General features: G+C 38.1%; 3 protein-coding genes across 4 annotated transcripts; 2 read left to right on the top strand and 1 right to left on the bottom strand.

Annotated features, from left to right (window-relative positions):
- The first annotated feature begins 15861 nt into the window (after nucleotides 1–15861).
- Nucleotides 15862–25593, top strand: LOC135461635 (protein disulfide-isomerase-like). The gene is made up of 11 exons (XM_064738815.1): nucleotides 15862–16077; nucleotides 18839–19036; nucleotides 19519–19652; nucleotides 20102–20239; nucleotides 20554–20658; nucleotides 21222–21347; nucleotides 21710–21910; nucleotides 22259–22379; nucleotides 22958–23133; nucleotides 23506–23592; nucleotides 24414–25593. Exons 1-11 carry the CDS (start codon nucleotides 15933–15935, stop codon nucleotides 24486–24488), a joined length of 1506 nt encoding a protein of 501 aa, XP_064594885.1. The 5' UTR covers nucleotides 15862–15932; the 3' UTR covers nucleotides 24489–25593.
- Nucleotides 25594–29378: 3785 nt separating this feature from the next.
- LOC135481726 (protein C12orf4 homolog) lies at nucleotides 29379–73720 on the bottom strand. The gene is made up of 13 exons (XM_064761392.1): nucleotides 73630–73720; nucleotides 70794–70987; nucleotides 70015–70160; nucleotides 68841–69022; nucleotides 41865–41964; nucleotides 38028–38152; nucleotides 36382–36485; nucleotides 34960–35044; nucleotides 34361–34482; nucleotides 33805–33983; nucleotides 31341–31568; nucleotides 30581–30706; nucleotides 29379–29691 (listed from the first exon to the last, which is right to left on the bottom strand). Exons 2-13 carry the CDS (start codon nucleotides 70951–70953, stop codon nucleotides 29602–29604), a joined length of 1647 nt encoding a protein of 548 aa, XP_064617462.1. The 5' UTR covers nucleotides 70954–70987; nucleotides 73630–73720; the 3' UTR covers nucleotides 29379–29601.
- Nucleotides 73721–73772: 52 nt separating this feature from the next.
- LOC135481950 (mucin-5AC-like) lies at nucleotides 73773–121621 on the top strand. Of its 2 annotated transcripts, none has more exons than XM_064761738.1 (7): nucleotides 73773–73814; nucleotides 105465–106717; nucleotides 111934–112084; nucleotides 112509–113956; nucleotides 115402–115554; nucleotides 116339–116558; nucleotides 117258–121621. In XM_064761738.1, the coding sequence occupies exons 2-7, from the start codon at nucleotides 105560–105562 to the stop codon at nucleotides 117500–117502; spliced, it is 3375 nt and encodes a 1124-aa protein (XP_064617808.1). In that variant the 5' UTR covers nucleotides 73773–73814; nucleotides 105465–105559; the 3' UTR covers nucleotides 117503–121621. The 2 variants fall into 2 exon arrangements, with proteins under 2 accessions (XP_064617808.1, XP_064617809.1); XM_064761739.1 differs by lacking the exon at nucleotides 73773–73814 and adding an exon at nucleotides 79129–79216.
- The last annotated feature ends 275 nt before the right edge of the window (nucleotides 121622–121896 follow it).

Here is a 121896-nt window from a genome sequence, read left to right on the forward strand (position 1 = left end):
TCTTGTTTATTCCATCATCATCTGGCCACTTGTACCACTTAGATCTTCACTCTTCACGTCATCATCTGCTGTCAGCAAGGCTGATACTTGCTAGAAGCTTCATTATCATCCTTACTTTACTGAAAACATGGGGCTTTAGTGGCCGAGGGGGTTAGCAAGCCAGCGCGGCACAATGACCCAGGAGTCTGTCACAAATGCGGTCGCTGTGAGTTCAAGTTGAGCTCATGTTGGCTTTCTCTCCAGCCGAAGGTGGGAAGATCTGCGGATGCGGGTAATTTTGGGTTTCCCCCGGGCTCCGCCCGGTTTCGTCCCACCATAATGCTGGTCGCCGTCGTATAAGTGAAATATTCTTGAGTATGACGTAAAACATCAATCAAATAAAATAAATAAATTTATTGAACATATACTAGTCTTCAGAAACCTACTCAAACGCAAATGCGTGTATGTTCGGGTCCGATTTATTCCTCGAAACAAGATAATATAACAGCAATAAGCAGTGCTATGAATAGTGATCGAGGTGCTTTTATTGAAACGAACAAGCAGTGGAAAGTTACAGCGCTATTAGGCCTATTAGGCCTCAGACTCCCATTAATTTTCCATAAGCGACAATGTTTACGTCTAGCGCTGTAGCTCAGTCCCAAACATTCCGTGGCCAATAAGCTTTGGTGCATACCTGGCCCAGCCTGGGAGAAACACGCCATAAAAATCTTGACATAGGTTGACCGTAAAAATCTGGGCCTTTCCATGCCGGCAGCTGGGAGGCGTGCCTAGCAACGCCAAGGGGACGTCACTCGCAGCCTCATCACTACCTCACACCTTGTGTCCTCTCACCAAGAATTTCAAACTTTCATCAATAAAGCTCATACTTCCTCAAAGTTTAGACAGTTTTCAGCATTTTAATACCAAGCATGCACCTGTACACCAAAAATGGACACCTGGGAGCAAAAAAAGACTATATACCCTAAAATTCACAGAACTACAATCGTAATGGGGGTCTGTGTCCTATCACACCAGCCAACTTTTTTCAAAATCAATAATTTTTGCACCACATAATTCCTGACACTTATGAACCTCACAGGCAAAATTAGGCCTTGATACATGCAGAAACTTTGGAGTTGGAGGAATTCAAGTTGGGGTACCCCCATCTTGGACATGTGTCTTTTTTTTTCAGGGTAAAAAAACCCTACTGAAAAACGGAAGTTGTAATTCGGGTCTGTGTCCTATTAAGCCGTGTCGGTATTTCATGAGTCTCGCGAGTTTACGCAGGTTTGGACGAGATAGGGTTGGGTGCTCTCGCGAACTAAGGCGGCTATTTGATTTTACGGCAGCTGCTAACGGCGCTGTAGATCCGACAGACGGAATCAGCACCCTATTAGCACTTCCGTTTCTCGGGAGGGATGTAACTCTCGGAAGGGATGTAATTCTTTGTATTGTAGGGAGTAAAGTCTTTTTTCGCTGCGAGTTTGCGAGTTGTGTTGCATGCTTGGTATCAGATTGATGGAAATTGCCTAAGCTTTGGTCAGGTATGAGCTTTAATGATGGAAGTCTGAAATTGTGGGCGAGACGACACAAGGAGACAGGTGGTGGTGAGGCTGTGAGAGACGTTCCCTTGGCATTACTAGGCACACCTCCAAACTGCTGTCTTAGAAAGGTACAGATTTTGCTGGTCAACCTATGTCAAGATTTTTATGGCTGCTTTCTCACAAGCTGGGCCAGGTGTCCAACAAAGCATATCAACAAAGACTGTTACAGCACTAAACGTTAACATTGTCGCTCATCGAAAATGAATAGGGGTCTGAGGTCAGACCTTATGAAATACATATACTGCCACTCAACTTTTCGCCCTATCAAAACCCGCCAAGACGAGGCAGGAGGGGAATATCATATTAACATCTGTTACATCTGGTACATTAAGGTGACTTAATCGGTTCGAAAAGAGATATGCGATAAGAAAGTGCAAATCTCAAAATAACAATACTATAAACCCTCAAGTTGAAAATATAGGACAAAGCTGAACAGTTACTGTCACATGTTTTTCCAAGCATATATTTTTGGCATATGTAAAACATATACTTTATAATGTGACCAGTTCTTTTTTGTAATGAGTGCACCTGTATTTATATGGTTTTTCTTTACGGTCATAGTCCAGAATCTTATACATACTGTATAAGTTATACTGACAACCTTTCCTATGTACAATTCTAACATACAGCCCGGTTTCCTCCCACCATAATTCTGACCTCAGTCGCATGAGTAAAGAAATGAGTAAGGCGTAAAATACTAATCAAGTATAAATAGATAAATATACATGTAGAAGCTATACTAGCTACAGGTTTTAGACAAAAAATTAAATCATTTTGGTTGATCACCATAACCAGTATTATTACCAATGCTAAGAGATATGATTGGATTTATTTATTTGATTGGTGTTTTGCCCCGTACTCAAGAATATTTCACTTATACGACGGTGGCCAGCATTGTGGTGGGAGAAAACCTGGCAGAGCCCGGGGAAACCCACGACCATCCTCAGGTTGCTGGAAGACCTTCCCACTTACGGCCGGACAGGAAGCCAGCATGAGCTGGACTTGAACTCACAGCGACCGCATTGGCGAGATAAGAGATATCAAATTTTTAAGTAAGAGGTTTTCAATGTTAACATGAACGTTAGAAAATGGGGATTTATAAATATCATATAAAAATGAAGCTGAATTCTTTTCATTTCCGACAAACGTTCCGTCATTGCCAGAAATGGTCAGTTTAAATGGGCGGGCCAGGACAATTGCGAGCTTGGTGAGCAGGCTTGTTACAGCGCCAGCAGTTGTGGTTACCTCTGTTGGCGCTTGGCCGCTGAGAGGAACGTTGGTCACGAGGGCTGCGTGTATACAGGTAACAGCAACACGAACATTTGGCGCAGCCACAGTCTTATGATTCTGTAGCTGTAACTCGGCCATCCTGTCCATGTCTGTTAACTTATTTGGTTGTGCCTCCAGTAAGACTTGCTATCAAAATCTGACAAACTTTAGTAGACAGAGATTTGTCAGGTGGCGATGTTGGTGTGGAATTAGTGGTTCGGCGTATGAATTCATACGCCAGGCGGGCTGCCTTTTATTGCTGCATCAGTGTTAGCGGGCCGTTGTTGAATGACAGTAGCACGAATGGCTGGTGGTAAACTTCGTACGAGGGCGTTCATTCTCTCACTGTCACTTTTTTTCTAGACGCTGACATTTACAAATACTATCACACATGCAAGTTTCTTAAAGTCCAGCAGTTTCCATATGTCTATCATACAGCAGCTGCTGTTCCAGGACCCATGACGACCGGCTGTTGGAGAAATAATGAACGCTTCTTGAAGAGCTGTAAGGTTTGACTTGATATCATCGGACTCAAACCAGGTTAAGGCAGGGAAGCGAAAAATCAGTCGTATCATGTGAGGGACGCTGTGAGTTGGCATTTTAATTCAACTGTATTCAGGATTTGAGAGATTCAAGCCACGTGCGAGCGTCTCCGGCTGGTAGGCCAACCGCCCTGTCCGGTCAATGCGTGAACTTACGGGCCTCCTGAAATGCCGAATCGGCTTCCCGGTAATTGCCAAAGAGGCAGCCATTCGATGAAGCCTATTTTGGTGTTGCTTCGCCACTAATTTCTATCAAGCCTATTTTGCCTCAAAATGAGACCAACCCACTCTCACCTATAATATACCTATATATAGACCTACCTAGTTTTCATGTATAATTTCCATATATTTTGTCTATATTTTTAGTTAGTTGCCACACTAGTTAGTCAACTCATTTTGTGCAGGAGTCCCCTAGTGAGCCTGAATTAATTCATCTATATAACTTATTGCTGCAATAGATATATCATGTTCGGTTGTATATATGCTTTTAATGTGAAGCACAGAACATAATACATGGCTACGGTCAGCCTATACTCTAAATGTTTCAATGGATAAAATTAATAGAGTTCAACGGTGAGGATGGCGAAAGACAACTCCTTTGTGTTAGAATCAGTTTTGACACCACCGGTTTGTGTAACCGGAATTTAGCGGACATTAAAGGCCAGCCGTAATATAAGTATATAAAAGTGTGGGCATTAAACCGCCTGTGAAAATTCCACTTGAATAAATGCTTGATGAAAATGACAGTCAGGAATCAAATTTCAACGCCTCAGCTTTGTTATTGACAATAAAAACAGCTGTCATATATCTAACTGTGATTAACGGTTTGCTCTAATGATGGTTTACTCCAACATAATATATAGCGCAGACCTCATTTGCTGTCACCTAAAGGGTTAATTTGTCCACTGGAACAGGGCAGATAACTCCTCCTGGCTTATATGACATGTTCCACCTGCGTCATCTTGTCAGTAACCAGTCTTCAACCAGTGGTAATCACTTGGGTATATTTGACTAGATGTGTTGACCGGAGATTATCAGCTACGGTACAGATGTATAGGAAACCATTTGTTCGCTATAACCACATCCAGGCTTCTGTGTCTCCAGTTAGCATTTCAGCATTCGGCTTGTTCTGTTCACTGGTTTGTGATGTAAAACACATCCAGTAAAAGCCAGCTCGCATGTAAACCATTACAACATATAACCTACCCAGTGTCTTACTCCACGGGTAGTACCCATTGATTTATGTCGCACCCCTAAGTCTATTTCACGGGTGACCTTCATGACATTACGCGCGGTTGTACTGTCAGTGCTGTTTATTACATGGATTACTAATTCAGATGGACGTATTGGCTACTTGGTTGATGCCGACATGGTCTATATTTTATCACCACTTTACTTTGATCTGTATACTTTGATCTTCTTAATCGGTACCAGTATCTGTATAATTCTTTGTTAAGGTTACGCAATCCGCACCTATGAAAGTAATCTATGCGTCGGTACCCGTATTTTAAACCGAGAGAAATAGTTATAGCGTAGTTTCAGAGTCAGAGTTCTTCTAACTCTCCTATACCTTGTCAGTCAGCAGTCTGATTGCACTTAGTGAGTTCTTAGTGGTCTCAGAAAGGACTTAACTCGGGCGCCAGGTTATGATTTGTCCTTCTACAGATCCTTTCATACCCAAATTAACGCGCCAAGAAGTACACTCTGACGTACATGCAAGCCAGATACTCTCCACTGCAAACTAGATGGGCTGCTTACAAAAAGTTTCTATCGTTTACAAAAATATATTAACTCACAGTTTATCAATAGATAACCTATAGAGAAAATGGTAATACAATACTTGCACAGAATTTTTTATAACAGGTCTCGAAATTATTGAAAACATTTGTGAACAAGAGTATGGTCTGTGTGCAATACAAAATGGCCGTCTTCGTAAACTTCTACAATTTCAAAATGCGAGTAAATTCGCATTTACTCAATTAAATCAATGTAAGTATATCAAATTAGCTAAAGACTTCAGGTTTATTTCATTAAATTACAAAAGAACGAAGAAATGGTAGATAACACAATTTTAAAAGATAAAATTTTGTCCGGGGGAAGACTCTTCACACTATGTTTCCATAAGAAATAAAACACGTTAAATCGAACTCCATATTGAATGCAACGAAATAATTACTTAATATCACTTTTACTTTCTATTTCTGTCGTATAGCCGGGGACACACTAGACGGATTTTTGCGTTCCTACAGATATATTTTGTGAATTTCGAAAAATCCGCCTGGTGTGTCCGCGCCGGCGACGGGGTATTTCGCAGACGATCTTGTCCGCCCTATTATTCACGATCAAAATATGATGAAAAATCGCAGAGGTCGTAGGTAACTCTGATGTAGGTGGTTTTGATGTGACTGGACCTTGTGAGCATTTCCAAAATTAGTTAGACTAATAAATGTATACACTTGACCATTTACCAATTTGTACCAATTTGTCACTGCTTTAGTTTTATTAAAACACATTCCTGATGGCAACAGAATTGTCACCGACATGAGTTGTATGAAGAGATTCTTTAACAGCCATTCGATGGTTGCAGTTGCGTGATGTATGCGATGCATGACATCCGAGAGGAACAGGGAGAGGGCTACCTCGGAAATAACAGCGGTAGAGTCCATGTATTTGCCACAAGCGCTCCAGTCTGCGTGGGAGTAGCCCCAAAAACGGGAAATCCAGAGTTAAAAAGACCCTGAAACAGTTGAGGGAAGACGAAAACCATGGATGGGAATCCCTTGCCATTAGGGAAACCAAGACTTCTAGAACCCACTTGTAGAACATTGAAGAGAGCGGGCAGAGATGCAGACTGAGCAAACACAAACGTATGAACACGTCCACCGTTCTGCGAAAACAGCGTATGCCCTCAATACAAAGGAAGGTGTGTAATGCATCCACCAAACAGCGGGGAGAGGAAACGACGACGTCTTCAATAGGAGGTACAACCGGCAAAGACTGGAAAGGAAACAGGAAAGAGCCTCCAAGAACCGCAAGGCCCGTCAGCGAGAAGCAATATAGACGAGAAGTGAGAGATTTCCGGCTCGAGAGATCAAGATCAGGATCCGGCGGTTTAGGAGTGATGTGAACTAAAGATGGGCTTGGATTCAAATGGAATCGAAACACCATACGTCGTACCCAGTTTTCTCTGGGTGCATACAGTGTCTTTCATAAATTCCCTTATATAAAGTGTATATACAAAAACTGTGGAGTTCATGTCGTCAACGAGGAAGTCGTCTTCCACAATGAGGAAGGGTTTTCATCCAGTCAATACATATACATTTATTGTGATTTTACTGACAACCTACATTGTGCTTAAAATTTATAATTATTAAGAACTGTTTTAATCCATAAATACGAAGACACCCCATATATGGGCTGTTTAAAAGCAACTTATATGAACAGATGTCTAAATTATATTGTGGGAACTTTGTTGAGTTTTAATTGCGACAGTTCATGTAAGCTTGTTCGTGTAAAACTATTTACATTAACGCTAGACTTCCCTACCCTGACGTGTGGCCTTAAATACGCATGCACTTAGCCACAAATATTGGCGCATTCGATGATAGAGTTGGCACATGTATGGATTTAATGTGTATTATTGTGATCAGTAAAATGCGTTTTCCAATCAGATCGCCTGTGATTTTAGCACCTGTTGCTACCCAGTAATGATTTCAGCAAGATCTTACGTATAAGATATTTTGGTCCGAAAAAGATGATTTTAGGTATTTTTGATGTTGCAATCTGATAATTCAGGACTACACTTTCCTTGCCCAATTCCGAATGCTCTAGTTAAATTGCCCCCCCCCCCCACCCCCCCAAAAATCAATTATAGATGTCCTGAAAAATAATGTTCACAACCTTCAGACAAGTAAAGTTTCATTCAATGACAAGGGTTGGGGGGGTGGGGGGGGCATACAGACTGATTACAAAGAGTCGGGTTGTAACATGGCCTTGAAATGCACACCAAGTTTCTTGCTGTGTTATTATAGCAGCAATAGATGGTGCTTTGTATTAAGAATGAGGTAGGTGAGATCGGGTTTCTGTAGAAAAAAGTACGGTGGGCTGCAGACGTGCTATAGCTTCTTTCGTTGACATGGATGGTTGTGTCCATAACCGTAAAATCGTGAATGTATTGAAAGGAAATTCATGAACTTTTGCTGAGATGATCATTGTGACTCATACCGTTGTGCCCTGTGGTCTTGCAGGTCTATCCTTTCATTAATTTGCATATTAATCAACTTAATTTGCCTATTTCTATAAGCATTTTTGTCATAGTTGTAAAAGGTAATTTATTTCTTTATTTATTTAATTTTAAGCCGTAATAGAATACTTCACATATAAGAGGGCGGTCAACAGTATGGTGGAAGGAAACAAAAGAAAATTTCAAAGGTCATTACAAACAGTTTAACCTCGGAGTTGACCCTAATTGACCTTTAATACTGATTTAGGTGATTTAGCCTCTACCACATAATTAAGGTGTCTTGTAAGTATTGGTGAACAGATCAAACTTTGCATGTATGTTCATTTTCCACCAGTTTTCAGTTCTGTAGATTCTGTTAAGGTAAAATCCAAGATTATTCGTTGCAAATTAACCTTTAACCTTGTCTTAAGAGACCTTTCTACCACGTCAGGCGGTCTTAAGTAAGTAATCCTGATGAAAAGATGAAACAGTGCGATTTGAGTGTGGTTCAGCTTTGTAGCCTTTTATCAAACTAATGTGTAACTGGGTAAAGGGTTCAAATTCAAGATTTTCTTTTTGATGGTTTTGTCAATTCGTGACAAATTATGTCAGTAAGGCAATAGTTATTGCTTGTAATTTGATGCAACCTACCAAATTGTCTGATTCATACAAGCTTTTTTTGCCTATTATGTGTGTAACGTAGTATATGGTTCGTTTGGCAGTTATCGATGAAAGAAAACCATTAACGCATGACCTGTGATCTTTCTTAATTGACCTATCCACCACACATACATTTATTTCCATGCGATTCCAGTGCTATAGTTTTATAGAGTCAACTAAATCCATAGCACTATAATTAGTGTTTGCCTTAATTATGTGGTCTTTTACCCTAAAATGTATGCCTTCGGTCATAGACTGATACATATAATTAGTGTGGTTATACACGTACAAGAAATACATGTGTATGTCACTGTCTAAGCCTTATCCCACCCACCAGTGACTGAACTTAAGGATTGCCATGATCAGGTAAGCTACCTGTACCCCACCAAACAATAAAACCTTATAAAATAGTATGGCATTGTTTGTTTTTATTTTACGACGGATATCTCCTTGCAAGAAATCAGTCCAAATGTCGAACTCATAAACTATTCAAACTTATAGAAATAAGACAATGGATTGTAAAGCGGTTACTAAGATAAAAATCTAATTTTTTACTCTGATATATAGAGATATTTATAAAACGTATACATCAGAGTAAAACTATTGCAGAGAACGTACGTATTGCCACATGCATAAAAACCCCCAATTTCTGAGAAAAGAAGGTCTAAAAATAAACTGTCTAAACTGTTTTCACTCCAAATATTTATTGATCTTGTTAACATGACCTGAGTGTTGTGTGTGTTCCGATAGGCTGATTCACCCGGAACTCTACAACACGTGACAGGAAATTGTTATTTGAAGCGGAATTTCATTCCATTTCTGTCCTTATTTGATCGATGCCAGGATTCCTAATTTCAAATATCAGTGATCTAAGCCTTTATCACCATCAGACGAGGAAACCATTTTATAGTAACCATGCTTAAACTTGCCCCTACACCTCCTCTAATTTTGTGACCTAGTGACCCACTTACTAAGTAGAAGACCTACATATGGGGTGGGAAAGCATATCGTTAATTCTACACCTCATGATATGACAAATTCTTGAGCAGTGGCAATATATATTGCTGCCAACAATATAATATATTGTTGGCAGCAAACGCATATGCATAGAAAGGTTGTGACATTGGATTCTGTGCATGCAAATATAGCTGCAATGGCTGAAATGAGGACAAGGTATACAATCTGAAATCATCTGAGTTCAACCAATTTAATTTCGAAAAACCACATACCGTACTGAACAGTTTTCTCTACTCACTGAATCATTCATACTCCTGAATACATGAATCATAGATGCATACATGTGTAGTCTCAATTCATCGGGTGTCGCCTGCATGGAAACAACAAATGTTCCATGTGGGTGTCAAAAAATGACTTGCCGTCAAATATTTCTTGTAAATAAATTGCGTCAATCATTATAGGTGGTGAAGAAAGTAGGTTTACTGTCCTTCTCCACAGATACAGCAGTTTTCTTTTCTTTAACCAGTCAGGAATATACGTGAGTATATGCATGATCCATAGTCTACATATGTATCTCGCTTTGAGTTTTCTAGGTATTATAGAGAACCCAGGGTAATGATTCGAAGAAATCAGTAGAAAAAATCTGTAAAATGAGTAAGTGTTTAATGCCTTATTTTATTTCACGCATATACATCAACTATCTTTTGATCATTATAGTATACACTATAGCCCCAGTTTCAACACGTGTGTTTTACTTGGTATATCAAATACCTGGCTGTGCGTGACGGCAACACGTGGATTACCATATTAGGCCCCGGCCTACGCCTATATGAAGTCAGATTAGTGAAGTGTGTGTTGCGTGTGAGCGAAATAACTGGTGGCAGCTGTTTGCCGTATCGATCTTTGGGACGAGACAATTTGAGTTAGTCGCTGCATACGCGCATTCACGACAGGGGACAGCCAGGGTGACATCTTGTAGACCTACATTAGAAAGCTTGCTGATTTTGTTATATAACCGCTGCACGTGTAGAAAGTTTTAAAAGCTGATTTCTTATTTTATGGTTTTTTTCTTCTGAATAACATATAATTGTTGACATATAAATGAAATAAGCATGTGTGCGAGGCATATATACAAGTTAAAATCGTTGCATTTATTTATTTATTGTTTTAACCCAATAACATCATTATTACACAGTGGAACATCGTTTATACCAGAAAACGAGACATGTAAGCGGGACAATTAAACATATCATACACTTTAAACGTACAGTAAACACACATTTCGCGAAAATGTACTATCTGTTTCATGTTTCTACGAGGTCTCGACTTTTTAAACCAAAGCCTATTCATATTTCGTGTGGTATTAACTTGATCTCATTTATAACACGTTTAGCATTCTATTTTCTACACACCTCCCTTCATTTTACCGCTCTCTCGATGCTTAATACGTGACTTGGAGTAGAAGGTGGGAGGGGATTTCTTAGAGAAAAAAACCCCATGGCATCCGGAGTACCGCCCAGTTAAATAGTCCAGCGATCGCCACACGTTCAATTCAAAAATCTGAAGTCAAAATGGATAACCCAGACTCCCTTTACTTGATAACCAAGTTTGATTGTATGATTATTAGAGCCTTTCTTTGTTCTCAGCTAACATGGAATATAAATGTGCTCTGTTTCGGCTAAAGTGGCACATTTTGCTTCATTCTAACTAAACATTTTTTGGTGAAGTGTGCGTAATTTCTTTTTAGTGTTGGCATCAAAAGTATCATTTTAATAAGATTATACTGTACTTATGATAGCGCATTTTTACACACAAAACTTTTGGTGAAATACAGCAAGTACAAATATTCTTCAACATGCTTGCACGGTATTACTATTTGCTTTAAATGAAACAGACTATAGGCAAACGCCCTTTACGGATTCTTCCAGGTAGAGATATATTCATCTTGCAACCGTTAACAGATCGATGAAGAAAATGTGAATCTAAAAAGAAATATAAGAATATTCCGCAATATTCCGTTAACTTTCGCAACGTTAACTGATGGGTCTATTATTTATTCTTCCATATCAACCTTTCTTACTGAATGAAATTATTAATTTCATTTGATTGGAAATTTACGCATGAATATTTCACTTATACGACGGCCGTCAGCGTTATATATAATGGAGGGAAACCGGGCAGAGCCCGGAGGGAAAACAACGACCATCCGCAGCTTGCTTTCAGACTTTCGCACGTACAACCGGAAAGGAAGCAAGCATGTATCAGTTGGACTTGAACTCAGACAGAAAGTCAGAATCAATGTATTCTGTTATTACAACATAATCCTGCGTCATGGTCAAGGCAATATCCTATTAGTCTCACAAAATCTTTATGTTGATTTAATAGAATATCTGTGGTGTATTAAACGGAATAATCTGCTGCAATAACAGAATACATTCTGGTATCACTCAGGGGGTACGTAGCCAACTGAGTCAGAGTTTATTAAATTCAAGGGTATACATGTATGGAGATTTTGAAAAGACAGCATATAAAAGATATATATTGCAGTATAGTATAAAGGATAGTATACATCTATTATATACTCCTCTATAAACAACTCATTCAGAATAACGAATACATACACAGGCTTTCATATCTTGAGGCAACATACAACTACTTGTATATACACTATAGCTGCATATGTACACGTGGTACTAGGTCAGTGGCCAGCTATTCAGTGTTTTAATTGTGACGTATCTTTCTCCTGATTTTGTTACACGTATGCATGTACCACTTTAGGTGAACACAGTTTAGTTTGTGAATATATAGCCGTCAGCATCGTGTCCGGGTGACTGGTACATGTGACGTCTAATGTTCCGTTTACATGCATGTATGCTAGGTCTATACTCACATACGCACATGTTTGAATGGCACGCTGAAATTAGCATACCATGTAATAGTGCGATAATTTGCTTTTATTAGGTGACCCTGATGTATTGAATCTATATATAACCCTCACAAGCCAGTAGATGTTACATATGAACGATCTTATTGTGGGTATAGATCCTGCATTTGTGGTTTTGCATGGCGCAAATACATCTTTCTCGAGATTTCATTGTCAGGCTACATCAGGAATGGTTCAAATAGTAAATATCATTACGATAAATTCAAGTCCACTATATAACTTAAATTTACGTCGAATATACACTCTTCCAGTTTGAGGAAGGAATTAAGTGTTGGCTGTCGTTCAAATGTCATTATATAACAACATCTGTATTCGCAGAAGTTTGAATTTGTGCTTTTGTTTAAATGTGACATTTATTTAATATATCTGATTGTTGTTTAACGCCATACTCAAGAATGTTACAGCCACACGATGACAGTTGTTTTTTATTATTGGGGGAAACCAAGATATGACATACATGTATGTATATAGAGGCTCCTGTATATACAATAAGAGGAATTATACACCTGCGTACGAATATGTCGGCTGTATCATAGTAGGGTACATCTCGCCTTCTCAATAACATGTACGAAATACACAACGATATGTGTTATTTAATCATAAGGCATTTTAATATTTGCAGAATGAACATATGAACGTGTATATGCTTAGAAATCAGAATTTTTGAAATCTAATAGAAAATGAAAACATTGAAGAAAAGGTATGCCCTATCTTGATAAAACCATCGTTTACCTTTCGTGACAAGTGAGGGAAAGTGGGATAGAACGACAATCTTAGTCTATGTCTGTACGACATCAGACAAGGGCTTGCATAGCTTGTATTTTCCTATGACTATCATCATGATATATACAAATGTGGTAAAGTCTTCTAGTCATATATAAATCCTTGCTCAACTCATTATGCCTATATTCGCGGTGTGACTTGCAAATAATGCATGCAAATATGTTACACTGAGCTCTGCTGCGTGTAGACCTGCATGCACTATGTTCCTCCCTACCTTTCTTCATTTACATAACCTGCCGAAGATATGTTTCAGTTTTGTTGTACGTCCTTACTGTCTGTATCCAAGGAACATATTTTGATTTGATCAGAAGATATTAATTTTATTTATTTATTTGATTGCTGTTTTACGCCGTACTCAAGAATATTTTACTTATACGACGGAGGCCAGCATTATAATGGGAAGAAACCGAGCATAGCCATGAGGAAACCTACGACCATCCGCAAGTTGCTGAAAGACCATCCCAATTAGATCATGAGATATTAGTATTATAAACATATTCATATAGCTACACGGAATGCTGTCCATATGTTTATGGCAGCTATGTGAAATTTACATGTCGCCGTTGGAGTGCGGCAAGGTGCGTTTGTTTACATTTTTTTAGGCAACTTTTTTTTTATCACAGCATGCATGCCTGGCAGTGTGCGGAGTGTATCAGATAAGGTATGCAACTGACATTCTAGCACTAACAGTTTCTATTTCTGAAACAGCATCAATGACACAATTCACCCAGGCTAAATATAGAAACCATAAGGCATGCACCCAAGATTTGGAAGATTAGGCCATTGTCTGAGCTTCTGTCCGAATGCAAGTTGCTAAGAAAATATCATGCTCCGTTTAATCCACTCCAGCTTAGTAAGGACAGAAATTTAAAAAAAACAAACAAACAAAAAAACATATGCTTCAAATCTGTGAAGTGGATATGTATACACGTATATATCAGTACATTTCAATGAGATCTGCATGTAGATGCATGCATGCTCTGTTTTGCATGACTACTTGTTCGACATCGTGTTCTTGACGATTAATAACATGAACCAATTAAAACCTTAATAAATTATGAAGTACACTGTAGAACTAAAATAACGCACCACTATTAATTGGTACAATGTGGAAATGGTTGGAAGACAACGTTAACTAAAAGGTGAAGACTCTGGAACACTACCATTGTTTTAGAGTAGAAAATGATATAATAACCGATAAAGAAGACAAATATTGATTAGACTGATTAGAATCGAAAAAAATGGATATAATGTGGTGTGATTTTACAGTGTACATATACATCAATTCTTAACAAACATTATACAGTATATATGTACTATCAAAAGTCTGTTAGTCAATAGACTATCTGTATCATAAAGGTAATGATATACTTGCGTGCATCGTCCTTTTACACAGTGTATATAGTCATTATGCCATGGACACCTGGAATATTGTATTGGAACAAATGTACGATATACAATATACGTATATTGATCTCCTTACTGTATACCATACATGTTAACTTCACATAAAACATGCATGTATAACAAGCTAAGTCAGAGACTTTATGACATGCGTGACTCAAATCAGATGGTAAATTTACAACTTTTTTTTCATAGATTTGCTATGTATAACTGAGCTATAACTGTAACGTGAAGGTTAACATAATTATAGGCAGACATTTTTTGGCCTAAATGTAGATATAAATATAGGCCTTTAGGCTCTGACAAATCAATCGGCGGTATAACTGTACTGTATACAAACACCATAATGACTTGATTCATTCAAGATTCCGTAGCCTATATATGTACCAGATACATGGATATTCAGTCATGAGGAACGATTTATAATCCTCTCATGACATACCGGTATGCATGTAGGCAATCCAAACAAGACCTACGGTATATATAAATAGGCCCAATTAAGGATTCAAAAATCCTTGATAAAATGATGAGTTTTGTTTGCTTTTGAGAAGTTTTTGATTTGTTTGTTTGGTGTTTATCACGCCATTTTATTTATTTTATTTTTTTTTTACAGCTATAACAGTGGTCAGGTTTGTGGATGTCTACACCGACTAATGTAGGACAAAACCTCGAGCGAGGTGAGGATTCGAACACGCGACCTCGTGCACTATTAAAGGCCTGATTTTCGCGGAAACAGGCCATCAAATATATCAGGCTGAGCCAGCGATCGAGTTCCTGCACCCTCGCCCAGAACCCACAGTACTTACACGACCGCTCCTATATACAAACTTGCCTCATTGCATGAGGTCTTTTCGTAGACCTGTGTAGAAATATATTTTTTTCAGCCATACGTAAACCGTTGTCCATGCAACGTTGTAGGCCTACCGGTAGCTGTAAACTCAACTTTAATTTATGAAGACACCCGTTAATACGTTACCGAATGCAGGTTAAGCATGCTCCCTGTTGAGTGAAAATTGGCTAGCAAAAGCAATCTTTTGACATTATAGTCTGATTAAATGCTGGAGTTCGAGAGGTTGGGGGGAGGGGCGGATGTCTCTTTCGACACGGGCGACTGAGCTTGACTTCACAACGTAGGCATAATGTGGAGCATACAAGAATCCACGTGGAGCTCCTGTTGGAGTGGCGCACAATGAATGTCACACCGTATAACAATGTTTGGTACCAGCTGTTGCCAAAAAGTTACATGTAACGCACAACAAGCTACCTATAAAAGGGGTCAAGAAGATTCGGGACATAATTACTTTTTCTTAGTTAAGAATAGTCGTTTGTGTGTGTGTTTTGGTGAGAGTTAACGTCACACAAGCTACTCCGTGCTACACGGTTAGCAGACGGAAATTGGCCACGTGACCAGAAATTTTATCCAATAACTAAACAACACGAGTAGCAGCCCCGGATTTAAACGCATGCGTACTTGAAGCTGTCTCTTTGCCACGTTGAGAACCGGTCACAGAGATTGGTGTGAATATCTCTCGCCAGAAGTTTTCTATCTTTCTCCTGCAAAAGTCATCATGAAGTTGCAGTGGGCCTTCTTATTTGTTTGTGTATCCTTCGCACTTTCCGAAGACATCGAAGTTGAAGAAGATGTGCTGGTGCTGACAACGAAAAACTTCGACAAAGCCTTGGAAGACAACCAGTACATTTTGGTAGAATTCTGTAAGTATTGGCAACTTGACAGCAAAAATTCCATTGATGCGATCGTGCTTTGTGATCAAATAGTGTAGGCGTTTTCGTGATCAGATGTTACGCAATAATTTAGAGTATGCTGTGTGAGAAACCGTCCATTATAGCTGAAAACTAGTCCCATAAGCTGATCATAATGAAAAAAAATAACATGCTTACATCCTAAGGCTCTATTTACATTGCGATACAATTAATTAGCTCTCAAAAATAGGTACCATACTCTTCTGATGAATTTATAAACTAACATCCGCGTAATGTGCTTAAGTAAAACTCCAGGGACAGCACCGTTATTCACATCATTGTATTCCAGCTGGTATGAGCCATGTGGTCAGTTAATGAGTTATCCAAAATAAGATGTGATGTCATAGTCTAGAATTATGTATCCTAGTTAACTTCTTGATAGAACCAATAAGTCTTATGCTTAATGGTTGTACCACTAGACGTTTGCATATGGCCCACTGCACTCCAGTGAAAAGAATCTGAGATCATCTCCTATCTCATCTCAGTCTGTGATAACAGTTGTTTTGAAGTTACTCCAATAAACTTTAACACATGCACGTGTGGAATTTGACAACAACATATGTGTATATGAATTTTAATGCCAGCTGTTAGTGATGGGTAGTTGGAAGCAGGAATTTGTATACTTGCTGAAACATACTGGTTACTTATCCATCTTTGGTTTGTTATAATTTCACTATTTCCATCCAGGTACACACATTAGTTGATAGCTGGGGTCCTGATAAAGAAGTGCCTAAGTTTGGAATTGTACATTATTTGTCTTTCTGCTGCAGTTGGCAATACATTTTTGTTAAAATTGTATAAATCATGGAATGATAATTATTTAAACTACCACGATGAAAATTCTCATTTTGATTATCTGATTATAGAACTTGCACTATTTCAATATTTTGTTTGAGTGGAATTCATTCACAAAACACTTGTCTGTTGCTGTGCATTGTGTCCAAACCATACAAACATGCATGTTACTAGGTAGTGATCACTGCGTAAGTGTGATCTGATTTTACTGACGTTGAAGTCAAAAGGTTAACTGATCAGGTCTTTCATGGTTCGAATTCATAATTTATGCATTTAAAGTGCACCTTTTGTGTATGTAAGATACCTTCAGACATATTCTTCAACTTAAAATATGTTCAGCAAAGGGAAGAACTTGGCCAGTTCAAGTCAACTGTAAATTCACCCTGCAGCTATGGCATGTATAGATCATTCTGCCAGTGACATGCTTGAGTGAACATACATCAGGACAGAGTTTAGACTGAGACATGCATGGGCGATAATTTATTCCTTTGAGGGAAATATTGTCTACCTTTGAACTTTACCATTTCACCCTTTATGATGCAGCTATTTGCAGCAAGTCTGTTATTTTACAATATTTTTTGTCTTGTTCCCATCATTGAACTACCCATCATTGGTATTTACGGTGACTTAATGTTATGTGTAGATGTTGTACATAATCTGATTATATTCAACTTTAATGTACAATTCAGCGACAGAACCCACACAAGGCCAATGTGACATTTATTTTGACATTTTCATACAGCTATTAAACTACAGGTTTGTCATGCTAGCAGTGTCAGTGTTAGTCACTGTTGCCAGAAATATGTAGCTTTATTTTTTCAGACTTGGTACCTCAGACTAATAAACCAGTAGGCATTATAGACCATGTCACAACTTAGTCCATTATCACAACTAGATAAGCCTTAGACTGGATAAGCTGGTGGTGAAAGTGTGTGTAGCCTCAAGCCATGTGTTACCAGCCCTTTTCGTGATTTATGAATTCATTAGGTACTGTAGCTGTTCTGTTGCACCAATGAGAGGCTGTCAATGTCTGCATGTTTTAATGAGTGACAGCTGTGTCATGCCTGCCAGAGATGTGTCCTTCAGGATTACTGTCCACATGTTCATAGCCACATCAGCATTACCACATGGGCACATCCTCTACATCTATAACAACTGTAGACCCATCCCACCTTTTGCTCAGCAGACTGAACATAATTACCAAGACATAAAATCTGTGTTGAAAGCAGCCAATAGTTTCTACAAACTTTTTTTCTTCTTTTTTTTTTTTTTTCTCTTCTGTTTTTTTTTTTTGTTTTTTTTTTTTGGTATTGCACTTCGAACCATGGAGATAGGGTCCAAAGACCTTCACTGAACACATGGAACTATTTAGTGTACAAAATCTTCAGTTAGTAAACCATTAGGTACAATACTAACATGCACCAGATCTGAGACACTCTTGCTCTGGAAAGATGTATTAATACTGTTGCATCACAGCTGTTCAGTGACTTTAATGGAATGTCATTTTAATTAAGTAAAGGAAGTTTCTCACAAGATGTGATTCATAAGACTTCTCCAGAAAACGATACAAGTAGATGGTAAATATGATGGGATTTAGAATATATTCCATCTTTAGTGTTGAGCTGTTTTAAAGCTCAACACTAAACACTCTACCGGTATTATAAAAGATTAATGAATTTAAGGATTAAATAAATGGTAGGGGAAAAAAGGAAAGTTTGCATCAGAACTTTGTCTTTTTAAGAAGAAATGTACTCTGAAAAAATAGACAGCTGCCTGGCAAAATTTCATGAAGTGTACTAGCAGCTGGCTAACTACTCAATTTTCTACATAACTAAATGAATCCTCTGCTATGCAAGTGTCCTGAAATGAATATTTGCGTACAAAATGTACATGTGCAGTTGTCACCTCTATTTTTCAGATGCCCCATGGTGTGGACACTGCAAGGCTCTGGCCCCAGAGTACGCTAAAGCTGCCACCCAACTGAAGGAAGAAGGCAGCGACATTAAGCTGGCCAAGGTTGACGCTACAGTTGAAAGCAGTTTGGCTGAGAAGTTTGAAGTTCGGGGATTTCCAACCATCAAATTTTTCCGTAGTGGAAAACCCATTGATTATTCAGGTATGTTATGTTTATGGTGCAGAATCTTATCAATGTGTGAGTGAAGCCTTGCTGGTACTGTAATTCTTCAATCGTTTCGCATGTTTGCAAGATTTTTATTCAAGCATATTCTAACAACATTACTCCGTGTAGGCTGATAATATTATACTTTTGTGAAGCCTTGACACCAACCCAGCCAATGTCGTTTTGTCTCCAAAATCAAAGTAAAAATTTGCATAAATTGCACTGAAAGTTGCTCTTGCATATGTGAAAAGGTTGAAGAAATAAGGGTAATACTGTAATTGGAAAATACTACCACATCACAACATATTAACAGTTATTCAATTTTTGAATAAATTGTTTACAAAAAGAGCATATTCTTTTTGTGCAACTAGTAGTTACTATTTAAACAAGTTTTAGTGATTTTTAAGGCCTAGTTTCCATGTATTAAAAGCTACATATTGATCACAAACCAAATGTTGATCATGTAATTTGCATTACAGCTGGGAGAACTGCTGCAGATTTTGTGACCTGGTTGAACAAGAAAACTGGCCCACCAGCCACCACCCACGACAACGTAGACTCTGCCAAGAAGCAGATTGAGAAAGAAGAGGTCTATGTCATTGGATTTTTCAAGGTATGTGCATGTTACATTTCTTACCTGGCACGTTTTGATTTCCAATCAGAGACATTCCTTTGTGTGAATATATGTCCTGAGGAATTAAGATATATATAAATAATATTCTTAATATCGTCTTGTGGTGTGACCAGGCATCAGGCTGATTTTTCTCCAGAACTAGAGGATGTGAAATCAGATTCTGCCTGAAACAGTCACTTACGATTTGACCAATCAGAATACCAATAACAAGCACAGCCAGCTGTCTGTTTTAATTGACTGATGTAGTATTTTAGCCTGCAGTACATCAGATTATTTTGATTGATTTGGGAATCGTTCAGTTGCCTATTTGAGTGGCAAAAAAGATGCCTGTCAATAGGTTAATCATGAAATACAGGTGAATGTTTACCTGAAAATTAGGTTAAATTACCTGTCCATTTAAAATCATGGTATTACTCTCTGTTGCACAGGATGTTGAATCTACTGCTGCCAAAGCTTACCTGGAAGCTGCTGCCGATATTGATGATCTTAACTTCGGTATCACATCCGATAACAAAGTTTTTGCTGAGTACAACATGGATAAGGATGGTGTTGTCCTCTTCAAGAAGGTTTGTCAAGATTTCTCTGTTGTTTTTTTAGAAGTTTTCAACAGTTCTATCCCTTCTCATTTTCATATGTTACCGAAGTATGAAACTTCACGATTTAAGTTGATTCTTTGTTTACCAAAGACTCTTTATAGTTAGTAGTCTCCTCAGCATAAAATGTATATGGCAAATATGGCAAAAGCTTATATCAGCTTGAGCTGTCTTGACATGATTTTTAGTTTATTTGTTCATCATGCTATTTAATTTTCTATGAAGCCTTGGTTATTGACATACACCTATTCATTTTTCTTTCTTCTTCTTCTCTCTTTTTTTTTTAGTTTGATGAAGGCCGAAATAACTTTGAAGGAGAGATCACTGCTGCTGCTGTGAAGACTTTTGTCCAGTCTAACCAGCTTCCATTGGTGGTAGAATTCACACAAGAGGTAAGCTGATTGTATTTTAAGATTTTTTACTTGTCTCTGTTAGATATATAGTTTAAGAAGTTCAAGTTGATGGTATTCCAGTAAAACAAAAGCAAAAACCGGCATGCTTAAGGGAGATTCCGAGAGTTACTTTAGTACACGTGGCCAAAGGCATCTTGTAGAAGACAAACAAATTTTCTTTGGCATTTCTGCCTATACTACAACATTACAGGCTTTAGGGACACCCTATGATTAAGCTGGGTTCTGGTTTTTTATGGAGTGGGGTGTGGTTATGGAAATTTTGAAAAGTGCTTTAACCTATACATAAATCCTGAGTGTTACAAATGGTTCACATAAAGTCCATAAAATGTACTTATTTTGTCACTTGGATTTGTTTGTCCAGCAGGAGAGAAATCTAGTTCATGCACACTGAAAACAGCTATCTTGCTTACTTAGACTGGCCTTGTACAAACACACATTAGTGATATGAAAAAGAAAAACACATTTTCCCCTGTCAATATTTGCAAATGAATGTGTAGTTAAAATATAGTTGCAGGTTTTAACTAGTGGATTCTGATTTACAGAGTGCTCAGAAGATCTTTGGAGGGGACATGAAGACCCACATGTTGATGTTCATCAGCAAGAAATCCAGTAGTTTTGATGATAGCATTTCTGCTCTCAAAGAGGCTGCCACTGACTTCAAGGGAAAAGTGAGTGATGTTGCACATATTTGTTCAGGGGGGAATCCTTCATACACATTTTCAAGCATGTGAAGAAATTTACTAAGCAGGTAATGAAATGTAAATGATCGACGGATGCAACCAAGTTGTGCAGCTGCTCAATTCAGTTCAAGATACAAAGATCAGCATAATGTTAGGGTGAATATAAAAGAAGACAATGTGTTCTTTAACCTTCTATATTTAAGAGCATTCACTAAACAGTTGGAAATAGCAGTAAAAAGAATTGCCATGATGAATGTGAATTGTGAACTTCAATTGGTGGTGAGTTTGTGCATGTTGCGCGAATATCGTCCATGAAAAGGACTCATGATAGAAATTTTTCTTGTTGTCAGATTCTGTTTATCTACATCAACATTGATGATGATGACAATCAGAGAATCCTGGAGTTCTTCGGTCTGAAGCCTGATGAGTGCCCAGCTATCCGCCTCATCTACCTTGGAGATGACATGACCAAGTACAAGCCAGAAAGCAACAATCTTGATGCTGCTTCAGTCAAATCATTTGCTCAGGATTACATTGATGGCAAGCTGAAGGTAATTGCAGCAGGCTGAAATCTCAATTTAACTGGATATAAAGAACCTAACAGGCAGAGAATTTTCTATGTAACATCAGATAATTTAGATTTCTAGAACTTTGAAACAGGAAAGATTTTAGAGAGTAGGGCTTTATTTAATTTCTTTCAGTAGAATCGTCTCCCCTGATCTGCGACCTATGTTATTCAGATAGTGGCAAGTCTAAAAGACTAATTGTACATGTCTGACGGATTTCTGTCTGATGAATTTCTGGTGCACAAAGTGAGACATCATTGACGGTGTATTTCTGACTTTGTATGTATATCAGTAATTTTGATAGTATACCGTCAGTGACTTTATATTTTACAGCCCCACCTTATGTCCGAGGATGTTCCTGCAGATTGGGATGCCAAACCTGTCAAAGTTCTCACAGGCAAAAACTTTGCTGAGGTTGCCAAAGATAAGAGCAAAAACGTTTTCGTAGAATTTTGTAAGTATGATCTGAAGTTTTACATGCATTGAAAAAAAAACAGTTTTTCAAAGAAAGCCCTTGCCAAATTATTGAACGTCATCAGCAATTTCTTAATGTAAAAAATAACTCAAGGACAGTATGTTTTATGGATTTTTTTTGTCAACATGCATTTTGAATCTTTATAAATTGTTTCTTTAAATTCTTTTGTCCCAATTATCATGAAATATTGTTAAAATGTTTCTGCTGCCCGAAAAACATAACCTGTATCTAAAAACACAAGTTTGCCCCATTGAGGGACCTGTTCTGTGAAGTTTGGTCTCCAAGCAACCTGGGAATGATCATGAGTTTCGCAGAGCACGACTTCCTCTCACCACAATGCCAGAAAAAGAAAATTTTTCTTGAGTATGGCATAAAACAAGTATCTTACAAAGATACTACAAAAACCTTACAAAAGTTCTCACTTTGGGCTCATTGAAATGCCTGCCTTCACCTGAACATGTTTCATTTCAAGAAACAAACAAGCAGTTTTAGCAGATCTGTCGTTGATAGCTGATTTTTTCAAGGTTAGTAAAAGGTTTTGTGTTCTTAACCCTTAGATGCCCCATGGTGTGGACACTGTAAACAGCTGGCCCCTATCTGGGATGAACTCGCTGAGAAGGTTGAGGGTGGAGATACTGTCATTGCCAAGATGGATTCCACAGCAAACGAACTAGAAGATATAAAAATTCAGAGCTTCCCAACTCTTAAATATTTCCCTAAAGATAGTGACGAGGTAAGTTCAACCTTCAGTTATGTCCAGTTGTTCCAGCTATGCAGCAGTAATCTACAAAGGCTTGAAAACCGACATTCTCATTAAAAGCAAGAAAGAAAAAGCCATGCATGCAAGTGCTGTTGTTCATCCAACATGTTTTGCTTGCTTTTGTGATGTTACTTGCCTTTATTTCAAGCAGAACAGAACATTCTCTATTACTCATTTAAATTTAAGAAAAATCAAAGACAGTAGTGAAAAATTGACCGCATCTGAGTACAAAATTGATTTTTGACCCAGATGTAATAATTGCTCAATAATTATTTTCCAGAGGAAAAGGCCAGATGAGAATGTGAACATCTTCATAAAACCACTAATTTGTTTCTCTCCCAACAGGTTATAGATTATAATGGTGCTAGGACACTAGAAGCCTTACAAAAATTTGTTGAGAGTGGCGGAAAAGATGGAGCTGGTCCAGCTGATGTAAGTCATTTAACTGCTTTAGCCATGTGCCAGTATTCTGCATAAAGTGTGATGCTTTAACCACCAACCATTCTTCATTATGAATAATTATTTGTTAGTTATTGGTATTGGCTTAGTAGTGGTTCAAAGTAAAAGTTGGTAAAGAATTTGTCCCCATGGTTAAAGACTAAATCGGGGGCCTCCGTGGCTCAGTAGGTTAGCGCGCTAGCATAGCGTTATGACCCAGGAGTCTCTCACCAATGTGGCCGCTGTGAGTTCAAGTTCAGCTCATGCTGGCTTCCCCTCCGGCCGTACGTGGGAAGGTCTTCTAGCAACCTGCGGATGGTCGTGGGTTTTTTCCGGGCTCTGCTCGTTTTCCTCCCACCATAATGCTGGCCACCGTCGTATAAGTGAAATATTCTTGAGTACGGCATAAAACACCAATCAAATAAAAAAATAAATAAAGACTAAATCTTTTCCCCTAATAATTTTTAAGTCAACTGAACTCAGCTGGACAATTATAGATTCCTAAGCCAAATCCCAGTAGGATATACATTCCAATTATATAATAGCTGCCAGCACGGCGCAATGACTCAGGAGCCTTGCACGAATGCAGTCGCTGTGAGCTTGAAATCCAGCTCATGTAGGCTTCCTCTCCTGATTGGGAAGGTCTTGCAGCAACCTGTGGATGATCGTGGGTTTACCCCGGGCTCTGCCCAGTTTCCTCCCAGCATAATGCTGGAGGCCATCATATAAGTGAAATATTCTTGAGTACGGCGGAAAACACCAATCGAGTAGATAAATAAAACATGTGAGCTAATATGAGGTACCGCACTTTTCAGGATGAGGAGGATGAAGATGAAGATGAGGATGCTGAGGATGAGGAGGAGGAGGATCAACCAAAGGATGAATTGTAGGCACTTGGCCTGTTTCTATCTTCATACAGCCCTTTTCTGTAGAATTACAATGTACATTAACTTTCTTACTCTCATGACATCATATCTGTTACTATTCTACAGCCAACTATAAATTTGTATCAGTTCTTTCTGTATTTTTTTTTTCTTGTGTTCAAATTGAACATTGCTCAGTGTTTCGCTTAAAAGAGCACTCAGGTTCTAACTTGTCATTGCCCATTGGGAGTGCTACTGTGCTTAAACTAAACATGGCTTGCACATACGGAGGCTTGTGACAGTTGGCTCAATCTTGAATAGGGGAGGTTTTCATTATATGTTTTGTGAATACTCAAGATTGATTTCTGTTACCCTGAATACTTTTAATTTTTTCCTCTCAATACACCCTCTCAGTTATTATTATTATTACTTTTTTTTTCTTTTTGTTGTAATTTCTTTTTCCTATTGGTCATCATTTAGCATGTTGTTGTTGTATATACTTGTTAGAATCAGCCAAGTGAATATTTGTTATTTAAAGAACCTTTACCCCCTTCATTTGACATAATAAGTAATCTGTTGTCACTTTGTATGTCAGGCAAATAAAGTCGACGTTCTCTAGTCGCACCCAGTGGCCTCTTTTTGTGGGGCTTGCGTGAAAGTGAGAAACATTCCGGGTGTGAATGATGTTTTCTGCTGTCATGTGTTGGGAAAAAAAAAAACCCTAAGTCTTCAAATTGTTGCTGATCTGACATTAGCATCATGTATTGTCGGTTGTGAAAGATCGATAATTTTTTTTTTTTTTTTTATATGGTATTAGCGTTTTTATTTGGGGTATCAACACCCACCATTTTAAATGTCATTTTGCAGAGGCATTACTCGCATCAATCATTGTTTTTCCAACTGGATTGTGCACGATTATCTAACATATTATCAGGTTCTATTTCTACTAGGGTCAGTGCATATTGCTTGAATTTTAGACCTAAAATATGAATCTACATAACCTGTAGCAGTTCACTGTCAATATGTGATTTTAAAGGTTTGGAAATGTAACCGAGAAAAGTTACATGCCATTAGCTATAAAGACTTGTATCTAGAAGATACATCGATTAATTTTAAGATATGTATTTGAGAAGAAACAAAAGTGATTTGTGTCCTAAGGCAACTTGGGAAACATTGATTTTGTAAAACACAACTGAAAATGAGAAAAATAAAATTGTACAAAAAAAAAAAAAACTCAAAAAGTTATGTTTTTGTTTGGTCTGCTTGAATACATTTCAGAACAAAATATTCAGAAGTATTTTATTTCACCAATACAGCTATTGCCGACATGACTATCACCTGAATCGTGAATCCCAGCACCAGTGAAATGGGACTCTCAGGTTGGTATACTGATGTCATGGTATAATGAGACGGGTTGAATCCGTGGTCTGTTCCACAAGATACTGGCTTGTCTTATCAAAGCTCAACATCTGCCTGCAATGAGGGGCAGTAATGTTTACTGGTGAATTATATTTATTAATTTGATGCCATATCTGAGGAGTTTGCTCACCAGTACATAGTGGCTGTCATATCCAGAAAGTCCATGTTGAATTATTGGAAAAGGAATGGTAAGGTAAATCTCAAGTGTTGTTCCGTTATTAATGTTAGAGTAAATGTTACTTTGTGTTTTGATCGGAAATTTGTGCTCCGGTATAGCCTACTAAATTTAAGTAACAGTATTATCATTATCAGGGATTACATTTTCTGGGTATAACGCAGATTTTAGCACTGTAAAACTCAGGCTTTTAAAACTGCAGTCTTTTGGGTCAGTCTCCATATTACCACTAGCACTGCCGTCTAGACCATTTGACCAACGGGCCTTTACATCAGAAGCCTTAGGCCTTGCCCACCTTGATATTAACCCAGGTCTCTTGACATGATACTTGACTGAGGGTCTGTATTGAACAGTATCTAAACCAGTTGTATGGGAAGAGACAAATGGGCCTGAATGGAACCCATTTCCTGGCTATGATTGACCTAAAATTTTTCCAGCTGAGTTTTGCCAATACTGCCGCCAGTGAAACATAAGCAGCAACAAAATAAACAACCCCTGCTACATGTACGTGAATGAAACCTGCTTTGATCTGGTACACTTGTGTTTTGACTGATTTTTGCTGGTTTATAGTTAAGAATGTTGGTCGTATAGTAAAATGTAACCTAATATACCCTGGCACATTTGTATCATGATAGCTAACTCTGCAGTTGTACCTGCGAAGGTCTATCAGCAAACTGCCAATGATTGTTGATTTTTCCCCGGCTCTGCCCACTTTCCTCCCACCATAATGCTGGTCGCAGTCGTATAAGTGAAATATTTTTTAGTACGGCGTAAAGCAGCAATCAAAATACCCTGCTGGTCTACGTGGGAAAGTCTGTCAGCAATAATGCTGGACAACATCATAAAAGTGAAATAGCGAGTATTGCAAAAAACACAATTCAAATAAATACATAATTTCCATACAAATCTTAACTGCAGGCTTCAAGCAAAAAGAAAACGTAACAAACCAAAAATCATTCAACAAACGAAATTGATGTAATCTGAATTTATTTTATCATTGTGAGTACAAACGTTAATAACTTATTCAACAACAAAGACAACGAACAATGCATGAACATGTATCTTCCACAAGCATGTTATCAAGACACTGAATGCAGATGCAACAATTTGACTTCATGATTAGGTAACGAAAGTAAATGTTACTCATAATGTGCAAACATTTAAAAAGTAGTTAAATAGAACTTTTGCTTTCACAAGTGATTTTGGAACAAACCACAAATACTCCACACTTTGGTCAGCAGAATGCTTCAATAAACATATACAACACCATTCAATTCATTAAGTTAAACCCTGTACTAGAAGACACATTTCCACTGGTACGTATTTATTTATTTATTTGATTGGTGTTTTACGCCGTACTCAAGAATATTTCACTTATACGACGGCAGCCAGCATTATGGTGGGAGGAAACTGGGCAGAGCCCGGGGGAGACCCACGACCATCTGCAGGTTGCTGGCAGACCTTCCCACGTACGGCCAGAGAGGAAGCCAGCATGAGCTTGGACTCCATTTGTACAGCTGTAGTCCAGTTTTTGGGAGGAGAGAACCGGAGTAAACCACAGCCAATTACCCCTATCTGGCAAACCTCCTGACTTCAAGAGACTGGAGAAGACTTCACAGATAAGCCACGCATAATGTTTACATATACCATTAATTAAGAACATACACATTAACCCTACTTCACCCTACTTGTAGTACAAATGGCACCAGAGAAACAATTCACAGTCATACCTGGGACTAATACAACAGATCATATAGTCCCAGCTAATACATAAGACACATTATCACAGAAAAAAACATCTATGTAATTCAGGTTAAGTTACCATAATTTTTTATTCCACCTAAATACATTTTTTTTTCACACTGGCATGTACTGCCATATCTTCACAGGAATTTTGATGTGACTATTTTGATAACCAGCCATGGGAAAGGCGAAGCTTGTGAAGTACATATAATGTTGTTGCGAGAACAGTAATACACATACATGTAATTCTTATTTATTTATTTAACTGGTGTTTTATGCTGTACTCAAGAATACTTCATCTATACAACACTGGTCAGCATTATGGTTGGAGGAAACTGCGCAGAGCCCGGGGGAAGCCCACAACCATCAGTGAGTAGCTGGCAGACCTTCCCACGTACGGCCGGAAAGGAAGCCTGCATATGCTGGACTTGAACTCATAGCGACCACATTGGTGAGAGGCTCCTGGGTCATTACACTGTGCTAGCAGGTTAACCACCTAAGCCACGGAGGCCCCTGTAAGTTTTAAAACAAAGTCCTAATTCTTTGTGAGTTAATTATTTATTTATTTATTTGATTGGTGTTTTACGCCGTACTCAAGAATATTTCACTTATACGACAGCGGCCAGCATTTTGGTGAGTGGAAACCGGGCAGAGCCAGGGGGAAACGCACGACCATCCGCAGGTTGCTGGCAGACCTTCCGAGTTAATTATGATACCATAATATGGTTCATATTGTATTAGGATCCCTGGACAACACTCCCAACTTTGGAATGGATTTTAAATGTTTACTGTATAGGTGAAGAGTGTGGTTCATATTGGGTTTTACTGTGAAATCATTTTTACAGTAAAAATGAACAACTCACATCAGCTTGGTACTGTCTTTAGCAGAAGTACCATAGTTGTCTCCCTTAACTGGAACACAGTGTTTTCTCCTGTTGTTTTCCAGATTTCTTATAGCCTAGTAGTACCTTAGGAAAGTAGTGATAGGCCAATAGTTTCTCATCTAAAACGTGTTACAATGAAATGAAGGTATCAACCATGTTTTCATCCAGAATTTGGGTTGAATTAAAATGTCTAACTCCAGAGGAATCTGTTCCTCCATGCATAGTTGACTAGCATATATTGTGAGTGAACTAAGTAAACATTACTGTATGGCATGGTGGGATGTGCACAGAAGCTTGCAAAAAAATAAAATCAGTGACAAGGTCAAGTATGCAGTACTTGTGGAATTTAACGTCTTCCAAGGCAAAGCTGCAATGTATCGTACTGGAATCTTGGAAAATGTGTTTGTCTTTAATAGTTAGTTTACACAGTCAGGTATAGCTAACAAACAAAATTCTCTCTGAAAACATCAGCCATTGTTTCAGTTCACCACAATAATGCTGATGTAGTCAACAAGCAGAATTCTGGAAAATCACCATGTGGTATTCAACAAAAATGGAATTTTACCACTTATGGCTTCAGATAAATAGGTTCATGTGGGTAAGGTGACATATTCTCAGGAATTCGTCGTCCTTGTATCTCTCATGAAAATCCACATCTTCCCTTTTAATACCATACTTGAAGAGTTACAAAGGGGGGAGGGGGGCAACCCAATCTAGATCTTGACTACCTCTCAGCAGTTCAGTGTTAAATCTAAACTGTTTTCTGTCACCCTCATCTCAACTGGTCTTTCCATTCAATTCAGTTGTAAATGGCATGACAAAATATGCCAAAGTGCATGAATGCATGACTGTTTCTGTATCGTGTAGTCTGCTGTGCAGTTTTGGCGTGAGCATAACTTTAGAGGCTGCATGGATTCATCTAAGAGGACTTGACTACGACGGGGTTAGACAGTCTGAATATCTGAGGCAGCATGGTGCTGATGGTGCCAAACATCTCCTCTGATAAACCCTGTCAACAGACAATGGTATTTATTTATTTATTTATCTGAGTATTGTTTAATGCCATCCCAGTACTCAACAATTTTACGCTTACACGTTGGTGGTCAGATTTATGGGTGGAGAAAACTAACAAACAATGTGTCTCATTGTATACGTCATGTAAATGAGACAGGACGATGACGACAATTATACCCTCAAGGTATATTTATATAACCAATTTATGAACAAATTTGCATTCTGTTTCATAAACGACTTAGCTTTGGACAAAAACTAGAACTCTTCAATGAGAAAAGGTATAAAACATACACACACTGATGTAGAGGCAACAACATAAGCACAGATGAAAGGCAGTTATTCAAAGTTTTGCAGTGATGTCACTGCTGCCATGAGGCAATCATCAACATGACTTTTGGTCACCTGACTAAGAGTACTGGAGGTGAAAACAAAGCAAATTTAATCAAAATGTATCTAGCCTTCAAATATGATAGTTTTAATGCCCTGTAGGACTTTAGACTTAAAGAATTGGCAAAAAACAGCATTCCACCCATATCACATCCTGCACCTTGCAAGGAACCCCTGTGCTCCAAACTATGAACATATGCACAAATACTTCCCTGGTACATTTTCTGTAGCAGGTTACTTACTGAAAAGTGGATAATGTTTTGCCTCACGCCTATTGCAGTTTCTGTGGGCCATGCTTGCAGCTTTTGCATGGCCACCAGCTGACTTGAGCCACCTCCATAGTAGGTGCAAAATTTACAATCTATAGAGGGCATAGATTTGTTTTGAGAAAGACTAAGTCGTAAATATTATGACTTAGGACAGGCCTAAGCCTAAAACCATTGTAAGTAACCCTCAAAAGACAGACCTATGACCAATGTACATGACTGTACAGTTACCTGAGGCACTAAGAACTGTATCGTCCTGCTCTCCTGCCCTCCCCATGTAGCCATCTCCATCATGAAACCCTTCATGCATTTGAACACCAGCTCTGCCCTCTTTAGGCACCAAGGAATGGTCATTTCCTGACAATTAAACAAAATAATCATTGCCATCTTCATGTATGTGCTAGCATCTCTCCATTATGCAAATAGGGCAATGACCCACAGAATGATATCAAAACATCTCAGTTTCAGAAGGCCTTCCAACACTTCTCTTTCTTTATGTTTAAGAGGAAAATTAATTCCTGGGGCATCACTTGGACTGCAAGATTTTTCAAAGCTCATGGTATCATAAATCGTCATTATGACATTTTAAGCAAAAAAGTTTCCCAATTTAAGCAAAACCCAATCACTAGAGAGCATGTTGTAGGTCATAACTGCACATCTGGATGTTTCAAATTGAGTGTGGTCACATGAGTGTTGCTTTTCACATATGATATAGTGAAGACCGTGAATGGCCAATGATAAACAAAGCCCATCACTATGACACCCTGTGCTCAGGTTGCAGATCACTGTCAAGGGCTTATTTCTTTATCCCATGCCAAATATAGTTACCTGTGGATGGTCGTGGATTTCCCACAGGCTTTGCCCAGTTTCCTCCCACCATAATGCCGGCTGCCTTCGTATAAGTGAAATATTTTTGAATACAGCATAAAACACCAATCAAATAAATAAATATTGTAACAGATTAGCAGATTACTGGAGTGCTGTCCCTTACCTCAGACATCTCGTGTGTGAGGAGGAGAGGGATGGTAAGGGTGTGAATGTCGTATCTGAAGCAGGCCTTCAGAATATTGCGAAGAGAAAGGATGACTGGGTGACGAGAAGAGATGTCTGAGGACCTCACGCTGTCGTCTGTCACCAGATGGAATATCACAGACACCTCTGACAAGTTGGAATGGCGTGTTATGTAGAAATCTCCTGTGTACAGTCGACTACTTTTATCCTGCAATGTAAATTTGCTCTCGTACAGATAATTACATTCAGCTGAAATTGATAAACTATCACACAACATATAGTTTAAATGTTCACGTACATTAGATATGAATAGTTTAATGTCACCTTAGCAATATTTCAGCTTTTCATGGTGAAAAAAAACATGGGGTTTTATGTCAGTGTAATAAAGAGATAAGGAATTATTTTGTTGAAAACTTCAATTCTAAAATTTAATTTGTTAAATTGTCATACTGGGACTGTTTGTATTCTAAAACATCATAAATGCCCTGGTTATGATTACAATGTTAGCAGCTACTGTAAAATGGTTGAATCTAACCACACATATAACTCTGTACATTACCCTGACCATCACTAGAACTACTCACACTGCTCTGTATACGGACTTGACCCATCACTAGAACTACTGGCACTGCTCTGTACACTGACTTGACCATCACTTGAACTACTGTCTGCTCTGTACACCGACCTGACCATCAGTAGAACTACTGACACTACTCTGTACATGGATCTGACCATCACTAGAACTACTCACACTGCTCTGTACACGGACTTGACCCATCACTAGAACTACTGGCACTGCTCTGTACACTGACTTGACCATCACTTGAACTACTGTCTGCTCTGTACACCGACCTGACCATCAGTAGAACTACTGACACTACTCTGTACATGGATCTGACCATCACTAGAACTACTCACACTGCTCTGTACACGGACTTGACCATCACTAGAATTACTGGCACTGCTCTGTAGATGTATCTGACCATCACTAGAACTACTGACACTACTCTGTACACTGATCTGACCATCACTTGAACTACTGACACTGCTCTGTACACTGACTTGACCATCACTTGAACTACTGACACTGCTCTGTACACCGACCTGACCATCAGTAGAACTACTGACACTACTCCGTACACTGATCTGACCATCACTAGAACTACTGACACTGCTCTGTACAGGGATCTGACCGTCACTAGAACTACTGACACTGCTCTGTACAGGGATCTGACCGTCAATAGAACTACTGACACTGCTCTGTACAGGGATCTGACCATCACTTGAACTACTGACACTGCTCTGTACATGGACCCGGCCAACACTAGCACTACTGACACTGCTGTGTGCATAGACCTGACCATCACTAGAACTACTGACACTGCTTTGTACATGGATCTGACCATCACTTGAACTACTGACACTGGTCTATACATGGACTGGACCATCACTAGAACTACTGACACTGCTCTGTACACTGATCTGACCATCACTTGAACTACTGACACTGCTCTGTACATGGATCTGACCATCACTTGAACTACTGACACTGTTCTGTACATGGACCTGACCATCACTTGAACTACTGACACTGGACATGGATCTGACCATCACTTGAACTATTGGACACTGCTCTGTACACGGACTGGACCACCACTAGAACTAATGACACTGCTCTGTACACTGATCTGACCATCACTAGAACTACTGACACTGCTCTGTACATGGATCTGACCATCACTAGAACTAATGACACTACTCTGTACAGGGATCTGACCATCACTTGAACTACTGACACTGCTCTGTACACGGACTTGACCATCACTAGAACTACTGACACTACTCTGTACACTGATCCCTACCAATCACTAGAACTACAGACACTGCTCTGTAACATGGATCTGACCATCACTAGAACTAATGACACTACTCTGTACAGGGATCTGACCATCACTTGAACTACTGACACTGCTCTGTACACGGACTGGACCACCACTAGAACTACTGACACTACTCCGTACACTGATCTGACCACCACTAGAACTACTGGACACTACTCTGTACATGGATCTGACCATCATTGGAACTACTGACACTGCTCTGTACATGGATCTGACCATCACTAGAACTACTGATACTGCTCTGTACACTGATCTGACCATCAGTAGAACTACTGACATTGCTCTGTACATGGACCTGACCATCACTAGAACTACTGACACTGCTCTGTACATGGATCTGACCATCACTAGAACTACTGTCTGCTCTATACACAGACCTGACCATCACTAAAACTACTGCCACTGCTCTGTACAGGGATCTGACCATCTCTTGAACTACTGCCACTGCTCTGTACAATGACTTGACCATCACTTGAACTACTGTCTGCTCTGTACACTGACCTGACCATCACTAGAACTACTGCCACTGATCTGTACACTGACCTGACCGTCACTAGAACTACTGCCGCTGCTCTGCACACTGATCTTGTCCCCTTCCTCTGATAGTCGCTGCTGTTGTCTCCAGTCATTCGCTCGTATCACCTGCTGCTCTACATTCTGCAGCTGTTTCTCCAGGTCAGGGAAGTGGAAATCTGATGACTGTTCACACACGCGGTTAAATGCTGCAACACAGAAAGATGGCCATCAAAATTCACTTGTTTATTCGTTTATTTTTTTTTATTGTTACTCTATACTCAAGATGGTGGCAGTCAGTTTTACAAGCCCATTACAATTCCATGACAAAATATCACAATATTTTCTGATGATCTCATGACACAACAACATCAGTAATCTGAGGATCAAATTATTAGATTAGAAATTTCCCATGAACAACAGTAGGCAGTTTTACCAATTTTACTTAATTGGTGACAACCACTGACAGGTGCAAATTAAGATGTTGAAATTTCACTTGAAAGGTGATGGTTATAAAAACTATGTCATTTGTGTAGCAAATATAAGTAGACGGTATTTATTCTGGCCTTGGTGACAGGTGAGTTACCTCTCTTGAGTCCTGTGTAGGTGTTGAGCCTGTTATCCACCAGGAGGACAAGACCACACAGAGAGTTAGAGTACAGGGACATGGCTGTCTGTAGTCTTTGTGGCTGGGGCACCATCACACCGCTGACAGGGAAATAACCAAGAAATAATCTAGTGACCAAGGTATCCAATCCTGCTATAACTGTATTGATCAGCTATATGTAGATGCTGCAATCGCTATATGTTACACAATACGTACTTGCAGGTATCCCCATCTCTCCTGACTTTTGTAATTATGAGGAATATTAAGAAACAAGCCCACTTATACTGGGTAGTTGAGACTCGTTAGCAGGGTAACACTCAAACACAAGTCAAAACGCCCAAAATCTGTAAAATGTGGCCAATAAAAAAATGAAAAAATAAAGCTATGCTCTTTATTACATTAATCAAATCTTGACAATAGTGGTAAGAAATGATGTAACAAATGTGAACAGATTTACATGTGGTCAGCTTTGGAGATACTGTCTCTTGCTCAAAACTACTCAAATTAAGAACATGCACAAATATGGAGATAACTTCTAGATGCCAAAATAAATGCCAAATGGAGAAAAATTTACCAACCCAATAGTAACTGCTTGGTGTCTACAAAGATCTAGTACATCCATACACAGTAGACGGAGATTGTGAGTTGTCTTCATTTGAGCTCCTGTTTAACAAGACATATTGATTGCTTTTAATAATTTTGTTATGACAAAGCATGACAATACAATATTTGACAATCTTCTCAAAACTGTTGTCTGTGGACTACTGACCAAGATGTTGGTAAAACTCTCCTCCAGTATAAGATGTTTGCCCCTGCCTGTGATGAACGGTTGAAGAGGTTGTCAACTACACTCACCTAGATGAACGGTAAACTCTCCACCAGTCTAAGATGTCTGCCCCTGTCTGTGATGAACGGTTAGTGAGATTGTGGACTACACTCACCTAGATGAATGGTAAACTCTCTATCAGTCTAAGACACCTGTCCCTGCATGTGATGAACTGTTAGTGAGGTTGTGGACTACACTGAATGGTAAAACTCTCCTTAGTCTGTAAGACATCTGCTTCTGTCTGTGATGAACTGTTAGTGAGATTGTGGACTACACTCACCTCGATGAATGGTAAAACTCTCCTCCGGTCTCTAAAATGTCTGCCCCTGTCTATGATGAATTGTTGGTGAGGTTGTCGACTACACTCAACTAGATGAATGGTACAACTCTCCTCCAGTCTGTATGACATCTGCCCCTGTCTGCGATGAATTGTTAGTGAGGTTGTGTACTACACTCCCTGGATGAATGGTAAAACTCTCCTCCAGTCTCTAAAATGCCTGCCCCTGTCTGTGATGAAATGTCTGCCCCTGTCTGTGATGAAATGTTAGTGAGGTTGTGATCTACATTGAGTGGTAAAATTGTCCTTAGTCTGTAAGACGTCTGCTTCCGTCTGTGATGAACTGCTAGCGAGATTGTGGACTACACTCAACTAGATGAATAGTACAACTCTCCTCCAGTCTGTATGACATCTGCCCCTGTCTGTGATGAACTGTTAGTGAGGTTGTGGACTACACTCACCTAGATGAATAGTAAAACTCTCCTCCGGTCTCTAAAATGTCTGCCCCTGTCTGTGATGAATTGTTGGTGAGGTTGTCGACTACACTCAACTAGATGAATGGTACAACTCTCCTCCAGTCTGTATGACATCTGCCCCTGCCTGTGATGAATTGTTAGTGAGGTTGTGTACTACACTCACCTGGATGAATGGTAAAACTCTCCTCCAGTCTCTAAAATATCTGCCCCTGTCTGTGATGAAATGTTTGTGAGGGTTGTGGACTACATTGAATGGTAAAACTCTCCTTAGTCTGTAAGACGTCTGCTTCCGTCTGTGATGAACTGCTAGCGAGGTTGTGGACTACGCTCACCTAGATGAATGGTAAAACTCTCCTCCAGTCTGTAAGATGTCTGCTCCTGTCTGTGATGAACTGTTAGCAAGATTGTGTACTACACTCACCTAGATGAATGGTAAAACTTTCCTCCAGTCTATAAGATGTCTGCCCCTGTCTCTCATCAGCCTCTGCTTCTGGCATACTGTTGGTTAGGGTACGAACTCGTTGACTGAAAATATACATCAGGAATATACAAAACATAACGTTTAGTGCAGTTGTTATGCAGAGCAGATTTAGGTAAAGGAAATCTACTCAACATTCACTTCACTGAATAACCTTCTGGAATGATAGCAAACAAGATATCCTCATTTCATAAAGATGCATGATTAGTTCTTGAGATATTTCCGTAACGGATGGACATACAATGTACATGACCTTGTACGTGTTTAACAACACCTAAGGCTTGTTATGAAACGAAAGAAAAAGGCAACCCAGAATATGAAATTTTCATGTTCCATGTTGATTCACTTAGATTCCACAAGCAAAGTTTGTGTCAATATTCCTTAATACTGACAATTATGATGTTTTTGTCTGATTTATTTCACAAACAAAATCCACGTCAATATTCCTTAATACTGACAATTACCATGTTCTAGATTGATTCATTTCACAAACAAAATCCATGTCAATATTCCTTTTTTATTGAATCGTCTATTAAAGTGAACATAAAGTCAGCCATTAAAGCTGAATTAATTAATAAAGTAGTATTCCAGAAATGTTCTAAAATTATTTTTAAAAATTCTACACCGCTTATCAACAAACTAAATTGCAAACAATCACCAGTGCCTAGCCACTCATTTGGTGACACCATTTTGCCATAATATATAAATATCAAGAGTAACATCACAAAACCTAGGAGCTCTCCCATACCATCTGTATTAAACAATGTGACAATGAGAAAATACAAACAAAAAACACCTGATATCCAACCAAAGAGTATCAGCTCTGTTCCGTGTTCATTGGGACTACGTTTCTTTTAGTTTCGCGCTCAGTCAGATTGATGTTCATTGACAGCTGCATCATGATTTAGCGGTCCTGCTCATCCTCGTCATCTAGCGGGCTATACCTACTTCAGGGAATTTACCGAACATAACAGGACCTTGATAACAGACCCTTTCATTCAGATTTTGGGAACACATTTTCGTAATAAATCAGATTTTGCTAAGGAAAAATAATGCAAAGTGACAATATTTTTCTTCAAGCAATGACTCTCTCGAGGCAGTTTTCTTGCCAGCTCGCCCCGAGAAGTTACTGCTGCCTCCTGCCCAACATGTACACATTGTGACATGGGCAACCTTTTGCTCATATGTGTGGTTCAATATGCATCAATTTAATTCCCAAACTAACCGCAAAATGCAACTTATTACATCAATATTTTTTGATCCACTATAAGAAACCTCACTGACAATCGAGAGCTGATAGGTTTTTTGCCGTGACAGGGAATTATCATGTGACGCTTTCAGCCCTAGTGATTGACCCAGTTCATGAAGGCTTCTACAATATACATGTATGGCTAGTCGGAGTGAATTGTCCGTCAGTGCCATTTCCCCAATGCTGAACTTCATCTCCTCAGCTTTCAAAACTTTATAGAACTTTTTACATATTTCTCTGTGATAACTGTGTCCTATATCATTTTTTCTATGTACATATAGTGGTAGGCTTTATGTCCATTTTATGTTGACAAGTCTGGATAGCAGACAAAGGAACTCACACATATCCTGGTGCTGTTGTGTTGGCCTGGGTGTCCTCATGCACCTTCATCACCCACTCTCTGTATTCACGCTTCTGTAACTCCTGCAGATTGCTTAGCTCACTGGCCCACTTACTGCTGATCAGCTGTAGTGAAATAAAGCAAAGACAGACATTTATTTGATATGTTTATCAGATTGGTGTATGATGCTGTAATATTTTCTAAAATGTGTGTGCCAAAAATCAATCATCGATCTCCGCTAGGTAAGTGACAAAACTCCTCACTTAAGCCACAGCTAAAGCAGCAAGAACCGAAAAAGAACACACAATTTCAGGCATGGACCTGATATAGAGCGGACAGATGTGAAATTCACGTTTAAAGGTAATATCACTTGAAGAGTGTTTCACCAATATAATGTGACTTGGTGTTCAGCAGTGAATAAAAAAAGGTGAACTAGATTTTGTGAGAGTGGTGTTAGTAAACTCATCCATCACACCATCAAACATACACACAAACCAACTGCAGAAATAGGTCAAACAGATAGAGTATCCCACATATTGGTAGATAGCAGGGCAATCTAGACAGGCATGAACCCCCAGAGTAATCCCCCTTGACAAGCAATCATCTGTGGACCGCTCATACAGAAGATTAGGGGCTTTAGTCTGTCCAGTGTCCAGACATCCTACTGAATTATTACAGCAATTAGACCCCAGTAACATGCTTGTCAGGACGTCCTGGGCCTTGAGAAATATACATGTAGCTAATAAACAGGCATAAAGATTTATGACTGTTAGAATCATGTTGGAGATTGCTTGTTTCAGTATTGAAAAGAAAACAAGAAAAATATGATCAATAAAAATATAATCAACAAAAATATAATCAAAGGAAGAGGCGTGAAAATAGACCTTAACAGACACGTACAATTTCTTCTGATGCCCTTGGTAACTCTATAAATCAACTTTTCACCAGGAATTCTTCCGTGGCCATTTCATATGCTCTGACAGAGCACTCGGAAACACAATGTCACATCACTCAAACCCCATGTATGCATATGTAAAAGTCAATACAGGTCTCGGGTTACAGAAATAATTCACAACAGATTGGTTAAATAACATGACGGGGCTTTTAATTGTTTCAATGTGCTTTATTTTGCTCACTTTGAACTGTAATATCTTGGTTGTGCATCATCAAAATATAAAGTCATCCTTTTTAAACTTCCTTACTTTATTTATACATTTTGTCAAGTCTTGTTTTATCTTTTAATTAAACACTGTCGGCAGTCAACAATGCATCAGACATTATGCTGGCATGAATAACTGGCTAACACCCTTCCATCTAAAACAGCTGGAATTTTTGCTGGACAGCCTCTCCGGTGTTCAGGTCGTAAGTACATCCTGAATGCAAACAATTAATTCCAATGGCATGGTCATATCTTTTATCTTCTCACCTCAATTCAACTCAAAACAGTCACAACCTGAACATGATGCTATGCACATGACAATGGTGAAACAAAAAAAAAAATAAGGAAATGAAACTAGGGATGGCCTTGATATTAACAGGTCTACAGTAACACTAATACTATGTAGCTCATAGTAGTAAGGCCAGTGATATTCACTGACACTGATTCCAAATGACTGAAATACAGGAAGGAAATTCTCTGAAAAGTCAGGCTGTTTTAAACTGAAGGTCCCGTGTCATCAATCATGAGGGCACAATGTTAGAAAGCGTTGACTGCACACTGTCTATATGTACATTAAACTGAATCATGAAAAACCTGTAACCTGACACTTTAGTCACCTAGGTAACAACCTGTACACTTGCATAAATAGCACAAATATCACCGTCAGAATGAACTTTCTATATGAGCAATATGAAACCAAACCACATGCTGCATGTATATACATGCCGTCACAGCCTGACATTTCTCAAAAAGAAAATCATTAAAATATTGATAATTACACAAAACTTACTCCAAACAAAAGTCTTTCTCACATCAAAACAACAACTATCAGATCCAAAACCTACTCAAATCATGTGACCAGATATGTAGGAGCATTTCTCTAGATGCAAATACATTACCAGTACATGCACATGTGGATCAACACAAGTATGTCATACAGAGGTATGTAACTCATGAGGTACAGCAGATAAAACACTGCAGAATTATCTGCCATGTGCCACAGTGTATATCTATTTTAATATTTATCAACCCAAAGTTTGTTTCACATTCATTACTTGCCCAAAGACTGGTATAAATTAATACTTCATATTAAATAACAATGTATTTCAGCATGCATTTGAACATATTATTGGATTTAAAAGCGAATCGCAAGAAAATTTAAAGCATTCAGAACACAATGGGGAATGTAATAAAACACATTTTAGAACTATTATTAAATATCAATAATTTGGTTTATATTAATACACAACAAATTAATCATTTAACCTGCTAAGATGACATTTGATATCTAGAATGGATTCTGTCAGAAAATTGCTGGAGAGGAAGGAATTCAATGTGACATCAGCTCAGTGATATATGTACATCATTAAAATGAACAATCCTTAAGAAAAAAAGTCCATTTAAACACTTATGTCAGGCAGAATGAATTTTATGTCTTCATGACAAGAGTTTGTGATAAGAAAGGTTACTGCAGTATGTCACTTTTACAACGGAACATAAGAAAAGAAAAGGAAAAGAAATAGAGGCCGAGATTCACATGAATATAACACGCGGGTCAGCTCCTGAAAAGTAGGTCGATTTGAGTTGCATTTTCTGAAACTTGTTACACTTTGTAATACATGGTAATTAAATTCATACACATGCATCTTGCAACCTGTGACTACATGTACATTCATACGTAGATCAATGAAATTATACGCTGATGTCTATTTTCAACAATTTCTGATATTTACCTATCTCTCAGTTTAATCATTGAACTGAAAAATGCAGTTGGACCATTTTGGCGCTTTATGGAATGACATGGACATTAAATCCACTTTAAAATGTCTGCACACACCAATTTCGGGTGTGCATTCAAGAGAATAGGACCTTCATTACTACTCCTATATGGGGTTAAATCTTACAGGAACTGATGAAAACAGACCTCAAAATTTAATTTAATTGAACTAATTCATACTAAGTACAAGTCAACTTACATGTAATTACTTTTACCACCCAAGTACATCATATTGCAATGTCTGTCAGTGAAGGGACATGTAACGTACAGATACTCATATGTCAGAAAAAGTTTGTTTTTAAATTTACCCACCTATCTCTCGGAAAAAAACATACTACATCCTGATGGAGCCAACTACAGCCCAGCCTATGTTTAATACTGTACACTGTTTACTGAAATATATTAAAAGACTGGAGATTTAAAGTAGAGGTTATAAACCATAGACTTTGGACAGTAAACTACAGTTCTTGTCTAATAGATGAAGATAATGAATAAAGACGTCATCATCATCACAAACATCCCGGATGTTCTTTTCATCAAAGTCTGTAAAATTTCAGATTACCTGTTTCATACATATCGGTTTAGATATACATAATGTCATGAATGCATTTCAATAAAATGCAGTGTGGGGATGAAATTGAAATGCCTTCACTTTATAGTTCCAAAATTGCTATGACACAGGGCCCACTTTCTATGTTCTAAAATTTCAACTACACTTTACCTGATGAAAAAAAAAATGAGATATTTTTAGATAGAGTTCTGATGACCACTACTTCATTTGTTCATTTTTTTTATTATTGAAGGAATGGTAATTGAGGAAAAATACACCAGCCATATTTCAGCAACACAGCCATGACAAGCATGTATGTACTGGATGTGTAAATGAAGTGAGGGCTGTTACCTGTGTGTTGTCAAAGTGTCTCTGAGCCAGCTGGTTTATCTGATCATCTGTGTAGGTAGAGCCCACACTCTGAACAGCCTCTTCCATCTCAACACTCTGTCTGAAAACACAAATACGTCTACTGTTATACATATATACCTACATACACATGTTAAGAAATTCCTGTTTCCTCCCACAATAATATTGGTCGTATACATGATAGTGGTTGTATACATGTTGCTGGTTGTATACATGATGCTGATCGTATACATGATGGTGGTTGTATACATGATGGTGGTTGTATTTATGATGCTGGTCGTAGACATGATGCTGGTTGTATAGATGTACATGATGCTGGTCGTATACATGATGCTGTTGTATACATGATGCTGGTTGTATATATGTTGCTGGTTGTATACATGATGATGGTTGTATATATGATGATGGTTGTATATATGATGGTAGTTGTATACATGATGCTTGTCGTACACATGATGCTGGTTGTATAGATGTACATGATGCTGGCCGTATACATGATGCTGGTCTTATACATGATGCTGGTTGTATACATGATGCTGGTTGTATACATGATGCTGCTTGTATATATGATGCTGGTTGTATACATGATGCTGGTTGTATACATGAAATGTTCTTGAGAACAACATAAAACTCTCATCAAATAAAATAAGTAAATCTGATGTCTTGGTACAAAATTCATTGGTGCACGGATTAAATGCTTCTTAAGGCCACAGAATTTACTTTTTTTTTTGTTTCACAGACAAAACAAATCTTTTTTCCCCCATATTCGGAAAGGGGAATTCAGGGGAAATGTGGACTTTCCTAGCAATTTTTCCTGTTTTAAATGTATTCATGTGATCAGAAAGTATTGAAAAACAGGAAAATCATAAAAATGCCAAACTTGGACAAAATAAAAAGGCAAATTTACATCACCTTTCCGCACCATCCACCACTCTCCACTCCACCCCAAGAATGATTTTTGGATATTTTAATGTTGGTTCGCACAAAAAACACAACATTAGTGTTGTCGAAAATTTACACAAAACATTTGGCTTTATGTCTTAATATGTAATTTAGGATGTTTCCTAATATACATGCATAAAACATGTAGACACATAGTGCTCTTGTAAGTTGTAATACAAACTACTGAGTGGTAAAGCAGATCTGCATGGTGAAACAGACATATTAAGAAGAAGCCAACTGAAAGACATAAAGAGTAGGTCACAACCAGGTAACTTTAATCAGGTGAAAGTCCAAGCAAAGTGAAAGTCCAAGCAAAGGGAAATCCTGCTTTACTGCTGACAAATTATCAGCCTCTATGCTGCAGTGTACAGCAATAAGAAAAAGACGAATTAGGACAGATGACTCTCATGCACTTGGTTACACTGGAGGTATAATTTAGGTCACGTAGCTCCCTGTACCAACTGGCCAACAATTAAGTTTGTTCTGATTATTCGGGGTATAACAATCAATATGACGCCAGATTGTTTGAATCTTATCTACCAATTTGACTTCCTGCAATAGATTTATGACAATAAATTTATGTTGTACATCACTTGAGTCAGAAAAAATTTATATTTCCTGATGTATTTCCTTAATTTTTTTTTCTGCTTATTTGTCAGTTTGATTGGTTGTTTAAATGGAGTGTTGCTTCACAAGTTGATGCATTAGTTTGCTGAAATGGACAAGATAAAGTCCCGCAGACATTAGAAAAAGCAATGGGTACATCTTCACAAAGTTTTGTAGGTTCTCTTTAGGCATCCTGTCAGCATCCAACAAGAATGCAGCATGTACTTCAAACACTGGAAAAATTAAATACTGATACAAGCATGAAATATTGATATATTCAAACTTTGAAAATCTGCTTCAGCTAAAAATTGTATAAAACGATATGCAGTTACTTGAATGATTTATTTAGAGCATACCTTTCATGAGTTTATAATTTATTTTTTGTATTTACTAATTTGAATACTGATGTTTAAAATTGTATATTTAAGGACATTTTACTTAAATGATGGCCATGACAAAAACTGAGCAGGCAAGCCCTGAGAAAAACACAAACCTTTCCAAGGCTTTGAGGTCTGACAACTTTATGGACTTACTGAACGACCTGTAAACTCCATCATCTTTCCTTAATTACATGTTACAAAGCTGTCCAAAACTCTTTATAGCTGCTTCCCTTCACAAATGTAAAATTCTTCGGCTATTGTGCTCTTGCATCAGCAAAGATGCAGTGTGAAAAAAGTGCCAACCTTTTAAAGTTACTAAAACATCTTAATAATAGCCAACTGAAGTTTTGGCTCAATTCTAGCGAAAGTATTTCTTTACACTACTCCCCATGTTACCCCCCGACGAAAAACAAATCAAGAGTCCTTCATTACATTTACAAGGGGACTTTAAAAAAGAATGGTATTACTATCTGGAAACTTAAACCACTGTCCTCTTTCTGCAGACCTCTCAGCCTGAACAAGAAGCTTGAACTGAGAGAATAGCCTGTCAACTAAAAGGTGTTGATCATGGTTTCCATATGCACTGTTCATGTAACAATGCATCTACCAATAAAGCTTTAGAGAACAGCACAAAATACTTATAATCAAATACATAATGAAGATGCTAAGCTTACATGCAGATAATAAATGAGCTTGAACACTGCAATGCTATCCTCAAGCCTACAATGTCACATGTTCCCTGCACTCACAACACACACATGCATGTATATACATACCCTCATTCTTCTAATTTTAGGGACGCCTGGTCTGCTCTTTTTTAACCAATATACACAAAAATGTAGCAAGAATATTTATTCCCCTTTTTGTTCACATGGTTAGTCCATACAATGACCAACATATTTATGTCTTTAATTTTCCAAAAAAAAAAAAAAAAAAAAAAAATGGAAGAGAAATGTAATTCTTTGCTTTAAGGCAAAATTAATATCTGTCCTAGAAATGAGAAGGATGAGGGTACATGTATGAAGGCTTACAACGGCCATGGCCTGTGAATATGAAGTTACCTCCAAGGTTAGTAAACAAGCTATACTTATGAGACTTCTCCCATGGGCATATTGGAAATTTGTTAACAACTTTAAACAATTTTGTCGGGAAAAAAAGGCACACATTTTTTCGCACAAGCCATAGAGTTTGGTGACACACTTCCCCAGGCAAAATTGACAAAAAAATACATGACAAATTCATAAAATCACTTCAGTCCGGAACCCACATGGTGTGCCTGGGAATTTGGCTGTTAACTGTACGCAAGGGGGCATCAAGGATATTATCAAATAACTGCGGTAATCATGTCGAAATTGCAAAATCCCTCAGGGGGGGCATGCACCTAAATGTTTGTTTTGTAAAAGCATAATCCATTTAAAGAGATGGAGAGAAAGATCATACATGAGTCTGTTTAAGGAGGTTCATTACTTGGTATAAATGCCAGATCACTTATAATGATGCATGTACATGGTTTACAGGGAATATAAGGAAAGTTAAAAGGCCACAGTAGAAACACCATAAAACTGTATCTGAAGTTACCAATTTTTGCTACACATCTACGTTCAGGCCTGAATAAAATTCTTCTCAACTTTGCTCATGTAAATTTAGGCCTGTGCATGACAAATCGAATCTGACTTTAAACACCTGTTTTAAAAAATGGGGGGAGACATCAGTGGCAATTATCACGGTCCTTGAAGTCCCCCATTACAATGTAAACATTTAACTGTATTTAATTTAGCAGTAAACTTAGATATGGTAGCAAGGCTACCAAGGAGCCCACCTGTAGGAGACACATGATTAATTTATTTATTTGATTGGTGTTTTACGTCATGCTCAAGAATATTTCACTTTTACAATGGTGACCAGCTTTATGGTGGGAGAAAACCCACGACCATCCACAGGGTACTGGCTGACCTTCCCACGTATGGTAGGAGACACATGAATGCAAAATTGAACAGATATAAAAAAATACACAAAAACCTTGTGAAGTAATTTACGCTCCTAAGCATACATGCAGGACATCAACAATAGAACATCCCGCTCATGTCATTGTGCCTTACAGGTATGATAAATTTTAGCTTAACACACCCAGTATTTTTTGCGATGCCACCCCTCACATTTGCCTAAACGTGGATTCTATTATACACAGACACTGAATCATGAATTCTATAATTTACAGCAATTACTTCAACACAAAAACCTGAGGTCAATAAATGACGTACTTTTTAAAATACCACCCCTAACATTTACCATAACATTGCTTTCATCGTCATTAGACGCCTACGTTGATGCTTGGGGTAGGACATTTATCTATACAGGCAAACTAAACAGCTGATGTTTACATTACTTCATTATGTTTTCTACCTTTAAAGTTCTGCATCAGCCTTGGCAAAGAAAAGAGTGAAACAATACACACATCACTACTTAGATGGAATCAAGAAGAGAAAAGAATGAAAACAATACATAAATCACTACTCTGATGCTGTTGTACAGAGGGAATTGTGTTTAATGGACCTTGCAATATTTGCCTTCCGTTTCACTCATGGTTCAACAGACCCAATGTAGAACAGAGACAGTAAATGTTTTGACCTATGAGCATTATGACCACAAAATGTCAGTTGATGAACTATAAACCAAGAGTGACATCCGAGCTAGTTTCTGAATTATCTTTCCAAAGTTTCCATGAACAATGAACAAACTGCATTTTTATTCCCCTGGTAGCAAACCTCACAAATGTTCTTTGCAACTTCCGACATGTTTCCCTAAATATTAGGAAGCATCTGGCCCACGAGTTTTACACGTAAAGAAAACACTGCATGAATGAATGTTAATAAATTATACACTGCATTTACAAACCTAGAATGGTTGGAAAAATGATCAATGAACAAAACTAAGATACAAAACTCAAGAGTCATAATGAATAAGCACACAACTCATACTGAAGAATGAAGATGGGTAACCATTATGTATATCTCTTACCAAAGTCAGAGAAACACTTTGTACCAATGACCGCAAAACTCCAGAGCCACCCCGAATAAGCACAAAAACAGAGAAATGTTAATTAGCAATTACACCAAAACTCCAGAGTCATACGGAATAAGAACAAAACTCATACAGAAGAATGAAGATGGGTAACTGTTATGTATCTCTTACCAAAGACAGAAAAATGCTATGTACCAATGACAGCAAAACTCCAGAGCCACAACAAATAACCACACAACTCATACAGAAGAATGAAGATGGGTAACTGTTATGTATCTCTTACCAAAGACAGAAAAATGCTATGTACCAATGACAGCAAAACTCCAGAGCCACAACAAATAACCACACAACTCATACAGAAGAATGAAGATGGGTAACTGTTATGTATCTCTTACCAAAGACAGAAAAATGCTATGTACCAATGACAGCAAAACTCCAGAGCCACAACAAAAAACCACACAACTCATACAGAAGAATGAAGATAGGTAACTGTTATGTATCTCTTACCAAAAGACAGAAAAATGCTATGTACCAATGACAGCAAAATGCCAGAGCCACACTGAATAAGTACAAAACTAACACCACAAAATGAAGATGGGTAACCGTCAAATGAATCAAGCAGTCTGATTCACGATTCAACGAATGTTTGATTTAAAAAAAAATATTTATTAACTGCTGTAAAGCCATCAAAAACAAAATTGCCATGTGTTTCTGCATGTGTACACTGGCCTGGAGTGAATTTAAAGAGGAATGGATTAAACATCAGTTCTCTTTTAATATGAGTAAATCCTGGACCAATGAACAGGCCTGCTCAGAGTTACTTCCCTTGTTACACGATGGCGACCATGATGTAATGCAAGAGTAGTTTCTGAGGCGTGAAACTACTGGAAGTGGGACCTATTAAAGCTTATAGTTGCTTATGTAGGTTATGTCAAGGCAAACAAATAGGTGCACAGAATGTAAAACATATCAACCTTTGAGTCATAGAAATGGCAAGAGATCTTAAATGAACTCAAATGTTAAATGTTTTTCAGCTACAGAGTTTGCCTACACTGTTGTATTTGTTTATGGCCAGGATTTGAAAATGACCTCTGAATGGATTAAAAAAAAACACATACACATATTGTTTATCTTAGGCTTTTCAAATAAGTTAAAATTAAAATCTGCCTTAATTAGAGCAGGTCTTCGAATAGCTTATACCGCTTTAATTCCACAACTTGCCATTATCCATTTTTTGAGGTCCCACCTAATCATAGATTACTCCTACAAATGCACCCTTTAAACCGGAGAGTGACATTAAGGGAGGTAATTTGGTTAGGCCCTATTGTTTTCCGACAAAATGTCACCAATGAATGACCTGTGTTTTTATGATGCAAGACAAAATCTGTATTATTTTTAAAAGGTTAGTAAAAATGTTTTATATAATGTACACTGTACATACGTAGTATTGTTTTAACCTCTTCCAGACAATACAGTTTATTTTTCCAGCGGTATTCTTTCTTGTGTATGAAACTTTGGTTTAAGGGGAAATCCTAATTTGAGAAATTTTGAAGCAAGCAATTTGAAGTTTACTCACCTTATATCAGCAAGATATCCACATACATCCACACACATATATGCATGCATGTACCGTAAAGTGTCACACAGACAAGCTTTCATTCATCAAGAATTCATCCATGTAAAAACAGGCAAAAACTGGTACAAATACAATCCTATACATAACCTTTGAATACTTCCATGTATAAAACTGAGCAACTCAGGATAAGTTTTGTTTAAACACGTTCCTTCAGACATTGTCAGCAGTTTGGCAATGTAGAAATATGATGCCAAGAAGTGTGACTGTCATAATTTAGGCCGATACCTTTTTGTTTTGTGATCTGAAAATGTTATGTGACAATTAAGTGCCAAAATTTTACTATGAAAAGATCCATGTAAATATACATTGTACAGCTGGGCAATTGACTGAGAGGCTATTGCTGAGAAGTGTCTACATACATGTCCCTGCCCATATACTAGTATCCAGCCCAGCCATTTGGAATGAATGAGGTCTACCACAACATTGGCAGTATTTCAGCCATTTTGGAGCAGTAGCAAGGTGGAAACATACCACTGAAACCTATGTGTAAAGGTTAATCCTTGAAATTAGAAAACATCTATGTTGAGTTGGGCAATTGGGGGAAAGAGTACTGAGTATATGTCTACCTGTGCCTTAGTGCAAGTACATATTCACTTGAGTACATGTATTATTTGGCGTGTACATGTACACTCTTTTGAGACGTGTCTACATATGCGACCTAAAGACATCCATGAACAATACACAAGATCTTTCTACCTGGTAGTAAGTGTTTAGTACGTGTCTATTGATCACAGGTAAGGCTGTCATGTTAGATTATCTTCGCTGATCCGAGCCTATTGAGCCAGACATCTCCAACTGGACAACTACTTCATTAGTCATGTGGCCACAACAGGTAAATATGACTGCAGATAATTACTTGTCCTACTTCAGCAAAACAGGTCCAGGTGCTCTTCTGGGGCAGGTATAATTAAAAAATACCCGCTTATGTAAAACTAAGCTGTCTACCAGGCGTTTGCCACTCAGGTGAGCCAATACCTGTGATGAGGATTTAATAAGACTGAACTTTTACCACAGGTACAGTGGCACACACTTAACGAACCTAAAGAATGGTGAAGTCGGCGTAAACAGCCAGAAGCCGTCATGAGATGACAGGTAATCAATAAACGACTTGCTGTGTGGTCGCCTAAGTCCATCATACACACAAACCACATGCATCAGTCAAAGAAAACGAAAACCAAACACATTTCTACAGTATCAGAAACGCTGAATGCTAGCTTTACAGACTGCTGATGTATACGGCATAGAACACCAATCAAATAAATAAATAAATACCACTACACCATGAACCATGTGTTTTAACACTTTCAGCAATCTTTCAGCTACATTAATATGGGGCATCATTTTTAGACATGTAAGTAATGAGATTATTTGTTCAGGTATTGTGCACCTGCATGGCAAATTAATTGAAAACTTTTTCAAATAGGCCAGCCAGAATGAGCCAGGCAGATATACTCACGAAGGGAAGTTCTTTACAAACACGAATGACCTAGAATCATTGCATGACATTTTATTATGTCAGATTAACTTCACAAAGTATGTCATGTTTGTTTTTATGTTACATATGCTGCCCACGTGTTGGATATCTTACTGTTACCATGACAACAATGTACAGCAACAGGAACAATATGAAAACAAACTTTAACCTGTAAAAAAGAAGTTTTCAATATTTTTGCGTGTTTCAAAGTATTCTCAGGGTAATATCCTGTGTACACTACAGTTTTTGTAAAGCCCTAAAAACCAACATATGTATTTATATACATGTATTATTTGGTGTTTTACACTATCCACTCCCAGTAATTATAGTTTGCCTCCAAAATCAAATTAAAAGGGTGCATACAGTTGCTCTTTCAGATGCTAAAGTGTTAAGGAATGGTTTAAACATGCATTTGATGACAAACACATACGCAGCTGGCTCGGTGCAAGGTCTTCATCATTTATTCGATTTATCTGATTGGTGTTTTACGCCGTACTTGAGAATATTTCACTCGTGCGATGGCGGCCATCCCCGGGAAAACTCACAACCATTCCCAGGTTGCTAGCAGATCTTCCCACTTATGACCTGAGAGGTCTTCATCATATGTCCTAACTTAGGGTACGCACAAAGAAGCATTAAGACGAATTTCATTTGCATATTTTTGTATTTTTTTGAAGAGAGAACATTGTGCATGAATTTTATGTACAAAATGTACTTTTCCATCTTAAGCGGTATTATTTTCAATTGTGCAAAACCACAGGGACTTTTATCTGATTGACATGTATTTCAATCAGTAACCAGCTCTCAGTGTGTCAAGCACAGTTGTATCTTCTCAAACAAGAATCATTATGGAACACAAATATTGCTAGCATCAGTTTGACGAAGTCTTATTAATCGCTTTGGGGGAATATATCTCTTCTGAATAAATAAAGTTTACATTCAGTACTTTTTGGTATTGCTTAATGTTTTCTCTCTCTTTCTCTTTTTTTTCTTCTTTTCTGTATTAATTTAATAGATTGATATTTTATGCCACACTCTAGAATATTTCACTTCTACAATGCGGCCAGCACTTTGGTGGGAGGTTTCTTCTTTTCTTTGGAAGATGTTCATCTCCCTTGATTGAACAAGTATATGCCACTGTAAAAACAAAGGGCAAATTTGTTGTAAGGATAGTAATGATATAGTGTGTTGACAGCTAGAACATTCTGTTGAGTACATCATATGAACTACACCTATGACTCACAGCTGGATATGTAATATTTGAGGTCACACTACACAAATTGCAAATGGAGCTGAAATTTCGCAATACAACATTCTGTTGTTGACAGAACAAATTTGGGTGTATCTCCACATCTCAGACTGTAATGAAGGTTAATTGCCTGACCCAACAAACCTATGTGCAAAAAAATTCCTAGATGCACACAAAATACAAACGGGAACACTCTGACCTACCCACCCTGTGTACAAAATGCAATGGATTCCTGGGAAGTACTTTGGAAAGGCAGGAATTGGACTACACCATTTCTTGGCTGAGGGTGATGAGGTGAGGTGAAATGATGAGTGTATAGACAGGGGACTTCATGAGCTAATGGTGTGCCCCAATGCATAGGTGGGTGAGTCAGCCAGAGTGAGGCTGAATTACACACCACTTGGTGAACTCTGACGTCAATATGGCTGAACTATGGAGGCCTCAAAATCACCTGTACTTTAACATCCACACTTACAAAAGGTAATAATATATTTTACACACATTACGCCAGTGAATATTCTTTCTCTATTAGCGCCACTGTTGCTTTTTTCTCTCTAAAGATGAACATTTTTAAATACCTCTGACATTATCTTTAACATGCATCTAACAACTTAAATGTTACAACATGCAGTATGCTTAAACACGTATGTCATCTGATGGCTCAAATTTCTTGTCAGATATTCTACTTGAAAGAATGATTAAATTTAGAAGGTAGGTGTAATTCAAGAGACACTTAAAGTGTTTGCCAGAAAGACATGCCAACCTATCAATTTATCACCATACTTTTTTCATAACCAGAATGTCTCTGAACAACACAAGCACACTCTTGACAGTATTTGTTACTTCATCTATAAACATGAATCAGGCAAGCAAAAAGTGTTCTCAGTCCATGAGGTGTGAGGACTTGAACTTAGTCAATTTACTTTAGTGCATGGCAGTTTTCAAGGAAAATTGTGATGATTAGCGAATATATGTTTACAAATTGATTGATACACAAAGTGCTTCATCTTAAACTCTGCTAAGCACATATGTTTGTATGATTCACGCATTTTTTTATACCCTCTAACTTACGGGATGCACCTTACACGATAAACACGTGTACACGCGGCCCACATACGTCTTTGTCAGTTTAAAACCAATTTAATAAACCAAATTTCCCCAAACCTGATCAGGCGAAACACTTTTCCACTGCTGACTGCACAAAATAATTGTATGACGTGTTGTTGCCATGGTAATATGCTTTCAGTCATCAATTATTCCTGACAATTCAACTGGAAATAAAAATCATGAGCCATGAACTTCTACCAGCGTACATTAGCTAGCTGTTTTCTCTATGTCTTTAGATGTCCTCTTGACACAAGACAAACATTACCTTACCCATCCATGTGACACTGAGATGTATTCATCACTGTGTTGAAAATGTTCACTACACATGGTGATGTTTAAAGTACTACATGAAACTGTCAGGTATTTCACATAATACTGGCAGACCTTTCCATGTACAGGTGGAGAAGAAGCCAGCATGAACTGGACTTGAACTCACAGCGACCGCATTGGTAAGAGGCTCCTGGGACATTGTGCCGCACTGGCACACTAAATTACCTCAGCCACGGAGGCCCCATAATGCCTTGTAATACTCTCTTCTCACTCCCAATAATCAAATTACACACCACTTGTTGGAAGTAAACAAAGGTTCTATCTCATTGGCACAGCATATAGACTAGCTAATTTATAGATAAAGAAAACTAGGAAATTTGCACTGGAAAATATTGGAGAATATTGGAAGATAAAGTTCAAAGTACATGTATTATTATTATATTTATTATTCATCATATAAAGAAAACAAACCATGCTCTCTATTGGGAAGGTGTGACAAACAACACAAAAGATTCATAACCCCACAACGTTCATCCACTCCTCAGAACTTCTATCTATGGTTTACACATCTTATTTTTATTATTTGCACATGTTATTTCTTGATTCTAACTCTATTTAATTTACATATCTTTTTCAGTTCTGTTGCAATGGCAACATGTATAAAAGTAAGGTCAGATGTTCATCCTTATCTTAAAAGAAACCATACTTTATGTGCCTTAAGGATGATTTTCAGTTTTCAGAGCTCTTACAAGCTTGGTAGTGTTTTATCTCTTAAAACAAATCAAGTAGGCATATATCAGCATTCACATTTTGATTTTTCTACCATTAGAAATCTGAATATTCAACAATACATTTGGAAACAAGTAACACGCCTACTAGTACATAGCTATAGCCAACTACAGATGTGCACAAGGAATTTCAGTTAATATGAAATGGAAACAATGGAGACAATGGAGTGACATCCATTTCATGCTATTGGGACTTCGCAGCATGGAAATGTTAACCTGTAAGATTATTCATCTATCTGATTGCTGCTTAACGTCATACTCAAGAATTTTTCACCTATACATGTACAATGACCGACAATGTCATGGGTGGAGACTGTAAAATTTAACAAAGGCTCAATATGTTTAACATTCAAAAGTAAGAACGAGTGAATGCATGAAAAAATGAGCAACCTTATGAACTTGGTTTCCCCTTGACATTCTTTTCATTAATTGCAAAAATTGAAACTTGTTTAATGCTGTGGTTTTTTCCATACTCACACATACTCCCATTAAGAAACTGTCCCATGAAAGGCTAATGTCTAAATAGCACAAAGGGCCAGGACTCGCAATGCCCTATAAACTCAAAAACCATTTCTGGCATCGCCAAACAAGTAAAGTTCATTTGACATTGTTTTACGGCTAATAGAGTAATCTGCTGAGATCGACTGGATCGCTGTAAATCCTTTCTAGTTCACCAGCCACGCTTGACCTTCCATACAAGAGACTTTTTGACCTATCATGCCAGATTCAAGCTGCCCACCACTAAATACAAATCAACACCTCTCCGTCCCAAAATGTTCCTCGTATATCATCCTTCATCAATATTAAGACGGTCAACGAGAACTACAAATGGGTTTTCCAGGACTCTAGAGGATATGTGATTGGCACTCCAGTCATGCCCCATCCCTTCCCTGGTGGCTAGTACTGTCCTTTGTTGTTAATCATTTAGCTTTATGCAGACAACACAGGTCTCATTATGTTTTCCTAGATCATATAATATCATCGATAATCTCCTGGGAATGCAGACCAAATGTCCACATTGTCATTTCCTGGCGACTTTGCCGTCGCCTGTTGGCTGGGAGCTTTATCTCAAGTGAATTCATGTAACAGGAGATAACATCATTACCAGGAAATCGCTCTCATTTGCTTATCTGAACATGTTTTGCCATTTCTCACAGCTGATATCACATTCTACCTGACAATAATACCAGCTTCCTCTGCACAGTGCAATGGAATGATGGTTGAACATTTGGTTAAAATCAACAAAAGGAATTCTACAGGCCAAACATTAATGTCAGCAAGTTCATGCTCAGGTATTTTAATTTCTATATTTGGGAGCCCACAGGTTTTCCAGAACTAAAGTGGCTTAATATTTGGTCCTGCACATGTACATGAAGTTCAGTCATTTGAGAAGGCAGCGTTCTGTATTCAAGCTGGACACGGCTTGGACACTGGTCACAGACTATGAGAAAACTTTGAAATGGACGTCTTGCCTAGAGTATCAATTGTCTTCTCGAATTCACTGAAAACTGCATGACGGCTTCTTTTTTACACGTTACCAACTGTTTTTTTTTTTTTACTATATATGCACTGTTTTTTTATATATTCCTTTTGAGGACTGGTGTTTTAGGTTGTTTTGGAAATGGACATGATTTTATTTATCACTAGGGAATAACAATAGTGAATCTATGCGTAAAAAAAAGACATTCGTATACCAGCCGTCAATCAATAAAGATGTTCTGGGTCAATAATCGCAAGGCCAATTCTCAAAACAGCGTTTAACACAAACTACCAAAGAACTAAGAAAGTATATACAGTACCTAAATTGGTTGGAATCATACAAAGAGAAGCGGTCAACAGTTTTCAGCGATGTAGGAAAGATGCAAGTTATGTTCTAGGCAACTGAATGAAATCAGTATTCAAATCCTGTACCATGTTAGAATATAAGTTGCTGACAATAAAACATGTATCTCAGTTGCACTTTGATTGCAACTGTTTATATATCTAAAGTGATGAATATACCGCCCCTAGCCACTGGTTCAACATAATTAGACACAATCATGGTGCAGAGACATTCCTACAAGCCACGATATACAGTACATCTAACCTGTCACCAAAGCAGATAATGAAAAGTATAAGCTGTACACATTTTTGGGGTAGTTTGGTGGAGTCATTCATATTTAGGTCATGATAATATCAACCTGGGATTCACTCTCCAGCTGGTACATGTAATTACAATAAAATGTCCCAGAAGACACCACCCCACTGCCTTCCAATTTCAAGCCCTCTGGCAGTATTAGCTTGGGAGCATTGTGACAAACATAAACCCGTGTCTATTTAGCAATTAAACCAAACTCTGTTTCTTTTGTCATTCCAAAGGGACATTCAAAAGAGGGTAATTGTACCAAAGGGCAACAGAAATGGGTTAAAAAGAAAAAAATCCACAAACTAAGAAATGTTCATTGTGCTTGAACCAGTTTCTTGAACATAGCATCATGCAATGTACAAAAGCACTGAATATCACAGTTGTACAGTTTTGAAGTGATGTTACATGTTACCTGTAATAATATACAAAAGACATCATGAACATATTTAACACCTTAGGTATAGCCTAGAAGAAACCACACAGTCTTCATTGCAGGGCTTTGTTTTGTCCTTCAAAATGAGGCTTCCAAAAAAGTCAAATGGGTTAAAATCCAAATGGGCTTTATCAAATGAAGCATTACCTTTGCTGTCATGTCTTCTCTGTTTTGCATCCAGAAAATGGTTTCAAGAGCTTACTCATCTATACAGATATTTAAAACTTTTTGCTATTTGAAATCAATGTAATGCTATGACTTTATATTCTCAGTTGTCTTATGACTATTTTTTTCTTCCAGCATCAAGTAAGGACTATATAAAAGCCTTTTTGGATTAACCTTGCCACCACAAACTCAGCAATAGTTGAGACACAACACTTCCTGACATAGAACCTTAAGAAATATACCTGACTCAATGCCTGACAAATTATTTGAAGAAAACAAGTCCACTGGTTTGGAGGGAAAACTTTTTTTGTTGACTTCTTTTATGCTGGCATATTTTGTTAAATGAATTTGCAACGTTAGTCAATCAATAAATTTCATTCTCAAATATCTTGGGATTTTGCAAATGCATGTACAAAAAATAGTTTCATTTATCTGAAGGACATGACCAGCAAGAAGTACACATAGATGAATCAGTAAGCCCTTGAAGTGAATTATTTAATCTGCTGTTATTTATACATGTACATAAATGTCATGTCATGTTATAAATACATTGTCACTTATGAGGTCCCTGAGTAATCACTATCATGACTTCACATAATATCTGTCTGTTGAAGGACTTTAAGGGTTACTATAAGCCGTCTAACACAGAGTGTTAGCACGTCTAGTGTAGATGGAATTGGGTACATTTCCACTCACAGGGTTCTCAGTCTACGGACACAGATTGGTTTCAATAAAAATGATTGGATATGAGATTGGGCTGGAGTAGATGTGGATGTAAAGAGATATTGCGGGGACAGTAGCTGAATTCACCTCCTGTGTCTCAGTTCTGAACCTTAGCACAATTCCTCAGTTGTCAGGCCAGTAATTACCTGGCCGAGTGCCAGGGACAAGAGGTGACCAGTCCGTCCCCAGCATCGCTGACCACACACACTTAACTCCAACAACTGACCAGCCAGTGGGTCTGAAGGGAGCTGGCAGGGGGAGACAACAGCAAACATTATTACAGCTATTTGTCTGGAACCGTGAGCAGACCAACAGTCAACTTTGTCCACAAATGGACCGTCTGCAGGGCTCAGCACCAGACACTGCCAAATATAGTTGATCGGTTTGTCCGGGTGCCAACGAGTAGCACCCTGGATTGACAGGAAGTCTGTGGCTTAGGCACGAGGGAAGTCTCAATTCAGGCCAGTCAATTGCCGTCAAGTATCTGTCCCCGGGTGTGATAGCTGACTAGTCTCTGGTCAGAGTTAATCTCTGGCTATACCCATCTTCCTCAATATCAAGGACATTGTTGTAGATCCACCGTAAAGAAATATCAGGAAGAGCTAACAGCAGGGCTCTGAATTCTAAATTATAGCTGTTCAAAGCACCTCAATGAAAATGTCAGTGTTTTTAACGATTGGCCCAGCCCCTGACCTCTCTATCTAAAGGTCATCGCTGATCACATCGAGTAGCCTCTGGCACCATTATTGACTCTATGCTCAAAAATTAGGGCAATAAATTAACCCAGATTGTCTAGTGAAAGCCAGAGCATATTAGCTGAAAATTATTGACGTAATCATCTCACACCATAAGGTCCATGGGTATGTGGAATGGAAGGGTGCTGACGTAACTCATTTCCGCTGGATGTCAGATCTATCTTCTGGGCACACAGTCAAGGGTGGCGATCAATAATTACACTGCAATACATGACTGAATGATTCTCGGAATAACTAAAGCTTAACAATGAATCTGCATTGCTCCAGATAATGGTATTGCTAAAAAACTGCGGTAAAATGTAACAGCTATGACATTTCTTCAGGGAGTAAAGCTTAAAAACACTTAAAATGAACCATTTGATAGGCACACCTAATGCATGTATGCATCTTAAATGCCAGTATGTCTTCTTCAATATCACAGAGATATACACGTACAAAACGAATATCAAAGCCACTTGGCACTTTCCCCTCAATAAATGTTGAAGCCCAAGTCTCAAATGCTCCTCAGAGCATCAGATACTAAATGTATATTTTTCTTTTCACATGAATCACGTTTTGTGATAGTAAATGAGGTGAACTGAAATTTCAAAATTCATACAATCAATCAATACAATCAATAACGTAACACTTAATACACACACTTTGTCCTGAAGATTTTTTTTTGTCTTTAAATTTACACAGTATATGAGTTTAAGTGGCAGCTTTAGATGACTGTACACCTGATTCGAGCTACTAACAAAAGCCAAGACAACCAAAACCATTTTTTTACCAAATTACTTCATTTATTTGATTCGTGTTTTACACATTACTTACGTTTTGCACGTATAAAATTTGGCCACAAAATAATTTTGAAAAAACCATGTCTTTGAAAACTGGAAGACTAGTTGATGCAATCATAAAACCTCTAACTCTAATGGTTTGACGTAAATATGGTCTTCTAAATCTGATACAATATTGGCTATCATAAAGTCAAGGTTTAATGACTTTTTAAAGAAAACAATAGATAAGAAAATCATATTATTTCAGAATTAAGAGGAAGGCAAAACATATTCAAATATTCAAAATGTAGATCAAGATGTACTGAAACTTATGCACAAACTTAATACCTTACTTAGGGACTAACTCACAACATCTCACCTTACTTCATAACAACAAACCAAACACAAATGCCATCCTAGAATGTACCTTAAGCAAGAAAAAAACAAAGAAAAGCATCCTATTCAACATCTCAGCACATAAACAATAAAGGTAGGAATCCTCCTCATCAGTGTATTAACCTATACTGATGAGTGAGGAAAATCTGTACTGATGAGCGAGCAAAATCTGTACTGATGAATGGGCTAAATCTGTACTGATGAGTGAGAAAAATCTGTACTGATGAATGGGCTAAATCTGTACTGATGAGTGAGAAAAATCTGTACTGATGAGTGAGCAAAATCTGTACTAATGAGCAAGCATAATCTGTACTGATGAGTGGGCAAATTCTGTACTGATGAGTGAGAAAAATCTGTACTGATGAGTGAGCAAAATCTGTACTAATGAGCAAGCAAAATCTGTACTGATGAATGGGCTAAATCTGTACTGATGAGTGAGCAAAATCTGTACTGATGAAGGGCAAAATCTGTAGTGAAGAGTGTGCAAAATCTGTACTGATGAGTGAGAAAAATCTGTACTGATGAGTGGGCAAAACCTGTACTAATGAGCAAGCATAATCTGTACTGATGAGTGGGCAAATTCTGTACTGATGAGTGGGCAAAATCTGTACACTGATGAGCGGGCAAAATCTGTACTGATGAGTGAGCAACATCTGTACTGATGAGTGAGAAAAATCTGTACTGATGAGTGGGCAAAATCTGTACTGATGAGCGAGCAAAATCTGTACTGATGAGTGGGCTAAATCTGTACTGATGAGTGAGAAAAATCTGTACTGATGAATGGGCTAAATCTGTACTGATGAGTGAGAAAAATCTGTACTGATGAATGGGCTAAATCTGTACTGATGAGTGAGAAAAATCTGTACTGATGAAGGGCAAAATCTGTAGTGAAGAGTGTGCAAAATCTGTACTGATGAGTGAGAAAAATCTGTACTGATGAGTGGGCAAAACCTGTACTAATGAGCAAGCATAATCTGTACTGATGAGTGGGCAAATTCTGTACTGATGAGTGGGCAAAATCTGTACACTGATGAGCGGGCAAAATCTGTACTGATGAGTGAGCAACATCTGTACTGATGAGTGAGAAAAATCTGTACTGATGAGTGGGCAAAATCTGTACTGATGAGCGAGCAAAATCTGTACTGATGAGTGGGCTAAATCTGTACTGATGAGTGGGCAAAATCTGTACTGATGAGTGAGAAAAATCTGTACTGATGAGTGGGTAAAATCTGTACTGATGATCGAGCAAAATCTGTACTGATGAGTGAGCAAAATCTGCACTGATGAGTAGGCAAAATCTGTACTGATGAGTGAGCAAAATCTGTGCTGATGAGCGAGCAAAATCTGCACTGATGAGTGGGCAAAATCTGTACTAATGAGCAAGCATAATCTGTACTGATGAGTGGGCAAATTCTGTACTGATGAGTGGGGAAAATGTACACTGATAAGCGGGCAAAATCTGTACTGATGAGTGAGCAACATCTGTACTGATGAGTGAGAAAAATCTGTACTGATGAGTGGGCAAAATCTGTACTGATGAGTGAGCAACATCTGTACTGATGAGTGAGAAAAATCTGTACTGATGAGTGGGCAAAATCTGCACTGATGAGTGGGCAAATTCTGTACTGATGAGTGGGCAAATTCTGTACTGATGAGCGAGCAAAATCTGTACTGATGAGCGAGCAAAACCTGTAATGATGAGCCAGCAAACCTCTTTTGCGTTCAGATAACCTTTCTCAATGGTGTGAGTAAGAAAGGTGATCATTTCCCAAATGCAAGGACAGCTGTGCATTAACAGACACTTAACTGATCCAGGTAAATATCACCTGCTAATTACCTTAATTCTTTTTAAGCTTTTTTTGCCAATAAACTGCCTACCATCAAGAAAATATACTGATCACATTAATTTGACATTGAACATGAAAATGGAGTAGATCTCGATTGATCAGTCCAACTCCATTTTGTTGAGATTCCACTAGATTCCCCCCCACCCCCCACCCCCCCCACCAACCCGCCACAAGATCTGCCTACTCAGACACAGTGACCTACTGACCTATTTCTTCCCCTTATCCACCTGGTTTTCTTCACCAGGCGAGTGCCACAGTTTAAACTCTTGGGTACAGTAAAGTGTTATCCAAATTGGGGCTCCCTGAAGGTTTAGATGCAAACAGGTTTACCAGCTTTAACATGTTGGTGCAAATATAATACTTAAAAGTGTCAATTGACAACTTTAAGTGGCTCAGCTACACAGGATATCATAATCTTAAGTTACTAATTCAGCTCTGGAAGTTCATTTTTTTTATGTCACCACTGGTTTTAATTTTTTTGGATTTCAAATACTATTTTTCTCCTAAAATCAGGCTGATGTTTCATGTTTGTAAAAAATGTCAGGTTATTCTGTGTTTATAAATAGACATCCTTTATGTAGAATGACCTAAATATGGTTGCCATGAAAATGCGCATGCCATCATTCCTACGTTAAGCAATTAAAATATGACTCAGACTGTACCAGTATCTAATTCCATGCAGGGTTTAAAATATAAGGTGCATACATGCACCTGAGCACCCAACTATTTAGTCATATGTACGTCTAGAAAATCTCCACTACACAAATATATACATAAATATACAGTATGCCCCAAAACATTATATAGACATATAGACAAAAAATATTCATTTTCTAAATTATTTATTTAATGATTCCCAGCAGGCCAATAACCAAACAAATGTAATGTTTATTCTCGTTAACAAAACTGATTTTTGAACCTTCCAAAATGTTCCGTGTATAAATATATGATAAGCCACATGTATACATATATTTTGAGTATTTGCATCTCAATATGTACATGTTTTTGGGACACACAGTACAGTCAGGTGCACCTGTGGGTGGAGCTGTCTTTCTTAAAATTCAACCCCTGTCGAGGTCATAGAAATCAGGTTAATAATGATAATGGGAAAATGGGATCCTGGCTGGATAAGCAGTCTCATGATACACTGAAATCCATGCACCACTGACTGGTTCTTGGCAATCACATGTAGGTGAAGGGGTTTTCCCCTAAGCTCAACCTGGCTTCATCCATCCATAAACCAGATCGCTTTGACATAAAATTTTATTTTTTCCTTAATTTAGTTTAAATTTACTGATGATAAAAGGGAATTTCAAATAATACACATTACAGGCCGTAAGTGAGATAAAGTTCAAAGACACTGCCATTAGAAGAGACAACCTCTGATACTATCCTCATTGCCCTGTTTCTGCTTATATGGTTGGTACATATAAACAGGTCTGATTACAGACGCCCAGCCAACATTTCAAAACCTTTTAAGTATTCTGAAGTCTTCAACCACACAGAGATACAGACAGATCTGTGATTTGCTTATGATGGATATACATCTGACAGGGAATTCCATGGACACTCCATGTACCTTAACTGGGGTTTGACCTTAAAATGAGGTATACAGGACAGTTCTGCATCCCTGAAGGTTGGGTGGAGGGGTTAGTATCAGTCAGAACAATGGGCAGGCAGAGGGACATAGTTGTATTATGGAAAACACAAATGAGACTGCTGCACGGTCAGTTTTCTAGTCATTTTTTCTTTAGCTGATAATTCTGAAATCTGTTGCATGTGCTTGAAGGTTCAGGCTCAGGCAAAATGTATGCCTTCTGCGTCAAAAAGATAGCATTTCAAACATGTCGGTGGTGATTCAGAGGTAAATGGTTGCCACCTGACAAAATCCAAAAGGAGACACTAGCAATCAAAAAGATGAAAGAAAAGATTTGTTTTTTTTTCCCCCTAAGAAACCAACATTGGAAACAATAGAGAATTATTTCTATCTTGTTAATATTGGAAAAAAGTTTAAATTTAAATGTAGGAATTTTATCCTAACATATTCAAATCATAAAAGCCAATGGATTACCATGGCTATCAAAAAATAATGAAAAGGTAGGTCTCATCCACTTTTACAATTTGATTGGCCCAGAATGGCACTTGTCTGCTAGAAAGGCAAGGTAATAATAAACAAGAACCAAATATAAACCACTCCCACACATCCATTTGTTTAATCCAGTGGGTGCCACAATTTTATCGGAAATATACAGTACAATTCAACTGAAAACCCAACAACTGAAGAAGTAACAAAAAATCGTGTCTTTTGAAGAGTGATCTATATCCCATTCTTGATGGTACACCTCCACTCATTGCCTGTTGGGAATTGGCCATCCAAAACCACTTAAGGTCAAAATTGCCCTACATTTTTCGGGAAATGATAGGATGGGAAGACCAAGAACTCTCAGAGCGAAGAAAAAAGCAATCCGATGAAACATTCAGAGTTATTTTAAAACTAATTACATGTCAGAAAATTTCCCTGAAATGACTGTAATGCAAGTTATTACTCCCACATAAATTGATATTCCCTCTATGCAAGTATCGCAGTGCCCAAGTAAGAGAGTAATAAAGATACTGAACTGAACTGATCACTATGGTAACACTTTGTTTGATCAGTCTTTTGAAGAATACTTAGTTGAATACATGGTCAGAGACTACGTGATACATACTACAAGTCTACTTAGACTCGCATTATCCCATGTATGATGAACAGTCATGAAAGGGAAATTAACTAAACCAGTAATTATTTATGTTACTGCTGAACATGAATGTCAATTCTGTGGAAATCAAGTAATTAGTGAAACACCAGTCCAGTGAATGTGAGGACAAAAAGACGCATATTCCAATAGTTATCCAATACAGTATATCCAAATGTGCGACCAAAAACTGGTGGGTTATCACCAAGTGGTTAAAGCACCGTTCACATTATTCAACATCTCCTGACCTTTGTTGGATACTCCAGTCAACTTTGTGTTGTCTGACATGTTCTGAAACACAGTTCAAGAGTAGCCAACATTGTTGCATTATGTTTGTGCATGCACCTTCTTCGTGCCACTTTTGTAGGGCCGTGATGGACCCGATCAACCAATAAAAGAACAGCTACAAATCATGTGACCTGGTTAAGTTCACCATTTCTGTATACAAGCTTGTGGCCAAATATATAGCTTAAATTTGTTGGTTTTAAAGTTGTTGTCGACGTATAAACCAAAGCAAAAATTGCCGTCTAAATCTTTTCGGTTTGACTTTTCTCATAATATTGGAAGAAAATAAATTTGAATTCCCAGTGTGCACCGTTGACGGCATTTGTTTCCACAATGTCATGAATGTAGAAGAGTTACCAACAGTGTGGGCGGGGCAGTGAAGAATGAAGACCTTACAGTCTAAAGTCAAACCAACACTTGCAACCAGTTAAGACAATATGCCAGAGAAAAATCACGGATACTATTCTTAAATCTTGGACTGATCATACTATAAGTCGCTGGGGATCTGGCCAAATCTTTATGAATCCAGGTCAGAAGATAAGTAGAGTATTGATAATGATCTTAATGAATTGTAGCACATTTTTGTCAAGAATGCCTTTTCGATTTCTTGCAATAGTTTATCTCCAGCTTCCGATAAATTGAAGTTCAGCAAGAGATGATGGGTGAAATCAGGTATGACTGTCATGGATTTCAACTGGGGTAAATCAGATACGAATGACTAGGATATAACGATCAAGATGAATTGCAAAGGTCGTAGGTTGCTTTATAGGCAGTCATACATAAAGTTTGTTGGAAATGACAATCCAGGCCTCCATCAACAGGACATTGGTAGAGAGATTCCACTGTGGCTTTCTCCATCTATAAACCTTAATGTCATCAAATAAATGAAATATACTCTTCTACCTCAGTAAAGTGTTACACCACATTCAAATAAATAACCTGAAACTAAAACCTGAATAAGAGCTCAGGTGAACTCAATACATGCCCAATCTAATATATTCCTATTTATATAGTAGATACAAGGTAAGTATGGGCAATCAGGCTACATGTACCATAGCAACCTGCTATAGCTACATAGCAGGCCTGCCATATCATCGCCTATCTATGTATCCACCAACTAAAAAGTGCTGAAGTCATGAATTTGGTAGTTTATAGAAATTAGTATGCACTAAGCGATTTAACACTGATTCTAATACACAATACACTAGGTCAGGCCATCATTAAAAATCTGTCTGTTGTGGGTGAAAAGCTATTGTTTTTAAGATTGGGTTGGTTAGTTCATTTTTTTTTTCTTTTTTGTCCCTTGACATAAATTACAGTAAATGGCCATGAGATTCTTTTCCTGATACAGTTGGTTATTTTCACACAGTCCCCACTTGTTGGCAATATGACGAAAAAGGAGAACATTAAACCCCACCCTCACCAAATAGCATCATGGAGGTTTGGGTCGCCAATCCACAACATATGGGATCAATTAAGTCAGTGAAAGGGAGGCCTGAAGATTTCCCGACAAGTCACATTTATATTTTTAATATCCATGATTTAAAATGAAGAAAGTATCAAGCAACAGTTGTAGCAAACCTGTAAATTCCAAGCTATCTCAAAGTATAATGCTGTCAAACTGGTATGCTAACGACTGCTTCTCTGGTTGTCTGAAATGTACCAGATACACTGCATCAGCCAATGCATGATACAGGAAACGGTCTTGTTCGCTCACAGGCCCATAAATAAATGTAACCAATTTGCATACAAAATGTATTTCAGCGATAAAGATCTGGTTGATAAGTATCTGCCATCAAGCTTTGTGAAAACAGAGGGGAACGTTTTCCAAACCTCTAGCACGTGTTGTTTCGTTACTATCGAAACTGTCCTCCCATTACAGAAGAGTTCTATTTCCCCACCATTTCAGTCTGGAAACCGTGAGCTATACACAGTAAACATACTCCTGGCAAGGTTTCTGAAACTAACATGCGTTCAAAACTCATTCTTGCATTGTTGTGACGCCAGATTGTGACACCTGACTGACATACCCGTACATGAGTAAAATTGCACTGAAAGTCTTTGATGTCTTTCAAACGGTCTATATTTGGTAGTTTCAATAAAAAAACTGCTACAAAAAAGAGAAAGAAGAGAATCCTATATGAGTTCCATTTTAAAACACATGTGGGCCACACATATACGTAGGTGTAATGTATGCTGAAACTGGTTGTCAGTAACATCCATTGTAAATGGCTTGTATCTTGACAAAACTGTAGGGATATATTTTCTTCACAAGGAGAAATAAATTATGGCAGGGACTGACAGAATCAGATTTAGTGAATGCCTCCCGATGACAGGGAAAGTTATTTTAGCTACAGGGTGGCTAAAGCAAGTGTAAAACTGTTGCCTTTAAATTGCCTTTGACAACTTCTTGGTAATTTAAATGTGGGTCTGTACTAATGTCAAGGATCTCCTGAGATAAATTTTTGTGTTACACTTATAGTTTTTAACACAAAGTGCTTGCAGTTAAATGTGTATTTGACATGCCACTCTGTTCCCTTAAAGGTAGATGATAACAATCTCTAGATAGTTTTAAAACCTGTTTTCATAAAACAGCGACCATAAACTCAAGATGCATCAGTTAAACATTGTATTTGCATGTTTGATGACCATTGTCAGCTTCCTCTTGCAACAATTTTTAAACAATGTTTTAGTGCAAAGCCACTACGATCCATTCCTACTCACACACATGTGCATAAATGTCATTACAAGTAACTGACGGCTTACAGAATTCAACAATGACAAGATAGATGAACTTATTTTCATTTACCTGCTCCTTGGAATAATGAGTCGTCACAACTATGAAATCTTTCACCAAATGTAGACCAGAAGATAGGAGTTAATAATTTTATGCAATGCCACCTCTGACCTTCCCAGTGAAGTCTGTACATTTTCCTGGGTCTTGATGCCAAATCATTTCAGTAAAGCCAAAATATACCGGTCATGTACCGGTAGTTTGACACTCTTCACCCAAATTTCCACACAACAAATGCTATTCTTAGATCATTAGAGCCTACATTAGAGTATATGTTCTGATGCAAACAAGCTGAGCAAAAATGGGTTTTCTTACGAGAGCAGGCCTGTAATGCTTAGTCTAATTTTGTTAAGTGGGGGCCGTACAGAGGCTGAAGTTTAATGATGTTTCATTTAATCTACTGCAGGGGCCAAAAGAAAATACATTTCATAGAATCCCCGAAAAAAGTCTGAGTTGTCCCAATTTTAACGTGTCAATTGAGTTACCAGGCATATATAAAGACTGGGAGTCAATGGATCTGGATTCAAGCACCAGTTACATACAACTTCATTGACATTTTCATTTGATTTATAGAAAAGTATTTATTTAATTTTAAGGCATACTCAAGAATGTTTCACTTATGCAACAGCAACCACCATTATGGTGGGAAGAAAGCGGGCACAGCCATGACCATCCGCAGATTGCTGCCAGAGATTAATATACCCACATGTACACAGAATAACTATAGACATGGTAAAGGAAATTTAACAAATTCGCATCTCAAATTAATGTACAGTGTACACACGGTAAAATCAAAAAATTGAAAGACAGCATTATTACAGTGTTTACAAAATATTAGATACAAAAAAAGAAGGGTATTCAGTAACTTACAGAAAGTCTGTCAAATTATTTCAGCACTTCTGTAGCTCAAGTTACATAAATATGAAATGTAGGACTAATGAACTTTAACTACTATGAGAGGATTTTCAACATCTGATAAACATGTTTAAAATGACCTGCAAATGCTGTGTGATGTATACGTTTTAGGTGGCTGATTATTGCCTTGAAATGCACATTTATGATACTACTTTCTCGAAATAGATGATTTAGCATCTAGCATATATTCATTCAAAGCTAAATCATGATTTTGCTTTCCACTTGTTGATGGACGTCCTTGTAGTTTTAAATTTCTACATCTAACTGTGTGTGTGATTACTGGAGCAACATCAAAGGCTTGTCTCTAGTGGTAAACATTCCATCTTTAACACTGGCAATACCTAACAAACACCATACCATTCATTCATTTGTGCCACAGTCAGTCTTCACAATAAACACATTCAGCTGTACACAATTTAGCTGCCTTGGTACTGAAATCAATGAAATTTACACTAACGAAACTTTTTTTTAATGGTTTCTTAAACACAAAGACATTTTAATTAGTATAGCTGTTTCATGCAACGGGCGATAACATGATCATTTAACGTTTTCTGCTGTCTAAAAACATATCATTCTCATATGTTACGCTGCATTGGGTGTAAACTTGCTTTATGGCCATGAGTTAAATACACCAGAAATTAATAAAGCTTAGAATTGGTAGCAAGGCTACCAAACAGTTCGCCTGAATGAAACACATAAATGCAAAACTTCAGCTCCCATGAAGGAGCCTCCATGGCTTAGTTGGTTAGCGCACTAGCACAGTGCAATGACCCAGGAACCAATATGGTTGCTGTGAGTTCAAGTCCAGCTCATCCTGGCTTCCTCTCCGGCCGTAAGTGGGAAGGCCATCCAGCAACAGTGATGGTCAAGGGTTTCCACCAGGCTCTACCCGGTTTCCACTTGAAATATTCTTGAGTACGGTGTAAAACACCAATCAAATAAATAAATAAATCAATGCAAGAACTGAAAACACACTCCTTGCATCATCGTGCTTTACATGCATGTAAAACTCCAGGTCATCAATACATACAAGATGTATTTTTTTTTAAGACACCAACACCAACTATTTACCAGTGATTCTAATACACAATACACTGAGGTAGAAATTCAGTAATTTATGGTATTTAATATGCACACACAATCAACGATGGAATATTCCCCACTGTGCTATTCTGCACATGTGTGCAAACCCTGAGCTCAATACATGCAGTGTTTTTTGAGAAGCCACCCATAACACTTTGTTTAACATTGACTTTCATACACAATACACTACCTGGAGTTCATTAATTTACGGTACTTAATATGCACACACAGAGTCAACAATAGAATATCTCTCCCTCTCTCGTCAATACCTGCAGTGCTATTTAAAATACAACGCCTAACACTTTGTTTAAGACTGTTTTCTCTATTACTGGATGCCAACGTCAACCCTCAGATTATGACTATTTAATATAGGTTGGCTTAAAAAGTACACTGCTTGGAATCACTTGCATTAAGCAGGCAATGTTTCCCATTACCTTATCATGACAAACACTTCACACAAGTTACTACTACCTTTCTTCCAAATGTTGAAGATCTTTATCTCTCTGTTCTATGAGATCTTCCATGGATAAAGCGTATGTATGTTCAAGATTAAGGAGTGTCTCCAATGCTGGAGAGTGGATGAGGGTGTGGTAGACATCGCTGAACACTTGCTCATTTGTCACTTCTTCTGGCTCAGCAAAATCTTTGACTTCCTATGAACAAAAACAGGGATCCAAAATGTGTTTGATGGTTTGATGCTAGAATGTACAAATGCTGCTAACAAACACTGAAAATTATGAGGAAGGTACAGTGACTCTTCAGCCATATTGCATGTTTGCAAGGTGTTATTCAAGGATATTCTGAAGGCATTATTCTGGGTTGACCGATAAAATTATACTTTTTGTGAAGCCCTCAACCTGGCAGAAGCAGTTTTGTCCAAAAACTTGAATTAACAATGTTCATAAATTGCACTGAAAGTTGCTCTTTCATATGTGAAAATTTTGAGGCGTTAGGGTTTGTTCTAATGGAGGAGTGACAAGACAATGGGAGAGTGACAAGATTTCGTGAAGGACTTGTTGCATCGCAGTAAAACATCAAAGTCTCACTGAATCACATAATCCAGTACATGAACGCACCACTTACACATGTTCAGTTGATCAACTGCTTTAGATAGTCTCTACAGGAAAACCTCTTTTTTATGGTGTTTAATGCTATACTGAAGAATTTTTCACCTGTAAAATAGTAACCAGGCTCATGGAAAGAAGAAACTGAGTTTTGGCTATGAACATGATAAACCACAAGTCTAAAAGTAATACCAATATGTAGAATCAAGCTTGAAACCTTGATAGTCAGTAACAGATTGGCTGCAGAGAGAACAACACTCTTGCTGCCCAAGTCATTCTACTAGGTTATCCATGAAGACTCCTAGCCCTTGACCAATGAGATGAGGCACTGAAATCAGAGCTCTTGCTAGTTCAGATCTTCCAACAAGAGGTTTGTCAGAGAGCTGTCTAGGTGCATAGTACCTGGGACTATTATACAATAAAACAATAATCCCAGACAGTACTAACTCCTACAAGCTTGAGATTACAACAGTACAATACAATGATACTGTTGTATGACTTTTATAAGCCTAGATACAGGTTATTAAAACATAATCAATGGCCAAAAGTAGCCAAGAGCAAAATGGTTGTTGGAATATCACCTCTGAGAAAGTTTTGGTCCATTTCTCCACAAGTTGGTCCACATTCACTTCTCCAGTCTTCACTTTATTGATGACATCCATGGCATTTTTATCATGTAGTCTGCTGGTTTCTTTGGATACAAAGTCCGCTAAAGATTGCGTCAGCTCTGCACACAGAGAAAGACATAACAAGACTTTACAGAAGTTTTCCTAAAATTACCAAAGGAGAGTCATATACAGTACATGACTTAAAATATTGCCCAAAAAAGTGCATGTAAATGCCATAAAATATTACTTTTAGTGCTTACACTGACTGACATTTTTCCAGTTGGGTATAATCTTATCTTCCAAGCAAACCTCAGAATACCTTTGTATGATCTGTAAAACTCTCTGTAAAAATCAAAATGTACAGCTGTGTCATGGGTGAATCTTTCTGTCATTTGGCATAGCGGACATGTACATAGAACAGTATATACTTTCTTGATCAAATTCAGTTACTAGTACTGCAAATTTCTTTATTTATATATTTTACTGTGTGTTACAGTACACTCAAGAATTTTTCTCCCATACCATGCCAGTCAGTTATATGGGTGGAGGATTTTGGCAAGTTACAGACCAACTTTACACCAGGTGATGTACAGATTTGCACACCACATTGGTGGAAGGCAACTGGTCTGCACTGAACATTATATCACACAAAAATGCCACAAGCGTCACTGTTACCAAGGCCCCATGAGCCGGGTTTTTGGTGTGAATTTAGTTCCTGGGCCTGATGACAAGAAGCTCAAATCAGCACTTACCATCCTCAACATAACAAGGCAGATTATGTGCTTTAATCAAACGTCCCACCAAGTCGCTAACAGGCTGACGTAGAGGTATCATCACTGGGATAGTTAGCTTGGAATCCAATCCTTTGGAACTGAACTTAAACACAAAATCCTTCTCTGTTGAGACAGGCATGTTTCTGCTAGTGTTGAAGGTGAAAAGTTTTCAACTGAAACACAAAAAATAAGCATAGTAAGTCTCCATAAATCTTCAGGAAAATGTACATTGGGGCCTCATCATAGATTTAGCCAGAATTTGAAATCAAGCCGTTTCATTCCCAATTTTCCCTATGCCTCAGCATGTTAATTTTGACAGAATAGGACATTTCAATGACACTGAGACACCCCCCTGGCTAACCCTATGGGCCTGACTACCTCAAAAAGAAGATGCTCCTGAACCACCTGGGCTGAATTCTAACACGTGCTGGTTATTTTCCAAGGATGAGCATCTGTTTCTGCTGGACTAAGGACTATTCCATTCCCTCCCTCCCCCAACTAAACATGATATCTATCACAGCTGAACATAAATACAAGATGTAAATTAACCACTTGTTGTTAAAGGCTTTACTCAGGAATTCCTTCCGTGACCAGGGTAAACCACCAACTTATACCCTCTCATTGATGAGCTTGAAAAACATCTTACACACATGTATATGCTATTAATGCCAGCAGTAAATTCTCCCTCCACCCTGATTACAAAATTATGATCCTTAAGTGTGCCAAATTAGCAGGAATCTCCACCGTTATGTGATGTCAAATCTAATTATTTATCTGTTTCATAGGCGTTTTACATCAAACTCAAGAAAATTTCACTTATATGACTACGACCAGCATTATAGAGAAAAGTGGGCAGAACCTGAGAGAAAACTGGGCAGAGCCCAAGAGAAACCTACAACCACATGGCTTGCAAACCTTTCCACGCATCAACGGAAAGTAAGATGTCATTCCTAGGGCATAAAAAAAGTGTATTCTACAATTGTGAGATACTATTTTGGACTTTGAGCGAAAAAAGGCGTATAGGCTGAATTAAAGTGGTAGCGTCAATCTTTGTGGCTAATAGCAAACTAGGTTACATTGTAGATTTAAGATCTGTTTCATTTTTCCCATCTCAGCATTCAGAAATACAGATCAGTACCGTCCTACTTGCAAGCATGTGCTGTCCACAATATGTCCAAAATACAAAAACATGTTTCCTTTAACTTCAAAGTAATTCTGACTTCACATCACCTACATGTAGTTATTCGTCAATAATAATGGCAATAACCTTCCAGTTAACACAAATGCATATGTCGCAAAAAGAGCAAGCTAACTCTACAAGCCACCATTTTTAATGTGAGATGGCTGCACTCGCGATCACCCTCAAATAGATAAACTCGTGGAATGTTTCTATTGAAACGAAGAAGATTACACCATTAAAAGAGTGACCGACAACTTGCTGCTTTGTTTTAATAATGAACAAAAAGATCTATGAGCAACTACTGTGAAAAAAAGAAGACAACCTTATTTTCTGAGTCACAGTTTGAAAATGGTGGTTGAGAAGTTGGCTGCTGTCTGAGTGAGTGTGTCAGCTATATTTTTGAACTACGATGTTATGTTTTTTACAGCCAAATTGACATTTCAGGAGTCGCCCCAGTTCACCTAGATATGGACGACACTGAGTGGGGGCTCTCGAAAACTTACTAAAAGGCAAGATTTTACTGTACTTGCTACACAACTCGCATACACAAGTCTGTCAGCCCAACAGCGCTGTTAGCAATCGCCCTATAACCCCACCTGTTAGTTGTGTTAGCTCACAAGAGTCCCTACTCTGTCTCGTCTAAACCTGTGTGAACTCCTGTGTGAACGAAATTCCTGAAATGCCTGCTTAGTATAACGCAAAAAGAGGTGATATGAATTCAGAACTATTACAAGATCATTGGAAACCTGTTTTTGTTGCATAAAAGCTTTGACACTTTGAGGTCAGCACAGGGAACAGGACTGAGACTGAGATACCCAAAATTCTTATGTGGCTCTATGGTGGGGGAGAAACTCAGAATCAAGCAAAATGTATTACTTTAAAAGAGCTAAGCTTATAGTGTAACGCAATCAATGATCACAGTGTTATTAAAATCAATTATAAGTACAGAGGTTACTTTAGCCATACACTAAAAGACCCATGTCCTGCATTTTACCAGTATCTCCTATGTACATGCATTTAACACTTCTATGGATTTATTTATTTCACTGATGTTTTATAGCGTACCGGTACTCAAGAATATTTCACTTATATGACAGAGGCCAGCAATATGGTGGGAGGAAACCTGGCAGATCCCAGTGGGAACCCACGACCATCATCAGGCTGCTGACAGACCTTCCCACATATGGCAGGAGAGGAAGCCAGCATGAGTTGGGCTTGAACTCCCAGCGACCGCATTGGTGAGCGGCTCCTGGGTCATTACGCTGCACTAGGGCGCTAACCAATTGAGTCATGGAGGTCCCCCACATTTCTATTGAAGCTGTATGTATAAACTAAGGAAATCACCACTTCTAGTGACAGAAGAATGTTAAAACTATCTCTTATTTATCACCACATGTTATCCACTCCGGATATATAAATTATGAGCTTCTTAAATAAATGACAAACATGGCTCGGTATATTATGTTAATTTCAACATTTGGATGGGGGCGTGGTCTGACAGCTCCCCACATGGTTCACCACAGCCTCCTTCGCGACATCATACAAGAAAAGAATCAAATGTTTTTAACAGCTATGTCTTTTTCAGGGCCTGAATCACGACACGAATCAATGAGAAAGATGAAATGATTTCATTACCAAAGATATAAAGCCCAAGATTAATCAATATTAACAGAAAACATGCTTATTTCAGTGTGAAGTCCGTAACGTTCACCCGGTCGGACGCCATTTTCAATCCAGGTGAATTGTGGGAATCGCCAGACGAACTGGGTCATTAGAGATGGAGGAAAATCGGTCACCGGCGGAGGAAAATAAGCTGCCTGGTAAGATGTTTGTGGATTTTCTTAGTCATCCATATTCAACACAGCCGTTAAACAGTGTTAGCTAAGCAAGTATTTACCACTTAATTTTGGACTGGTGTTGTGTGTTGAAGGAAAACGTTTAATTTCCACAACGGGACTTCGAACTGGGGAATCTAGAGCAGGATTGATGCTTTGTTCAGAAACTAGGTCACCATACTTCAGCAGGCGCGTCAGACGAGAATTTTCTAGCAGCCTTCGTCAGGTTTTACGTCAACAGCGTCTGTCATGCTGGAAAAAAGAATAGCATTCCTTGGCCGATATCCCAGCAGTCGAATGGATATAGGCAAAATGTTAGTGATATTCTTTGAACAGTTTTATTATCGCTGGGGTCACGCACTCGTGTACAGACTATCATGCGTGGAAAAAAATAGGTCACTGTATTGGGCCATCAAACGTGGAACATGCACAGACCTCCCCCTGCGTGCTTGTGCCCTTTTGGGTTTGGGTAAAAAGGAACCGCTTTATTAGGGCAATAGCTCTGAAAGAAGACAGTACATTTAAAATAAAAAAGCAGTCCAGAGCTTAAGTTCTACGTAGATTCTATAATGGAATAATTTTGCAGGCTTGCCACAAAAAATGGCATTGATAGTAACGATAGGCAGATTATTTCAAGACAGATGCTTTTTGTTTGACCTTTTGACTTCATTTATCACCTTAAACCTCTAGATTTTGATAGACAAGCATATTTTCTGAGTGGCATTTTAAGTGAATATGCTTAATTTTGGATTTCAAGTTAAGATGATAATGTATGTACCGGTACCGGTATAGAATAAGTTACAGTAAATGTCAGGTATTGCTATATTTTAAAATCTTAAGTGCAAGGTTAAAGACAAGTAACAACAGTTCAAGGAATAATGTGAAAAGTTATGTACATTCATTACAGCATTTTCAGAAGCAAATTTATGTTTTCCAAATGCTTTCGCTTTTATTTTAATTAGTAGTTTTATCTATTTATTTTCTCACCTGTTGTCAAGAGTAAAACGTGTACCCCAAAGAAAACACAAATTGGACAAATATATTCTGTTTGAATTCTTTTGCATGAAATAAAATAAAGACAACTAAGGGGGAAAAAAATCCATAAAAATAGCATCTTGCCTAAATAAAGAAATAATTGCTTCAAAGTACATGTAGTTTGTTTTAAATTGTACATGTACTTATAAGACTGTACTTAGTAAGACAATACCACCTCCAGGTGAAAGGATATCATAGCTTTAATACACATACACGTGTGAGTACTTGTATTATGTATGGTTGTAAACATTTTGTTCATCATCATGACTGAACCGAAGGACTAGGCTATCTCGCCGAAAGTTATCTCAGTTAAAAACTCTCTCATTTGTCTCATTGTCTCATTTGTTGACAGGGTAGGAATAAATGCTGTATTATGCCAGCCTTTTCCCTGTTTCAGATATTAAAAAGGGTTTGTTTTTGTTTGGTAGATTATTATGATGATATTTTTTTTCTTCTTTTACCTTTGATGTCAACATTTAAAAATGGGTGGTAAACATTTGGCTTCTGGGTTGATACCTAATTCTGTCTTAAGAAAGATGTTAAAGTCATCATCTGTAAGCACTGAGTGTTATGTTACCAGTAGCCAACCTACTCACCGACTGTTTACACTCCATCTTAACATTGCCCTGAATATAAATTTGTGCCTCTATAATACCATACCCATTACTCATCCGTCAAGTAACTGTCTATGTTAGGAAAAAAACCTTTCGGTAACACCATCTTGACTGATGCGTTCAGCTCATCATCTAAAACTCAGTACCTTATAAAGCTGTGAGATTTGACAAGATCAGTGCATTATAGTGCTATGATTTCATATCCATTGTTCTGCGAGTTGATATATTTTCTCCCAGAGGTGAGTCGTTGCATTTTGGAAATATTGAAATGTAATTATTTATTGCTAGTAACGGAGCACTGGAGCCGTCTGAAATGAAAACGCTATAAATGACAAGGCTTTTAAAACAGAAAAAACGATGGTTGAGGAGGATTACACAACATTGCAAGGAGGTGAAACTGAGCTACAACATTGTTTAGTCTGAATCAGTCAAGGGCACTAACTTGTTTACCACATACTGTACCATCATTTGCAAGAAAGAAAGTATCAAAATCAACAAGTCATACTCCAGAAAATATAACTTTCATAGCTAGACCATGGGTACTATTGAGAAATCCTGTTTGATGGATTGATCAAGTGCAAAGAGACCAATCATTAGCCATTGCACACAGTTTTTGCATTAGCTATTGCAATTTTTGCATTAGCTATTGCACACAATTTTTCACAGCCGTGTGAAAAATTGTGTGCAATAGCTAATGCTTCATGACAAACATTCTTTCAGTAAACTTTGATACAAATGGTATGTAACTTGTTTTTATTTTGTTGTAAATGAATCTTAGTGTTTCTGGTTTTCATTCTTCCAGTGATTTTATTTGTTTTTGGAGAAATATAATTTGGTTATGCATTGAAGCAGCAAGCTATGTTGTCTTTCCAAAAATAGTTTTGACCTCAAATTTTTTTCTCTGATTATGAAAAGGTGGTCATGCTTGTAATGTTTGACTGGTTGTCATCAGTTAAGAACAAAGGCCTGTTCACTTGACTGTCATACATAGCAACACTGCCAAGGCCAAGTGTTTGCTTCATAAACCCACTCCTGCATTATGTAACACAGTAATATTGGCAGTTATAGTGCATGTGCAAACTCATTTGTTTGCTAAGCATGACAAGATATGCTCATGTTGTGTACTTTGTGCATGATATCAGCAGTACTAGCTGACTTGATTGGGTGGGGTGTCTTGTCTAGTGTCTTCGGCATGGGTTTCCAGTTAGGCAGCACTGTGAATATGTTGACAATAGGACCAGGATGCACAGTCATAATCTGATCAAAAAATGTTTTCTGTTTAATGTAAACCCAACCAACAGAAGATTTAAATAGCTGGGAGGTCGATTTCAGTTTCATTTGTTTATGTTTTTGGCTAAAACATGTCCTGTAATTACATTCTAAATTCAGGAAGTTGAAGTCATCTGTAAGTTATTTTTGGTCTATCCTTGTGAAAGCTGTTATTTATTTATCATTATTATTGTATTTTTTTATTATTATTATTTTTTTTTTTGTGGTTTCTGTGTACTGCCATTAAGCACATCGTGTTTATACAACTGAAATAGGTCTCGTAATTTTTGGCATTGACCATGTTGATTTAGTGTTGTCGTTAGGCTATGTTTCAAATACATGTACATCTTTCCGTTCACCATCATTTTGAAAGAATGAAAGTGATCGGAAAAGATAATTAACCTCTGTGGTAATAATATGCTGTACAGTATATATGATAGATATTGCAGTCTTCTCCTGTACTTGGTGCAATATTGAGAGATGCCAAGTGTTTACTATCAACCCATAACCTAGTTAAGATGACCTCCTCCACAGGGCTGAGGAGATCTGGTCTAAGAAGTCAGATACATGTAGCTTAAAGAAAGCGGATGCTGGTACAGTGTGATCTTGAGATGTTTTGTTGGTTTGAATTCAGACAGGAAATTCCTGCCATAGTCCGTCTTTGGGTAATCTGTTTATGTAGGCTGGTGCGATATTAATGATTTAGAAGAAGCTGGCCAAAGATAATTTTGTCTTTCACGTTTCAGCTATGGTTTTCATTAGTGGTTAGCCTGAAGCTGAGCTTCTATTTCATGTGAATGAGGACATCGTGTTTTGCAGCTCCACATGTAATTCTGTAATGATGACGTTTCAGCTGTTTCACTGTTACAAAATCAGGCATATATTGGCACGTGCAGTTTAGCATTGGAAGTTGTTCTGTGACAGGGCTGCCATTGGTCTGCTTACATGTACAAACAGACATATAAATAGAACCAAACCATGCAACCATGCACTATGCAGGGAAAAAGCTGTAGCTTTTATATTGTCTAACATATCCAGGAAGCTCCATTTGCAGTTCTGACTTGATCACATCCATAATACACACAATATTCCGGAGTTGTAGCATTATTGTAACGCAGTGACGTGCAGCGTTGCTCTAAAAATGGAGTTTATTTTCGCATGAAAGGACTTGATTTCTCTATGTTAAATTCATTGCAATATGTTCTAAATGCATCAATAAATAAGCTACCAAAATAGCATCCATTGATCTGCCCTGAAGATTTGCTTATACATGTACATGTAATAACCTGAATGCTCCTCAAGATCGCACAGGAAAACATTATATATGTTTTTGTTTCTTTGAAAATTCTTAAAAAACATTGTCTTTAATCAATAGGAAGGCTGTCAATCTGTCTTCTGACAAAAAAGAAAAATTAAAAAATAAAATTCTTGAGTGTTGCGTTAAACAAAAATCAAATACATGTATATAATAGCTAACAGTGTATACATGTCCATGTACATATTTTAGTCTTATTTTATTTTAAGGTATCAGATTGTCCCACTTCATGCTGGTGTGTTTTGAAACATTTTCTTCTTTCTGAAGAGAGACTGAATTTCTTTGTAAGCCTGTAATTTTGATAGGAAAAAAACTGGGGCAGTGATTGTCATGTATAGTGTTTCTGGTTCAAAAGAAGTACACATTTTCCCACACAGATGAACGTTTTTGGTTACCCAGCGGTGTACCTGGGCCTTTTTATTACCTGCCCCAGGGTGCATAGTGCAGTGGGTGGAGTAGTAAATGGCTGAACCATAGTTTCTCTGGCAGACAAAGGCTGATAGCCCTTTGTAACTCTCCACTCTTAAGCTCCACATATTTTTACTGCATCCTTGTAGCAAGGCAGGGGAATTTGTGTGGGCAGGCGTTTGTGCCTCACGAATGTGTATCAGCCCAAAGGCTGAATACACTGCCAATGCCACCTTTGCTGAATATATTTTCTTGTGTGGGAAATTGAATTTTGATTAAAAATTTGTGTTTCTTGTTTTTGTCCTTTCTTTGGCAAAGTGTTGGAAATACACGTAACCCTCTTAAATATTGACTGGGCGCTCAGTGACTGGTAAGGCAGTTCACCTCAGGGTTACTGTGATAACTTGAGGTTCTGTACGAGGGAGACCCACAAGTTCATTTTATTTAACATTATTACCTTTTTCAGACCACCATGTGATGTTACAAGGTGTCACCTTTCGCTTAAGAACTGACCAGTTTAACATGTTTTATTTAAAAATCTGACTGACAGGTGTCTGGGCCAGGACTGCATCCCGCCCTTGTAGAGCCATTTGAGGTCAGACTGCACCATTTGCCAATGATGTCTGGCTATTTGCTGATATAGGCCATGTCCTGGTTACTGGTGTAGGAAGTAAACCCTTACGCCCTATTATCAGGCTTAAAGCTTGTGGAGTTTTGGTGTACTTCACCATCTTAACTGGAGACAGGTAAACAGTTACTGCGTGTAGACAGTGAGCCCTTCAGAGAAAACTGTACCAAAGGTAACTGTAGAAGTAACTCCTGTTATCATTGTCTCTCCTCCCCCCATCATTGGCTCTCCCACATTGCATTGCTAGCTTCCCAAATGACAAGGCTTAATAATTTTTTAACTACATGTTATGTTATCATGCAAAAAAGAAAGATGATGGTAGCTTTTTCCAGATACTTTAGTTTTGTTACTTAGTTTTTGAAAAGTATATCCAAAGACCATTCAGTGGACTGTGCAAAGAAATCAATCAAGAACACTTTCATTTTGCCTTTGAGTATTCAAAATCAGTGGTTGTAATTTATTCCTTACTACATTGTAAAATCTGTACTGAGCTTTTGTTGTAACTTTGGGTTATAACATTGCATGATTAATCACTAATGTATGGTGGATTTTGATAGTCACAAAGGAAGTTGAAACTTGTGGTCTGTTTGTTACTTGGACTTTGTATAACACTGTTTGACCTGTGCTTTTTGTACTTATTGTTTTTGTACTGTATTGCATTGCATTACAATGCTAAAATGAAACTACCTAAATGACCTAAAATTCGACCACAAAAGAGCATTTTTGGAGGCAAGTAAATGTCACGAGATATTACTTCTGGTACTAAAATTTACATTTTCCTAGTAGGATATCATCCTACCCTCCTAACACCTCTCAACGTCCCTTTCTAAACTCAGTGGAGTCTGGAAAAATGAGCAACTTACTTGTGGACGAAATGTTAGGTCATTAGGTCAAAGATCTTTGTCTTAGTGCAAGTTATGCAAGATAGTGCCTGATAGTGCCTTTTATCATGTGCTACAAAAGGTATGCAGTATCTTCTGTTACAGGATTTATGATGTTACATGCTCTGCTTCAAGGTTAGGAAGCTTCAAGGTTTCTTCCACTACAAGGATAGGACATGATACATGCATCTTCTGTTACAAGCTTAATGCAGCATGAGGTGAAAAATGTACATGTTTTTTCTGTTGCAAGGTTACAAGATAATGTCTCCTGCTACAGGGGTCTGAGATGATCAGTGGATTTGTATCTTCTGTTGCAAGTCTATAAGGTAGTCTTCTGCTACAAGGGTATGAGATATTTGAGGCCATAATGGTATCAGGCAATACCTGTATCTTCTGTTGCTAGGTTACAAGAAAGTGTCTTCTGCTACAAGAGTATGAGACAATACATGTATCTTTTGTTGCAAGTTACAAGGTAGTGTCTTCTGCTACAAGGATATGAGATATCTGATGCCATAAGGGTATCAGGCAATATCTGTATCTTCTGTTGCAAGGTTACAAGATAGTGTCTTCTGCCCCAAGGGTATGAGGTCATACATGTATTTTCCGTTGCAAGGTTATGAGATAGTGTTTTCTGCTACAAGGGTGCAAGGTATATTCTGGCACAAGGGTATAAGACTGTATCTTGCACTACAAAGGGTATGATATTGTATTTTCTGCTACAAATAGAATGAGTTGATATCTTGTTGTAAGGTGTAAGGTAATTCTATGGAGGGTGTGCGATTTGGGTTATAACATTGCATGATTAATCACTAAGCTAGCAAAGCTACAATCTAACACAGTTAGATTGTAAAAATGGCAAATCAGGGCTTTTAATGAAGAGCAATTCATCTTTTCCACAATATTCCAGAGTTAATAATGTTAACAGATATGTATCAAAAATAAAAATGGTATCAAAAACTGTCTTTGCACAGAACAGTAAGAATGTGTTTCTTAAGTTGTATGCATGTACTTTTACTTTTGCCAAAGACAGGATTAAAATCTGAGTTGAATATTAACATCTGTATTCTGCTGATGGGGATCAATAGTCCTTCTTACAAAATGATTGGCAAGAACAGGTCATTCCTTTATACCACCTCGCCTCCACCCACCCCTTTCTCCCACCCCCTTTCCCCCACCCCTTTCCCTAACTCTAACACACACGCACACATGGGACGAATGTATAATCTTCCTGGATTTTTCCCTATCATGAATCCTAACAGGTAACTGGTTACTAACCACTAACTGCTTACATCCTTCATCTTTGACCAGAAAATGAGAAAGTGACAAGCAAAACACATCACAATTTATAGCTGATTGCCTTCAAGCACTGGTGTCATGCTTAACCAATACATTAGATATGAGAAGCCTTGTAGATAAGTACAAAGAGATAAGTCTACTTAAAGTTTACACCTGATGACCTGCGCCTGTTGTTGTTCGCTGGTTGGATAATTTACTTATTTTGATGGGATTTTTATCTGAAAGCATCAACTGTGTTTTCAGGCGGTAAAGCTTCAGCATGAAGCCAGGTTTCTGATTTGCATTTGATGTGATGATGTACGTTTATGACTTAGTTGATGATATTTGGTGAAGAGGGAATAATCCCAGTGCTTTAGAGAACCCTTTGATTACCAGCTGAACCCGGCTGGACCCAGTGTACAAAAGAGGTTATATACATTCTATAAAGTGTAAACAACCTGTAAATTTCTATGCTCTGTTAAAATGGAACTTCATTTACATGTTTGTTTGATTAGTGTTCATCTGTGGCTGAAGTGGTTAGCATGCCAGCATAGCTCAATGACAGCAGAAGCCTCTCACCAAAGCCATGGCTGTGAGTTCAAGTCCAAGTCAAGCTGGCTTCCTCTCCAGCCGTATGTGGGAAGGTTTGCCAGCAATCTGTGGATGATCGTGGGTTTATAAGAAGATGTGTATTTGATCTATATTGTGTAATACATTCTTGTATTAATAAAGTTACGGGCATCGTCAGTGATTACAATAGAGCAATGATAATCTTACAGATGATACTTGATATAAAGAAGTGGTTTCAGAGTGCTGTGACATGAACATGTATGGTAGCTTTGTGTTTACCGAGTCTTAATGCTAAGTGAAATTCTTCCCTTTGTATATATATCCAATTCTTTGCCCTGTGAAATATTCCACTTTGTTGATCTTCATGTGGGGTTGGTTTAACACTGCACTGGCTGTGTCGAGAGGAAAAAAGAAGACTATTTATGACTTTCTTCTGACAATCCAGCAAGTCTATGAAATTAACAAGGAATTTGTATCATTGGGGAGTCCTGATGGAGATATTATGCAAGCAGGAGTCAGTTTTCTGTTTGGTATGCAATGTTCTGTACAAGAAACCGCCTTATTACATAAGCAGGGTGCCTTTGCAATTTTGGTTTGATGGAATTATAGAACATCTCTTATCTCTTACTCCCACTGTATACATACTTTAGCCATGAAAATTGGCCTTTCAAACATGTATATACTTTAGGTAGGAAAAGAAAGAAATACAACTGCTTGAATATATTTTTCACAGGTCCAACAATCTTGAACTGGTCTAACCTTACTACATACAGTATCTAATATTGTTGAATTTCAGAAGAAAGGGGCATTATGTTGAACACCTGCTGCGTGGGAGTTAAGGGAGTTATTTCCAAAACCTGGACTTGATCAATATAGAGATGATAGTCTCTGTTCCATTTAAATACAATACCCATATATGCATATAACCATTAAACATGTAGCTGTCAGGTATGCGTGCGCTTCTGTATTGACTTCTAAGCCATGGAAGCAAGTTGTGTGTGTGTGTGTGTGTGTGTGTGTGTGTGTGTGTATGTGTGTGTGTGTGTATATATATATATATATATATATATATATATATATATATATATATATATACATACACACACACACAATTTATATATATATAGATATACACACACACACACATACACACACACACACACACACACACACACACACACACAACTTGCTTCCATGGCTTAGAAGTCAATACAGAAGCGCACGCATACCTGACAGCTACATGTTTAATGGTTATATGCATATATGGGTATTGTATTTAAATGGAACTTCATATATATATATATATATATGAAGGTCATTCATGTGATGCAGGCTCATGCACTTGATCAAGATGACATATACATTCACCAGAGCTTATACTTTCACCAGAGCTTGTGGAGTAGTGTACATTTGTATATTAATATTGTAGCATCGGAGGTTTTTGAAACATTTCTGTTGCAGAAAACATTTTTGGAGAAATTGGTCTCTTATTATAAGCACAACGCTAAAGTACATGTTGCTAAAAACAATGTGATTGACTGTAGTATGAAAAAAACTACAGCATAGAGAGTAAAACCAGACCAGCAACCACGGTGTACCCGAATACTAAATATATTCCGTTAATATCCATTTTCTTTCTAGAAACCTTGTAAAAATTGTGTATCATGAGTACATGCAATAACACATGCATCTGTATATTTTTGCTCTTACATTGCCATTCATAATATTTACAAGTTCGGATTTCTGTTTCTAATTGTATGAGTACCGCTGTGTAATGATTCATGTATGTACATAAAAGTTCAGATGGCTGTTTAGAACATTTAATATACAACAAGCTACTGATAATTAGATATAATTATCAGTAGCTCTTATAACAACTCTTGTCTCATCCATAAATCACACATATAGAATTTTTGGTCAGGTATGAAAAGTGAAACTTCAATGAAAAAGCCAAACACATCTATCAAAAAGAACATGCACATGGAAGTACGGTTTATTGAGAGACTAGCACTTCTAATTCTTCTTGTGAATATGCAGTTCAAACAACTTAAAGGTGCACTGTGTAAGGCACCTGGAAATAGTTTCATTGGATTTTACAGTTTGTGTATGTCCCAATGCCTTTGATCTTGTTACATAGACTACAAAACAAGTAACAAAACAATACATGTTGTTGAGTATATTAAATGACACTAGCTTGAATTGATAGAGGCATGGGGAGAGCCAGCCTGTCAACCAGCCAAGTGGGTTGGTGATATAGAAATACAGTTATTTCATAGAAGAGATACATGTAAGAAAATTTGTAACCTCTACATCCTGCTGCAACAAAACAGCCTCAAATAGGGCTTGCCAGCAATCTGTGGATGGTCGTGGGTTTTCCCCGGGCTCTGTCTGGTTTCCTCGCACCATAATGCTGACCGCCGAAGTGAAATAGTCTTGAGTACATAGTCTTGAGTACTGCATAAAACACCAGTTAAATAAATAAATAAATAAATCAAATAGGGCTCTTTGAACACAATGTAATTCAACTCTACTATGAATATGTGTTGGTTTATTTGATAGAGATTTCAGTCGGGTTGACAGGAATGAGGGGTGTGGTGCAGTAAATAAGGCACATTTCTGTTTAAGCCATCACTGATGATAAATTAATTCTCGAAACGAGGGTTGTTATTACACTAATGAAGAGAAATTAGCGAACTTGGTCAATTACTGAAGCAAACACATCTATTTTCAGCTTGATAATTGCTACCAGCATCCAGTGGACAATTTGTTTAATTCTTATACACAACTATATTATTTCCATCACATATTTATTCTTGTTGATGTTAAGTTTGCATGTTGTCACTGTCATCACTGGCCTCAGTGGCATTATGGTTTACCTACAGTTTTCAATAGGAACAATGTAAAATTTACCTGCTCATCACGTCTGTATTTAAAAAAAAAAACAGAACAAAACAAAAAAAAAAGTGCAAACAATCAAATCCAAGTAAAAGAAAATGGCCCAATTCATGCCTGCCAGAACCCATTAGCACTTGACAAATTTATGACATACATGTGCATTTACCTTATTCACATCTACATGTAGTCCACTTACTGGTGACCAGCACAATTGGTAGAGCGTCCGCTTCTGGAGCACCGGCCCGGATAGCACAGTTGGTAGAGCGTCCGCTTCGGGACCGGTAGATCCAGGATCAATCCTTGGTCGAGTCACACCTAAGACTTTAAAAGAGGAAGTTGTAACTTCCTCGCTTGGCGTTCAGCATGAAGGGGATAGTGCAACGACTGGTTGACCCGTATCAGTATAATGGCTCGGGCGGGGCGGCTTACTTGCCTTCGGTAAGTCGTCTCAGTGATGCAGCACTAAATAAAAGAGCGGTGGAAATCCGTCCTGCAACAAGGAGGCACATTACACGTGCATGCACCCTAATGATTCCTTCGTCGTCATATGACTGAAAAATTGTTGAGTACGACGTTAAACCCCAAGCACTCACGCACTCACTCCGCTTCTGGAGCGGTAGATCCAGGGTCCTTAAAGACCCTAAGACCTTAGAAAAGGAGGTTGTAACTTCCTTGCTTGGCGTTCAGCATGAAGGGGACAGTGCAACGACTGGTGGACCCGTATCAGTATAATGGCTTGGGGTGGCTTACTTGCCTTTGGCAAGTCATCTCAGTGAAGCAGCACTAGATAAAAGAGCGATGGAAATCTGTCCTGCAACAAGGAGGCACATTACATGCACTCTAAGGACTCCTTCATCATCATATGACTGGAAAATTGTTAAGTACGACATTAAACCCCAAGCACTCACTAGTATATTGACATTTAAGCTGAATTGGCTTTTCTTGTCCTATCAGGCCTAAGTTTTAAAATTTGTCCCCTTAGTACATGTGTATTTTCTTGATTGGAACTTAATAAAAATAAGTCAGTATACTTTGACACTGTTGGTGGGCTGGATCAAATCTGATGTCTTTTGTGTGGCATTTCAGTGGGCATGCACTATAATCACTTGTATGTGTACTGTGTATATCTGTGTGATGGAAATTGTTCTTGACATGCATAGGCACATTTAATTTTCTATATTTTGATGTACACATATGATATGGAATAAAATGATTTTGCAATTATGTGAAATGAAGTGATCTGCCGAAAAGTGTATGCATGCCGATAAATTTCCATTAAATTGCAATCATATATTTGTTTGCTTAAATTTTGTATGGACTCATTTATACCAGGAGAGACTTGCCATAATTTACCTTGATTAAATCGCTCAGGGTGAACCAATGGGATTGCATGTCTGAGGCTTCAGCGAAGTTCAAAGGGAAATTAAGAAGAAGTGAGATGAAATAGCTTTCAGCAGTGAGTACATGTTATTTCTTGTGTATGTGATAAACCTTTGATACTGCATCTTAGAAGAAAGCCCAGGGGTTTGCCCAGGTCTGCAGGCCTGAACTGTGGCAAGTATAAAGCTCCATATAAAAGGATGCAGTTTTTGCTTGTCAGCCTTGGCAGCTTCGGGTGACTGAAGCTGATCACGGAGAAGAAACTGGGTCAGCCTCAACTCTTGGAGATGCCTGCTGTCAGGCGACAGGTTGGGTGAACTCCTGCCAATCATCATGGCCTCAGCTTTGATATATCGCCTCACAGAAATAAGGGTGGTTCTCGCCCAAACTCCCAGTTTTAGGGTATGAGTGCAGTGAGAGTATAGCAAATCTACCACAAGAGAATTGAGAGCCCCAGTTTGACAGGGTAGATTCAGGCCTCCCGTTGGAATTTCCACGCCCGTTTTGCGTTATTCACCCAGTTAGTGGAGCAGACCCATTTTCGGGGCGACGAGCAGTATTGATTGTATCTGTTTCTCTCAATACCATAGTATGAAAGGCAATTGATTCTGGGGCCAGGCTGTTTTTCGTCTAGACCACGGTAATGCCACGCTTGTAGGGATTTGACCAGGATAGCCTGAGGTTACATGTCAAGCCAGTGAACTCCAGAACATTGTAAGTTATCACCCTCTTCTACACAAATTGCCAGACAGATACTTAATGGTACACTTAGGTCATGTTATACCAGGTGGCTGCCTTGCTGTCTATACCACTTGCTTGCTATCTTTGATGATCCATTTGCGCTCTTAATCATGCATAACAGTATACGTGTACATGTCTCAGTACACACTACTTGATGTTGACAAAGTGTCCTTTAACCTTATTTATAGTTTTGTTCGAATAAATTTTCTTTCAAACTTTATTCTTTTGAAACGACTTTGATATTTTTCATTTGCATATAGTAGAATCACTGAAGTGTTTATACCTTGACCTAATTACGGCATGGGAAATCTGTATATTTTCATTATATGTGTACATGTATGTAGGGCTTTTTTTTTTTTAAATTATAACTGAATAACCATAATATGAATGAACCATTAAAATTAAAGTAAAATTAGCCACAAAATCACTTTAGATTTAAAACATTGATGCTGTGTCACAAGCATTCATTTAACATTGATGTTTCCATTGCTATCAGTAGGGGCACACTCGGACATTTTGAGGTTTCAGTTAAGAGAAATGTAAAATTTCTTGTACTTCAGAGCATATAATGTATGAAAGTCCACATATAAAAATATTGCCCACTGGGGCCTGGAGCTCCATTTGTAGGTGTATTAAACTTTGTCCAAGCTTGCATACATCTTATTACTTATTTTTTACCAACCTGTCTTTTAAATTTGCATGCATCTTTCCACTATAGTAGGATTGTTCCATGGTATTATGACCTGAAAAGGGCAAGATATTTCATGTACACACACTTTCATGAATCATAGCTTTGATGATAGCCTATAATTAGAATTATCCAAATCTGGAGGTTCAGAGTTTGTTTCTGCTAGCACACTCACTGTAATACATACATATGGCTTGTATAACTTTGTCTATCAAATGGAGAAGTGGCTAGTCTTTGTCTTTTTAGTACAGGGATTCTTGGCCTGTAACCCTAGCGAAAAGTGGTTAAGCCTGTGATGAACATTGAGATGAAACCATGTTGCCCTTAAAGCCAGATGCTGTTGGCAAGATCCATTGTGGCCTTTAGGGAAGTAGGTTAATGTAACCCCCTACTCTCCCCCCCCCCCCCCTAAATTAAGATTGCACTCTGTAGAAACCATAATTGACAACTACTAGAGGTCTAGGATAACTTGTTTGTTGTAACTGAAACCCTGTGTTAACTTGGTACAAATTCAATTATAATGCTCCACGGTGGCAGCTGAAAACATGTCAAATGCATCAGTGTACAGACTGCCATCAAATTGTGTCTGGAACTTGCTTTTTATTGGATGTTTTTTGGCACAATATCGGCTAGAATGTAAATAAGACCCCTCTCTCTCTTCAATACAGCTGACTATTTATACTTTTATGTGTTGGCTAATACAGTTTCTGAGGCTTTTAGTACATGCACATGTATGTTTAGTTATTTTTAGCTTTATTGTAGACAAAATGGTAAGCCAGCATGTACAAGAATTGAAAAATCAAAAAATGGTACAAGATGTTTTAATGTATATTTATATGTAAATGTGTAGGTCAGACGACATTTTTTTTGTGGGGATTATTAAGTGGAAACATCAGAAGGGCCATTTTTGTTCATTGCGGTTCATTATTTGTTAATTATTCATAAATGGTCTCTCAGTGACTTTGGATACATACATGATGTAAGATAAATCCTCACTACTTCGTAATTCTTGCTGAATTTGAAATTTTTATGATTTCAATATTTTGCTGTGACAAGCTACTCTGAATAAGTTGCTTTGTCAATTTTGTTTTTACAGTCTGTATTTGAACATGGGCTATTCACTTAATGATTGGCCTATGAGTTCCAGGCTACATGAGCCGTCCTGTAGCTACTGCAAATTTCTACTTTGTCTGATATGGTTTCATGAAAATTAACTTTTTGCATTGTAATAAAAAGGAGATTATGATGTTTAAGCATTGCAGAAAAAGTTGTAATCGTGAAGTTGACATATTACATATTTTTTAGAATTAATGCAAATATTTTAATATTTATTTACATACTCGTGCAATTCCCATCTGATCCTTTTTGTTTGGGTGCAGTTTTTTAGGGATTTCAAATTTAGAGACCCCATATTCTGGACAGTGCAGCTTAAGGGTTATTGTAATGCTATTAATGAGAGTTTTATTGGTCATAGGGGAAAAGAATTCACCCAGTATTCTGCTGTGTTATACAGCATTTATGTATGTATACATGGAAAATGACTGAAGATTAGACACCACACACTGGAATAGAGAATGTACTGTATCAACTCTTATTGATCTCACTACTGCCATGACTTCAGAACAGCTGTGACACTTGTGTTACCTACAGAAATTTGCTTGTAAGCCTGTTTACACAATTGATTAGACCATCATATGAAAGTCACAGATATTTCATGAAGTTGAAACACTTGTTTAAATTAGGTTAATTGAGCTATCGGCAAAAGCAAGGTACTGAATCAGGTACACATTACGTGTGTGCACATGTTATCAGGTTTGCTCAACGGCTCATTAATTTTCTGCTGATTTACATACCAGGGTTTTTATTAATTATGGAGAAGGTCAAAATCAAAATGTAGGTGGCTGTATTGAGTTTAACATGCATGACAATATAGACCCCGAGTACTAATGATGGTAAGAGGAACGGCAAACAAAACGATTTTCTGGTGGATTTACTTCTTTTGAAAAACTGCCATACATGGGCACACAAAATGAGAATATTTGACTTAGTATCTAGAACAAATTTGTCTGACTTGGTATCCAGGAAGCTATATATTTGTATGATGACCTACATTAGCACAACTGACCTGTTGTGATATCTTTACTGAAAGTAAGAAATGTTCTAAATGTTTGGTTGAATGGGTAATATTGGAGAAATGTGCCGTGTGTGTTGTTTCCTTTTGGCACGTATTTGCATAGCTGGGCCCTGCTTTCACAAAACTTTGAAAAACTTGTCTCACAAATGATGTTGCCTTGCAGTACTATTTCCTAGACAAGATCATTTACAAAAAATCTGACATACAAATTTTGTGAAAGTGGCCCTTAGTGTTAAATCTATATTTACTTGGATATGCTTGAACTTAGTTTATAAAACTAAAGTTTTCAAGAATCATTTGTTGCCAACCCATTGTGCATTTATTTTTGTTTCTAGTTTATACATTTGTGATGAGAGGAGTGAGTCACATGTATGGTCTGTTATTTTTTTTTTTTTTTTTTATAGATAATTAAAAGGTTTGTTTGTAGTGTTTTAGTGAAAGAAGAGTGTACTTAAAATTTGTGTGCAAATGTGGGAAGCAGGGGGAGGTAACCAACTCTCGAGAGGCCTTCCAGCTGGAATGAAATTCAGACAAAAATAACTTGGCCCATGTGTTACATGTAGATCTAAGAGTGTACAAATATATATATATAGTAGAATTTATTAGTTGTATCAAAGCAGCACAAATTTCAGATATTGTACTTTTGTATACAATGAGTGTTCATTTTTATTAGGTGAATCAAATAATCTCTATATGGATTTATTTACTTGTGAATTTTTGGTCATTGAAAAACATTGCCTTTGGCATCGTCATGTGAATCATTTTTTGAACAGACTTGAATTTCATGATGATGTGATTGTATATGTATACAAATGTAGATGTTTATTGGAGAGCTAGAGCATCATTTACTCGGGAACACCATTGCTAAGAATACATTGCTGTACCAAATCTGTCATGTTTCAGTTTTGTATATGATACTGATGAAACACACACGTGACAGACTTAATGGCTGAGAAGTTGTGATCTCTAGGTGATATTCACATCTATCTGTTGATGGATCAGCTCTCCATATTGGCCAGGCTAAAATGGATCCATGCGGCTGTCTTTAACCTCCATCAGTGTTGACCCGAATCGCCGTCCGATATCTAGGCCAATTTATTCCGGGTTGAGCAGGCCATGTTTACCTGAGATTCTGTGTCTAGCAGCACAATATGCAGGCAGATACATGTAGATTCCTCTCTTCTTCTCCTGTTGCTGGCCACATATATTATTCAGTCTCAGTCCTGTCAGTGAATCTTCTTGTAATTTCATAATAGATAATAAAGCCCATAATCTGTCTGTGAGAATTACAGCTAAGAATTTAAAGCCAAGACATTATTAAAAAAAACACATTCAACTATAAATTATTTGTATAGGGATGTTTTTGACCCACAAAAAAAATTTGCCACATAAACGGCAGAAACAGAGTTGAAATTTGTTTTTTTGACCTACATATTTTGTGATAGTGTAGAAATGTCTATATATTTTATTCATGGCAGAATTGTTTTCCATTAATAATTTTAGCTGTCTTTGGTGAAAATCCTTTCAATATTTGTATACCTTTTGGCACTTGTTTTGAAATAACCAGCTCCTTTGATGCATGTTGGAAATGGCTTCAGGCTATGATTTTGTTTGCTACGTGAAAGGTTAGGTAAGTTGATTTATTGCTGTGATCTTAAAAGGATATCGTGCTTCATGTGCTCACATATTAAATGCTGCCTGCTTGGATATTAAAGAACAGGAATTAGGGAGATAGCCTGTGATGTCACATTGTCAGCTTATATTACCGTTAATCTATGGAGGCAAATGGCTGATATTAAGAACGCACAGTGTAAGGGTATGGTCTGTGACTGTAAAAGTTAATATGCAGCTTAAGAATACATAGAATGTACATGTATACATGTTTGTATGTCAGTTAGAATCAGATCATTGCAAGGATTGAACAGTTTATGATTCCAGGGAAATCTGCGCCTTGAGTTGTGTTCATGTACAGTCTTGTTATATCCGTAGTTAAACGTGTGTTTGGTGACTTGTAGTAATGGTGTAAATTAATCCGATTCATTTATTTTGTCTTTTGTTTTTTGGGGGTTTCTTTTTTTTTGCCCTAGCTCTTAGTGCTGTATTTTAATGAAAGTTTTTATTTTAATTTATACATGTAGGCCAGTGTCATTGCATACAAAGATATAACAACTAAAATAGGCTATACTGCAGTATCTATATCAACAAGTGATTTGTTGATTATTTTGCATGATAAAATTAGTAACATGTATATATATTACACTGTATTCACTAAGACCAGTATCTTAATAGCAGTAATGTGCTATGTGATACTCGACGTCAGAAAACCAAAATGAAAACTCTCAAAAACTGCTCTCAATAACCTCCCTTGTGAAACGACAGCAACCATGACGTAAATGTGAGGTTAGCTTTTGAAGCATGAAACTACCATAAGTGGGGCATGGCCTATTATAGCATGCAGTATATAGGCTATGTCACGACAGTGACAAATATTTTCCAGGCAACAGAATGTGATATAGCAACCTGTGACAGTCGCAGAAATGTCAAGCTCATAGATTAAGGCTACAGTTTCTTGATTGGATTATTTTGAGGTTTCTTAATTGTAAAAACTAATTTGGCTGCTGTATTTTTAAATAGAAATTGCATTAGGATTTGTTGTATACCCTTTTTTTTTTTTTTTTTCGTCATTTTTTCTTTCTGAAGTTGTGAATTTGTACAATTTCATATGGACCCTTGCATTGATTGAAACATACGCCTACATTTAGCATGGACTTGTATGATTACTCATATTTTTGTCAACGTCACTGCAGGGGAGAGAAAGTTGATGGCAAGCATACCCGGATTCCGCAATTATATCCGTGAAATTACAGTTGTGTGGAAAAGCAAATCATGATATATTACAAGACCTTGTGTAGGCAAAATGTCTTGTAATAAATTCTCATTTGCCTGTAGCCTTTAGCCTCTAAAAAACTATTTAACGGGAAGGTAATCAAACCTTTATTATCCACCATTAAAAGGTTTCATCTGACCTATATGTACTGATTTCCCACTCAACATTTTTTTTATGGGCTTAAATATCACTTGGTCAGATGATATCTAGGTTTGTTCCACTATACATGTGCAAGAACATTCGGCATGCATTTCATTGTGGTACATACAGAATTATAAGTGGGAGGATGTGGAAAGCAAACTACATGACTATAACCACCATCTTTGAATGCGGTGAAAAATTAGTGGAAAGTATAACAGATGTCTTGCTCTTACTTGTCTCTGGCTATTTGGGCTGTTCCTAACACAAAGTGAGGTAATTAACCACATGCTCCATTCAGAAGTATGATTATATTAGGAATATGTTAAGATCAGTTTAGCTTTTTAATATTGAGGAGAGTGTTGAAATTGGGCTTTCCCTACATTAAGAAATCTCTGAGGTTTAAGAGTGCTTGGGGAGTTCTTGAAATGGTTGTCATGAATTACATGTTTATATAACATCTCTTTGTGGAGTATGGGATTTAATTGTGTATTGTTGTCAAATTTCTCTCGTTTGAATTGCTCATATCTACTTTTGCCTTTGTAAATGTATGTGCTTAATGACTGGAATTATAGGATTCATTGTCTACAGCACATGTGCTATAAAAATGTGTATGATGATGGGGATGCAAATTGCAAAAGCATCGTCTTTTAATTATCAAGGTTCATCAGATTTTTGTGGATGTCTGTGGTTGCCCACTTTGTTTCGACTTTTTTTTTGTCTTTTCTTCAAGTACAGGCTGTACAGAGAGGAAATTTCACCAGTAAATGTTGAATACTAAAATATCACATTTTGTTTTATCAGGATATATGTACAGTACATTTATAAACATCTTCAAGTATTTACAGTGCTACAATTTAAAAGAAAGGGAATCCAGGGTCAATCCTGGGACGAGTCACACCTAAGACCTTATAAGAGGAAGTTGTAACTTCCTTGCTTGGCGTTCAGCATTAAGAGGATAGTGCATCGATGGATTGACCCGTGTCAGCATAATAACTCTGGTTTGACAGCTTACTTGCCTTCGGTAAGTCCTCTCAGTGAAGCAGCACTACTGTTTAAAGAGCTGTGGAAATCCATCCTGCAACAAAGTTTCACTTTACACGCATTCTAAGGACTCCTTTGTCTTCATGTGACAGAAAAATTGTTAAGTATGATGTTAAACCCTAAGCACTGACTCACTCCTGAGGAATATCAGCGATCTGAACTGATTGGGAAACTGCTAAGTTATGAACTATTAAAAAAACACAAAACCCCTTAACAGAGTATGGCTTATGACTCTGTGGTCAATATGTTCACACTTGGTAGGTCATTCATGTTTGCAGGGTAGTCATGTAAGGCCAGCAAAAAGGTAACTCTGTACCCACAGTTTTATTGATTTGTCGTTAGCTTAAGATAGGATTACAATGTTTAACATATTCCGTGGGTGTAGTGGACTACACATTGGGTGGGCGGACTCGCACGAGAGTACATTAGGCTACAGATATTCAGTTACCTGGGGTATGTCTTCACACGTGGTTCCCTAGTGTCTGTTGCAAACTACATGTAGATACAGGTACACATGTATAAGGCTCTTTGTTTTCATTGGCTTAGTATCCAGATGTGTTCTTCATAGTCTAGAGTTAGAATGTTGACCTACATGTATATATCCTTACCTGTAGATGATGTTCACCAGGACCATAGCTATAAAAAAAAAGTTGAAGGTTCTGATCTCAAACTTTAAACAGGACATTTTGACTAAGCAGAAAGAAATGTTGTAAGGTGCAACTCAGAGTGATGCTGTTTGTGAATGAAAGCAGTTTGTATGAAAACTTAAATTCCTATTGGTAAACTGTCATATTTTTGTTCAATTTACTTCCTAGATTTAATAAAGCTTGATTACTTTTGGAGCGCAAATGTTTTCTGGAACCAACATGGGTCTATAGATATGACCTTGTTCACAGAAATTTGTTGATTTCTCTTTGGATCCTCATCGGTCTACTCTTGCTGTTCGATCAATTATTATGGCAATCAAACTAAATCAAATACATGTACATACATGTATCTCATTCAAGAACATAACTCCTCAATCAAGAACACAACTCCTCAATCAAGAACATGTGATTATGTGTATGTCATGCATGAAAAATACATGATGTACATCTAAGTCTATTTGTCACATTTTGGTAATAAAAACTCTTTAAGTTGTATTTGTAGATCACACTTTTGTGTGGGATACTGTCTCTTATTGTGGCACACATGTACATGTGTAATTTTTTTTTGTTTTTGGTAAACCTATTTGAATTCCTCAATTTCACAAACTTGAAGCAACTTATGAGGACATACATGTATGTATAAAGTATGCCTTCACGCTGTAAAATATTTGCAAAATATGCCAATACTTTTTGTTGATAATAACATATTAAAAGGTTGAAGGATCTAGGGTACATTTTTTTATTTGAAAGGCCAGACATGCCAGTTGAGCCTTTGGACCTGTTCCACAAACAGCTCTTCATGTACAGTATACGTGACATTTTACATGCATGTTCCAAGTGATATAGGTGTTTACTTTTGTAAAAGAAATGGCCATCAGGTCGAAAGCTAGTCCATTGCCCAAAACACATACATGTCCATGTGTTCTCCACAAAATGGCTGCAATATTGCCGAAGTGGTCTGAAAACATAATCTTACATTCAAAACATGTATGCGTGCGTCTTTAATAATGATCATTCTAATACATCTCATTGAAGCATTTTCTCAGAGTAATCTGTTGTAATGATTTTCCCTGGTGACGGTCATCTTTGAGACAAGTTGCTGTTGAGTGCATTGCGCAGAGGAAACTAAGTCAAGTGTTGTGCACGTAAGAGGTCAAGTGACCTAGCTACATGTATAGCTCCTGATGTGACATGTACATGTATTTGTAGTAAGCATTGAAACATTTAAATAATATTTTTTGTATCAGTGTCCTACCACTATGTACATGTACATTAATAGTTTCAAATGTTTATTTGTTTTTATGTGTGCATACATTTACATGTACATCTACATGTAGAGGCTGTCTTGTTGTTGTATTACATTGTGTATAATTTTCATTGAGGATGAAAACCAGCACTTCAGGGTACATGTATATGTCATGGTACACTAATTATTAAACACAGCTGTGTAATCTTATTGATCTTACACTTCAACCACTGTAGGAATTAGAGAAAGACAAAGATAATTTTTTAGCCGTGTTTGTTGTTCAGGAAAAGCTCCTATTCTGTACATGTATACTCACTGTCTAGCTGAATGGCTACTTGTAGATCTACATATAGCTTGTCACTTCCGGTATCCTCGGTATTGATGTCTCAGAAGAAAAAGCATTAATAGTATATCCACAGCGGAACTTAGCTGGCATTTGATTGGCAGTGGGCAGCAGGATCGCAGACTCAAATACAGTTCTTTTTACATCAACATGCGTCTCAAATTTAAACAAATGCATACTCTGTACCTCTTGAAGGACAGTGATATACTTGACGAATGCTTGTTGCTATAGTTCTGTAAGCAATACGTGAGAAATGGTCTTTTTATGAGCAGACCATTTCACCTAAAAGACTTTCTTGTCCTAGTTTCTCTTACTGTTCCACCGTGTCATGTCAAAGATGGCTGAGCTGTATACGTCTTAAGATTGGAGGAATAGAGTTTTTGTGATGAAAAAAGAAAAAAAAGCTTTTTTACAATTTATCGCCCTTAGGAAAGAAAGCAAGCAAACATCTTAAAACAGCAAATAGACCATTTAAATACGGGTTGTAATGCATAAATGTCCTCTTTCAGACTTGCATCTTTTATATTTAGTTTACATGCATTCATTTTTGTGTTGTTTTGGTGGTGCATATCAATATCGTGTCTCCATACGGATGCTTGGTCAGGATTCAGAACCGCACGCTAATGTATGAACTGGTCTCTTTGTAACATTTAGGTCAACACTTTCCTTCTGTGGGATAAAATGTGGGACATATAAATTGACCGGTATGAATTGAACCGAATTTTTGCATTTGTCTGGCTTTATCTCTTGTCCTGACTGTTCAAATATGGATAGCACAATATAGGATGTATTTTTTGACCTACACCTTAACCCAGTATTAGGATAGATGTATTGACTATTGGGGCCTCCGTGGCTGAGTTGGTTAGCGTGCTAGTGGAGCGTAATGACCCCAGAGCCTCTCACCTATACGGTCGCTATGAGTTCAAGTCCAGCTCATGCTGGCTTCCTCTCCGGCCTTACATGGGAAGGTCTGTCAGCAACCTGGGCTCTGCCCGGTTTCCTTCCACCGTAATGCTGGCCGTCTTCGTATAAGTGAAATATTCTTGAGTATGGCGTAAAAACACCAATCAATCAAATCAAGTGCGTGAACTGTCTTGCACGTTTATGTCAACTACTTGTCAACTGTGAGGTAATTACATATCTGTGTCAGTCTGAATATTCGCCATATTGTCATCATATATACTGTAACTTTTCAAAATTTTTGCTTTTTTTCATAATTTTTACAATTATATTGATGTGCCAAGAATATTTAAATTAAACTCATTGTTGATATAATTGTAACAGCTACATAATTCATATGCGACCAGTGATTCACTAAGATAGACTTTCCAGACCAATATTCGAAACACAAACCACCAAAGAATGGAGAAAGTGCATGTTTGTATGAAGTAAAAAAAAAAAAAAAAAAATAGGACACTGACCTGTAAAATATTGTTGTAAAGTTTGTTTCAATGTGGGGAAAGTCTCTGTTTGAGGGATGTTAAGGTGGTCTCGCTAAGCCTGTAAGTTCAGTGTTGACGTCATTTCAAAACATTTGCAACCATTGATGGATGGAAAACATGCATGAAATAAAGAGGTAATTTTGAGTTATAAAATACATGTATGCCCAACAAATGAAAATCTGTTGAACATTTTTTTTTTTGTTTTTTGCATAATTTGCCCTCATGTTTGTAATCTTCATGTTAGAGTTGATTGGCCCTGATAGCTCAGTTGGTAGAGCGTCCGCTTCGGGAGCGGTAGATCCAGCGTCTAGTCACACCTGAGACCTTAAGACTTTAAAAGACGAAGTTGTAACTTCCTCGCTTGGCGTTCAGCATGAAGGGGATAGTGCCATGGCTGGTTGATCCTCATCAGAATAATGGCTCGGACGGGATGGTTTACTTGCCTTCGGTAAGGCATCTCAGTGAAGCAGCAATAGATTAAAGACTGGTTGAAATCTGTCCTACAACAAGGAGGCACATAACATACACACTAAGGATTCCTTCATCGTCATATGACTGAAAAATTGTCCTGAAATGAAATATAACTAAAAAAGTACAACGTTGAACCTCAAGCACTCATTCACTCATTCTGTTAGAGTTACTTTGACAAATTCTTCAATGAAAAATGTGTGTATTAGGGAAGAAGTACACTATTGTAGATCAGTTGTCATTAAGAGTTTATTGCCTAACTGTTAATGTTTTTCTGTTTTTCTTGTCACTGAAAAGTCTGCTGATCTGGATTGACAGTTTTTATTCTTCCCTTTTTTAAAAATATCTCATCCCTGCCCACATTGGTGTGAAATGTCTGTTTGAAGTCTTTCGGCTAAGATCTGAGTCATAAAAGAGCAGGTCGATTCCGTTAGCTACGTACACTGGACACAAAGCAGGGAAGATATAGATTCTGTGCAAAAATAGCAGCCAGCTGCTTCACTGCACCCACTTAACCATTTTAACCGCATTGGGGGATTTGTTATTTCCTGAGCTAGACTGTTTAGAATACCAGTAGCAGACAAGCCATGTTTTCAGCGATTTTCACTTGCTCTGGCTACTGTTTTATGGCATTGAGCCTGTTTTGATTGAGCCAGATCTAGAGCAGAGATCTGGACAAATATTTGCAGTTTGTGCTCGAGGACATCCCGAGGGATGGCTGTAGAAAGAGGAACAAGTGCAAACTTAAATAGAACATTGTCGGTTTCTTGCAAGGGTGTGCAAGACGAAATGTGAGTGTGAATACCATAACTATCTGTTAATAGGCTTATAAATATACAGGTTTGAGCATTGATGGCAGATAATGGGGGGAAACTTCATCACAGAATGGATCTTTCTCTGACAGTTTCCCATACTATTGATACTAAGGGGCCATTTTCTCTGCTTCGCTGTTTCTATCAGCAGTTGCACTTTGGACCAGGCATAGAATCCATACATTGTATAACTACATGTGTAACACTTTCAGGTACTGAAATGTGGATTCCCATGATGTTGGTGTTAGTGTCATTTATGATCGCTTCATCAAATAGTCACTTTTTGAATCACATTCAGTTCAAACTCACATTAATATGAAAATGTTACTCACTTAGAGTGTCATTGTCTTGTTTGGGCATTGATTTTTTTTAAAATGTATTTCTTGGTGGTCACACAGGTAGAGTCACTTACACTTGTACAGGTCTGCAAGCAACATGCAGATGGTCTTGGGATCCCCTTGAGCTCTGAGCAGCTTCCTCCCACCATAATGCTGGCCACCATTGTATAAGTGAAATATTCTTGAGTACGATGTAAAACACCAATCAAATAAATAAATAAAATAAATACACTTGTACATGTACCTCCTCGTTTTCATTATCTGTGGCTTGAAGAAGAATTCTGTAAAGGTCATACTGCATTATCTTTTTTGTAAAAGGATTATCTTCTGATGGTCTTGCATGTCATCATGGAAATTCATCATTTGAGTGATTACAGATTCCTGAAAGATGATTTGATCACCAGATAGACACAGGTCTTGGAGTGGTCTTGGCTTCTGAAATGACCTTTGATGTCACAGAACCACCTGCATTCTATAGCCGATTGATACGCATTGAATAAATAAGAATGCTTTGTGATCGGCTTTTTGACTGCTGTCAAAGAAGTGAACAGCTTCAATGAATAGTGATTGATATTAGAAGGAGGTCATCTACCGAATTTTCACTCTGTGTAGATCTCTAAATCTCTGATAGATGCGGTCTACCAGTAAACAAGATTATAAATCTGAAAAGTATTGGCAGGAATGCCAGCTGTATCCTGTGATTCAAGGCATATGGGCATTTGCTGATAGATTGGTTTACACACACATGTATACACATGTGTAGATTTGTCTGATGTGACTTAAAACTGTACAGCATTCTGGATTAAAGACAGAGCAAAATAATTCTGTGTTTTCCTTCTTGTTTTGTTGTGAAACATGGTAAAAAATCGAAGTATGCCTGTTATTTTGGGCATTTATTACAGTACATGTACATGTACTTGTGAATTATCAGATTTTTAACCTTATTACATGTAAAAACAAATGCATGCATCCTGTACATAAGGTGCAAGTGTTGTAAATTTGTGAGAAGATGGAAACATAATTGTCAGTAATACAGACATTATTAATGTGAGGGACAAATATCTCCATGGTTGGAACCAGTATTGCACAAGCTAGATTTGTTTGTCCTAAAATCAGGCAGACAAGCGACAAATTGGCAGCATTGTGTCAAGAAAGACGGTTGCAGAACTATAGCAGCCTGGAAAGTAAAAGTTGCATTTGCGTCTGATTTTTAAATGTCAGATGTCACTTTGTCAAGAGAAGATATTGATTGGATACAACAACAAGCTATTCCATTGAGCTGAGCCATGGGGAAGCCATTTTACTGAAGCTATAAATTATGCACTATAAAACCAGAGATTTCTGTACAGCTATTGTAGTGAAGCTCGTGGTTTTTACAAGAAGTAAAAGTGTACTCCGTGTGCACTGGTGATACTGTCTGAACGAGGTGGCCAGAAAAAGCGTGGCCAAGAAAAACCCTTTCAAGGGGCCAATCCATTAGGATATACATGAATTTTAGGTCAACCAGTATAAAAAGAAATCTACAAATGGCATGGATTTATTTAGCTATATCTTATTACTGGATAGTGTAATACCAGAGATGCTCAATTGCCCTGTTGGGAAAAACATTTGAAAACCATAGGTGAAATGATACAGTCCTGTATTTTTCCATTTGTTTTCTTTTGTTATTTATTTTTTCACTTACAGTTGTATAGTGGTACTTACATGTATATGAACACATGTACTATTCCGCTTTTGTTCTTCACAGGAGTGTCAGCGTCATAATTTGACATTTTGTGGTAGTTTTTCATGGCAGAAGGGGGTTTTTGGGGGTTTTTTTTAGGATTTTCGATGTGAATCTTTGACGTTAATAGCTGTGAAGACCTGTTCTGATTAAGTGAGGCAGGATTCCATGTATGTCATCACAGTAAACAACCCTAAACTAGAGTTTCCAAAATTTTTATTCCATCGAATGCATGTCAAAAAGACTGCTAAGAGTTAAATGTTTCAGTGTCAGTAGTTCTGTCTAGCTGTCACTCCAACAAAGCTAACGTTCAATGCAGGCTCTAAAATAAAATGGTAATCTTCAAAGCAGTTTATATCTTTTTCACTGTTTACAGCACACACAAGTTTCATAAAACGTTCGTCTAGACTCAGACTTCATGAAGCTAATTAGTGGAGTAATTTACAATGTTTACTGTTTACATGGTAGACAAGAGCTGCTCCTTCTGATTATTATTGATTGTCATACTTATCCACTGACACGTTCTGACATACATGTGCATGTAAAAATGCTCTTGGTGCTTTTTTAGACAAGTACAGAAGGCAGATGGATGGTTTATTTTCTTGTATCACTTTACAACTGGAGTGTACATTGTCCAAAGTAAAATGACAGGCTGCCTGCAATGTGCTTTTCCCTACTTAGAACATCTCATTGCTTTCTGTGAAATCCGTTTGAAAGCTTTCTTTCTTAAAAGTGAATATATCAACAGTTTATAATGTGAAAATGTTATCACATTCATGCAACCTATGTAAACATCACATATACAGAAAGGTGTTTATAATGATCATAACACAGTTTGTAGAGGATATTGCGCAGTGAGGATACCATAAATAATGTTTGAGCAAGAGGTGGAAATGATAACCTTCGCGTCTCGTGGGTTATCATTTCTACCTTTCGTGAGAACAATATTTATGGTATTCAACCTGTGCAATATTCTATTAATTATTTATGTCCTGACATTTTCTCAACATGTATATAAATGTGTATCAGTTTATCTGTTGCATCAGTGAAAAAAATAAGCAATGTGCCATCTTCATCGTATTGATGATTCTATTGATTGCTGCAATTTTGTTCACGATGCGCTCACAAAATCTTTTTAGTTTTAAATGCTGACGGTAAGTAATTATACATTCTACAAAGGTGCTTAATGCTAATACAATATAGGTATTTACATAAATTAAGCACATGAAGAATTTCTACCTCTTTGTTAGGCGAACTATATATTGCACAAAAGTCCACGGCCACAGGTTAAATGTGGGTCATGGGCCAAGGTGTCCAGCAGTGTAATAGCAACATGTAATAACAAAAGTGATATCTAACTAGTGAAGATATCATTTCTATCAGTGAAGGAAATACTGGGATTTCACTGATGTATACATAATAAGTACATGCATTACCCTGTGGTGATATAATAATAATATAATAATAATATAATTAATAATTAAAATTATTATATAATTGTGGTGTCAGTGTATTGCAAGTCACATATTATGGTTACGTTTACCAATGCATATATGTACATGTATAAGTAGAGTGTCGTGAAATATAAATGAAGTTACCAGAAACATCTATTAAAGTCTAGATGTTGAAATAAACTCTACATGTACCTATACTGTAGTTCAGTGTATTCTTTGCTACAAAATTAGAACATGCAATTGTTCATGATGAATGATACATATATAGTAATGGATTTAAATATTTATAAATTTATGCCCTGTTTGTTAAAGTGCAATTGACCTGGTTGTGGCACACCTAATTAATTTACCTGCAGCTTATCGTAAAAGGAAAAAAAATCATAGTGAATAAAATTCATAGAATTGAGTTTGTGTACAATCAATACTGGTGACATTGGATATTGTCCTAACAATATGGCACCATTTTGTCTTCCTTGACGGCCTACATGCAATCTACATGTACGTGTACAATAATGTGGGCGTAGTGCACCTGTGAGTTATACACTGTACAGGTAGGAATGTGATGAGACTGGTTTTCATGCACTGAAAGTCTCTAGGAAGAGAATCGCTAAAAAAAAATTGCTTGGTATCAGTTTCTTCTAAACTGATGTAGGATGCGTTGCAATTAAGATCCTGTATGTTTTAAGAGTCTGTTGTGCAGAGTGTTATTGGCGGTGCGTAGTACATGATTTGGTTTGCACTTTGAGGCCTGGTGAAGGGCACATGTGAATGGTCTTGTAGACCTCATATTGCGTAAGCACGATCAATAAAACCTGTGTACAGTATTTTAAGCCAGGGGAATTTGTTGGTGGGGTGTAGGGGCTGACAAAAACAACCTGGCCTACTTTGGTCATGTGTGGGAAAACTGGGTCAGCGTGGCCTAACTTTATTCCCCGAAGCTCAGTCAGTGGAGCTGCCTGTACTGAGCTGTTCTGCATGTGGATATGCAGTCTCCTCTTAACCCATCAGGTTTCTGGCTAACCTATGACTGAATCAGGCTTTCATGTATCGTTTTCAAGGTAAATATTGCAATTTTAAGAGATTTTACATTGACCATTTCCTTATCAAATGTGTGTCCATTGAAGACTGTCCCAGTTTAGTGCCTTTAAAGAAAGCTCTCAACACTTCACCTATTTGTACCAAAACAGGCTTATGGCTGTGGACTGATAAACAAGCAACCACCTGTTTCATGTATGAACAGGCTTTGTATGGGTGAGATGATTTAGTTTTTGAGAAAAAAAACACCACTAGTTTGTTTGGTTTAAAGGCATCTCAAAAATAATCTTTAAGTTTATTGCTTCATTTAACAACTTTCTCATTCAAATGACCATAAATGACCAAAAATTTCGTCCATGACTAACTTGCCATTTTTCATGATTCTGAGAGTTCTGTTGATTTTAGAAAGGTGTTTTGATGGTTGCATGGAACATGGTGGAAAATTGTAAATTTCAGCACCAAAAATAATATTTTTTGACATTTATTTGCCTCTAACAATGCACTTTTGCAGGTGGAATTTTAAGTCATTTAGAGTGAGTGTAATATTTTGGAACACACAGCTGATTTTAATAGTATTACAACATTTGGGATGGCTTTTGTATCAGCAAGACTGGATATGAAAAGTGACAAGTAACCCACATAGAAACTGAGTTTAATTAATGTTGGGTAATGTTTTACAAAGGTTGTACAGACTAGTGCCAAAGGTTCAGTTGTGTATATTTGTATCTATTGACACTAGCCCCGAAAACATTCACAACTGACACTGTATTTTGCTGATCTAGGTGTTTTATTCAAATGATAAATTTCAGCATATTCGTCTAAAACAGTTATATGGCAAGTTAGACGGATCATTCTTTCAACCATTTGATATGAGATATAAAGTTAAAACTATTGAAATAGTATTTAAATAGTATTCATCGGAGTGTGCAGAGCAGTGGTATATCAGTTAAGTTAATCATCAAATTTTACCTTTATCATATATGAAAATAGCAGAAGACTTGTGAGCAGTGTTAAGGAAATAAAAACGAGAGAAAAGTCTTCAACATTGCTTAAGATATTGACAATACGTCTGCACTGTATATTAGACAGTAAGAGATTTATATGTTCCACATAGACTTGAAAAGTACTTGTGCATGACCGATGAAGATGACACAAGACACCTCGCACCTGTAGGCTTGTGTGAGCACCTGACCTCGTAACATGCTGTAACAGATCCTTGTGAACACTGCCCTCTTGGTTACCTCCAAAATATTAACCTAGATATAGCCGAGGAGGAAGGACTGAACCCTAGTGACCTAGCTGTTGTGAGGTCAGAGACTGGTTAGTGGTATGTGTATGGATAGGTGATCAGGCCATGACAGTTAATGAACAGCCCTTACCCATGATCCTTAGCCATGCACCCCCCCCCCCCCCCCCCCTGCAATCCACCTCAATCTGGGTCAGTGGATTACCTTATTTACTGTACCACTGATTCACTGATATGATGTATATAAAGTATAGTGTAACATAGTTGACACACAAACACAAATAAAGCTCTGCTCTTCCTGACAGCATTGTCAACATGTGTTTCACCCCCATGTATGTACATGTATGTTGTTTGAGATCTCTTTTAGAATGCACATTCACTGGATTCCATGTACTACATGTGTATGTAGTTGGCAAGAGCAACTGTGCCATGGGAATTCTGCATGTACTAATACAAGCACCACAAAAGCACTGGGGGGATAATTTAAAATCTAAAATAAAAAAAAATTCAGTGGACATTTGTCTGCAAATCTGAAGTGAACCATTACTCAAGTGTGTAGTACCTGTATTATGCCAAAATATATTTCTTTGCAAAAAAATCATCATGTATATTTGTTGTTTTTATTAAACTTTTATAATAGTTTTACAGTAAACATTGTATCATTCTGACTTTCTGATAGTTAAATTTTGGGATAAAATGCTATTCCTGTCAACCTTGATTGAAAGAACCGTTTCACGTAAGAGGTTGAAATAGCTGGATCGTGCATATTTTGATGTGTATTTCAAAAAAAGAAACCTGTATGATGTTGTTAAATGTTACTGTCTCCTCAAGGACATTTTTGAATCCACTGGAAATGGAATCTTGCGTGTAACATTTTGTGACCATTGCATTCTTATTTCCCCTTATCTCCAAGTGATATTAACTTGAAGCACCCAATGAAGAAGTCGTAAATATTAATTATGCCATATTTTATTTTCAGATGCAGACTCAGAGGTAATAGATAAGAGAGACAACTCTGCCTCAGACACAGATCAAAATGACAGTAACCCACATGAGCCCACTCAGCTTCGACCCATGGAGTCCTCGCTAGCTCGAGGCCCCAGAGTGGTGCACCCAGACGGCTTTCTGCGCTCGCCAGACAGCAGCCCAGTATCCACCACCACCCCGTCTCGTTACCCAGAGGGTGCCCAGATCAATGGAGGCTCCCCAACCTCCTCTATCAAACATTCGCTCCCGTCACCCAAATCAGTGTCACCAACGCCTTTATCGTCATCACACATTGCCCAGCGGCTTGGGGAGACAGTGACGAGCATGCCCGACCAGAGCCGTTCTGAGGAGGCGTCTCCTCGAGTCGTCTCCTCCACCCACCTCTCCTCGCGCCACACGCCCGATAACATCCAGCACCGCATTCTCACACCAACAGAGAACGGGAACTACCAACCCTCAAGTGCCGCCAGCAAGTCCCCAAAGACCCCTCCTGAGGGCTCGGGCTACAGGATGGCCAATGGCCAAGAAGTAAGCAGATCTGTGGCCCCAGTGCCCTCAAGGGTGTTTTCTAATGTGCACCAACAATCTAGAGCAGTTACAGCAGAACAAGCACTAGAACAGCAGTTGCGACGCGACTCCTCCACTGGCAGAATGTCTGTGGGCGGGCAGCCGATGTTTGTGTCTGCATCTTCCCACGGATCCCATGACACCATCGTCTACACAAATGGTGCCATTAGCTCGGGAGCGGTTGTGAAACAACCACAGCTGTACACTAACGTACCACGGACAGTGTTAGAGGTACAGACTCCCGGTGCTGTCAGCTCCTCTGACCCCCAGCATGGCCCTAAAGTCCTAACTTGTGCCGACGGAACGGTTGTGATGACATCGAATGTGGCCCGTGGCGTTCATGCCCTCCCCGTGGTGGAATCACGGCCATCGACGGTTTCTCGTGAGCTGATGGGCCAAGTTGTGGTGCAGCCGGGTGTGGTGATGAGTACTGGAGGTACAGTCTCCCTGATGGAACCTCAACCTTCCAACCTGTCCGGTGCTGTTGTCATCCCTGTGGAAGTGGCCAACACGCCCAGGACGGTGCAGTCCATCAGCGAGTCTGAGTCCACTCTTAGCACGAGCACTGGCACCGCCTCGCCGGTGGAAGCTCAATCCTCCACCAAACTCAAGTGTCTGGTGTGTGGAGATAAGTCATCAGGCATCCATTACGGAGTGCTGGCCTGTGAGGGGTGCAAGGTAAGATAACCAGTACCTATAATGTTTTTGTATAATTGCCATGTTTAGAAATACATGTAGTTGTTATCATTGTTTGCATACATTTATATGGGTTCCTTGCCAGCTCATTGTTTAAAGTAGATCCTCAGTGCTGCGCCTTCCAAACTGCAGATAGGTGGTTTGATGTACCCTGAATCAATTCCGATTAGTTACAACGCCGAAAACAGAAGAAAGATTTGGTGATCAAATATCAGAAAATCTACTCCACTACAATCAAGGCACTGTTACCCTTGTGACGTCACAGCGGTACATTCACCGCGGGCATCTGGGTCTTCTCTATGTGTACAACACAGAGAACAGGAGACAGTGGCTATGTTTTACAGCTAATTTTGAGATTATTCTATGTCCAAGTGTGGCTTGCAACTCAAATAACACAAGGCATGGCCTAACATGGCCTGAAAATGCCACAGATTGAGAAAATATGGACCAGATCCCTTAAAAACGCCCTTTGATTCATGAAGAACTCGATCGTAGTTGTATGAGCTATATATTCTGAAAGAAAAGAACAAATAATATAGCCTTATAATATCCCCCCCAAAGAACAAAAAGAAAAGTACCAATTTTTACTCTCAGAATGTAAGTTGTATGAACTGGGGGCCGCTAGCCTTTTTCCTAAAACGGTCACGAGGCTACAAGACTCGTAACCCAAACCTTGACAAAACTTACATTGGCATTTAAATTCAGTAGAATTCCAACCTTATCTGTTTTTGCAGGTGATACTGTTTTGAAGCATAAAAGATAAATTCTTATTCTACTTTCATCGGTGTTAGTGACAGATTGTCGTTGTCACTGCAACTCACTGTCCGCTGGCCGGAAAGCATTGATTCTTGTGTACAAACGGTAGCGCTTGACTTGGCTACAAAAATTTATAGTGGACTACAAAACCATGCCAAATTCTCCACAGGTCTTACCGTATTTCCATTGATGTCCAATTCGTGTCTGACAAACCAGACGGGAGTGTGTCTGTGTCTTCTACAGGGCTGGTATGTGAGCCAAGATCGGTCATCATGTCGCCCAGTCACTGTGCAGTACACGCTTTTATTTTTTTTTCGCCTGTCTGTCAAAATATTTGTTGTAAAACTGTTTTACTTATATGATTTCCAAAGTGCTAATTAAGAGGTGTACACGTAGGGGTAATTATAGATTAAGTCATACCATGGCTTCCGGAAAAGCACAAAGTGGGTAGGCCTAATGCATGGATTCAGCAATGCGGAGCTTGTCAATACATAATCCCAGCAGGTCTTATGGGGATGGGGTCAGCCGGCTAGGGCTCCCTGGTCGACAAGATAGGCAGAAAGTCCAACTGTACTGTTTTTTTTTTTAAATGGAACTGGTTGATGTAAGATTTTTTAAGTGCAGTTTACAGACTAACAGAACATAAATACTGCTTCTGGGAAACATTTAGTGTGAAAATAAAATTGTTGGGGATCTCCTTTAAGGCATTGTGTATGTTACTGTGTATGTTACTGGTTGGTTGCAGGATGGTGTTAAGTCAGACCATCAGTGTCGGTCACTTTTAAAAAAATTTTTAAAATATTTTTTAAATTATTGTTATTGTAAAAGCTTTGACAGAATAATTCATGGTATCAAAGTGTCATGTGGTTAGGTAGCATTTAGACACAGGACAAGGTGAACAACACAACAAACTCAAGACCAGGTGGAGCTTTTCTGTTTTTTGCTACATGTGCGTACATGTAGTTGCACACCAAAGGCATTACAGCAAAAACAGTACCGTGTGAATAAGTCACATGTGTTAAGATAATTTCTGGAAGTTCAAGTCAGCTTTCTATGGTGGTTTAATATGAACAAGGTATGGCTCACAAGGTACAGAACCTCTGCCTTCAGGGGAGACAACTTTGTTTGTGTACTTGATATGAATGTACATAAACAAATAGCTGAACATTTTCTCATCAAATACACATGTACAGTCTTACAGAACTTCACATCATTGCAAACACATGTAAAATTAAGACTAAATATTCATATAAGACTATATAAGACTACAGAAATGGCAAGAAATATTCATTACATTTTTCATCTGGTTACAAAGTTTTTTTTTTTTTTTTTTTTTTGATTGGTGTTTTACGCCGTACTCAAGAATATTTCACTTATACGACGGCGGCCAGCATTATGGTGGGTGGAAACCGGGCAGAGCCCGGGGGAAACCCACGACCATCCGCAGGTTGCTGACAGACCTTCCCACGTACGGCCGGAGAGGAAGGCAGCATAAGCTGGTCTTGAACTCACAGCGACCGCATTGGTGAGAGGCTTCTGGGTCATTACGCTGCGCTAGCGCGCTAACCGACTGAGCCACGGAGGCCCCGGTTACAAAGTGGTGCATGTGTAAATTTTACATACTTGTACATAAGAACACACACATACTGGTTCCTCTTTGGTACCTCATATTTACTTACATGTACAGGCTACAAAATGTACTGAGTGTACAGCTATTTTCAGAGTAATCTTATATCAGGAAATATCAATTCTCAGCGTATGTGTATACTGCGTGAATGCTGTGTTAATTTCACAGTCCCGTTTGCATAGTATGTAAGGGATGTACATGTATGTCCCCAAGTACATGTGTTGTGAGAAACAACATTTTTATTTTTCTCCCTTTATTCATTCTCTATTAAGCTGGCTCTCCATTGCTCAGTGAGCTATAAAACCAGCCTCGGTTGTCAGGTTAGAGTGATTTTTCTGTAATACTGTAAACAAAGGGTTGTTGTCGCAGTATAGTATGTTTGTGTTGATTACTCATCAGCAGGTGTTGTAGCTCAACCAATGGGGGAATGGGTCACTGAAAGGTTCCATTTAATTTGTATATAGTTATGCACACCAGCATAACGTAACATTAATGTGTGCATGCAAAACTAGCTCAGTTGAGTTGTCCCGAGCTGTATCTTGAAGTGATTCAGGCCTCGATGGCTTAGTTGGTAAAGCGTCTGCTTCAGGGGTGGTAGATCTAGGGTCAATCCTGGGTTGGGTCACTCTTAAGACCTGAAAAGACCTTAAATGGCGTTCAGCATTAAGATGAAGTGCAACGACTGGTTGACCCGTATCAGTATAATGGCTCGAGTGGTGTGGCTTACTTGCCTGTGGTAAGTCGTCTCAGTGATGCAGCACTAGATAAAAGAGCGATGAAAATCCATCCTTCAACAAGGACGCTCACTACATGCACTCTTAGGAGTGACTCATATGACTGAAAAATTGTTCAGTACAATGTTAAGCCCCAAGCACTCACTGGCTGTTGTAGTGCCACCAGATGAGAGATCAATTCATGTAGAGATACACATGAACACATACACAGGCCACAGACAGCTGTCATGCACGATTTTAGATGTTATGACAGCAGAGTGCCAACCCTATGCTGGAATGTCACTGTATTTTGTGGAGGTCAGCGTATCACTGTTACAGTATGTAATTGGTGAGGTTTACTGTAAGACTTTGGGTGGATGCTATCAATACGGCCAGATTCTTCTCACACACAATAATTGTTTTTCAATAGTAGACCTGCATGTTAAAAATACAGAAATACAGAATACGGAATACAGAAATATACACATGTAGTCTGTTCTTTACAGATATTTAGCTGTAAATTGTTCACTGACAGGATTATCCCTCTTTTGTTATGACACTGTGACACTTGTAGAAAATAATATTGTTTTGATGAAACATTAAATGTAAAATTGAATAAATTATTCACATGTTTTCAGTAATAAAGATATTTATGTATCGTGTAGTAAAATGATATTCATGTTTTCATAGAAAAAAGAAAGTTTTAACAGTTTATACCTTGTTCAAATTTCTCATCATACTGTTTATTCTTTAAGCATAATATTTACTGTCTGGAAAAACGTACATATTTTATATACGGGAACGTGGTACATTAGAAACTATCTCAGTTCAAACGGTTAGCTCTTGAGCATTGAAGTTCCAGGGCCCTGTTCTACAAAGCGATCATTCATGTTACATGTAGGTTTTAACTTTAGTTTAATTGTACATGTAACAACAGGTACCCTAATTGCTCAACCTTTTCGCACATGAGCATTTTTACAGTACTTTATGCACATTTTTAATATAATTTTAGAGGCAAAACTACACTGGTCAGATTGCCCCCTTTACCGGCTGCACAAGGAATATAATATCATCAGTCTACACAGAATAAAGCTTTCAGAATATGCTTAAATAAACAACTTGCAAACTTGCGAAATGCTTGAAGAATTACAGTACACACCTTGTCTTTAAGGTCATGTTGTTTACAAGTTATGCATGCAGTGTTCTGTGTAATGGAGCCCCAGCTTTGGTTGCGTCAAGAGGTTGTCAGCTTAGTGACGGAAGTGGTTTCTCCACACCCATTCCGTGTCCTCAGATTGTAAATATTTTATAGTACTGGATAAAAGTAGAAAATATGAGTTCTTAGAGTACTTCATGAAACACTGATAGGAATAGGAAATAAATACATGTATATATTTCAGTAGAGAGATAAGAATTTCAGGTTTGCACAATACAAACAGATTTGGGTACCTTTAGATTTCCACGTAATTTGCACTAACAAAAGATGGAACATTTTTAAACCTCTGACTTTATATTAGGCATAAAGGCAGGTGGGTGCTCCACCTTTGCATCAAAGTCCCTATATTTTCTGGCCTTCCATACCTGAGTTTTTCACATTATATACATGTATATATATATATTATAGTAAAGTGCACTTGGCTTTCCTGGGTTTTTTTTTTTTTTTTTGTCAAGATTATGGTTAAGACTCTTGTATTTAGTTGCACATCTGACACACAAGATTCAGTCCGGCCCTAGACAGGGAATTTGTGGATTCCCCCACTCCCATTGTTAGTGGGACCTTCATGACAGTCCAGGAAACTTGTATCGCCAGTTTCATATGGAAGTACGCAGGTCACATGTGGGAAAGTTCATCGATAACTTGCCAAAGGGTTGGTGGTTTACTGTGGGTACTCGGCTTTCATCCACCAGTGAAACTGACTGCCATTGGATGAGCGAAAAGTTCTTGGGCATGGCACTAGGCAACGATCAAATAAAGCAAATAAATGCACATGTTTTGCAGATCTCACCTAAGTTAACAGTTTAGTCAGTTTACCTCCTTATGTCATTTCTCTCACACATATCCAAGGATGTGTATCACATGTGTCTCACTGGACATTTTACAGGGATTTTTCCGCAGAGCTCTACAGGATGTTGGTGATCCCAGCCGTAAGAAATGCTTCTACAATAAAAACTGTGACATCACAATCCTGACCAGGAACAGATGTCAGTACTGTCGTCTGCAAAAATGTCTTGCTCTTGGAATGTCAAGATCTGGTGGGTTGATGCTATCATTTGCATTTTTTAGTATATATTAGTGAAACATTCTTGAGCACCTGGTAACAACAATGATGAAATAAAAAATTTTCCATAGAATTAAATGTAGAGAAATGTTTGAATGTTTTGTTGGACCATAGTTACATACTTACAGTGTTGAACACAAGTGAAGTCCCATGCCTTTTCCCCACATAAAAAATAAAAAAACGTAGTGGGGTATTAAAAATTCCCGATTTTAGTGCATATTTTTTGGACATATTTATTAAATCCAAATTCCATATTGATGTAAAATTTTTGCAAATCTTAATGTATGTCCTTAATCTTAGTTCACCATAATTGTGAACATGATTTGTTGAAATGTCATGTCATTTTAAGATATTTCTTGACTATTGTATATTTTATGCCATATTTTCCCACTTTCCAGCTGCAAAGTTGGGGCGGCGGTCTCGTGAGGTCAGGGACATGATTCGTACCATGGAGGACCACCAAACCACACAGGCGCTACATGGACTTCTTAGTCTCAAGTCAGACAACGGCTCGTACTCAGGCTATGGAGAACTCTCCATACAGCGAGAGGAGCAGACAGCAGACATATCATCTACTAACAATGAAGAAAAACCTGCAGAACACTCTCCAGATCAGGGCCCATCTTCGATGGCAGCCTTGTCGGCTCTGCTGAGACAACGTTCCCAATCCAACCTAGCCACGCCTAAACTTGCGGAGAACAGTCCACAGTCAGCGGCTAACTGCCACAATGATGATCAGCCAGTGGCCAACGAACCAACCAAACATATCAAACGAAACAGGGTTACCAGCTCAGGGGCACCAAAGAAACGGAGGCGACAGACCAGCGCAGACCAGGATTCCTCTATGACCAATGGCCTTGCTCCTCTAGCTCTCACGTCACAATCCACGACAACCGGCACCGTCACGTCAACAGTTACCATTGGAGACCAAGGTATTAAGCGCGAACCAATACCGGTATCGTTTCCAGTGTCAGTGGCAGCGACCAGTGTTCAGATGGCAAATGTGAAAACTGTGGCACACCCCGCCACCATGACCTCCCCATCTGTACCCTCTTCCTCGGTGGTGGGGTCGCTTCTTCGACTCCCGCCCCAAGTCACACTTAACTTACAGGAGGTTACCTCCCCTCACCTTATCGTCAAGACTGAGTACGCTGATGGTCATGCAAAAGAGGAGGTGGTGCGCTCTTACCTCCCTCAAGTTGTTCCGCAGTACCACTCACCAGTGGTGGTCCCCAAAACCAGCGCAGCTCCACAACAGCTGGCACACTCGGTCATCGTGGCTAACATGTCTCTGGACTTGCGTAAAAATCCCTCCACCAATGGGAAGACAGACGAGCAGATTAGTCGAAGTCCAATCAAAAAGAGGCCGTATGTGGTGGCAGATCAGGACATAGGTAACCCAGGAGCAGGGGATGTTTCTGACCGGCAACGAATGAAAGCATCGTACGGAGACGTGGTCATGGCTCAAGGTGTCCCGCTCAACTTACAAACAGTCCCCCTGGTGGTCAATGGAGACATGATCCCTGTGTCACGAATTCCTGTGTCCGGTAACCATTACATGAAGCGTGATTTAGTGTCGACGCCAGAGCACACAGCGGTCGTGGCCCCCATAATAAAATCTGAGATGTTGACGTTCGCACGCCAGGATCTGGATGACGCCAAGATCTCTATCACTACCATGACAACACGAGTTCTAGATGCTTACCTCACATCCTTTGCGATAATGAAGCTAAAGATGAAGGAGATGAGCCAAGAACTCCAGACATATCGTCGGCAGAACACGATGGAGGGAATGATAGGGCGTATTGTGGCAGAACAGTTGGGGCATTCGGACAATGGTAGATTGGTGAGTTGTTACACAAATTATAATGAATTGGACAATGAGTTTTGTCATGATATTATAGACCTGACTTCAGTCAGTCCAGCTATATCAGTCTTGTAAAACCTGTATCATCTCAAATTACTTTATGTCCAGTTATGCAAAAGGTTCTAGATTACAACGAGATCAGTGATGTGACTATAAAGTAGGAAGTTTGTCAAAGTGTGACTCTGTACAAATCTAGTATTATTTTCCTGTGCATGTGAAATATTCTCCACTTGTGGTTTTGCCAAGGTGCTTTGTTTTGGTGTACTGGCAGTCCAATATCATCCCACTTTTTCAAGTTCCACGTTCAAATCCAGCCTATGCTACCTTAGCTGCATCTCTAATCTTGAGTACTTGAGTGGGGTGTCGTGTCAGGTGTCTTCAGCAAGATACTTCAGGGGCAGCAGCACTTTTGCGGCATATACTCGCTCGGCCACAAGAGGACAGTATATGTACACACATCTAATGACTCCTCGTCATCACATGGCTGAAAAATTGTTAAGTATGACATTAAACCCCAAGCATATAGAGACATATAGTAAGATTTTATATGATTGTAATGGTAATAGCACAGAAATGATTTCAGTTGAAGTAGGGACTAATCCACTTCACCAGTAATTCTCATATGATAGCCTGTTAGGAAGACAGAAAGCCCAGAAGAAACTTCAGCACCTTGTCATATACATGTGCAATTGTTCCTCCAGATGTGCAATTGTTCCTCCAGACATGTACAGTTGTGCCTCCAGACATGTGCAATTGTACCTGCAGAAATGTACAGTTGTACCTGCACACATGTGCCATTGTATCTCCAGACATGTGTGGTTGTACCTTCACACATGTGCAATTGTACCTCCAGACATGTATGGTTGTACCTTCACACATGTGAAATTGTACCTCCAGATATGTACAGTTGTACCTCCTGACATGTGCAATTGTACTTCCAGACATGCACAATTGTACATTCACACATGTGCAGTTGTACCTCCAGACATGTATGGTTGTACCTTCGCACATGTGAAATTGTACTTCCAGACATGTACTGTTGTACCTCTAGCCATGTGCAATTGTTACGTTCAGACTTCTTGAAGGTACACACGTCATGCAGTAATTAAAATACACTTTTGGATGAATTTGGCCTATAATACAAGTATGAATTTTTGGAAAAAATAAATGTTTGAGTGTCCTATGATAATCGGGAATTTCAACTTACATGTAGACCTAAGAGTGGTAAAGAAAGCAAGTGCACGTATGTGTACACATTGGCTGCATTTGGGCCCATTATTGTTTACAACAGAATGGTGTTAGATATATTTTAGAACCGTCTTTTCATTCTTTTAGTTAATCAAGATATTACTTGAAGGAAGCTCTTTGATGACTAGTTTTTGATGTTACTTGTCTTTCATGCGTAGCTTTTTCTCTTTTCTCAGAACGACTCAGACCCAAACCACAGTTGGCAGGGCTTTCAGAAGCGATTCAACGAGTTTGTTCAGTGCGTTGTGCAGTTCGCCAAGAAAATTCCTGGCTTTAACATTCTCGATCAAGATGACCAAATCTGTCTCATCAAAGGAGGGTGTTTTGAGGTAAACAGCCATGTTCCTTGAATATAATTCCAAGATTCATTAACTAGCAAGATATTATATCTCTTCTGAAACTTTCTTGTGTTATTACACGACAAGAGACCTTGAAAACCATGAAAGCTTAACTTGGTTCAGATATATATATATATATATATATATATATATATATATATATATATATATATATATATATATATATATACATTTACCTTTATTGCAATGAGATAATGAGCACAGAGTTACTTGTCTCAGAGCTGTCAGCCTAGACAGGGCGAAAAAAGTGATAGACTGAAATAGCTGGGGTCCAGAGGCTGCAAGCTCCGTGTCAAGTCCGGGGTGAATTCCTTGTGGAGTCAAGGGTTCAAAATTTTTGTGCATTTTAACCTGTCCTTTATGGGCACTTTTCGTGGTAAGATTACACATATTTCATCATTATGCAAAATGAAAACATCATACAACAATAATATGAAACATTTTTAAGCAAGAAATGTTGGATTTAATACACTGACTGTGAGAACATGATTTTCAATTAAAAAACTAGAGGCTCATGTGGAAAACGTGAGAGTTGAAAGGTATGTAGTCTGCCGGCTGGATTTGAGTATTAAATTTTGCCTACCGTGGTACATGTACGTAGAAATATATACCTATTTATATATCACAACTTGCAGACATTAGTTATTTCTTTGGAGTTGTTAATACCCTTCACACACGTACATGTTTGATGATTCTTAATTCTTGTATCGTCAATATCTTAGACATCATTAATAGCACCTGTCCAATTTTTCAGGTGGCGAGTGTTGTACATTCAGGGTTTGTGGATGGAGAAACGAACACAATTTACGTTCTGGACACTGGCGCCCTGCTTACCCGCGAGGAGATGAAGAAAAACTTCCCACTGGGAGAGCATTTTGTGGAGCTCATGTTCAACTTTTCTGTTCGTTTTAACCAGTTCCAGCTGAAGGATCTTGAGATTGCTCTCTTCAGCGCTCTCATACTGATATCACCTGGTTAGTTACCTTTAACATACATTTTATATGACATTAAACCCCACTCACTCACTCAAACATACGTGTACAACTGCGGCCACCGTGGCTCAGTTGGTTATGGCGCTAATGCAGCATTATGACCCAGGAGCCTCTCACCAGTGCGGTCGCTGTGATTTCAAGTCAAGCTCATGCTGGCTTCCTCTCCGGCTGTACGTGAAAAGGTCTGGCATCAACCTGCAGATGGTCGTGGGTTTCCCCGGGCTCTGCCCGATTTTCTCCCACCTTAATGTTGGCTGCCGTCGTATAAGTGAAATATTCTTGAGTACTGTGTAAAACACCAATGAAATAAATAAATAAATACATGTACAACATTTCCCATGGTATATATATATATATTTATATGTATATATGTATATATATGTATATATATATATATATATTGTAGAAAGGCTTTGCTTAGGGAGTTGAATAGCACTAAATAGTTTCTTAGGGAGGTTGCTGGTTGGGTTCAGCTAGGGATGTATGTTATGAAAAGTCACTGGTAACAGGGCATGTATATGGTGTACATGGATTCTATTTATTTGATCAGTGTTTATATTGTGACCAAAGTGGAGATATGAAATAATCTACCATCATACTTCAAACAGTGAAGAAACCAAGAATGTCCAGCATGTATAGAAAATCTTATTTTAATTCTGATGTGTCAAATTTTTCTATCAGATCGCCAGGGACTGAAGAATCGAGAGAAGGTGAACAAGCTACAGGAGACTTTAATCCAGGCATTACAGGCTCAGATTACAGCTAGCCATCCAGATGAGGTGGGGCTCTTCCCGCGTCTTCTCATGATCATCTCAAATCTGCGAGAACTCAGCGTCGAACACAAGCGCACCCTCGACTCGCTGAAGGGGCAAGTGGAGTTTGAGCACGACCTGTATGCAGAAACCTTTGACCTGGTGCCGCATTGAACTCATTTCTATTTTCCCCACCCCCACCCTCTTTATTACCTGATTTAGACTCAACCATACCAATGTTGTGTCTATGAGTGAATGTTCCATACGTTTATTGAAGAGGGGAGTTTAGGAGGTATATATTACACATTTCATTTTCCACAGTGGTGAATGTATGTATGAGTGTCTGTCTGGTCACTGAAAAGAGTTAAAACCACCTTTACTTCCATTGCAGTCTATTTTGTGTAGTTTAGTGTACATGTAGGTAGAAGAAAGTTGACAGTGAACCTGTCTAGTACATAGTGCTGCATTCATGCTGGGCATCCCAACTCTGCTTGAATAATACTTGTTCACATCCATTGTATGTGTATATAATATCTGCCTGATAGCAAGCGTCAGAGCACAGCTTGATCACCGGAAAACAATACCTTTGTTTGCATAATTTATTCACGAATTTAAAATTCATGTCTCACACATGTAGGTGTATACATGTACATGTAGATGTATGTCACTGGCTCCTCAGCGGCATGACAGAGTAAGGATGAACGCCACTTTAAAGACAAAGTCTGTTGGAATTATGGTTAATTCTTGACAAGCGTATGTCATGTTTATCATGTTTGATATGGTTATGACCTTGAGCCAGTCATGGTTGTATTCTTCAATCTATGTAGCTCTTGTTTTAAGAGTGTGATAAATACTTTAGCACATTTTCTAATGATGACAAGTACTGGTTGTTTATTTCCTGACTGAAGACATGTGGATGCACATACCTGTAAAGCTACTAGAAAGAAATGCGCCATGGCGCTCAGTGCTTCTCTCTTGATATGTTTAAAAGCAGCAAAGTTCAGGATTCAAATAACCGATTTACATGACAAGCGTGCATTTATTAGTGTGCATTATGATTACTGCTGAACGGCAGTCTAGCAATACAGATTCATGACTAGTGTGCATGAATTCACCAGTGTGTTCAATGTTTACAGCTTAGCAACTTAGTCCCATGACTAGTGTGCATTCATCAGTGTGTAAGATCTTTATAGGTCAGTGGTAGCCTGTCCACACATTTCCATGACTATGACCATCCAAAAGTGTGTGTGTGTGTAATGTTTACAGGGCTTTGCCCTTGAAGGGAATCGGGGAGCCTTAGTCTGATGGCTTGGTTTCTGTGATTTTGCGCTACAGTAGTGGTGTTCTAGTCACTCAGTCCCAAGGCTTTTAAAGCTTACAGCTAATATGCATTCATCAGTGTGCTCAGTGTTCACAGTTTGCAGTGACTTAGCAACACAGCCTTAAGACTAGTGCACATACATTAGTGTGCTAAGTGTTTACAGCTCTACAGTAGCTCAGCAACACAGCCTTGAGATTAGCGTACATTCATCAGTGCATGCAATGTTTACAGCTCCTCAATGGCTTAGCAACACATCTTCATGACTAGTGTGCATTCATTAGTGTGTACAGCATTTACGGCTCTGCAATGGCTTAGCAACATAGCTTTGAGATTAGTGTGCATCATCTGTGTGCACAGTGTAGTGTGTATGACGTTTACCGGTCTGCTGTAACTTAGCACTTCTGTGTCATGACTAGTTTGCATTCATCAGTGTGTCCAACATTTACAGCTCTGCAATAGCTCAGCAAATCTGTAACATGACTGCATCGTCAGTGTGTATGATGTTTAAACCTCTGCAGTAGCCCAGCAAATCTGTACCATGACTGATGTGCTTTATCACTATGTACATGCACGATGTCTATGACACAGCAGTGGTGTAGATACACACACTTATTTCTAGCATATGCATCAGACTTTAGTGTTTGGTTGAAAAAGCAGTCGTCATTACCTATGTGTAGTTGTCAGTCCTTGGTGTGTACAGGTCTCAAGAATTAGTCTTGGTTTAGTTAAAGAACGTTAGAAAATCTAATGTGAAGTGGTTAGTCTGATGTGTAAAGTACACGTGAGTTTGACAGTTAAATGTGTGCTGGTCAGGTCTTGATGTTTGATGTGTTTATAACTCGGTGTTGGTTCTGCAAACTGTGATTGGTAATGTGAACTGTTCAATATGGTGTGCAGTCGAAAGTTGCTGTGCTTGTCTCAGTGCTGGTTCAGTAAAAAGTGCGTCACAGTATAGTCTTCAGTTTGTATTGATTCAGCAGTGGTGCTGTTGGTGTTCTAGATTGTACATGTTTCACAACTTAATGGGCTGAAATTTCAAGCATTGTGGGATTACATACAGTTTTCTTCAAACGTATGTCATAGACTTCCAATATCATCATTGGCACCATTTTGATTGCTACTTTGTGATTGCCATTAAGTGGATAAAAGGTGTTATGACACATTCAACAAAAAATTCCGTAAGAATGTTTTCTCTTTCTTTGATAGGGAACAGTCATGTGTGTGACAAAATCAGAAATTTGATATGAATAGAGATGTAATTATTTCTGTTCTGGAAATCTATGTGCTGATCCTATAAAAAAAGTTTTATAAAACACTGTGAATGATCTTGTATGCCCTATACCACTAAAAAGGTCATTGCAAATTGCTGTAGAAAGAATCCTTTTGCACACCATTCATGATTATCTTTTGCAGTCACATTGAGTATAAAAGGCAGCATAAGATCTGATTATGTGTCGCAGATACGATCATGACATAAAATTGCATATGCTGTATTTCACCTGAAGTTTGGTACAGATGCACTTTTAGAAGCACATAAAGACATTAAAATTTACTTTTGATATCAACACTTCAGATTTTCTGGTAAGAAATTAATCGTACTTCAAAAAAACCTCTTGAAGTAGCCCTGTAAGGTGGAAGAATTCATCAGAATCAAGAAAAATAAAATGCACCACTTGAAAAGTGCTGAACTTTATAGGTGAAATACAGTATAAATGTACATTTGTACTGACATAGCAAACATATTTCATAAAACCAATACATGTACCAATGTGTGTAACAGGTGCGATGTGTCCGGTTTGAAGAGCTTGTTCTCCCACGCTAGACCTGTAGATGTAAGTGATGTAGCTGTTTGTTGGACATCAAGGGAGACAACTCTCCACTGAAGGGAGATGACCTTGTGTAAATGACAGTTTAATTAATGTCATGAGCTATTCATTGTCAAGGGCTCAGTAGGCTTTGCCCACCATGCTTCTTTGAGTGTCATTTATCATCATCATATATGCATATTCATGTTTGCCCACATATGGAACTAACTTCGCTGGTGTTGAAAATGTGTGTCTGGAGACTGCTTTAGAAAGCTGCTCTGATTAGATACGGCAGTTTTTGTTTGAAAGTGCACATAAATCACTGAGAGTGTAAGATTAAAGTAAGTTGAATTTGTGAGTGTTTTGCAGTATTTAGTACTTAAAGTGATGTGTGCTGTGTTCAGATATAGTCATTAACAGTTCACCCAGTTGTGATTAGATTTAAGTGCCTCAACAGGTACAGGCTGACCAATTAGGCATATTGTGAGTCAATCATCAATTAAATGTATTCAAATGTGTGTTTAGTGCTTTTTCTACAGCATTTTTAATGCTAAATATGCATTTTGGCTACAATATCAATTCAAAGAGAGCCAGTGGCAAGTGTGTAAAACAACATCATCCTAAGGAAGGTTGAATTCACCCCATGTTCGTGATGCATTTCTAATGTATACAAAGCTAGATAGATCTTTGTATGTATAGACACAATTATGTACACAATCTTGGTGATACCAAACCTTTTTTATTTTGGCAAAAAAAAATGTGTACTTTAAAAGTGCATTTGCTTATGCCTATCGCCTTACTGTAGGTCTCAGTCCTTTTCATTATTGAAAGTATGTGTACATGTAATTGCCATTCATAGTGAAATCATATGCCAAGCAGACTGCAAAAACCCGCTGTGCTGTGTTTGTTGACTGAGAATACTAGAACACCACATTTTATCTATGCTGCAACATTTTCCATTCATTTCCTTCTGGTTTTGTTCAGCTTGACTGATGTTTTGCTGGTTGGTATCAAAGGAAATCTGTGGTACACAACAAGTTTTTTGTCAGCAGGACTCGCTCATTTCACCTCCCATTTGCCGATTCCATGGTCATCTTGATGTACACGAATGGTACATTCTCTCCACCTGTACCGTCGTGTTATGTTAAAACATTGAGATATATATATATGTGCAAACTTATTTAAGTAAGTAAAGATATATACTTACACATATATATATAAAATATATACATATATATATATATCTATATACATGCTGTGAGCTTCTATTGTATCATCTTTAAGCTTATCAAAATGTGCCATCCAAGCGACCGGTGAGATATCGTGCAAAACAACATAGTTAGCAATATTTATGTTGCTTTTACAATCTTTTACTTAACCATGTTTGCATATTTCCAATTACTTCTTGTTGCGTTGTATGATTAAGAAATCATCTTGAACGG

The sequence above is a fragment of the Liolophura sinensis genome, chromosome 1, assembly GCF_032854445.1.
Source record: "Liolophura sinensis isolate JHLJ2023 chromosome 1, CUHK_Ljap_v2, whole genome shotgun sequence".
NCBI lineage: Eukaryota > Metazoa > Mollusca > Polyplacophora > Chitonida > Chitonidae > Liolophura > Liolophura sinensis.

What these genes read in the sequence shown, in the direction of transcription:
- LOC135461635 (XM_064738815.1), top strand. Translation starts at nt 15,933, where the DNA reads ATGAAGTTGCAGTGGGCCTTCTTATTTGTTTGTGTATCCTTCGCACTT. An exon ending in GTGTTGTCCTCTTCAAGAAG is followed by an intron (nt 20,240 to 20,553) that starts GTTTGTCAAGAT and finishes TTTTTTTTTTAG; the next exon opens with TTTGATGAAGGCCGAAATAA. An exon ending in TGGTAGAATTCACACAAGAG is followed by an intron (nt 20,659 to 21,221) that starts GTAAGCTGATTG and finishes TCTGATTTACAG; the next exon opens with AGTGCTCAGAAGATCTTTGG.
- LOC135481950 (XM_064761738.1), top strand. Translation starts at nt 105,560, where the DNA reads ATGGAGTCCTCGCTAGCTCGAGGCCCCAGAGTGGTGCACCCAGACGGC. An exon ending in TGGCCTGTGAGGGGTGCAAG is followed by an intron (nt 106,718 to 111,933) that starts GTAAGATAACCA and finishes GACATTTTACAG; the next exon opens with GGATTTTTCCGCAGAGCTCT. An exon ending in TCTCATACTGATATCACCTG is followed by an intron (nt 116,559 to 117,257) that starts GTTAGTTACCTT and finishes TTTTTCTATCAG; the next exon opens with ATCGCCAGGGACTGAAGAAT.
- LOC135481726 (XM_064761392.1), bottom strand. Translation starts at nt 70,953, where the DNA reads ATGCCTGTCTCAACAGAGAAGGATTTTGTGTTTAAGTTCAGTTCCAAA. An exon ending in ACAACAGCACCAGGATATGT is followed by an intron (nt 36,486 to 38,027) that starts GTGAGTTCCTTT and finishes GTATATTTTCAG; the next exon opens with TCAACGAGTTCGTACCCTAA. An exon ending in AAGTTTTACCATTCATCTAG is followed by an intron (nt 35,045 to 36,381) that starts GTGAGTGTAGTA and finishes CTTGTTAAACAG; the next exon opens with GAGCTCAAATGAAGACAACT.